The 144,179-nt window shown below is 41.3% G+C and overlaps 2 protein-coding genes across 4 annotated transcripts; both read left to right on the top strand.

The window, feature by feature from the left end:
* The first annotated feature begins 32,313 nt into the window (after positions 1 to 32,313).
* On the top strand, positions 32,314 to 97,947 carry LOC122651958 (kelch repeat-containing protein kel-10). Of its 3 annotated transcripts, none has more exons than XM_043845550.1 (11): positions 32,315 to 32,490; positions 33,578 to 33,753; positions 34,115 to 34,296; positions 34,430 to 35,011; positions 35,114 to 35,191; positions 60,476 to 60,827; positions 60,912 to 61,111; positions 90,503 to 90,579; positions 96,925 to 97,026; positions 97,433 to 97,619; positions 97,726 to 97,947. In XM_043845550.1, exons 2-11 carry the CDS (start codon positions 33,579 to 33,581, stop codon positions 97,816 to 97,818), a joined length of 2,028 nt encoding a protein of 675 aa, XP_043701485.1. In that variant the 5' UTR covers positions 32,315 to 32,490; position 33,578; the 3' UTR covers positions 97,819 to 97,947. The 3 variants fall into 3 exon arrangements, with proteins under 3 accessions (XP_043701486.1, XP_043701485.1, XP_043701484.1); XM_043845549.1 differs by having other exon boundaries at positions 33,519 to 33,753; XM_043845551.1 differs by lacking the exons at positions 97,433 to 97,619; positions 97,726 to 97,947 and adding an exon at positions 74,708 to 74,790 and having other exon boundaries at positions 32,314 to 32,490; positions 33,519 to 33,753; positions 96,925 to 96,982.
* Positions 97,948 to 114,006: 16,059 nt separating this feature from the next.
* LOC122649939 lies at positions 114,007 to 137,511 on the top strand. Its single transcript, XM_043843204.1, has 3 exons — positions 114,007 to 114,191; positions 136,570 to 136,831; positions 137,278 to 137,511. The coding sequence occupies exons 1-3, from the start codon at positions 114,039 to 114,041 to the stop codon at positions 137,343 to 137,345; spliced, it is 483 nt and encodes a 160-aa protein (XP_043699139.1). The 5' UTR covers positions 114,007 to 114,038; the 3' UTR covers positions 137,346 to 137,511.
* Positions 137,512 to 144,179: the final 6,668 nt, after the last annotated feature.

Genomic DNA, 144,179 nt, shown 5'->3' with positions numbered 1-144,179 from the left:
AGGTTTCGAGAAAAGGATGCAAAGATGTAGAATCGTCCTACTGAGGAAGAACATGTGGAGATTCTGCTCGAGAATTTGTATGGAGAGTATCACGATAAGTTGTACTATCAACACATCAAAACTTTCGATGCCCTCGTGACCATCGGAAAGAAGATTGAAGACAAGATCTTCAAAGAAAGATAAGTACAAGGTGTAACCAAGGAGACAACTGGGTCTTACTCTGGGAGAAAAGTTTCAAAACCAAAAGGAATGAACGTAGCAAGACCAAGTTGCCAAGCGGCAGAAGTACAAATGGTTTCCGTAATTGCCCCACCAGTAATCTAGGAAGAACCAGAACCTCCTAAAAGAGTTTTCAATTTTGGGGGGATGACACCGACTGTGCTATTCACCAAGCTCAAGAGGGAAGGAATGACCAGTACCGTTCCACCTTTACATGTGGACATGGCCAATCTACCGATATGGTATAAGCCTAATCTATACTGTCACTATCATGACCAAAAGGGGCATCAGATGGACAAGTGTATGCATCTCAAGCATGTTATCCAAGACATGATAGACGCTGGGAAGATCGAGCTTCAGACAAGGCAACAATCGAACGTGACTGCAAATCCGTTATTGGCTCATGGGGTGAATATGTTACAAGAAGATTCAGAATCCGAGGATCCCACTCCCCTAATCAGGCTTGTTAGAAGGAGAAGAAAGCTGATGGATGCACGCGTTTACAGAGCCCTTCTTGCATCAAAGAAAGGGAAGAGAGAGCGTCAGATTGGGCAAGAAGTCTCTCAATAAGTGAACTGACTTGACTCCCCCTTTTATCACCCAAGGTCTCCAGACAATAGGCAAGCAGAGTCTCTTCTTCCATTAAAGAAAGTACCACAACCTCTACTAAAGGGATCTTACTCTCTGGAATCGTCAATAGGGTCGATAAACATGATTCGAGAAGAGGAATTTCCACTAGATCCCACCACTTTGTTCCAACCCCTGGAAAGAGAGGAGCATTTCCGAGAAGAAAAATGGTATTTGTCAAAGGGGTAAGAAGGCTCGAAAGAAAAGGGCCCAATGGATGCGAGTATGTGCTCGTTGTGCCAAAACAAACTATGATGGTAACGTTTAGGAAGGGGGACAACTGTGTGACCAAGGAAGGGGCATGACATCTAATAGATGGCTCTGAAAGTTACATTTCCTAGAAAAGGGTCTGGACAGCCTCGATCCAAGTGTACCTTTGCAAAAGTATGGATTCACAGTTCATGAAGTTAATTATCTGGCACCAAAGCAGGAGTCTTTCGACAACAGTGAGGAAGGCGAGGAGGCCATAAAGAAAGTGACACCTGAGCTACTTAAGGCCATGTCAGCACTTGCCATCGGACAATCCTTATCTGAAGAAGTCTCTCTCATTCAGATTAGAGGAGACACGAAAGATAGTACAAAGGAGAGAGAAGAAATTGAGTGCACCAAGAAATATGATGAATGGATGAATTTCGCCAAAATAGAGGTTTGCTTGGAATCTTCTCAGGATGAATTCTCCACAAAGGCAGCCGGATGGATAAATAGCATTGGGGTCGATAACAAAAATATTGATCCCACCGATCTCATCCAACCGTTCTTTTTGGAAAGCGACGGTAAAGAAGGAAATGATGAAGAAATAGGGTGGTCCCTGGAAAACCCTAGAAGGAATTGGTCTTTGTCTAGGAGGGATTTTGATCGATGGAGCATGAGTGTCTATTACCAAGTAGCAGACATAATGGATGTCGCCACTAACACCTAAGAAATCCTATACAAGGCCACTTCCCGGTTCTCTGACTTGATTTGCCGCAATTTTGCTGCGCTATGTGAACGGTTAGAAATGCCAGATGAAAATGATCTGCTCCTTCGGACTTTGCACAAACTAAGGAATATGACTTGGCTCGCCAACACTTTGGTGCAGGATATATTTGGAGCACCTCCCCAAGATCTCATGTTATATTCAAATTCCCAAGCATACTCGAGGCCTCCAGGAAGAGAAGAATGGGAAATGTGGATCAACAACATCAACACAAGGGATCCCTTTTTTTACCCCAGAAATGATATCCGACCCATGGAGGTGGATGACGAGGAAAGTTCAAGTGAAGGAGACTCATTTGAAGAAGATGAGAGTGAAGGAGAATTTGGGCCAAGGGATTCCGATGATGAAGAAGCAGAACAAGGAGAAAGCGATTTGTTTGAGTTAAAATAATACCGCAAGCGTAAGGGTCAATCGTAGCTACGGGTTGAACATGAGGAGATATACGCCACTCTATTTAACTAACTTAAAAGTAATGCAAAGTGAACCAAATTAAAGTGTTAAATTAAACTAATGAAAATTAATGCAACCTAACTCATAAGCATCTAACAAAATTAAGGGATTAAATGTCCTAACAAATTAGCATCTAACCTATCAAACTAATGCAAATTGAAAGGAATAAAAATGCAGCCACACATAATAACCACATAAAAAAGAATAAGGGAATAAAAGTGCATCCACAAACCACAACCATATAAAAAAAAATAAAAGAAATAGAGGGAGAAGAAGAAGAAGATACAGAGAGATAGAGGACAGGGAGAATGAGAACTTGGATGTGCTTGAACTGGACTGAAATTGCTTCCTCTTTTAAATCTCCAAGTCTTGTCATCAACTTAGAAACTTAGACTAGAAAGCTTGAAACTAAACTAGAATTATTACAACCATATTGAAGACATAAAATTAAAGCATGAATCAAAAGCATCACAACCATGAAATTGAAAGCATGAAATCAAACTAGAACTTAGAAAGCCAAAAACTAGATGAAGAGAAGAAGAAATTTTACTAATTAATTGATCAAAAAACTACACTAAAAATTGAATTAAAATTGAACCAGAAACTAACTAAAAATTGAACTAAAAACTAACTTCTTACAACCCAAAGGGCAAGGGGTCTTTATAGGGGGAAGAGAGGAGAAGAGAGAAGAGGGAAGTGTAGGAGAAATATTCCCTAAGAAAAGAGAATATTCTCTTCTCCTTCCTCCTCTACATTGCCTTGAATCCCAAGAAAAAAGAAAAAAATAGAAAGAGGGAGAGAAAAGAATCCTAGATACATAAACCTTCTATTTATTAAAAAATAACTTTCTAATTCTAACTTGTGCTTCCTTTTCTTTGTAGGTGTCTTCTCCAAGCAATGACATCAAGGCATCTTTGACTTTTCAACCTTCCATAGATGAGAGAATATCTTTTAAAAGAAATCTATCCCAAGTAGAATTCCAAAAGTGCCATTGAAAAGTTAGAGGAGAGAGAGAGCAAGGGTGATGACTAGGATTCCACTCACAATTAAAGAAATATCAAATCTGTCCATCAAAAAACGTGGAGCATGGGATGCTTATATGGGCCCCACTGTTGTATTCTTTACGAAAAATCACCCAAAATAGACCCAAATTTCATCAAATTTGGAGTTCGGGAGCCTAAGATATCTAAAGTTGAAGTTGGACAGCTCCAGAGCCTTCCAAATAGAATTTTTCGACTGACAAAAAGATAATTTCTGATAATTACTCTAAAGCTCCTAGACTCTGAACTTTCGCTTTACTTTGTCCCCAGCCGACTGTCAATAATTACAAATAAACCTCTATCCACGGAAACGGCCGTAACTTCTTCGTTTCAACTCGAAATCAAGTGTCGTTTGAACCGTTGCGAAGCTGACTCAACGGGCTACGCATCCATACTATAAATACCTCAAAATTATGCTAAGGATCCCACTATAATCACATTCAAATTTGATTGATTAGCGTGACTCTTTCAGTGCTCAATCCAAACTTGATTTTCTAGACTCCTAGGCGCTTTCGGCTATTCTAAGCATCTTTTGCTCCATTTTCACAAGAATTCACCTAAAACCTGAAAAGCACAAGAAAAGACCGAAGTAACTCTATCCAATGTGGTAAAATGTATGTGATGAGCACATTTATGTGTGAAATCTTAGGGCATAAAGCATATATTTTACCACATTGGACAGAGTTACTCGGTGCTTTCTTGTGCTTTTCAGGGTTTAGGTGAATTCTTGTGAAATGAAGGAGATAATGCTAAGGAAATGTTTTTAAGCTATTTAGAGGTGTTAATGGCTTGGATGCGTAGCCCATCGAGTCAACTTCGCAACGGTTCAAATTGCACTTGATTCAGAGTTGAAACGAAGAAGTTACGGCCGTTTTTGTAACGAAGCACAAAAATGGTCTGTAGGGGTTTATTTATAATTATTGACAGTCGAACGGGGACAAAGTGAAGCAAAAGTTCAGATTCTAGGGGCCTTAACGTAATAACCAGAAGTTATATTTCCTGTACCCGAAAGATTCCATTTGGAGGGTTCTAGACAGTCCAACTTCAACTTGAGATATCTTGGGCTCCCGAACTCCAAATTGGACAAAATTTGAGTCTATTTTGGGTGATTTTTCACTAGGAACACAATGGTGAGGCCTATATAAGCACCCCTGCTCCACGTTTTCTGAAGGACAAAATGGGTATTTTATTTATTCTTGAAGGAATCCTAGTCATCACCCATACTCTCTCTCTCCTCCAACTTCTCAAGGGCACTTCTGAAAGTTCACTTGGGAAAGATTTATTTTGAAAGATATTTTCTCATCTATGGAATGTTGAAAATGCTTTGATCTTATTGTTTGGAGAAGATATCTATAAAGAAAAGGAAGCACAAGTTAGAATTAGGAACTTACTTTTTTAGAAATAGAAAGTCTATGTAACTAATATTCTCTTCTCTCCTTCTTTCTATTTTTTTTTTTTTTTTTCTTAGGATTCAAGGCATTGTAAAAGAGGAAGGAGAAGAGAATATTCTCTTTTCTTAGGAAATATTTCTTCTATACTTCCCTCTTCTCTCTTCTCCTCTCTTCCCCCTACAAATACCCCTTGTCCTTTGGGTTGTAAGAAGTTAGTTTTTTAGTTCAGTTTTTAGTTAGTTTCTAGTTCAATTTTAATTCAGTTTTTAGTGTAATTTTGAGTTCATTCACTTAGTAAAATTTCTTTTCTTCTTCTCCTTCTAAGTTGTGATTTTTGGCTTTTCTAAGTTCTAGTTTGCTTTTTTATTTTTATTTAATGGTTGTAATAGGTTTAGTCTATGCTTTAATTTCAATTTAAGTCTTCAATTGGGTTGTAATTTCTTAATTCTAGTTTAGGTTTTAAGCCTTCTAGTCTAAGTTCTTAACTTGATGACAAGACTTGAAGATTTAGAAGAAGAGGCCAAGGTAAGTTTATGAAGTATTCAAGCTTTTTAGTTACATTCATGCAAGCACATCCAGGTTTTACTATCTAAACTCTCAATCTCATTCTCCCTCTCTTCTATCTCTTTCTATCTTCTTCTTCTTCTCCCTCTATTTTTTTTATTTTTTTTTATATGGTTGTGGTATGTGGATGCACTTTTATTCCCGTATTTCTTTTTATGTGATTATGAAGTGTGGTTGCGTTTTTGTTATTCCTTCCAATTTATATTAGTTTGATAGGTTAGATGCTCATGTGTTAGGACGCCAACTTAATCCCTTAATTTTGTTAGATGCTTATGAGTTAGGATGCATTAATTTTCATTAGTTTCATTAGTTTAATTTAACACTTTAATTTGGTTCACTTTGCATTACTTTTAAGTTAGTTAAATAGAGTAACGCATATCTCCTTGTGTTCGACCCGTAGCTATGATTGACCTGTACGCTTGCGGTATAATTTTTAAACTTAAACAAGTTTTTGGCGCCGTTGCCGGGGAGATTATTGACCACTTTATTTTTCTGATTTTTAAGTAATTCGAAGTTCTTTAGTTTCTTCTCTTTCTCCTCTTCCTTTAAACAAAAAAAAAGTTTTTGAAAACCTCTTCTTGTTTCTCTTCTGTTTCAAATAGTGTGTGCCCAATCTAAAGTCCTTCATATGCCCAAACCCAACCAATCTTGGTGCCCCTTGATTCGTTTGGTGATTTGGATAGGCATGTGACTTATTTTTGGAGGTGACCACTCTTGATAACCGGAAATCACCAACGTATAGTAGTCCTCCACCCTACATCAGAATCCATTTGGAGTCGCCTATAGGTGGCTCGTGAAGACTATACGGGTTCCCTTACTATCAACCTATATGGCAACCTTACAACTTTGGAACCACTGTTTCGATTTCTAAGGGATAGATGCACTATCTACCTTGGGCTCCCTCTTGTTTTTAGTATTTTTTTTTCTACTTTTTTATTTTTCTTAAAATTTTTTTTTATGGGAGACCTCAATTTGGGATAGGTGGTTAATTTAGAATAATGGGAGATACACTTCCATATAAGACTTTGGGGGAAAGATGGACCTCTGCTAAGGCAACCATGATTTTGGAGAAAATATTTATACAGGTTAGGGAAACCAAAAGTAGTGAGATAGAGAACAATTTTGCACCACCCCAGTATAATTTTGCTCCCCAACCCAACTATGGGCTTTCGGGAAATTTTGATTGGTCACTTCCCCAGACAATCCATGTTATGGAAGGATGCCCTAATCTTTATGGGGGTAGCTATGGTGATGAGAATGTGAGTCCTCAATTTCAATACAATTCTTTTGGCACTTACAATCAAGGGTGGAGTGATCATCCCGATTTCTTGTGGGATCAATGGAATAACCAATCTGGACCACCCAATTTCCAATATCATGGCTAGTTTGGCCCTCCAATGGCCAACCCTCCATTAAATCTCAATGGACCACCTCTCCTTGAACCATATCACCAACCCCTTGAGTTTCAAAACATGGGTGAGGAGGCCAGACTGAATGAGCTTAAGAAATACATAGACCTTCTCACAACAAGCCAAAATTCCATGGAGAAGCAACTCTCTCAACTGATAACCATGGTGCAAGAGGAGGAAACGGTACAATACCTAGTCAGTCTGAACCACCCCACCCCCAGTTTAATGATATTAAAAGTCCAACACCCCAGTTTGAGGTTAATGAGAGTCATTCCCAACAAGCTATTTTTCATGATGATTTATTTGTTGAGATTGAGTCTCCTCAGGATATTAGTGAAGTGAGATTTGATGAGCTACCTGGGGAAGTCCAACTTTTGCCTGATCTTTCTGATTTTAGTGAGCCTAATGTTTCTATTGATTTTGAATCAGATTTTCATGATAACATAGAAACCCAGGAAATTCGATCTCCCCCTCTCTCTTTGGAAAACTTAGATAATTGTCATTTTGAGGATTCCATTGTCTCACATGTTGATTTGTCCAAACCTCCTAGGTTTGACGATTTTATTGAGGAGGACAATGTTAGTCATGATGTTTTTCAAGCAAATTTCCATGATCCTTATTTAGCAAACCAAGTTATGCAAATAGCGGATAGTTGTATTGCTAGGATTGATTTAAGTAAACCTCTAATTTTTTATGATTATTTAGATGAGGTTATTTATAATCCTTTTTATGCTTATTTTGATCCCTTTTTGGTTGGTTTTTCAAAGAATGACAGGTGCTCTACATTGCGAATGGGAGAGAATGGAAGAATTTATGGCCTGAGTTTTATTGCCTTCATTTTTCACTGTCCCATGAGAACAGATTTTTCTATTAGATATTTCTCAGTTGTGCTTAACTTTCATATTATTTCTCGCTTTACTAAAATTCATGGTCTAGTGTTTTCTGGGTCTGAAGCTATTTCTCCATTTACTGGCCATGGATTGAGATTTCTGTTGTTACTCCTAGCACTTTTTGTAGAGCTCATGAGTCTTCATGATCCTTTTTTTTGTTATTATATCTGGTAAGCCCCTTCATCTCCTCCCTTGTCCTTATTATTTCTTTTATGCATACATTGAGGACACTGCATGAATTAAGTGTGGCGGGGGGGATGTTGGGCTTAATTAGTAAATTTTGATTGTGGCGATGGTTTGATTATGTGCATAAGTCTCTTCAATTTGCAAAGTAAGAGAAAGATGGAATTAGGTGCCCTAGCATGCGAAATAATAAAAAAAAATTCCTTTTCAAGGACGGTGGTTGGTTTGTATCTAGTGAGAGGGATTGAATTGGAAAATATGAGTACTATTTCATTTGATGGTTAGATTCCTCTATGTGTTTATGGACTTCTTTGATCTTTTGGCTAGTAGTTAAGACCAATTTATTTATGGCAAGGCATGAAAGTGAATGGAAAAAAAGAGAGAGAGAAACAGAAAGAAAAGTGGAATTCCTTGGGACTAGACAGTGCACTGTACCTCATGAAGCAGGGTGACTTGATTGAAATTCCTTGGAGGGAAACTCAAAAAAAAAAAAAAAAACTCTTGCATCAATGTCTCAATGTCTTATGCATATATGCAAAAAGCGAAGCTACCAAGTATTTGGGTGTCTGGTGTATACTCCACCATGTCATTCAGAGAACAGTAGTGGAGTAGAAATAGAGTTTATGGTTGAGAAAAAAAAAAAAGCTTTTACCTTAATGCCTGAAAAGAAAGTATGGTAAAAAATACTCAAAGGCTAAGTCTTTGGTTCCATCGATGCTATGAGTGGTTTACTTGAAGGTGAGTAATATTCAAAAAATATGAGGAGATCCCGTAATCTTGATGCATGCTTGTTACTTGAATTGATGTAGGGTGATAAAATTCAAGTGTGGGGGAACCTTTGGCTCCTTGATCTTTAGTTGAGCATTTTTTGGGATTATGTGCACTGTCCTACTTATGCCATGATTAAAATTTGTAGCATTTATTTACAATTGAATTTTGGGTGTATATTCACTGTAAACACTCACGAGACACAAATCGTCTACTAGGGGTAACCTAGGGGTTTAAAGGTTTGTTGCATATGCTAAGTGCAACCGTGATTCCTACGAAAGTGAGTTAGGATTTTTTGCATTTTAGGTTAGTTTTATTTTGCTTTACTTGAGGACAAGTAACGTTCAAGTGTGGGGGAATCTGATGAGCACATTTATGTGTGAAATCTTAGGGCATAAAGCATATATTTTACCACATTGGACAGAGTTACTCGGTGCTTTCTTGTGCTTTTCAGGGTTTAGGTGAATTCTTGTGAAATGAAGGAGATAATGCTAAGGAAATGTTTTTAAGCTGTTTAGAGGTGTTAATTGCTTGGATGCGTAGCCCATCGAGTCAACTTCGTAACGGTTCAAACTGCACTTGATTCAGAGTTGAAACGAAGAAGTTACGGCCGTTTTTGTAACGAAGCACAAAAATGGTCTGTAGGGGTTTATTTATAATTATTGACAGTCGAACGGGGACAAAGTGAAGCAAAAGTTCGGATGCTAGGGGCCTTAACGTAATAACTAGAAGTTATATTTCCTGTACCCGAAAGATTCCATTTGGAGGGTTCTAGACAGTCCAACTTCAACTTGAGATATCTTGGGCTCCCAAACTCCAAATTGGACAAAGTTTGGATCTATTTTGGGTGATTTTTCGCAAGGAACACAATGGTGAGGCCTATATAAGCACCCCTGCTTCACGTTTTCTGAAGGATAGAATGGATATTTTATTTATTCTTGAAGGAATCCTAGTCATCACCCGTACTCTCTCTCTCCTCCAACTTCTCAAGGGCACTTATGGAATTTCACTTGGGAAAGATTTATTTTGAAAGATATTTTCTCATCTATGGAAGGTTGAAAATGCTTTGATCTTATTGCTTGGAGAAGATATCTATAAAGAAAAGGAAGCACAAGTTAGAACTAGGAACTTACTTTTTTAGAAATAGAAAGTCTATGTAACTAATATTCTCTTCTCTCCTTCTTTCTATTTTTTTTTCTTTTTTTTCTTAGGATTCAAGGCATTGAAAAAGAGGAAGGAGAAGAGAATATTCTCTTTTCTTAGGGAATATTTCTCCTACACTTCCCTCTTCTCTCTTCTCCTCTCTTCCCCCTACAAATACCCCTTGCCCTTTGGGTTGTAAGAAGTTAGTTTTTTAGTTCAGTTTTTAGTTAGTTTCTAGTTCAATTTTAATTCAGCTTTTAGTGTAATTTTTAGTTCATTCACTTAGTAAAATTTCTTTTGTTTTTCTCCTTCCAAGTTGTGATTTTTGGCTTTTCTAGTTCTAGTTTGCTTTTTTATTTTTATTTAATGGTTGTAATAGATTTAGTTTATGCTTTAATTTCAATTTAAGTCTTCAATTGGGTTGTAATTTCTTAATTCTAGTTTAGGTTTTAAGCCTTCTAGTCTAAGTTCTTAAGTTGATGACAAGACTTGAAGATTTAGAAGAAGAGGCCAAGGTAAGTTTATGAAGTATTCAAGCTTTTCAGTTACATTCATGCAAGCACATCTAGGTTTTACTATCTAAACTCTCAATCTCATTCTCCCTCTCTTCTATCTCTTTCTATCTTCTTCTTCTTCTCCCTCTATTTCTTTTATTTTTTTTTATATGGTTGTGGTATGTGGATGCACTTTTATTCCCGTATTTCTTTTTATGTGATTATGAAATGTGGCTGCGTTTTTGTTATTCCTTCCAATTTACGTTAGTTTGGTAGGTTAGGTGCTCATGTGTTAGGACGCCAACTTAATCCCTTAATTTTGTTAGATGCTTATGAGTTAGGATGCAGTAATTTTCATTAGTTTCATTAGTTTAATTTAACACTTTAATTTGGTTCACTTTGCATTACTTTTAAGTTAGTTAAATAGAGTGGCGTATATCTCCTCGTGTTCGACCCGTAGCTATGATTGACCCGTACGCTTGTGGTATAATTTTTAAACTCAAACAGTATGTTTTATGCCCTAAGATTTCACACATAAATGTGCTTATCACGATTCATCCGAAGAGGAGGAGGAATCTATGGAGGAAAGCCAAGAGGAAGAGAAAGAAGAATCCGATCTGCCAGTGACCCCTTTTGACAAATATAGAAATATTTGTGGGTCAGCACTTTGGGATCTACCATTCCAAATAAGCAAGGTCCACAGGGATATTGATAAAATCCAAGAAATGCTCCGGAAGATTGTGGTTTTAGATGACAAGTATCAAGAGGAACTTCAACAATTGGAACCAATCAGGGAACAGTAGGTTTTGCCGCAAGCTATATGTAACTTGAAAAATTCGATGAAACTGACACTTGCTCTGACACAAGATTTGTGTGGAACTCCCCCTTCTTCCCCTGATCGCGGCAGTGAAGAGTACCATGAATGGGCATAAACATATGATGACTTACTCCTCAATAATGTGAATGAAGAAGACCATTTTGGTGATCCCATGGGAAACATCTATCTAGTTGTCTCCAATCTAGAGGAATGTTCGGAATTTAACTCCAAAAGCCTCAGTTCCCAAGGTCAGGAAATTGGCCACTTCTACAAGTCCTTGGCAGAAAAAAAAGAAATGCATTAAGTAGCCCTAGAAACCTTCCACCAGTTACATCAGATGATTTCTGAGAACCTAAGTGACCACATTTTCATCTAATGCAACGAATCACTGAAAAGCAAGAATATTTGACAAAGATCTTAAGTTAGACTCGGAATTCCATCTCTATCATGGAAATCAAGGTCGAGAAGCAAGTGCCAAAGCAAAAGAGTCCTACTATAGGAACCATCATTATCACAGACAGTGATATAGAGGAGGAAGATATTTCCCCATTAAGTTAATCATCAAAAGAGAAGAATCAAAGGTAATGGAGACCAGAAGTGGAAAGGATTTCAAGAATAAGGGTTTGACGGTAGAGAAGCATCAATCTAATCTTTAATCAATTGAAGAAGGCCCAGGCAAATATTTTAATTTGGGAAATATTAATGGCCTCACCAACTCACTGAGAAGCAGTACTGAAAGCCCTTGCCAAAGTTCAAGTGCCCATTGAAATGGGACCGGAGAAACTATCCCATATAGTAGGAGCCACTTATGCAATCCAGTCGCTAATCTTCTCAGATGAGGATTTGCCACCTGGAGGGAAAGGACATAACAGAGCACTCTACATCACTGTAGAATGCAACAAAAATCAAGTTCCTTAAGTATTGATTGATAATGGCTCCGTCCTCAATGTCATGCCATTAAAAGCCGCAAAGTGCATGGGTTTGCCTTTTGACAAGATGAAACCTTCAAGCCAAACCATCAAGGCATATAACAACACTAGGCAAGAAGTGATCGGAATCCTCACCACAGATATCAAGGTAGGGCCGACCTGGTTCACCATTGACTTTCAAGTTATTGATATTTAGGCCTCTTTCAACATGTTGCTAGGGAGGCCATGGCTACATTCTACAGGCGTTCTTGCATCCAACCTTCACCAGAAGTTGAAATTTATTCATGAGCAAAAGGTAATCACCATTTTTGGAGACCTGGAAATAGTTTACACACTTGAAAACATAGAAGTGAAAGGTTGTACTCTATCAGAAATACAGTTAGGAGGGTTTGACATTGGAAATATCTGTGTAACCCCTTCCAAAGAAAATGAACCCATCCCAGTTAAATTCCCCACAATGTGGAGCAAGGCTTTGTTAAGGATGATGAGGAAGATGAAGTACTTCCCAGGCTTGGGATTGGGAAAGAACCAACAAGGAATACCAAAGTTCCCGGAGATATTAAGCCAACACCAATCGTCACGGCCTAGGTTTCACCCCAATGAAAAGAAAGGCCTCGGCAGGAGGGAAGAGCAACATTAAAGGTTTGAACAATCAGAAGATTGAGATCACCCATTACTTCAAAACTTTGAATGGTTACTTTGTGAAAGAAGGGGAGAGTTTCCCATATTGCAAAAACATTGAGCCCTGGTTCAGTCAAGAGATAGACAGTTTCTAGCCTGGGTTTGAGATATTCTTCAAGGATGAAGTAGACTGGGTAACCATGGAGTTGGAACAAGCCAAGATAAACAAAGAACTGGATAATCAAGGGATTGATGAGTTGTTCGAGATAGCAATGACCACTGAAGGAAAGGAAGGGCCAACACCTCAACTCCTGATACAGCCTCTTCAAGGATCCATAAGAAATTGGGCAAGGGTTGTGGAAGATTTTCATGTCATAGAGTCTGAAGTTGTAGCCAACTCTAGTGTAATCCAGTCTGAGTCTAAGTCTACATGTGCTTTCCAAAAGGAAGTTAGTAACTTCCAGTCTATCGAGTCCGTTTATAGTCCTTTTATCATGAATGAAATTCTTAATTTCGAGTATGTTTCTTCTTCTTCTTCCTCCTATTCTTCCGATGATGAGGATACCATCGAGCATCAACATCTTTTAGAAAAATTAGAGCAAAGAAGGGTCCAACCCGTCCGAGAGGATACCTGTTTCATAAATTTAGGAATTGACCAATGCCCTCGAATGATCAAAATTGGTTCGTCTCTAAACGATGAAGAGATCCACCAAATGACCTCTCTCCTCAAGGAATTCGAGGAAGTCTTTGCATGGTCTTATGAGGCTATGCCTAGTATTGATCTGGAAATCGTACAACACAAACTACCAACATATCCGAACGCTCACCCCATCAAGCAGAAGCCAAGATGAATGCGACTTGAGTGGAGTGAAAAGATCAGGGAAGAAGTCATTAAGCAATGGAATGCAGGGTTCCTTCAAGTAACCCAATACCCTCAATGGTTGTCCAATATTGTTCCAGTTCCTAAGAAGGATGGGAAAGTTCAGATGTGTGTGGATTTTCGTGATCTGAATAGGGTTAGTCCCAAGGATGATTTCCTACTGCCCCACATCAACATACTAGTCGATAACACTGCCGGGTAGGCGTTGCTATCATTCATGGATGGATTCTCTGGCTATAATCAAATTAGTATGTGTCCCAAAGACCAGGAGAAGACTACCTTTACCACACCATGTGGAACATTTTGCTACAAGGTGATGCCTTTTGGTTTGAAGAATACACGTGCAACATATCAAAGAGTAGCCACAGCCATATTGCATGACATGATACACAAGGAGGTCGAGGAATATGTCGATGACATGATAGTGAAATCAATGGATCGACAAGGGCAGTTTATAGCATTAAAGAAATTCTTTGAAAGGATAAAGGAATACAACCTCAAGTTGAATCCACAAAAGTGTGTATTTAGAGCAGCGGCAAGTAAATTGCTAGGTTTTCTAGTTAACGAGAGAGGGGTGGAAGTAGATCCAAAAAAGATAAAAGTCATCATAGAAATGCCGGCACCTAGGATGGAGAAAGAGGTTCGCGGATTCTTGGGTCGTATTCAATACATAAGTAGGTTTATATCTCAATTAACCATGATATGCGAACCTATTTTCAAGCTCTTAAGAAAGGAAGAACCAAAGGAATGGAATGGCAAATGTCAGGACGCATTCATGAAAATCAAAGAATATCTGGTACATCCACCTGTCCTTGTACCGCCAGTTCCGAATGAACCCTTGTTGCTATACTTATCAGTGGAAAAAATATCCATGGGATCAATGATAGCACAACTCGATCAGAAGAATAGAGAAGAACATGCAATTTACTGCTTAAGCAGGAAGTTGCTAGGGTATGAAACTCACTATACTCCCTTGGAAAAGACCTGCACATCTTTAGTCTAGGTAACTGAAAGATTAAGGCATTACATGATCTCACACCCAATTCGGCTTGTCTCCAGAATGGACCCAATCAAGTACCTTTTGAAAAGCCAGCCCTAACAGGAAGGATGGTCAGATGGTTGTTGTTGTTATCAGAGTTTGACATAACCTATGTCAGTCAAAAATCCATAAAGGAGCGAGCAATATCAGATCACTTAACCACACATCTAACGGTGTCAGATTCACGGCCAGTGGAAGATTCATTCCCTGATGAAGAGTTGTGTCTCGTTAAAGAAGGTCAAGAAGAAGGATGGCAGTTATACTTTGATGGAGTTACAAACCAGAAAGGATATGGAGCATGTGTATTGTTAGTAACCCCTGATGGGTTTTATTTACCCATGTCATTCCATCTAGAATTCAGCTACATCAATAATATTGCGGAATACGAAGCATACGCCATTGGCTTGGAAATGGCCTTATCTGTGGGTGTAGAAAGAATCAAAGTGTTTGGAGACTCTTCAGTGGTGATTTGTCAGACTCAGGGAAAATGGAAAACAAGAGATGACAAATTGAAACCCTATCAAGAGTATCTAGAGCAGATGATCGGGTGTTTTAAGGAAATCTCTTTTGAAAATCTACCAAGGGACAATAATAAATTTGCAGATGCTCTGGCTACTTTGGCCTCCATGGTAGAATATGATTCCCAAGCTAAAGTCTGACCTTTCTTGGTTAAAAGAAGGGCTGGTCCAGCATATGGAGAACCCGTAAACTTATTAACAGCAGACAGGAGGGCTTAGTTTACACCTGTGGTTGATTATATCAGAGAAAGAAAATATCCTGAATATTTCACAACAAGGGAAAAGAAACGACTAAGAAAATATGCAATGCAGTTCAATCTTCAAGAGAATCTGTTGTACAAGAGATCTTATGATGGCATTCAATTGTTATGCGTAGATGAGGAGCAAGCTCAAACCATCATGGAAGAAATCCATCAGGGGATCTGCGGACCACATATGAATGCAAGAATGCTCACCAAAAAGATACTTAGGTTGGGATACTATTGGGCAACCATGGAAGTAGATTGTATCACCTTTGTCAAGAAGTGTCACAGATACCAAATATTTACCAATGTCATATATATTCCTCCCATAGAGCTGCATTCGTTAAATGCTCCTTGGCCATTCTCAACTTGGGGGATAGACGTAATTGGGAAAATAACTCCGAAGGCTTCTAACGGCCATGAATTCATTTTGGTTGCCATAGACTATTTCACCAAATGGGTGGAGGCACAGTCTTATGCAGTCTTGACTGCCGCCAAGGTGGCAAAATTCATCAAAGAGAACATCATTTGCAGATATGGTGTGCCTTATGAGCTAATTTCAGACAAAGGAAAGCACTTCCAAGGGAAGGCAGAAGAGCTCTGCACCAAATTTGGTATAAAAATGCACAGGTCTACGACATATAGACCACAAACCAATGGTGTAGTAGAGGCTGCCAATAAGAATATAAAATTTATCTTGCAAAAAATGGCTGACACACACAAGGATTGGGCAGAGAAGCTTCCATTAGCTTTATGGGCTTATCGGACATCTATCCAGACTTCAACCCGGGCAACCCCATATTCTCTAGTCTATGGAGTAGAGGCGGTTTTACCTGTAGAAATACAAGTGCCTTCTCTCCAAATACTGTTCGACAGTCAACTTCTTGAAGGAGAATGGATGAGAACCAGGTATGAAGAAATTAACCTCTTGGATGAGAGGAGGGTGAAAGCCATGGACAATCTTAAGAAATATCAGCAAAGGATGGCCAGAGCATTCAATAAAGGGGTGCAACCTTTGAGCATTGAGGTAAGAGATTTAGTGTTGAGAGAGCAAAGGGCTCCGATTCATGACCCTTAAGGAAAGTTCCGGCCTAATTGGAGCTGCCCATATAAGGTAAAGGCGATCATATTAGGTAGCGCAGTCCATCTCACGGATATGGACGGAGAAGACCTCTGGGGATTGGTCAATATGGATCAATTGAAGAAATACTTCGTCTGAACCTTTGATCAACTTGAACTACGTTTGATCTGATTCCTCCCAAGGGATACGTAGGCAACTTGGCATTTTCAAGTGCGGTCTCATAAAAAATAAAAGAGAAAAAAGAGAATAAAGGGCATAGTTTCAGTTCATTCTATAATTCCGCCAACCAGCATTTCCCCTATAAAAATGATAAATTTTACCAATTGGCCTTCAAAATCCCTCCTCGTATATTCAACCTAGGGTTATTTGAGGTTACAAAGAGCTGGTTACTGACTAAAAGACTAACCTTTGTCCAAGTTACTAATGGGATCTTTGATGCAAGTATCATGAGGGAGCCAAAGAAAGAAGGGTTAGACGAACAGTTGCGTCAGTGGACTCTCCCTATGCATATGGATGGCCCTACATTGCTAGAAGATATCAAGTTACCCATCCTAGGTAGAATCAAGTGTTTCAAACTCCATCACAATTTAATTCAGAAAGCATCAAGGTGTTGGAACCCTTAACTAGATGTTTTTCATTTCGGAAGAGTCAAGATAGCCCTAACCATTGAAGAATTTTGAGCCTACATGCTATCGCCTCCACAGGGAAGATTGTTTCAGCCAACAGTGCAGAAAGGACAATCCCACGGAGAGTTAGAAAGTTTCTTCAAACTAAGCAAGAAGGCAATTAAGCAAATTATCCACTATGACAAGGTAGATGCAGTAAAAGTGATCAAGATCTTTGCCAACTACAGGTCGAAAGAAGAATCTCGAGTCCAAAGCAGGAAGAGGGCTTATCTCTTTTGTATGATTGGTAGATATCTCTTGAGAGCTCCAGGGAAAGGCATGATTCCCATGATAGCAAAGGTAGTAGAGCAGATTAAAGAAGGATGCGACATTGTTCCCACAGTTTTGGCATAAACTTTCAAGCATTTGGACTCCATGTGTCATTCTCAGAAATATGGGACAGATTTCTTTTATGGGTCTCCAGCAGTATTCCAGATGTGGTTATTGAAAAAATTACGACTGGTACAACTTATTCCATGTAATCATCTTCAGTCCATACATTACCAGAAGAAGAGAGAAACACTAGGATTTTACGAAATCCAAGATTGGGAGGATTATTTGGGTAAGAGAACTGGTCAGGAAATCCAGTGGAACTACCATTGGATGAAGGAAAAATTGAAGACACCAGAAACACAAGGATGTAATTATGTGAGACTGATGGGTTTGACTCACACTAGCTTCTATATACCTTCTCTAATATCTCAAGAACAAAGGCATGTTGAGCTGAGGAACTTCAAGGCTCTAGAAGTTCTGACCAAAGAGTTGGTGATCCTTTTATTCGAATTATGATGGAACTATATTGTAAACAAATAATGTCGATTTATTATTGTTGGATTTATGTGTCTATCAAACCCGATTCGGTCCGGTTCAATCCGATTTTACTTTGTATTGAACCTTTGTACATTTTGGTTTAATATTATCACATGCGATATAAACTTTTTGAGCATTATGTGTCCGTAAGTTTTACTTAAAATGGTAGTCACGACTAGGGTTTGGGCTGGGCACCCTTATCTCATATGGTCATTGCATTGGGTATACCTAGACATGTGCTGTCAGGGTGTGAATGCGAGTACTCACATGTTTGATGTGTGTATTGGCAAAGAATCTACTTTGTTGATTCCGTCATGTATTACTGCCAGATGTAGAAAGGGATAGACATGTGTCACCGAGACCCTTTACCTGAGGGAACCCTGTTGCTACAAAATGTGACCGCATTCTTTGGTTCATCATTGATTGAGACTCAAGTGAGTCAAAGCCGGTGTTCTAGGAATGCACAAACACTTTGTGAGGGAAGGAGTTACTTAACATGGTCACCACTGCCCGATTGGGTAACACCGAGATTGAAGTTGTCTGTGTATGGTCGGATCGGAATCTGGATCCAGTGCCGTTTTGGAAATGGTTTTTGTAAAACCTATTTTACATAAAATAATGGATTATATGTAGTTATTTGAATAAAGTGTTTTGACGAGTTTTGCGGTACCCAATCAATTACACAGACACTCGTATATGGACATGTACTATGGAATGGGGTTTGGCAGTACAAGTGTACATGCCCTAGATTCCATAATGATGGTGTTGATTAGTGGGGGGGGTTGTACATGATAATTTATTATCATGTAGGGAGTTATTTGGAATTTGCTAAATAATTGGTTCTTTATTTAATTAATGGATATGGTGCTAATTATAATTATTCATAAATTAAAATAATTAATTAATTATAACATTCCCTATTAGATTTTGCTTCTTCACCAATTAGAAGCACTTTGAGTTTAAACAGAACAACCAAATATGGAGAGAGAGAGTCTGACTCTCAGTGGGATTTTATTTTTCCCATCTAGGGTTTTAGAAACCCTAGTATTATATAACAACTAAAAATGCAGAGGGGGACAACAGTACTCCACGTTTTTTGCTCCCCCCCCCCTCTTGGATGGTTTTTGGTTCCCCTCTCTCTGTTGTGATCTCTTCTTCTCCTTTTTCTTGCTCTCTACTTTGTTTGAGAGTTAGGGTTTTGAAAACCCAGATTTATGCTTGAAGAATTGAAGAACATCCAGGATTGGCTTGAAGAACCTTGGCTGCACCATTGGAGGTTCAAATCTATTTGCTTGGAGTGCTCATCGGAGGAAAAACCATTGTCTATTGAAGGAGCAACACTTGAGGCTCATAAGGTTAGCAATTCTATCTTAATTCCTTTTGATTTAATTATATTGATTATTCATGGGATGTGAAAGTAACCCGAATCGATTATTTTCTGTTGCGCATTCGGGTGTGGGATGGATCCCTCTATCCATGAGATGGAATAGGGATGATTATTCTCTATGACATGGATCCCAATAATTTTATGGGACGTCAAAGAGATGGACTGGGCATTGGTTTGTCATACCAAACCCTAATAGGGTTCCAGTAGGGCACCATGGGCGACCATGAAAAATCCTAAAATTGAAAATAGGATGCCCAAGCCATTCCCTAGGGACAACCCTGGAGTTCCCTAAAATAGGGAACTCGAACTTATATTATTGTTGGTTTTCCAAGGTGAACCACCATGATCCGATGGACCGTAGGATCAACCTACAAATATTTGGTCCATTTGCTTCCCCTTGCCAAAATTTCAAGGGAAAGAACGCATTGGTTTTGGGAATTGTGCCTCTATAAAGGAAGAAAGAAGTTCTAATTACATCCATGCTTGCTTGTCTAACAATATACATAAAAAAAAAAAAAAGAAAGAAAGAATGTACATATAAACATGAAATACAAAAAAAAAAAGATGAACAATTTGTTTTACAAGATAATAAACAGGGGAAGGGAAAAGAAGTCAGATATCCAGGACATCAACTAAGAGACTGCCATCTATCCAACCACTCCTAGATCCACCCCCTGCAACCGGAGGGTCTCTATCTCCAGTCTGGCCTCCACCAAGTCGGCTTGTTATCTCTTAGACTTAGCTCGATATCTCTCAGCCTCCCCCTGATAGAAGGCAGACTGTCCCCTCTGTGAAAGAAAAGGAAACATGCAAGAGGATGAGTAAAGTAATAAAATAATAATAATAAAAAGTTCTTTGGGAGCCTTACCTAATACTGGGTCTCTCGACCCTCCAGATGATGGCCTCTTCCATGCTGCACATCATACGCCGCATGTCAGCCTGAGACCTCAACAAATTAGTCTCTAACCTAATAAAAGAAAAAAAAGAAAGATGAGTGGAGAGTAGGGATTCTTACCCCATCATATGGGAGAGGAAGCCCGAGATCACCATCGGGAGTCTTGGGAGGATGTAGTATCATATCAGGCCTCTCAGGCTCCATCGACCGGATAGTCCATGGGCGGTAACCCTTAATATGGTCATCCATATCGGCTATCCACGTCGAGGCTTCCCCCTGATAGTCCTAGCCTCAGAATGACCGGCAGTAGTCCTAGAAGCATGAGACGACTACCCGCCACCAAAACTCCATGGGAAGAGGGTACGACTAGGGTACTGCAAAAGAGAAATTAGATTAATAATAATAAAAGGGAGAGGAAAGAGAGAAGGCTTAAGTTTTTTTTTCCTTACCTGAGGACCTCTGATAGTAAGAGGAATGCAGATAGTCTCCCTAACGAGGAAGGCACCGTAATCGCCCTCATCAAGGGTCAGATGGGCCGCCTCCTCCCCTACCCTCCAATGCATAATCTGCTCAGGTGGGAGAAGCTCGGGATTATGCATTCGAGCTGGAGGAAGGTAGGGGACATGCCTCACCTCAGACCACTGGAGTGACACTCGCTCCCCCAAATAAAAAGAGTACCCCCAGGGCCCCTAGAACAACATCCACCGCAAGCAAAGAGCGGCAGCCCTGTCATACATCTCGGGCTCGGGGAGGTACTCTGGGAGGTAGGGCTGGAAGGCAACCTACAAGGGAAATATTGAAGGTTAATAACATCAAAATAAAGGAAAGGGAGGAGAGGATTAAGGATTGATGTTTTGGAGACTTACATCCTCGAATCGCAACTAGTTCAAGGGGATGCGCACCGAAGGGAGGTCCTTTTATCGACCGCTCTTGGGGCAGATCCCCTTGACCCAACGGGCTGCTCGGGGAAAGGAAGGGCCAGGATCATCACTTGGCTGGAAGGAGGGAATCCAAAACTAGAGAACCTCATAGCTCCATGTCTACAAAAGAAGTACATGTAAAAATAAATAAGAAGAAAATGACCAAATAAAGCAAAATAGAAGGATACATGTTGGTTTACTTACCTAGAGGACATAGCTGATGAGGTTTGGAGACCCCACAACCAAGAAGTCCATCATGCACAAGAAGTGTGTGTATGTGGACCCTCCCCAGTCGTATTCTGTCGCCCGATCAAAGTCCTCGAAGAAGCGACAGTAGGCGAGATCAGAGATCGGCTTGATCATGTCACTAAACACGACCTCTGTCAGCAGGTAGAGTAGGAAGCACCTGGCCAGCTGATCCTGCTCTCGGGGAGACAACTCATTAGCCACCACCCTCTCCCTCCACTGCAGTCAAAGGGTGTTAGTGGATATCCCCCATTTGGTCACAGGGATCCCCAACATATCATGGAAGTAGTCGAGGCGGTCAGAAGTCTCGAGCTGGTTCGCCGCCATTAATGTAACCGGGCTCCCATCTGAAGGACAGCCCGGTAATCATATAAAAATCTAGAGGTGTGATGGTCTCCTCTTCTACTGGTAGGTGGAAGGAGTCGGTGCTCGCCCACCACCTCTCCACTAGCATGTGAGCAGTCACGCTATCCAGATCTCTGGAGCTATGGGCAGCTATGTACCCTATGTCGGTCCGTTGCACCCTTGATCGAACCTGATGGCAGAGCTCCTTATACCAGGAGAGCACCTTATCAGTGCAACAGTACTTCTCTAGGTCAAAAAGTGGCCTCTTCTGTAAAAGAATCAAAAGAATCCTTGTTAGTACCAAAATAAATAAGAATATAAAAAGAAACAATCAATTAAGATGTTAAGGATGGTCTCATCTCATTTTGCATGCCAAAGGGTACCTAGGTTAGTATCTAATGGTCTTGTCTCATTTTACGTGCCAAAAGGTGTCTAGGTTGGTGTCTGGAGGTCTCGCCTCATTTTGTAAGCCAAAGGGTGTCTAGGTTGGTATCTAATGGTCTTGTCTCGTTTTATGTACCAAAAGGTACCTGATGTGGTATCTAATGGTCTTGTCTTATTTTGTATGCCAAAGGATACCTAGGGTGGTATCTAATGATCTTGTCTCGTTTTGCATGCCAAAGGGTTCCTAGGTTAATGTCTGGAGGTCTCGTCTCGTTTTACATGTCAAAGGATGTCTATGTTGGTATCTAATGATCTTGTCTTGTTTTGCATGCCAAAAGGTGCCTAGATTGGTGTCTAGAGGTCTCGTCTCGTTTTGCATGCCAAAGGGTGCCTAGGTTGGTGTCTGGAGGTTTCGCCTTGTTTTGCATACCAAAGGGTAACTAGGTTAGTATCTAATGGTTTTACCTCGTTTTATGTGCTAAAGGGTGCCTAGATTGTTGTCTGGTGGTCTCATCTTGTTTTGCATGCCAAAGGGTACTTAGGTTGGTATATAATGGTCTTGTCTCGTTTTACGTGCCAAAAGGTGTCTAGGTTTAGGTTGGTGTCTGGAGGTCTCACCTCGTTTTACGTGTTAAAGGGTGCCTAGATTGGTGTCTAGAGGTCTTGTCTCATTTTATGTGCCAAAGGATACCGAGGGTGGTATCTAATGGTCTTGTCTCATTTTACGTGCCAAAAGATGCCTGGGGTGGTATCTATTGGCCCCGCTTTGTTTTTACACTAACGGGTATCTAGTCTAAAATTAATTACATAATAATAATAAAAAAATAATAATGATAAATAAATTACAATCACAAGAATAAAATAAATATTAAATAACGTACCAATGGAGACTGCCCCCATATGTGGCCGCAGATATGGTGACAGGTATCCTGCAATGTATCACCGATCGCGTACCATCTGGCCTGTGTGTCTACGCTAGTCGTGCCTAGCCCATCAGTAGAGTGTCGGGCGCATCTACGAAAAGCCATCAGAGAAGGAGAGTCTAATATGAGAACGAGGAGAGACAGGGCTTCACTATGGAGAAAAGAGGTAGAAAGGGTTGAAAATAACCAAGTTTATCTAAATATTTCATTGTGATTAAACCGCTTGCAACTCTGCTGCCTTTAAGCAAAGCATCAGCAGTACATGCTCTTGGTGACAAAATCAATCGTTCTTTTGTCTTTGCCTTACGACTTTTGGCACAGGCCTCAGCCATAGAGGGGCAAATTGTAGACACTGAAATTTTGCCAACACCTATGGCGATGATGACAACAGGATACGGATGGAAAATGTCGCGCCCATACCAGAGAAGCCCAAAGTAAGGCCAGACCAGCCCAGGAAGGCCCACAGAACACGGCGCTATGGTGATTTACCATGGCACTGCAAAAAAGGACGAACGTCACCAAAGTGACGTCATCCATAATGCCGTGGTTATCTAGCACAGCTCCGTGATATGTGGGGCACCCCTATAAATAGGAGGGCCCCCTACCTCTATTTTCATGGAGAAATAGACAAGGGAGACACTCCAAATCGATTTCTCAGCTGTTTTCCCCTCTTTTGGGGCATTTTGAGTAACTATGAGTAGCTTCTCCCAAAGAATGGATAAATCCTTCGATTATCCCACTTGAGTGATGAGTGCTCTCTTCCTAACCTAGTCGTTACTCCGTCTGTATATGGGTAGCAAGAATCTCCTTTCATAGCCATTATTTCGTTTGTGTATGGGTAACAAGAAGTACCCTCAGAAGGCCATGACTCTGTCCGAAGAACCGGTGACGATACGCCCATCCATCTCCACCTGAGCCAGGGGACCACCGATAGTCAAGGAATTCCCGCGTGAAGGTATAATCATCACATTTTCATCGTTACAATGTAGTCTTTTGTGTTTTCCCGTTCCTGTTTTAGTGTACATAGTGTAAATAGAATGTATTCCATACACTCATTTTAAACATACTTTATAAGGAGAGAATATTCGACATTCAACATCTAGAATAGAAAGACCGATTCAATCGGACAAGATGGGTGCCTAGCACCCTTCCAATACTTATAACCTGACCCCTTACCCGATCTCTGACTAGACCACATGGAATCTCATAGCCCATTTCCACCCCATCGGATAGGGCTACCCCCATTGGGTCCTAGGCCCTAATCCTAGGTGGCGACTCCATCCCTATAAAGCATGATCCCCATCTCCTTGACAATATGTCCCAATGACATGCAGTCAATATTCTTCAAACCAATCCTTGTCGCCATAAGGCTGGGTGGAACCTCATCCCTGAGGACCGCGGTACTTACATCCCTATTTTCATACCAAAATGTAGTATGCGAATTAAGGAGAAAAATGGCTTTTGAATCACTCGAATCATGCATATAAATCAAAAGTTTTGAGCATTTGGACATTCCAAACTAACCCTGGATGGGCTAGGCCTAGCCCAGTACACTTTAGAACTAGTCTGGTCCAAAATAGAACCAGCAAAAGAGGCACAAAATGCACAATCAACATCCAAACTAGAGGTCGACAATCAAACGGTCCGAACCGACATCGAGCTGACCTAGTGTCGACATCGATGAGTCATTTGCTATTGTTGAACAAAATCCTTTGAATATCGATATGCAATCGATAATAAAAATTATTTCTATAGTTAAGCCCCTCCACTCGACGTCGAATGATGTTCTTAGACACCACTTCGATGTTGTCTAAACCTTGGATCGATGTCGGAAGAAGCTACTAAAGTGCATTTAAGGTTGTTTGTGGAGTAACTTCATGGCCATTTTTGAGTTATCTTATAATTGGATTTTTGTGAAGCTTAAAACATAAGAAAGGTAAATATTTGAATTAGCTTAGATATCCAATTTGACTCATATCATTATGATATCGGAGTTGGAAGTTATGACTCGATCTTCAAGGCTGGCGCGTGTTCGGTAAAGAAAAGTTGTGTCTGCATATAAGGTGGCTTAATGATCTATTTCGGGGTACTTACACAGATATTTAGATGTTGGTCCAAACATGAAAGTTGTAGCCCTTTGAATCCTCTGTATGTAAATAATAGAATGGGTCAAATGGAGGTCGAACGAGGAAGTATGACCATTTTTGTGAAGGTATGCAGCAGCCAATGTCGATGTCAAGCTACTGTCGACCAATACTATGTCGATGTCGACTCGGGGCATGTAAATCTTAAACATAGCCATTCTAATGTCAATTTCTGTGAATACTAAGTGCATCTAACCTTTCATATTTTATGGATTTTGATTCCCATCACGCATGTGAACCTATTTAGAAGCTATAATTCGTTTATGGACACTCTTAGGCCCCAAGAAACACAATTTTTGGTAATAAAACACTTGCTTGAACCTAATTGGCCAAGATTGTTGGCAAAAGCTACACCATTAATGCAAAACCACTTTGAAAATTCCCCATGGACGATTCGGATCAATTCAATGATCCATGGACTTGTTTAAGAGCATGTACACCCCCACTAGATCTATAAATTCATTGCCTCCCACATTGAGGGGGAGCCTTCTCTAGTTTTCTTTATGGTAATACTTTTCTTTGAACTTGGAATGAGCTAGAGAGAGAAGGCTTTGCAACCCTAATACTTGGGTGACTATTGTGATCGAATTTGAGTCTTCTTATTGAGTCAAGGGCAACCTCCAACCCTCTTCTTCAAAGCTTATTGTGTTGGTAAGATTCTTTTCACTTTGTTTACTCAGTTTTACTCTCTTTTTTTTTTTTGTATTTCTACACATATTTATCTTGGTGTTGCATGAGCAAGGTGTGTGATCCTACCTCTTTAGGTGGAGATTACACACACCCATTCTTTGTTTCTAATGTTATAATTAAGAGATCGATTTCACTCTTATGTTGTTCTCTTATTCATTTTCATGTATGATACATCCTATGTTTTGCATAGATTTTTATATTTTTCTTGGATGTCTTAGGTTAGTTTTTCATGGTAGTTTTTATGCATATTGATCTCACAATGCTTGATATGTTATATTCTCTTTCATGATGTATGATTTCTTATTGTCATTCCATGTTGTAGAATTTTTGCTCTTGTATGCATATAATTTTGATTTTCATATTTTCTTGTCTTGATGTACATCTTTTTCATGCATATTTTAGGATTTCTTTTCCACTTTTCAGTCATAAAGCATATTGCGATCTAAGGTTGTTTTCTATGTTTGGGTTGCAAATTTTTCTCTGTATCCAATGTTTTGTTGTGCTAGGTGTTTTTATTTCTCATTATTAGGAATTTGCCTCATCTACCCATGATACAATCATAATGTTGACATTTTCTAATCCTATATGTTGACATATTATGGTCTCATCATGGATAGATTTCTTGTTCCTTAAATAATACATGTTTTCTCTTTCCTTATGCATGCATATAATCTATTTTCTTGCATTCATGCATTAATACATGATTTATCCTTCATACTTAGATATAGGTTTCATCTTATCCATGTGTGGTATACATATTTGGAAATCTCATGCATCAATGATTCAATATTCCAATTATGTTTGTATGTTTTCTTCCTCCATGTCTTCATTGTTAGAATAAGATTTATCCTCATGTTTGGATTACTTTGCATCCTCATGATTCCACCTTGTCTTTTTTCCTTCTTATGTATCTCACAATTAGATCTCTTTTGTTCATGAGTTTTGGCGCATGTCTAGGATCTTTATGCATCATTGATTCATATTTATTGTGCATCTTGTCTTCTTCTTTAGTAATTTTAACTATTAAAATAGAATTATTATCAATGTAGTGTTTACCATGTTTTGACATCTTTGCATTCTCAAGGTTTCTCCTTGATTTAACGTACATTAATGCATCCTAGTTTAGGACTTGCATATTTAAGCGTTAGTTTTCTCAAGTATTGTTTATTCCTATTTTTGTATATTATTTCTTTACATTATGTATACTAACTAGTAACTATACAGCTAAACAGTTCAGGAATGTTTTCCTCAACTCTCCCTATATTTTACTTTCATGTATACTAATCCCTACAATGTAGCAAAGCTTCCAGGTATGTTCCCTTACCTTTTCTTGTACTTTATTTTGTACCAAAAAGCATGTTATACCATTACCTAGCCAAGTAATAGGAAGATCAGCTTGACCGGGTGGACTGGGGTGCCTAATACCTTCTCCGGATCATAATCTAACCCTTACCCAGACCAACGGACCATTTGTCCCCAAAAGGGCATTTTATGAGTCATTATATTATAATCTTGGTGTGAGGACAATGGACATGGCAGGGGATTGCCATGTGTCCTCCACATCATCTCTCTTTGGGGGGAAGAGAGCGAGAGAGGTGAATAGTATGTAGGGAGTCGCCACCTAGAGGAGGGTCTAGGACCCAAAGTATAAATGTAATGACTCTCATGCGAGGCTCTTTTGGAGACAAATGGTCCGTTGGTCTGGGTACGGGTTAAGTTACGATCCAAGGAAGGTATTAGGCACCCCAGTCCACCCGGACTTACCGGTCTTTCTATTGCTAGGCATAATTGGATTATAACATACTTTTGGATGGAATTTATAGAATACAAGGAAATCGTAAGAGAGTAAAGTTTAAGGGAAGGTGGAGAAACATATACTCGGAGGTTTGGCTGCAAGGCAAGGGTTAGTATACGAAAAGGTAGAGTAAAGAAATCAAAACCTAAATGACCTAAGCATGATTGACTCTAAGCTAAACATGGCAAGATGATGGATGCATGGAAACAAAAATGATAGTTTGATACACGTGCAAAGAGAAGCATGGAAATTAAGATTAAAACATGAAAGCATGTGCATAGGGGAGTCTTAGACTACGTGGGATGGGGATCATGAGAATATGTATGCATGAAAATGAAATCTTCATCATGAAAGGAAAATGAATAAATACGAGAAGGAAAAGAAGAAGGGAGTGTAATCACCATCTAGAAAGATGGGATCACACTCCTCTTGGAGATGCAGAATGAATATTAAGCGACTAATATAAAAAATTGATGAAAGTATAAAATGAAAAGATCTCCTATCTAGTTAGAAGACAAGCAAAACTGAAGATGTGGAGGTTCCCCTTTTGTAACTCAAGAGATATGTATGTTGAGCAAGTATAGCCGTCTGTGATGGCTTCTCTTGTCTCTTCGTATGCGAACACTTCGTTGTCGAGCCGAGATCACTGGTTGGATGTCTTGGGGTTTTGATCTTGGAATTCAAAGTGGGATTGTGACACTCAAGAGATGGGAGAGGCAATAGGCTCGGGCCAAGTGAAGGGCCAAAGACTAGAGGCTCAAAAGCTCTTGAATAGGAGAGTGAAAATTGGGGCAGGTAAGCTCCAAATAATAGGCAATTGGACTAAGGACCCTCTTCAATGTGAGAGGGGGTGTATTTATAGATGTAGAGGGATGTGTGCACTCCTAAATTTGTTTAAGGATCCTTGGGTTAATCCAGATCGTCCAAAGTTGGGGTCTTTGCATCGACGGTGGATTTAAAGTCAAGTTTATGGACAATGGGGGGTAGGCAAGTGGTTAGTTGCCTTAGGGAGTATTTCTTGATGGCCTAAGGAAGCCAAGATTGAGATCCAAATTGCTAAATATGAACTTGGTCACGAAAGGAATCGAAAGCAGAGTAAAAAATGACAAGTTTTGGCTTCTTAGATTTGCAGAGATTCAACAATGAAATTGCTCAAGTCGACATCGAAGGGGGGTAAGGTCAACATTGAGTGGCTATCGATGAACAACACTTGACATTGAAGGTTGGTGTTTGAATGTCAAAATTTGAATTTTGAATGTCGAAGCAAGTTAGCCAGTAGAAATGTTCTGCCCGACAGTCAAAGGGCATAACTCGATGTCGAAGGATGATGGGGTTGATGTCGACAAGGAAGGTTTGGACTGTTTAGGCCAGGTTCTATGTTGGGCCAAGCTGGTTCCAAGGGGTCTAGGTCAGGGCTAGCCTTTTCAGGGGATCTTGGAGGGCTTTGAGGCTTTGGTTTGGGCTCCGGTAAGGGAAATCGACGATTGATGAACAGATTCAACTAGTGCACACTGACTCTACATCCATAGATACACCGACTCTTAGCCTTGGAGGGTGCTCATCATCATTATGGAAAACTTCTGGGGAGATAGACAAAATGAGGTGTCTACAAAATGCCTCTCTTTGATTGAGACGTGAAACAATTGTAGGTCAAAGAAGTGACTGGAAGAGTCCAATGCCAAATACAAAGCCGTTGCTGACCAACATCGGAGGACTAAAGTTTTTCAGGAAGGAGACATGGTCATAGTTTTCTTGCGAAAGGAGCGATTCCAAGTTGGCACATACAACAACTTGAAGCCTAAAAAGTATGGACCCCACAAGATTCTGTGCAAGATTAATGACAATGCCTACTTAGTCGACCTTCCTCCCAAAATGGACATTTTGAAGAGCTTCAACGTAGCAGACTTACATGAGTATTTTCCTCCAACTCCACTTTATTCTAATGATAACTCAAGAATGAGTTTTTCACAAGTCGGAGGAACTGACGTAAATGAGATATCAGAGGAGTATTTAAGCCGGTTGGACCAGCAAAAGTCCACTCGGAGTGGGCAGAGGTACTAAGCAAGATAGGTCAAATCATATATCAAATCGAAGATCTCGAGGAGCTCTTTAGGGGTCAGTGCCTTTGGACCCTAGTTAACCGAACTGCCTAGGCCAAAGAAGTTGGCCTAAAGGCGAGAACCTAACTTTTGATATCGGCCTAAATCCCAGAAACAAAGCAACTGACCAAGAAAGACGGAGAAATACCAACCGTTTGAATGGCGAGAGCTTCGAACTGCGACTAATAATCAGAAACAGTTGACGTTTGGGTGAGCTTTGCAAGAGCACCTTGATGATCATTATACTCGGAGGGGCCAAATCGTAGCTCTGATACCTTTGTAAACACCGACCAGGTTGTAAATTGGCCATTTCAATGCATCCACTGGAACCATTGAAGTGCCTTGTCGTCCATGTGAAAGGAAGAGATCAGAAGCTGTTGGTCATCTATGGTCCTATGGTAATCAAAGAGCCGTTCTGCCTCAAAGATCCAATTGAGCGGATCGATGTCGTCAAAACGCAAAAAATTCAATCGAAATGTATGGGGCCGGAGAGGCGTGACACGAACAGATTGAATTGCAGGGTTGGAAGAACCCGGTAAAAGCTTAAAGTGAAATTTGTGCACTGGAGACGAAGAGGACAATCAGAGAGCTTGCTCCACCCAACCATCCAAAGCCGTGAGTTGAAAGACCATATCTATCATAGCTTTTTGTTGGTTGACGATGATGGACTGGAAGGAATCGAGACGGTCACCTTGCGTTGCTGTGGATTCATGCAGAAGTTTGATAGACTCCTCAATCTGTCAAAAATTGGTTCCTTCCGCCATGGCAGAAGTGCAACGAAAGCACCAAATGAAACAACAATGACAACAATATAACAATTGAAGAACAAAACTTTGTATTACTAAGCGAGCACTACTTCGAGGGTAGTGAACCTCCAAGAACAGGGAAGAACAACTTAACTCTTTCTATCTCCGTGTACATCTTTTCTCCCTTTTTAACCCATGCCTTAGAGAATCTTTAACAACTAACAACCTCTAACTAAGTCTAACTAACTGAAGTTTCCAGCTAATTCATCCACTTGGACATCTGAACAACCACTTGTTTATATATAATTTCTTAAGGTTGTGGGCCTTTGTTTACGCCTGTAACTCTTGCGTATTACATGATCAGTTGACGTGTCATTGTTCTCGGGCTGACTTTGACTCGTATTAGAGGGTGAGAACTTTGGTTGGTGAAAAGAAAAAGAGGAAGAGAAGGAGATGACAAATTTCTTCAATTCTCCCTTGGCTTAGAGAGATCACCCATGGTTGTTTCAGACCTAGATTTATCTTCTTTTTTTTTGTGTGTGTTTTTGAACCCCCTCATATTCGGACCAAAGGAAAGAATAAGAGAGAAAAATTTACTTGTACATGATGAACAGGTCGTCAAAATTGTTCACCTAGGAGAACAATAGGTCGCTGGTATGTTTTCATTAGAGATTAATGGCCTCAGGAAGATCGCCTTCGATGGAGAAGAAAGGGTTTACAGAGAATAAACCTCAACCCTAAATTGTCTCCCTTGGGATTTGGGGTTTTTCCATAAATGGTAAAATGGTAAGTTTTCCATTCTTCAAGGGTAGTTTGGCTATTTAGTAAAATCTAACCTGATGATGTCATCACTTAATAGAATAATAGGAATCAACTAACGGAGTAGACCACTCTTATATTAGTTTGTAAAAAGTGGGGGAGGTATGTGTATTTTTTTCAAATCATGGGGGTCACATGAGTTCTAGGCTAGTTCTAGGGGAGGTACAAGTAATTTACTCTTTATTATATTATTTTTTCTTAGCATCCACCAATAGTCTTAATGCACATTAGCCTTTCTCCCTTGCTACACATCGGGAGAAATGAAACCCTAAACAGAGAAGGAAACCTCAAGTCACAAGGAAAACCTCTGACGTACCTGAGCTGTCCCTCAATCACATGTATTCAATTTTGGATAAGAGAATGCCAACCAGTCATGTAGCCACTGCAACAACGCGGTAGCCAATGAAAATGTGTACAGAAGCATTGATTTGGATGCGATTTCGGTTTCATTGGGGGCTGAATGGTCTTTTCACACACAAATGCTTTGGTTTGTGTTTAGACATAGAAACTAAGCTTTTTTTTTCTCTTCAAATTTTTAGTATTAGACAAGATTATCTTACCAAAAATGTTGATTATCACCAAAAAAAAAAAAAAAAAAAAAAAAAATCAAAACGTTGATTCATCCACGTGTAGAACACAAAAGTTTCCCATATTGAAGAGGAGAGGGTTAGGTAAATCATCAGCTCAAAAATGAAATTGCACCCTCATATGTTACCATTCATGGTGGGGGTGATATGTCATAAATAAAAGGGGGAGGGGCATTTATGACATATCACCCGTTGCAAGGAAGAGATACGTTAGAGAGTATGCAATTTCACTTTTGAGGTGGCGTTTCACCGAACTTTTTCCCCTAGAGAAAGGATTACAGAATCCAGATTCCCGATTGTGTGAATTAATGATCCATCGCAGTGGCAAATCACCCAGGTAGGCCCCAGCAAGTGACGGTCCTAATGAGTGAAACGTATTGACGGCTCTGATCTGATTAGACAGATTCGGCATTTGCGCAGCGCTCCATGTAGTTAATAACCCGCTATTTACAGAAAGAGATCATCATTCCCACTTCTTTATACGGTTACAAAAAGCGGGAGTTTTTTTGATTATAAATAACATCCACGCTTCCATTTCTTCACTGAACTCCCTTCTCTTTGTACTCGCTGCTAGTGCTCTTGTCTTCAGTGCCTGCCTTCGTTTCCCTCTCTCTCTATTACACTTGAGATCGTACGAAACCCTAATCCCTCTCTCTTCTTCTATCGGCAACCCAAGCGGTGAGAAATAGTTAGCATCAGAAATATTCTTAATCTGTTTATCCGATTAAAACTCGTGCTGAGAATTGTCTGCGGAGTGAGTTTCTTGATTTCTGCTTTAATGTCATATTCGTTCTTGCTTCACTTTCTTGGATGCATTTGGTGTCTGCAGTACTTTCACTGAGGCGAGAATGTTGTTATTGTCGTTGTGTCGTAATGTTTTTGTAATGTCTGTGAGTTGAGGTTTTTCTGGGGATTTCTTAGTTGCAATGTCCGTTTAAGTTTAGGGTTTTCGTGAGTTTAACAAGGAAACTTCCATTTGGAGTTTTTATCTTGCCTTTCGGTTTAACTTTGAGTGTTGCCGCAGAATATGATGATCAGATTTTGCAGCTGGAATTCTTGTTCATGTGGTGGTACTGAGTGTGTTACTTTGGCAATTCTTTGCCGCTATAGTGTGGTGGCCTAGTTGGTTGGACATAAATGATCGTGCTACTTCAAATTATTTTTCTGATATGACTATCGCAATAGCAACTAGTGTTGTGGATCTCCTACTCAGATTTCCAGATATTGGGAAGATGTGATTTATTTTCTGTTGATGTTTGAAGTTTAATGGATGATGGGACTTCTTTTCTGTTAATGATTGGAGTTTAATGAATCCGGATGTTGGGGTTCTGTATGGCGATGGTTTGCTTGGACTTTGAAGTATATTGGGCCGTATTATGTGGATTTAAACCCATTTTCAGTGATAACATTTTTTACTGATTGAGGGAATAACAACTACAAACTCTCACTTAGTATTGTTGTTGTTCTTAAATTATACTTATTGGTTACTGTATTCTTGGTGCTTGTTTCCTGATTTTCTGAACGAAAGGGTTTCTGATTATACTGCTGATTATATGAGGTTGATTATGTTATATAGTTGTCTTGACTGCCTTTCATGAGTTTTGGCTGACTATACTGCTTCCTTTTGAGTAAAACTTCTGAACTTTTAAATATTGTTGGCTCGTTCGTGTGGATAGGACTGCAATTAGGCTTGATTAGAAATAGATTTTTTCTTCTCATAATGTGTGTGCTTTGTTTTTGTTTCCGGTAGATTGCTATATGTGTCTCCTACTTAGTTCTGAGTATTATTCCACAGCGTTTGATCAATAATCATGACGTATTAACTTCTTTTTGACTAACAGAATGGGGGCTGGAAGAAAAACACAAACATTCATGTTGGGGGACAGAACTCCATCTTCGTTTTCTACAACAAATAGCAGTGCAACTGCACGAAATTTGAGAAAAGAGAATCTTGGAGGGGTTGTATTTGGCTGCAAAAACAATACAATGAAAGAATGCCTTTCAAAACAGATCTTTGGTTAGTTCGCTATTTTTAATCAGCATCTCAACATTTGCTTTTCTGTTCAGCTACGGTTCATGATTATTTTGTTTGTCTTATACCACTTGAATCTTCCAATAGGAATCTCAATTTTTTCAGTAGAGTTTGTGACCTTCTTGGTTACATGTTTTGTTTGTATTTGTGCTAGAAATATTTCGAAGTTCCATCCCTGTATAGGAGCCTATCTGTTTAGTATCTTGGAATTTGTCTTAGCTGCAATCTGTATGCTTTCATAAATCAAATACAGGCATCTGAGTGAGTCATGTAAATGTTGATTTATTTATTGTTATTTATAGCTTCAGTTCTTATAGTAATGAAATATTTGTGAACTTTTTGACAGGCTTACCAAGTATACATTTTTCGTATGTGAGGAATATTGAACAAGGCCTGCCACTGTTCCTATTCAACTACAATGATCGAAAATTGCATGGTATTTTTGAGGCTGCAGGACCTGGGCAAATGAATATCAATCCATATGGATGGACTGAAGATGGTTCTGATAGAACCCCTTATCCTGCACAGGTATGACATGGGTAATGTTGTTCTACAAATCATTATTGTTTTGGGGATTAATGGACGCAATTATAATTTACTTGGTTAGTTCACTGGGAGGTTTATGTTTTCTAATTGTCTGTAACTGCTGTTTTTCGCTAAGGTTCGGATCCGTGTCCGGATGCACTGCCAACCCATACTGGAAGATCAATTTAGCCAAATTATCATGGATAATTATTACTCTCAGTACCATTTTTGGTTCGAGTTGGACCATGCACAAACAAGTTCTTTGATAAAATCCTTTTCGTCTTCACCGGTTAATGCTACTGCTATCCAACTACATGTGCCCAAAGTAAAAACCCTTTTTAAAGCACTTCCAAATGATGATACAAGAAAGGAAGTAGATCATAGGCCATCAGTTACAGTGGAGGATTTGGATTGGTCAGATCAGCCTAGTAAGGATGTCGGGTATTTAGGTGGTAGCCAGCCACTTGGAGCCTACCCTGGTACAGAGACCATGGATGAAGAGGAGGCAAAAGTGTACCTGAAGCTGCAACAGATAGCTCTTGACCGTAAAAAGTCAAATTGCCCTCCTGGGGTTTTTCCTGCAGCTGTTTCTGGTCCTTCTATGAACGATGATGTGCAAATGGAGGTTGGAAGTGCTTCAATAGGGCCGTCAGTTTCAGCAGAGAAGAATGTAGAGATTTCAGTTGACTCATCTTATCTTGAGTCAATTATTTCTCAGGTAATTAAGGCGATTAACTGTCCCAGTTTCTTGTTTTACTTTGTGTTATATCATTTGTTATTCCTTTGTCATGTGTTCATATTTCGTATTGCCTTTACATAGTTGACACAGGGAATGGAGGAGTTGAAGAACTTCTCAGCAGAGCAACTCAAGAAAAACAGTGAACTGGAGAAGAAGCTGGTACTTCTCTTTTCATGCAAAATGCTTCATTTAATCCTGCATATTCTGTCATTGAATTGTCTACTCTTGCATAATAATGTTGTTAGCAGTCTTAGAATTTATTTTGAGATTGAAATTTTCTCATCTTGCTGACCCCATTAAGTTGGGATAAGGCTGTGTTTATTGTATTGAAATTTTCTCGTCTGAGGGTGGGCCTCGGCTCAATGGTAGGGTTGCTCCATTGTGACTAGTGGTCACGGGTTTGAGTCGGGAAACGGCCTCTCCGCAAAGCGGGGGTAAGGCTGCGTACATTATGACCCTCCCCAAACCTCGCAGTGGCGGGAGCCTCGTGTACTGGGTATGCCCTTTTATTGAAATTTCCTCATTTCACTCTTAATTTTCTTTAATTGGTTCAACAATGCAATTTTTTTTTTTTTAGGGAGGGGGTTCTTTACTGATTTTCTTTAGGTGACTGAATTTATGACAGCATTGTCAAGGTGTTGCCCAAGTGCAGGTGGGAGGGGTTGGGTCTTTGGTGGCACTAGCCTGGGAGGGTGCACCCTGGTACAAGCTATTAGTTTGGCTTGGTGATTGCCCAACCAAATATTTTCTGTATATGTTCTTTCGTTGTACATTTGAAAAGCAATAAAACGAATATATATAACACATTTTGTGACACATGTAGCAGAACATATAAACCACGATATATGCTCTTTAATTAGGTTTTATTTGCTTTCAATTTTTTTAATACTTGTTTTATACCATGTCAATTGCCAACCATGTTAAAAACCTAATTAAGTGAATAAAAGGAGAAAGCTTAGGCTTTAGGGTAAAAACTAGCAAGTAATCAGCACATATATGTATTATTGTTCCCCCCGGTACTTTAATGTTCAATGTGTGAGAGAAGAGAATGGACTGGGCACATTAGGCCACAAGCCAAAGTTTGGCTTGTAAATACTGAGGTGATGCCTAGGCTCTAATACTAAGACAACCCACATACTAAGGCCTGATTTGGTATGATTTCTATTTCAGAAATCGTTGGATTTGATTTTTGCACCTTATTTCAGTTAAATAGAAATCAAATGGAATAGAAATTCTGAAGTAGCTGAGGAGCTGTTTCAATTTTGAAATTGAAATTGATATCACTCTTGCTCTTTAATGAGCACATGATTAATTAGATGGGCAAAGCAGTAATATCGTGTTAAAAATAAAATATGATGCAGTAACACTTGGCTGGTTGGACCAGCGTGATAGGATTTGGAGACCCAAACTCAAACAGAATCGGTCCAATGGTTTTTGGTCCAACAAGGGTTGGAATTAGTTTATTTATTTAAGTCTTTTGTTTTGAGTTGAGTACATAGGAGTTAGAGTTAGAGTTTCATATTGCAAGTTGTCATTTCAGTTTCATAGTCTAAGTAGGAGTCATGTTATTTTCCCTTTATATACTTGCATGTAGCCCAACAATGTGCATAGTGAATTGAATAGAAGTTTGAGTTTTACATTTTGAGAGTGTGATTGTGCGATCTCTTTCCCCTTCCCTTGCAACTATTCCCTTCTTCCCTACAGGCCCTCCACCAATTTGGTATCAGAGACGAAGGATCAATCTCCTTCTCTATCACTCTATCTTATCCTATTCTCCTTCTTCTTTGTATTCTTTTTTTTGCCCCAGCTGTTCTACCGTCACACCAGTACCCCATCTCCTTTCCATCTTCTGCAGCACCCGTACCCCTTTCCTTGTCCTTCGACTCCACTGAAACCCAAGCAGCAATCCCTTGCGATTCCCAGAGAAAAAAAGAACCTACCGAGAAAACAGAGAAATCGAAAGGCCTCCCTAACCCACTGCTTCACTCCAACCCAATCCCATCCCTTCCGAGTCTCTTAGCAGAAACCCCAACCTACCGCTTTCTGTTACACTGTAACAACCCCCACCACAATCCTTCTCTTCCCTAACCTAAGTTGATTTCCACCCCCCTCTTCGCCCCAGTATTCAGCTAGCAACGAGAGAGAGACCTGTTTCAAAAGCTTCCCGTGATTCAACTGGGTCAACTCCCAGTCATCGATCAGCTCCCTCGTATTGTTGCCGTCCATCGAAGTCGTGAAGCCCCTCCTTCCTCTCAGAGTTTTCCTCCATTCTTCCTCTCTGGTTCTACAGAGTCAGAATCCAACTTGGAGACTGACTGTTCAGTAACCCCACAACTCCCCTTTGTTTGTCTTTTTGTTTGTTTATTTCATAAACTGCCCTCCCCTTTTTCGTCCAATTCTAACTTATCCTTTATTTCTTATTTTGTTCCAAAATTACCCTACTCTCCTTTGTTATATCGTTGCTTTATTCTTTTTTTTATTATTCCAGAATTGCCCCTCTTTATCTATTCTCTGTTTATAGTCTCCATTAAGAGTACTCATCTTTTAGTCAATTCCTTTTAAGTCCTATTCTTTATATTACTTCCAATATTACAGTACTTCCATTCTATTAGGAAGTTCGATCTATTTACTATTTTGCCATTCAACATTTGTCTTTGAGTGTTTTCTTATTTAGCTTAACCATGGTAGCCAACAGTGAAATTCTTCAACAATTTAATTAATTTAAGGCTGAAACTGATGCAAAATTTGATACCCTCACTGCCACTGTCAATTCCATTAAGACAATGATGGAATCTATGCAAGCTTCTATTGATCAACTGAAAGTTTCAGATAAAGGAAACAGTCCCATGCTAGTTGGGGATTCTTCCAACTCCGTCGCTTAGGATCCGCCTCATGATATGCTGCCACTCCCACCACCACCACAGCATACACTACTCCCACCCCCACCTTATGGAGTTGGTGGTTATGATGATTATGGAGCTGAAAGAGCAGCAAAGTTGGACGTCCTTGATTTTTATGGGGATGATAATCCAGAACAGTACCTTGATTGGATTCACAGTTTGGAGACCTTTTTCAAATGGTACGGTTTGACTAAGGCCAGGAAAGTTTTATTTTTCTAGAGGTTAAAGGTACAACTCGAGTTTGGTGGATCTAGCAACAACAACAAAATCGCATCCGAGGCATTGGTTTATGATGCAGGCACGTTGAAGCGTGTCGGATCGGTAGTTCGAATTAATCACTCTTCTAGGTGAGAAAAAAATGAAATGGGGAGCAAAAATTCAAAGAGAAACGCAGGGACGAATGCAATTCTCCAAGATTGTAGGATAACTCCAAAGCAATTTAATATTTCTTAAAAAAATATATCCACTGTAATCAAAGTTACAGCTCTTTTATAGGCTAGAAATGATCCCATTAACCTAATCTCGGTTCCCCTAAAGATCCTTTGGCCGAGATTAATGAATTGTTTAAAATTGGTAACTAATGAAAGAAACTCAGAATTTAAATCTCCAGCAAGCCTTGTTGAAATCAATCTCCCTTTATTTTAGTAATTAATCATGATCCTTCTTCCTTCTAAATTCCTCCGTGCATGGCATACTTGGCTGTCTATTTAGCAAGAGATATATTCACGCAAGGCATGAAGATCCTTTGTTTGTCCAATGAACTCTGATGAGGCCCAAGTGCTGATGTGGCCAATTGTTGAGTGATCCAGCTTCCATCGTAAGAGCCTAGATCAGCCATTGGGCGGGTACCTGTACGCTTGCAGGGTAGGCTCCTCGTAACCTGATCGGACTTTGCTATGATGCGATCTGAATGCCTCAATACTTTCAGGTGATTACTTTGGCCGTCGAAAACATTGGCTATCCATTCAGCAGGGTCAGGGTCTGCATCAGTTTAGTTACTACTTGGGCCGAAATGCATGAAGTCATTAACAAAAGGTTATTGCCTAGATTACAAGCAGCGCATGCACCTCAGGTTTGCGCAGTTGAAATAGGAGAACCTAACAGTTGAGGAGTTTGTTGCCAGATTCTATTATTACGCCACCCGATCTGATTTTGAGTGGGATGAAGAAGTACTAGTGGCACAGTTCCGCAATGTTTTGCACCTTCAGATCAATGCTGCACTAGCATCCAGTCGACTGCCTACAATGGAAGATGCAATACAGGTTGCATATCAGGTAGAAGAAAATCTGAAACGACCATACACTCGAAGGAATTTTCCGAACACTTCCCTAGGGGTAACAATTACAATCAGCAACAGTCTTCCCCCCCCCCCCCCCCGAGAAAAGTCATTCAACAAACCAGACTTCTTGTTCATCTATGGCATCTTCATGGCCTAATCGGCCATATTCTCCACCTCGGCGTGATTCTGACTGGGCATCTTCACGACCTACCCAGTCATATTCTCCGCCTTGGCATGGTTTCAACAACTCTTCTATAATGCCAAAGACTGCCATTCAGTGTTTTACATGTAAAGGTTATGGACGTGTCATTGCTCAGTGTCCCAACCGTTTGGTGGCTTATATTGATAAGGATCATTTTATCCCTTCTGTTCCAGAAGAACATCTTGACGTTGAGACAGTTGATAATATAAGACTAAATTAGGGTTAATTTAGTCCCAAGTAAACCCAAAAATCCAAAATAGAAACAAGGGGGCAGAATTAGAAAGTTAGGTCTCAAACCAAACCAGCCTTTGGAATCCAACCAAACTTGGATCGAAGGTTGCTAGTATGGTGGTGAAACACTGCTGGAAGTTTCACTCAGTTTGAATGGCTGAATTGTAAGATATGGCTGCAACACCAAATTAGAAGGTTTGTAGAAAACTTGCAAAATCAGCACTACACTTGGCCTCCAAGAAGGATCGAGTGTAGGCCTTGTAGAGGTGATGCTATGCTGTAAGTTTGGTTCAGTTCTGATGGTCAGAAGTGGAGATCTGAGTTGGTCTTGAAAATAGAAGGTAGGAGTAGGACTCAAAATTAGAAAGCGATGCCTGCAGAGCAATCCAGCCAACAGCAGGGGCTGGAATTGGGATCGAGTGGAGCCCCAACAGCAGTGAAGAACTCCTCCAATTCTTAGCCTATTCTGATCACTGGATGTGGAGATATGAGACACAGAAGGTGCAGCACTAAATCAGATCGCAGGGAATAGCAGCAGTCTTCAATCGATGGGTAGCAACAACAGCAGCCCTTGGAATTGATTGGAGATGATTGGAGCTTTCAAGGATATTCACAGCAGTTGCAGTAATCACAATATAACAGCAACACAAGGGAATCGATTGGGATAAGAAAAAAAGATAGGAGAAGAAGGGAAAATGGACAAGGATATTCGGCTCTCACCAGCCAGGCTCTCTCAGCTCTTGGGGTTTTGGCTCTCACCAGCCAGGTTCCCTGCCCTTCCATGTCACAGCCATTGGACATGAGAATCTTTTGCTTAAAAGCAATTTTTCATTCAACTAGGTGGGAGGCCTCTAAGGGCATTACATATTTATGGGCTGCTATGCTTGCCTTACAAGTCACAGAAAATTAGAAACTTGCAAGAAAAGGAAACAAACTAAAACTAGAAACTTAAGGAAAATAGAAACTTCTAAATAAAAGCTAAGCCTACTTTCTAAATCTGGAATTAAAAACTACAGAGCTAAAGTTGCTTAATAGACAACTACAAAATATCTAAGAGAATAATTCTAAAAAGAGAAACTAAACTAAACTCCTAATTCCCCTACACTTGGACAAAATTGAGCAACCAAAGCAATTTCAATTTCTTGACCAAAAATCTATTTGTTGACTGTTTCATGAAAGCAATCCAAAATTGAAATAGAAATCATACCAAATCTGGCCTAAGAGTCTAAGACAACCTCTATGTAGGTGTATAGTCAAGATAGTCCGGCTCCCATTTGGATGATTGGATCCCAATTGGAAACACCCAAAAAAAAGTTTTTTAGCCTATGGATTGAGTGTGCCACACCTAGAGAAAATCTCATTATGATATGTTGCACTCTTTTAGGACCTTAGGGGTGTGGTGTTCCTTTATGGCCCTTGACGGTAGGTTAGTTTTGAACTTAATGAACTTGAATTAGTCTTGTGCCTCAGTAGCCTTTTGTTTCCTATACTAATTGTAACTGTAAAAATGGATGTGAAAACTAATGATATTGTAGATGTGTGGGATGTGGTGTTTGATATTTAGTATTGGTGTAAATGTGATTGGCTTGCCCTTTTAGTAGGGAATAATGATAAACGTAGAGTGTAGGAACTGGTTACATTTATATTCAAATGAAAAGAGAGCAAAAGTGATGCAGCTGCAAGGCTGAACCGACCTCATAAGGAACCTATTTAGTTATTTGTGGTATTTTTGTTATTTTAATTTTCTTTATTTATTTTTATTGGAGTTAGCCAATGATAAGAGTAAGAGTCCTACTTGGTTTCAGGAGGATACGATTAGGATTACTTTTGTTTTAGTTTATATATGGGATGTAATCTCTAGATTCTCCGATTGGTTGTGAATGAATTTATTGAGTTCTTGCACTGCACATATGTGGCTGTGTTCTTCTATCCTCTGTTCGACCCGTATTTTCAGGTCTGATCTCTTCTGAATTCCCTCCCTTTGTTCTTTTTTTTTTCAAAAAAAATTTTATATCTGATTTTTTCCCCCTATTATTGCTTTCCTTTTCACTGGTGGGCAATACTCTGTAGTCTGTTCTAGCGACAGTTTGTACCAGCAAGAGAGTTTGATTTCTCTTGGTACTATGATGTCGAACCAGTCCCCAACTAGACCAAAAAAAAAAAAAAAAGAGCATCCCAGTGCACGAGGCTCCTTCTACTGCAGGTTCTGAGAGGGGAAATGTACGCAGCCTTAACCCCGCTTTCTGGAGAGGCTGTTTCCATGTTTTTAACCTACAACCTGATGGTTGCAATAGCGCAACTCAACCGTTGTGCCAAGGCCCGCCCACTAGCCAACTAGGGCTAATTGCACAGTAGGATCTTCCAACAGTGTTCACAGCACAGGACAACACCAATCCAGCAATATAAAATATCAATAACTCTTAACGGTAAATAAGCAATGAGGTATTAGATTCTCAAGACCTGCAACAATGTCTAACAGTGCTTTGCTCAATGTCCAACCATAGACAAGACAAACAGAACCAGAATAGGACTATCGGCTGTCAGAGAACAGGTTAACAACCAAGGAAGATAAACATGTATAGAAATAGTAACTCAGCCCTTCAGATGGGACTGAATTTCCTGTCGAGTGAATTACTTTCAGACTAGTTTAATTGCTCAAAATCCCAGCCAAACTGATGGCTAGATTGGCAGATAACCAAGGATCTCTGAATTTAGAAGTAAGACCTTAAATAAGTAACTCACTGTTATGGCTAAACTAGCCATTGGATCACCCCAAAACCACCCGCGAAGGAAGGCTCTAAGAAGGTCACCAGGCTCTCACTTCTAAGGTAGATTTAATTTCGGAGAGCTTAAATATCAACAAAAGGGACCAAGTAGGACTGTCTACATTAGCTTCCCAGTTTGGTACTCTACAGCTTATGCATTCGCATCTGAGACCACCATCAAAGCCAATTATTACTTGGGACGTCACATGCCAATTCTCAGACATGGATTATGGCATCAAGGTTGAGGTTCCAGAGTTCGATGGTGAGAAGGGACCTAAGGGTTTTCTTGACTGGTTGACTAAGGTCTAGAGGATTTTCTCGTACAAGTCCTTTCCAAATGAAGGGCAAGGCTGTCCTCACCAAATTCACTGGGTATGCAAGTTCATAGTGGTATAATATGCTATAGTCGAGGTTCATCAGGTGACTTGGATACCTCACAAGTTGGGAGGTCATGAAGTGGATATTAAATGAGAAATTGGTTCCTCCTAATTTTGAGAAGGTGCTCTTCCACAAGATGGTCAATTTCCATCAAGGCAGTAAATATGTGGATACCAACACAATGGAATTCCACAAGTGTCATCCAAATGCAGACTCCAGGAGTCAGATCAGCAGCAATTATTGAGATATACAGTGGGCTGAATACTGAGATCTGATTAGAGTAGTCGTTGTGGCAGATGCATATGCCAAGACAGCCAAAGATAAGTACAACTACTTGAAGGACATGTTCAAGACTTCTTCAGTTTATAGGTCTACACCCAAGGCTGGAGAAAGGAAAATTGAGTCTTGCAAAGTAGAAGAAAAGAGAAGCCAGAGGTCTCCAAGGGTAATGAGTGGTTGAAGAACATTGAGCGTCACAATTGTGGCAAGAAAGGTCACTTTGGCAACAAGTGTCCCAGCAAGGACCTGTTCTCTAAATATGGTTGAGAATATGTTGGCAAATATGGATAACAAGGATGATGTGGCACAATATGGTTCTGATGATGAGGTGAAGCTAACTCAGCTAGTCTTACTCATTCTCCATTGTACTAGAAGAGATTCTCCATTGGAGTACAAGAGAAAGGCTCCTCTATTCGGATAGGAGGGTACTTTGCTGCATTATGAGGATTTGACGGCGGTCCATACAGTTGTCGACACAGGAGTAGAAGCCAACCTCATCTCCGTAGATCTAGTTTGAGCACTTAACCTCCCACAAAAAGATCTTTTTAAGAAAATATGTGCAAGGTTTTGGACCTAATGCTAGAGAAGAGGCTGAAGTAGTCGTACGAGTTGATCTACAATTTAGGCTGCTTTACTACCAGGTGCCTTGCCTAGTCAACCCCTTAAGTGTATTGTGATGATCTCTTAGGGTGACTATATAATGCAAAAGCCGACCTCGAACCAGGAAAACCAGCGGAAGATCGATTGCAGCAGGATCGATACAATGAAAGGAACAGTAGCAGGGTTCAAGACTGAGGTCTAGTGGGCTCCTTAGGGGCATGAAGCAGTCCTCCAAGTATAACTCTGATTGGGAGGAAGAGTGTTGAGATCAAGACCTTCGAATCAGCAGCAGTGAACTGATGCAGTCACAAGTGAGGAAAGTGACCACCTTTGCCTCTGGACAGCAACAGCAGATTCAGTTGTTTTTTTAGGATGCTCTTTAGATCTTCACAGATGTAGTAGCAGGTTGCATAAGATTTGATTGCAGTCACACACAACAAGAGGGAACAAGAGGGAATCAAATAAGAGAAGTAGTAGAGGATAGGAGAAGAAGAGAGAAGGGGATAAGGAGATTCGGCTCTCACCAGCCAGGCTCTCTCTGCTCTCTCAGCCAGGCCCCCAGCCCTTCATGTCACAGCCATTGGACAAGAAAAACTTTTGCTTCAAAGCATTTTTTTTTTTCATTCAACTATTCAAATCGTCTCTTTGGGACATATAAATAGTGATGCAGATTCATCATCAAATAGGGCTTGTTTCATTGGGAATAAGTGTAGGGTTGGGATATATATATGTTGGGCCTTTGTTCCCAAGGGTTTTTTATGTATTAGGCCAATTTAGTGGGCCTGAAATAGGGGTATATAGGTTGCATACGGGATTAGCCCAATACTTAGTTTTTATTTTGTGTTTTTAATTGAACCGGTTTAAATTGGTTGCATCCAATTGGTTCAATTGGTCTAATTTAAGTGAAGTGATCCTATTGGCTAAGAGGTTCTTATATCCTTTTGGCCACTAGGGAATATTCTTTATTTTAAGTAGTTTAAGTTGTTTTAAGTCATTAGGACTCTATTTTGAGTCTATTTGAGTTTCTTAGTTAGTTTAAATTGCTTAATAGGTTAGGGATAAGGTTAGGCCATTCCTTTTTAGTGTCTAAGTCTATTTTTGAGTCTTCTATATAAGTTTGTAAGGGAGGCCAGCATTGAAGACGAATTTGATTAATGAAAAAGCTTTTGTTTGTTGCCATAGCTGCTGCTCTGCTCTGTTGAGTGAACCTTGTGAGTAATATCAAGGCTTCCTTGTGGGTAATATCAAGGTGAAGGGATTGGTGGACTCCGATCGACTCCTTGCATCTTGTAGATCGGGAGGTCCTTCTTCTAGTTCTTCAAAGCTGCTACCATTGAAGATTTAATCTTTCAAGTAAGTAGTTTATTAATTCAGCATTTAACCTTCTTCTTCTAATCCTCTAACCTAAGCTCCATCTACTCCTATTATCACCCCTTCTATTAATCCATAGATCCATTAGAACCCTAAAAACCTAAATCCAATTCTGCCCTAAATTGCAGAATTTTGTAACTCATCCAAACCCTAACTTCTTTATACCAAAATAACCCCCTAGACCTGCCCATTAATACCCTATAAACCTCTTTCCTAAAATCTGCCCCTAAACCCTAGATCTTACAAACAGTCCATTTTCATAAGGCATCCTACCCAAAACCCTAGAATTCCAACCTCAACCAAATTTGATCCAACTTATACCATTAGACTCATAAAATTCTGCACATCATTACCAAATAAAACCCTAAGTCGAAACCCTAACCATAACCCTAATTCTGCCCTAATTAGCCTAAGCTATCCTAATCGGCTAGCCTTGTTAAGAGATCCTATTACCCTAGTTCCTAGTGGGATTACTCCTACCTAGGACTACATTAAATAGGTAGCAATGACCTGCTCCTCAAGTTACAAAAATTAGAAAGTTTAAACTTTGACTAGTCCTAAAATTGGAAACTATAAAATTAGAAACAATAAAATAGCAAGTCTCTTATAAGGCTGAGACTTGGATTACAAGCAATGAAACTAAAATAGAAACTAACTGAAATAGGAACTTCTAAATAAAATCTAAGCAACTAAAATAGAAACTCTAATTTAGAAACAAATAACTAAGAAAATAGAAACTTAACACTAGAATATTCCACCAATCCAGCACCTAATCTTCACACCAGAAGTCCATATCAACCCAAATCAGTGTTCACGTGAACAGTAATGTGTGTTACTGGTCACGTGAACAGTAATTCTTGAACAGTATTTTCTGACTTTTATTTTTGTCCTCTTCTTCAAGCTTTGATCTGCATCACTATGGCAATGTAAGACTAGTATTCTCTATGATGGTGCACGGAACACCATAAAGGTGATACAAGGAGGTTGAACGTTCCTGATGTTGCCTCACGCATGACGGATATACCTCAATGACGACAATTCTCTCCTTCAACTTTGAACCGTTTGATCTTCCTACTCATGGAGTTACAGTTCGACCCTCTTCCCTAAGATATTGCTAGCCTAGCGTCGAGATTGCTATAAGGCATCTTGGGCTCGTGACCTAACTCGATGGAGTTGAGTTCTTTTAATAGTGGATGGGTTGATGCAGTTGCAAATTGCAAGGCTGGATCAACCCAATAGGGACCTGTTTTGTTTTATTCTTGTAATTTGAAGTTTATTTATTAATTTTATTGGAGTTAGCCGATGATCAGACTGAGAGTCCTAGTTAGTTTCAAGTTTTTGGTTTCAGACTTTCAGGATATGATTAGGAATTATTTTGTTTTAGTATATAAATGGATGTAAGCTCATGATTTTTAGATTTGTTATGAATGAATTTATTTGAGGTCTTGCGCTGCACATAGGTGGTTGTTTTTTCCTTTCCTTTGTTCGACCCTGATTGTCTGGTCTGATCTTTTCTAAACTCCTTCCCTTTGTTCGTTGTACTTATTCCTTGTTATTCTTCCTTTTATTTTTGTTCTTTTATTCTATTATTGCTTTCCTTTTCACTGGTGGGTAATACTCTGTTCTAGCGACAGTTCAAACTAGCAAGAGAAAGTTTGATCTCTCTCGGTACTTCATCTTTCTGTATGAAAGTCTGGGCTATAGATAACTACCTAGGGGCTATTCAGCCTGTACAAATTGGTGCCATAAGGATCTCCCAGAGTTGAGAACTGAACCCCTCTTTGTGACTGATTCTGACAGTTCTGCCCAGACTTGTTTCAACAGACTTCAACTTATTTCTGGTACTTTGTGTGGGACTGTTAATGATTGATTTCAAGAAGGTGGGGTTTAGAAATTTCTTCCTAAAATCTCATGTTGATTGGGCTTGATTTGAGTAACATCTCTCAGTTGGATTTATCGCTGGTTTTGTTCTAATGAAAGGTAGAAGATGACTAGTCTGGAAAATCACAAATAAAGACAGCATTATCCTTAATTACTTAAAAGCCCTTTATTTTCTGCTTTTGTTCTATTTTATTTCTTAGACCATTCTAAATACCAGATTGATACTTCCTTTTTTTAAACTTATTAATGATTCAGTTCTAACTTCTGTTTGCTTTCCGAAAGGGTCGTAAACTGTTCGTCTGTTCCTAATATTTACGAAACTACCACTTGTGGGCCTATAGCAACCCTAATTTGAGATTTTGGAACCCGGGTTCATGCATTAAAAGGTTTCTTCTTTTTTATTGAATGGGGAAGAGAGGTTCCATCCTCTGGTCAGGTTTCTTGTGAGTTGGACTTCTAATTGGATCATGCTAGATAAGTTGGTCAAATTTATCAGTATTTGGATCCAGTTTTTGGTAACGACCTATCTGTTGGAGTTTAGGGAATAGACTATCCCTCTTCTTTCTGTAATTTTACCTGTGGAAAATCCAAAAAATTGCAAATACTTTAAAACCTTTATTGTTTCTGGCTATGCCTTGCCCCATGGTCCACCTTTGAATCTGTCATTCCTTGTCACTTTCCATGGGCATATTGGGCTTATTCTTGTGCTGCGAGCCTTTTGGCTACACCTTGTCTCAATGGGTTTCCCATGAGGTGGCATGTCACTCCTGTAATATCTCAAATGCTTATTGGGCTCTACACTTGTGTTGTAGCCTGGTAGTGCTTGTTGGCTAAGCCTTGCCCCAGACAGGACATACACCCAATGCACTCTCTCTGTATTAGCTGCAGAGTGATTCTATTGCTTATTGTGTCTGAACTTTTGCTACTTGATTTCTAAGGTATTATTGCACAGATGATCTTATTCCAAGAAATATTTTGATAAAAGGAATGACAGTACTGTAAAATATCCTAGTAGAAAAAGGGTGACACATATTTCTGGCACCTGGACTGTCGGATGGCTTCCAGCACCAATTTATTTCTGCCAAAGGTATCTGTTGGTCATTCCGATTGTTGGATACATTAAAATTCTCAAGATAGGCCACATGTTAAATCTAGTGGCCTAACTAACCTACCCATGTGACTCCCTTGATATATGATTTCAGATTATTTACTTGATTACCTTTTGTTTTAGTTGTTTCTCTCCCCATTCGTGCCAGAGCTGTGAGTGTCTTCTGCCTTCAAGCTGTGCCTGTTTAGTAATACATATTTGAAAGTATCGCCAGTGTACATGATGTAGATCGAAGCATGAAGAAATCCCCCCCCCCCCCCCAAAAAAAAAAAAAGAAAAGAAAGAAAGTTACTGTTCACGTGAACAGTACTCACGTGAACTGTAATTTGGGGCTGATATGGACTGCTGGCTTAGGGAGTTGATTTTTGGTGTTAATTTTATTATTAGACAGTTATTTAGTTATCCTAATTGAGTTGTAATCTTAATTGGGAATCCTAGTTAGAGTCTAGTTTCTATTTTATAGGTTTTGTTAATTAGTTTCTTACTTAGATTAGGATTGGGTTGCTTTATTATAAATACATATAAGTGGCTGAGAAGAAGAGGACAGAGATTGAAGAGAAAAGAGCTATTGATGAAGCTGTGAGATGCGACAATGGTGAGATACCGTAGGTGAGAAGCCCCGGGTGAGAAGATGATGGGCTGAGATAGCTGATCCTATTCCTCCTAATGTAGTTCTAGATAGGGTAAAGTCCTACTAGAAGCCAATTAAACCAGGACCTCTGATTATGCTAGCCGATTGGGCAGAATTGGATAGTTTAGGTTAAAACTAGGGTTAGGATGAAGGTGATGGATGATTGTGATAACAGTAATGTTGGACAGGTGTTTAGAAGTATTTTGATGTAGGGTAGGTTAAGTTTAGATGGAGTTTGAATTTCTGGAAAAATTAGGGTTTTGGTTTGGGTTTTAGGAAAAGTGGAGAATTTTAGGGTTTCGAGAGGTGATTTGAAGAGGGGCTTTGGATCGAGTATCCTCGGCTGTGAGGGGAAGACTCAAGTGGAGTTTGGTTGGATATGGATGGCTAGAAGTGAGAGTTCTGTATTTTCGGGTTTGGGTTTTTAATGGGGTTAATAGAAGGTAGGGTTTTAAGGACTGAATGAATCTGCAGTGAAGGTCGAGTGGAGGGAAGGCTGTGAAGGAGTTATGTTTGAAATTTAAAAGGATTTGGCTGGTGGAATTGAGCTGGGCAGAAACTAGATCACTTAGGGTTTTGTAGATCGGTTGAAATTAATGGAGGGAATGGTATTGAAGATCGGCTGGCTTGGGTTAGAGGATGAGAAGAAGAAGGGGATGAAAGAAACTAAAATAACTTACTGGATTGAAAGTTCTTCAGTGACAACAACCTTGAAGAGAGTTTTGAAGAAGAACCGCCCGATCTACAAGATGCAAGGAGTCGTAGGAGATCCACCTACCTTCCACGTTGATATGACTCACAAGGTTGTCTTGATATGACTCTCAAGACTCACTCTCAAAGGAGATAACCAGCAGCAACAATGGCAGCAGCAAAGAGATCGAATTTTTCAAAGTCTAAATTGTGGGGGAGCCTCCCACGTTTTCATTAATAAATAATATGGCCTAAGGCCCAATCCTTTTACAAATCTAAAACCTCTCCCTCTAAAAATCGTGGGGGGGGGGGGGGGGAGACAAAACATAGCTTTAAAACAATTACTTAAAAGATGCTCTAAGAGCCAATAGGATTAAAACAAAACTAGCCAATAGAAAAGAGTCACTTAAATTGGACCATTAGTTGGACCGGTTCAATTTAAGAGCTAAAAAAAAACCAAGTATAGAATGAACTAAAGCTAAAATAAACTATAGAATGAACTAAAGCTAAAATAAACTGAGTATAAAACTAAACTAAGGCTCCAACTATGGCCCTATGGTTAAGGCAGCTTGTCTTCCTTGCAGATGCTTGGATCTGCATCAACTCTCCCCATCTTAAAAACATTCATCTCCGATGAATGGGTGAAGTTCTTGCAGCCATATGCAAGATTCCAAGTGTTGTCCTGGCTTGAAGAAATCAGACCTTGAACTTTATGGGGATGAGGGGGAAACAACATGTGATTAGCAGCTTTAACACTTCCCGGATAGAATTCTGGTGAGGCAGGAATATTAGGAAAAAAGTCTTCAAGTTGTGGAGCCTTCTCTTCAAAGAACCAAGGTGGCATCACAAACTCTATATGGTCAATCTCTATAGGGTCTTCAATGTTATTGCCTTCAAGAACAACATCTTGAATGTCATTGCCTTCTTGTGGAATGCTCTCAACCACCTCTTCCTCTTCTGCCACCTCATCCATCAAGACTTGAGTAATAACATGAACACCTCGAGTATCACCACCCAAATCATCATAGTACCTAGCTAAGTCATCATCATCAGATGGGGGATAAGCATGTAAACCAGGTTCATTGTCATCATCACGGGTTTCATCTTCCTTCTTAGCCACATTGACAGATTTATGCTTTTGTGGGCACTCCCTGGCATAGTATCCAATCTCATTGCAGTGGAAACACTTGTGAGGATCATTAGTGTCCATGAGGGCTTTACCCTTATGATCAGCACGGGGAGGAGCTGTAGGGCGGGAAGAACTACCAACAGAATAGCCTGATCGGGTAGAACCAGCAGCAGAATTTCCAGCTCGAGTCTGATCATTGGTAGCAGACTTGAATGCTGGAAAAGCTTTGTTGGTGTCTTTAGTAGAGGAATTAAACCTTCTATTTCCAGCCAATAATTCTTCAGCCTTCAATGCCTTCTCAAAACAGTCCTGAACATCTCTGACATCAGCTACTCCAATACCTCTGATAATATCAGCCCTCAATCCCAGTCGAAACCGAGATAACATCTGAGTAGTACTCTCTCTCGTACCAGTGCGAGAAGAAAGTGCATCAAACTTCTGCATATACTCAGATACAGTCATGGTCCCTTGGCGTAGGGAGTTGAATTGATCTTGTACTTTCGTAATGCCTGGGCAGATATTTCTCCCTCAAATCATACCTCATGTCTTCCCAGGTAGTAGGCGCATGGCCATCAAGTTCCATGTCCTTCGTTGCAGTGCGCCACCATTTTCGGGTAGGGCCAACTAGTTTGGTACGTGCCAATCTCATCTTTCTATCTTCAGGCAAATCATACCAATCAAAATAATCATCAAGGGCAGCAAGCCAGTCATAGAATTCCTGAGGATCATGGTTCCCATCGAACTCCTTCAGCTCAAGCTTCACTTTCTTTGTGTCATACTTTCGGTTGGAAGTTTCATTTGAAGTGAAGTAGGATCTCAAATACTCCTCAAAATTAGGCCTTTAAGGGTCTTCTCTAATTCTGTCCCTGTCTTCTCTCTATCCATCTCTGTTATGTCTGCGCCTATCTCTATGATCTCTATATTCCCTGTGATTCCTGGAGTGATCTCTGTAATCCCTGGATCTATTTCTGTGATTTCTATTCCTTCCCAGGGTTCCATGTATTTCAAAATTAACTTGGAATCTGTCCTCTTCTAAGGGAATGTTGCTGTCCCTAAGAGGTGTAATCTGCCTTTGTTCCATAACTTGTAACCGATCATTGATAGATTTCTGATCTGCCGAAAGCTTCTGGAGCATCTCCACAATTGCAGCAAGGGGATCAGGTTGGGGTGGCAGATTTGTGTTTACCACTGGATTGCCATGTTCATCCATGGCTCTGATACCACTTAATGTAGTTCTAGATAGGGTAAAGTCCTACTAGAAGCCAATTAAACCAGGACCTCTGATTATGCTAGCCGATTGGGCAGAATTGGATAGTTTAGGTTAAAACTAGGGTTAGGATGAAGGTGATGGGATGTTATTAGTGTGGTTGGGTCTGATTATTTTGCTTTGTGTGAGAGGGAGTGAAGCTAAGAGCTTGGGGTAGAAATGGGCAGCATAACTTTTGGAAGTCCAAAGTTTCCTAAAAATATATTTTCCCTCCAAATGAACTTTTAGGGGGACACTCTAGGGTTGGGTGACAAGGAAATCTTCGGAAGAACTGAGGTAGATGGCACTCCGGCATCCTACTTGGCCTTCTTCTCGGGCAACCTGTCTCCTCCGATAACTTGACTTTCTCACCCCTGTCGGAAGCATGCCTTCCCCTTCACCCCCTCCAATCCCTAACCCTCCTCCACCAATCCCTGACCCCTCCTCTGATTCAGACATTCCTCCCTCTGTCCCTGCTCCAAGTTGGACTTCCTTCTTCTCTTCGCCTCTCGCCTCCTCCCCTGCGAATAAGGTCTTTCCCTTCATTTCGTTGATCCCTTAGTGGTTGGTTCTTCTAAAATTGCTTGCTGCTCCATGGTGCTCTGCGACAATGAAGTAAAGATCGGGAATCATGTTTAGTGGGTCACTTCCTCGACTCGGACACCTTTCCACATTGTCAAATCTTCTCTTACTCGGCGATGGAAAGCTCTCGGCAACCTCGACATCTACCTCCTGGACAATGGATTTTTCATTTTCAAATTCTCTGATGACTCTGATAAGATTTGTGTGCTTGAAGGTGGTCCTTGGCATGTCGGTAAGAACCCTATCTTCCTTCGACAGTGGCATCGACACTTGCAGCTCCGCCGCGTCGACCTCTCCTCAATCCCTCTCTGGGTTTCGCTTCCAGGCCTTCCCCTTCACTTCTGGTGTACGGATGGTCTTAGTGCAGTGGGCTCAGTCCTAGGAAAACCGATGTTCTCTAACATGTGCACCATGAGAAAATTGCGCCTCGCGTATGCTCGAATCTGCATTGAAGTTCTAGCAGATGACCCCCTTCCATCCTTCATCACCGTGAATGATGGTGATGACCATTCTTTTGAACAAGAAGTCCATTACAAGTGGAAGCCTCCCCACTGCTTGTTCTGCAAGAAGTTTGGACACGATTCAGCTATTTGTGCTCCTCCTGAAGCCTCTTGTCCACCTGAGGTCCATGTGCAAAGATCTGAACCCACCCACCCCTCGGATTTCTGCCATTCCAGATGGCGCACTAGTTCGAGAGCTCGCCGTCGGCACCGGAATGCCCCTGCAGCCAGACAAGACAGCATTCTTGGCTCCCACCCTTTATCCATTGGGCAAAACCGATTTGCTGCCTTAACTGACGACTCCCCTACGGAACCTGTCACTTGCTCTGAGCAGATCATCGATTCTGCTGCCCATCGAAGCAGCTCTCGTATGTCTGGGGTTGACACCCAGCCGTCGACTGCTGAAGTTGCTTGCCTTGTCATCTCTGAAGTCGACCCCTTGGTGGTTGTGGAAGAACCTTTGCCGGTTCTGCAGTATGAAGCCTTTCCATCTGCGAGAGACCTCGCCTCTCCTTTTTGTCCCCCTGCTCCTCTTCTTTACTCTCCTCCCCCCGATACTTCCCCTTTTATTGACAACGCAGCTTCTTCCGTTGTGGGCCACCCCCCCTTTTGACTATTCCACCCTCCCCATCTCTTATTAGTCAAATCCCCCTTTTACCCTCACCTAAGACTGGTAAATCCAAAAAGAAAGACAAGAGCCAGAAGGAAAAAAAGAAAAAAGAAAAAAAATTGAAGAAAGCCTCGTCAGATTCCTCTGGGCCCCACCCTACCTTGTCGCCCAACAAGTCTCTTAACCCAACCGGGTCGGGTTCTCGCCTCTTTGATCCGGTCTCTCTTTGCCCTGTTTCTCCTTCGTCCTTACCCGGTTCTCCTCCTCTCAATACCCCTTCAGCTTCTATAGCCCCTCCAACCTCTGCTGCTCCTCCCACTGCCACCTCATATCACCGGCGGCACCGCAGCCCCTCTGCTTCTCGTAGTGCCAGCATTATGTCCCGACTTCTAGGGACTGAGTTGCAATCCTCTAAGCTCTCCCAATGAATCTTGGCATCGTGTGGAATACTCGGGGTCTTAATTCCCCTTGTAAACATGTTGCTTTCGTTCCCTTCTTCGGCATCATCAAGCCACTTTCTGCTGCTTGCTTGAAACTCATGTCAAAGAACCAAACTCCTCAAGGATCTGCTCCTCCATTGCTCCTGGCTGGTCCTTCTTATCGAATTTTGCCCATCACCCGATGGTCGTATATGGGTGTTATGGGACCCCTCAAAAATCAAAATTTCAATGCTCTCCTCCTCGGACCAATTTATCCACTTAAACTTCTCGTCGCCTTAACCAATTTTCCTACTTTTTCACATCACGTATGCTTTCAATTGTCCCATTCGAGGCAAGCTCTTTGGTCTGATCTCCGACCTTGCTGGTCCCATTGGCTCTTTACCTTGGGGTATTGGTGGTGATTTTAATGTCATCGAGATATGGGTTTGAAAAACAGGGAGGACACCATTTGGACCCTCAACCTATTTCTGATTTCGATGATTGCATTGAGGATTTGGGCCTTGATGATCTCAGGTGGACAGGTCTCCCCTTTACCTGGAGCAACAAAAGGGCTGGTACTTCCGAGAATTGATGTAAACTGGATCGGATCTTGGTGAATGAAACTTGGCTGTCCTCCTTCCCTTCTTCCTTTGCCAATTTTGACACTCCAGGGGATATCTGATCACAGCCCCATCCTCTTGTCCGTTCAACCTTATAACTCCTTTGGTCCAAAGCCCTTTAAATATTTTGACATGTGGTCCTCTCACCCCACCTTCCTGACCACTGTGAAGGATGCGTGGGATGTGCCTGTCCTAGCTTTCTCCTCCCCTCTCCTAGCTTTGGCAAGGAAGCTTAGGAATGTGAAATCTGCCCTCAAAATTTGGAATACCAGTATCTTCGGAAATGTCTCTCAAAATGTGCAAGAATGTAAAGACAAGCTTGCTAACATCCAGCTTCAAATTCAAAGGGACAACCTCAATAGCCAATTAGCTGCTGATGAAAAAACTGCTGGTCTTGAACTAGCCATGCTCCTCAATAAAGAAGAAAATTTCCTGAAACAAAAGTCCAGGATCAAGTGGCTGGATTTAGGGGATTCTAACTCAGCCTACTTCCATCGCTCCTTGAAGTCCAGAATCAACTACAACTCCATTCTTCAGTTGGATGCTCCGGATGGTTCTCCAATAACAAATGTGAAAGACATCAAAGACATGGCAATGAATTACTTCATGAATCTCTTCTCGGGTCATTCGGATGAGGCTGATCTATTCCCTGATAATGTGATCAACAAGTTCATTCCCGATGATCTCATTCAGTCTTTCAATGCGATTCCCAATGAAGATGAAATTATTGCCGCTGTCCATTCCACTAAGCTGAATCGGGCTCCTGGACTTGATGGTTTTAGCATGGGCTTCTTTTTAGCAACTTGGGACATCATAAAGAAGGATCTCATCAAAGCCATTAGAAGCTTCTTTTTCAACCCCAACCAGATCTCTGAGGTGAATCATACTTTTCTGTGCCTCATTCCTAAGAAGGAGGGTGCTTCTGTGATGACAGACTTCAGGCCCATCTCCCTTTGCAATCTCATCTACAAGTTCATAGCTAAAATCCTTACTTTGAGGCTCAAGAAGGTGGTGGATCTGCTTGTCAGTCAGAATCAGTCTGCCTTCATTCCTGGTAGAAGCATCTCAGATAATATCCTCCTTTGCAATGATATTGTCCGAGGTTTTGAAAGAAAAAATCATTCTCCTGCTGCTCTTATGAAGATCGATATCCATAAAGCTTTTGACTCTCTGAGATGGGATTTTATTGCAAATGTCTTGATCAAGATGAGGTTCCCTATGGTTTTCATCCATTGGATTCACTGCTGCATTTCCACCCCCAGGTTCTCTGTGCTTGTTAATGGCAGCCCAGCTGGCTACTTTGCCTCTACTGTTGGTGTGCGCCAAGGATACCCCTTATCCCCATACCTCTTCACCTTAGCTTTAGAATTTCTATCCAGGGGAATCCAATTATGCACGGACCAGCATCTCATCTCCACTATACCCAAATGCAAAGCCGTTAGGCTCTCTCACCTGGCTTTCGCTGATGATCTTATGATCTTCTCCAAGGCCTCCATAGCCTCCTTTGAGTCCATCATGAACTGTTTGCAGCACTTTCAAGACTTATCTGGGCTTCATATCAACCCCACCAAGTCTCTTCTCTTCCTTGTTGGAGTTCCTGATGAGGTAAAAGAAGGTCTGAAGAATATTTGTGGTTTCAGTATTGGTCGGCGTCCTGTGAAATATCTGGGCCTACATTTGATCCCGGCAAGACTTTCGGCGCATCACTGCACTCCTATGCTGGATCTTATAAGGAAACGGCTTCAACTATGGAAGGGCAAACTTCTTTCTTATGCGGGTCGTCTGGTGCTTGTTAAGTCTGTCCTCCAAGCCTCCTACATTTATTGGTCAGGTATCTATGGGCTGCCTCATTCCATCATCAAGTCTCTGGAATCACTCATGTCTTCTTTTCTTTGGAAAGGCTCTGATGTTACCAGATTCCTTCGGCCTATCAGTTGGGACTCTGTGTGTCATCCTTTTGTGGAAGGAGGGTTGGGTATCAGAAGGATAAAGGATGTGAACCAAGCCGGCATTATCAAATTGTTGTGGAAGATTGTGTCCAAGGCAAAAAGTATTTGGGTAGAGTGGATATATTCAGGCCTTCTTCGTTCTGACTCTATCTGGACTGTCCATTTATCTTCTGATGCTTCTTGGACCTGGCGCAAAATTATGGATGTCCGACCCTTGGTTCTTGGCTCTATCCAAACTCACATTGGTAATGGGAACTCCACTCAGCTTTGGTTAGATCACTGGCATCCTTTGGGAATCCTGATACATCATGTCAGCCCTAGATTGATCTATGGTTTTGGGCTGCCTAGAAATGCCTTGGTGGCTGATATTCTTAATGCCGACGGATGGGACCTCCTTGATTCATCTACTCCAGCTCTAACCCCAATCTTGAACTTATTACCCTCTATTTCCAGAAGACCGTTCATAAGGGATGACTGTGTTTCTTGGCTGCCTAGTTCCATGGGTAAGTTCAGCTCCAAATCTGCTTGGGATCTTGTTAGAACTCGGCTCCCGCTCGTTCCTTGGAGGAAGCTCGTCTGGTTCAAGCACCACATTCCTAGGCACAACTTCACGACTTGGAGAGTCTTCTCCAACTGCCTCCCAACGCAAGCTTTCCTCAGACATCGCCACATTATGGTTTCTCCCAATTGTGACCTTTGTTGGAATGTGATTGAAGATTCAAACCATCTCTTCTTTGAGTGCCCCTTCTCCTGCTCTATCTGGAAAGGGATCCTCTCCAAATGCTGGCCAAGAAATAGGAGGATTCTCCCTTTTGATCGTGAATGGATTTGGGTTGACATGACCTTTGGTGGTTCTACTCTTTGTGACGTGATTGGGAAGATGGCTTTCTCAGCCTCCATCAGCCACATTTGGATGGAACGCAATCTTCGGAAATGGACCTCCAAATCCAGATCTGCTTATCAGATTTGGGAGTCCATCTCTTTTGAAATCAAATCTAAGCTTAGTTTGGTTGCTCCTACTTCTTGTATTGACACCCCAAGGAACAGACTAATTGTTGTTTCCTGGGGTCTTTCTTCTCTCTCCCTTATCCCAGCTGGCTCCCCTGTTTGAGCTTCTGCTGCTGGTTCTTGTTTTCCTCCCTCCTTTTTGAGGGTTGCTTCTCTTTAGTAATGAAATTTTTATTCACCCAAAAAAAAAAGGATGAAGGTGATGGATGATTGTGATAAACAGTAGTGTTGGGCAGGTGTTTAGAAGTATTTTGATGTAGGGTAGGTTAAGTTTAGATGGAGTTTGAATTTCTGGAAAAATTAGGGTTTTGGGTTTTAGGAAAAGTGGAGAATTTTAGGGTTTCGAGAGGTGATTTGGAGAGGGGCTTTGGATCGAGTATGCTAGGCAGTGAGGGGAAGACTTGAGTGGAGTTTGGTTGGATATGGATGGCTGGAAGTGTGAGTTCTGTATTTTAGGGTTTGGGTTTTTAATGGGGTTAATGGAAGTTAGGGTTTTAAGGACTAAATGAATCTGCAGTGAAGGTCGAGTAGAGGGAAGGCTGTGAAGGAGTTATGTTTGAAATTTAAAAGGATTTGGCTGGTGGAATTGAGCTGGGCAGAAACTAGATCACTTAGGGTTTTCTAGATCAATTGAAATTAGTGGAGAGAATGGTATTGAAGATCGGCTGGCTTAGGTTAGAGGATTAGAAGAAGGGGATGAATGAAACTAAAAAACTAACTTACTGGATTGAAAGTTCTTCAATGGCAGCAACTTTGAAGACAGTTTTGAAGAAGAACCTCCCGATCTACAAGATGCAAGGAGTCGTAGGAGATCCACCTACCCTTCCACCTTGATATGACTCTTAAGGTTGTCTTGATATGACTCACAAGACTCACTCTCAAAGGAGATAACCAGCAGCAACAATGGCAGCAGCAAAGAGATCGAATTTTTCGCAGTCTAAATTGTGGGGGAGCCTCCCACGTTTTCATTAATAAATAATATGGCTTAAGGCCCAATCCTTTTACAAATCTAAAACCTCTCCCTCTAAAAATCATGGAGGGGGGACAAAACATAACTTTAAAACAATTACTTAAAAGATGCTCTAAGAGCCAATAGGATTAAAACCAAACTAGCCCATAAAAAAATGTCACTTAAATTGGACCATTGGTTGGACCGGTTCAATTTAAGAGCTAAAAAAAAACTAAGTATAGAATGAACTAAAGCTAAAATAAACTAAGTATAAAACTAAACTAAGGCTCCAACTATGGCCCTATGATTAGGGCAGCTTGTCTTCCTTGCGGATGCTTGGATCTGCATCACCCCCCTTCGTTATCCCTTTCTTTTTTTTTTTTTTGTTTTTCTTATCCTTTTATGTTCTCCTTCATATGTAAACAGAAAATAGAAATAAAAGAGTTTTAGTTATTTAATTTTTGTTCTTTTATTGTATTGATCCTACTGCAATCAATCTCCCGCTGGTTTCTTCGATTTTGCATTAATACAGTCGGGGGCTGACTAGATACCGACAGTGTTTTGGATGGTTGTCTGCCAGCCCATCATACACAGGCAGAGGGCATCTTATGGCATTTACTAAGACGCCATTGATGCAGACTGGTGGGAGAAGGTTCCAAATACGAGGGTGGGCTTGTATGGTACCATTCCTTGGTGCTATCTATGTTTTTCCACAAATTTGATGAGCTAAGTCGTACTTTTTTTTGGGTAATCTGATTTTTCTATTTATATTAATATGCTGTATTTATTCATATTAATACAGCATACTAGAGCTGAGTTAGGATTAGCTCCAATACATGATAAGCTATAAGAGAGTCGTTTGAGGTGGCATGGTCACGTTCAACGGAGGCCTTGGGTTGCTCCAGTACGGAGGAGTGATTTGATTCAGATTGAAGGAACTAAAAGAGCCAGGGGCAGGCCTAACATAACCCTAGGAGAAGGGGTGATGAAAGACATCCATAGCTTAGGCCTCGTATCTTGTATGACTTCGAATAGAGCTGATTGGAGAGCAAGGATCCATGTAGCCGACCCCATTTAGTTGGGATAAGGCTATGTTTTTGTTGTTGATGATGTATTTAATCATATTTGTAGTTTTATTTCTGGTGATACATATATTATGTACATCTTGGTTGATGATTGTGTCCTGGATTGACAGTTCAACTGTCAGGGTCTGATAGATTATCGACAAGTTGGCCCATCCATTTTAATGGCCAGATGATTGGTCAAGTGTTCCAACTGCCCAGGGTGGGTCACAAAACACTGGTTTTATGTTAGTTACATATTCTATAATTATGTATTGATAGGGTATTTGTAAATTGGCCACAACTGAAATTTGGTGGCTCATCAACCATATGATCTGACATGTGTAGGAATCTTTTCCTTGTTCTTTTAGCTCTTCAATTTTTTTCCCAAAGGAATTCGCTTGCTTAATTTTGAAACCATTATTTTAACATGTGTGAAAGACCACTGAAATTCCTACAATGCCCAACTTGGACACTATTACTAGAGGATGACGTCAAAAGAGATGTCCATAAAGTTTGAGTGCAACCATGGCCACACTGCAGATATAACTAACAGTGATGGAATGGCTTCTCATTGTTTTTGCTAAAATCCCACATTTTTTTAATTTTTCTTATTCCTAATCTATCATCTGTCACTATATTGAAATTGATTTGTTTCTTTCCCAAATATCTATAACTGAACTCAAATAAGTTTTTTCCTAACTAAATGGGGTCAGGTACATGATTTCTATTCCTAAGCCTTTGCCCAACCTTATTATAACCTGTAATAAATCTCAATTTGAAGATCCAACAATGATCACTCGTAGGGGTTGCAACTTGAGTGGCCCTGGGTTGGGAAATTTATGATTTTTAACCAAAATGAGGCTGAGCCTGGGTAAGCCCAGCCTAATTTGGTTCAAAGCTGAGCCTGAACTCAGCTGGAGTTGCATCCCTAATCAATAATAACGCCATGAAATGACTTATTTTTTTTACCATCTCCTTTCATTAGTACAGCCCTAAATGTTCAACACCTTGAGCTTTCCTACGTCACTTATGAATGAACCTGTTTGTCTTAGGTTGAATCTGAGATACATATTCAACAATTGAATGACCGTGTTAAGAAGCTGGAATTGAAGTTCGGTCCTTCCAGTGGAAGCTTTGACGAACAATCAGAAGGTTCATCTGACAGTCGACCAATTAATGAGGCAGTTGATGTTGTATGTTCAGATGCTGATGAGTCAATACTAATAGTGGGAGGATATAATGGAGTGTCTTGGTTAGCAGAATTGGATTCCTATTCACCATCCCAGGACGTAATGAGGTCTCTTAAGCCGATGAGCTCAGTTCGTTCATATGCCTCAGCAGCAACACTCAATGGCCACCTTTACATTTTTGGTGGTGGGAATGGTTCTTTTTGGTATGATACAGGTAAGAATTTTTGCTCTTCTTTTCGCTCTTGTATAACTTTGTTTATCTGCAAGACTTTAACACTACTATCCTACTTCTGTGAAGTTGAACGGTATGACCCGATAATTAATGAGTGGACTTCCTGTCCTCCATTGATTGAGAGGAAAGGAAGTCTAGCAGGTGCTACTTTGGACAACAAAATATTTGCAATTGGTGGGGGGAACGGAGTTGAATGTTTCTGGGAAGTGGAAATGCTTGACCCTGCACTAGGACGATGGGTCCCTATTCGATCAATGCTACAGAAGGTACCTTTAGCTGGTTATTTGAGTTACTTATGCAAGATTACATTACCTGAATAGTTCTTTCATTTTTAATGTATAATAATTAATGGCAAAATGGCCTAACTATATGTTGACAATGTGTTTTTTCTTCCTCATTTTTGCTTTTAGACATACTGGAACACATGAATGATGGTGTTGAAATAATAGTATGAAAAAGTTGAAGGGATGGATTATAGTTGCCATATTGACCATGACCTAAATTATTAAAGGAGAATTGCCTAGAGATCTACTAGTTAAGAAAAAAATTTACAAAATTGGTAGGTATAAATTATGTTTTATAATCACAAGTTATGACGTTGAAAATTTATTACCAAATCCCCATATGGGTAAAAAAAAAGAAGTGAACTGCCTAAAATACCCCTAACATATTTCTTTCTTCTAGTACTTCATCTCTCTCCTTTCTTCGACAAAGGAACACCTCTGCAACCACTCATTCTTCCCTCCTTCCCCCCATGCAACCCCACCCCACCTCTACCTCCTCCCTTAAAGCCTGCCCTGTAGCAGCACCACCATCCACCTCGTCCCTTCCTCTCCCTGCCCGTCCCACCTTGCTCCCCTTAATTCATTCAATAAAACGGGGGGAAAAAAGAGAGACAAGAATAGAATAAATAAAGAAATCACAAACAATCTCTCTCTTTCTTTTCCACCATTATATTTGGTGGTTTTGGTTACAGAAGATGTCTTACCGTTTGGATTCTGTTTACAACAAAAACTTGCAACTTTCCGGTTTCTGGGAAATGGGGGTTTAGAATTTGTTGGGTTGTGAAATTTGTTGTTATTGCTTCAATCAGTTTGAAGTTAACACCAGGCTTTCTATTTGAGGTTAGCAAAGTTTTATGGTTTTCCATCCAAGGAAATCTGAAGTCTGGGAACCTTGCGGTATTGGTAAACGATAAGGTTTGGTTATTAAGAATTCAACACGAACACGCAGATGAGGAAGAAGTGCAGTTTTCCATGAATTTAATTTAATCTACTCTGAAATAGGGTTTGTACAATTAACCAACGAAGGGAAGATGATAGGGTAGTGTCTCTCAGACTTGGGTGTCTCACCCATTGCTTCTCACCGTATTTTGGTCTCTCAACATATTCTCTCACAGAGCAAAGCACAAAGCTATGTTTTTTTTGTTTTTGTTTTCTGGGTCTCATTAATTCAAATTCGTGTACAAGGCTGTAGCCCCTTACAAATTTATGTAAAAGACTCAAAAGCAGAGTCAAACACTAAAAAGGGAAGGCCTAACCCAATCCTTAACTAATAAGGTAACATGAACTGACTAGGAAAAACTAAAATAATGAAGAAACTAACTCAAAACAAGACTCTTAACTAAACTGATGAAGGAAATCCCGTTTTCCTACATTCTACCAATATTTTAGGCCCATTAAAGTGTCCGATTACAAAGAAAGCCCATGGGATCAAAGGCCCAACACATACATAACCCAACCTAAAGTTTATTCCAATAAAATAAGCCCTTTAGGTGACTTATCTGCAAAGATAGAGGAGGTGCGCAGGATAAGCTCTGATGGCGCAGGTTTAGGGTGGGGCTTCACGTGGGTTTTGCGATGGCGGCTCCCACTAGGGAGGATCTGCCCCCTGATCACCCAACTCGCCTTGGGATCGATGGTGGTGGGGCTGCTACTTTTGCCTCTGTGGTATCTCGATCACTGTCGCTGCCACTAGTAGACTTGGAGATTAAGAAGCCTTCGACTCTCTTTTGATGTCCAGCAATTTTCTTCTCCAAAGAGGAGTTGGAACTATCAGAGAGGGCTTTTGTGACTGCTCTCATCGCTAAATGTAGCTATGGGAAACCTTCACTGTTTGTGATCAAGGAGACCATTCAGAAGACCTTGCACCTGCAGGGAGACGTGGTGGTTTCGACCCTTGACCCTCGGCATGTGCTTCTACGCTTCTCTGTTCACACAGACTTTGCCAGGGTTTGGATGAAAGAACAGCTGCACATAGAGGGTTACCTATTTCGGTTTATGAAATGAACTTCGGACTTTGTTTCTGGCTGGGAGTCTCCCTTCGCGCCGGTATGGATTTCGCTGCCGGGGCTGCCGGTGAATCTGTATCAGGGGAACTACTTGGAAGTCCATCGTAGGGGCTGTTGGCAAGGTCTTGAAGGTGGATGGGGCGACTGCTAATTGCACACGCACAGTTGCTACCCGTGTGTTTATTGAGGTGGACCTGCATGTCACTTTGCCGGTGAAGGTTTGGGTGGGCTGTGGCGCTAATGGCTTTCACTAGTCGGTGGTGTATAAGAGACTTCCCCCGTATTGTGTCTCTTGCTCGAAGATCGGGCACTTGAAAGAGGTGTGCATGAAATCTCAACGACAGAGGCTGGCTGGAGCAGTGGCTACCATTCTGGCAGAGGAGATGGTGGCTGATATCGTGGGGGAGGGCAGGAACCGAGAGGGGGTCTTCATTCCACGTGGGGAGGGCACTTCTGCTGGAGTTGTCCATGTGGGAGAGGATCCACCTGGTCTGAGACTTGCCAGGGCGTCTTGTCGGAGGAAGGGTCGATGGCAGCCAGTGGCACCAGTGGCAGTGGAGGAACATGCGCTGGGGTGTTCTGGTGGCGCAGTGGTGGGGGCACATTTGGATGACTAGAGGGTCAGTCTCACGGCTTGTGGGGATGGAATTGTTGCCGCGGGTGGGTCTTCTGCTCCTACATGTTTAGCAGAGTCTGTCATCCCTGCGATGGCGTCGCAGGCGTTGGCGGTGGAGTGTGCTGTGGAGGGTAGGCCAGAGGTGGCAGTGGAGATTCAGGTGGAAGCAGGGGGCGCGATGGCAGCTTCTAGCAGAGGTAGGGGGCGGCCACGCTCATCTTCCCTGAGTGGTGTCACTGTGCCATTCTTTGTTGAGGGTCTAGTTCCTGTAGGTTCGAAGGATGACTGGCAGATGCCGGTCTCTGCACCAGTAGTGAGCAACCGTATGGAGATAGTGGAAAGTCTCAGGGAGTTCAATGCTTTGCTTCCTGAGAGGGTGAACAGATTGGTGGAGAGGTTGGCTGAGTCATGTGCTTCACCTGACCCATGCCCCGAGAGGGTGCCAGTGACACACACAAAGTCTGCTCCAGGTGTTTGCGGAGGTAGAAGGTGCCTACAGTCGAGGGCTTCGAGCCTTAGTGCAGCCTTGGTTTACAAGCGCAAGAAGATTAGGAAGGCAGCGGTGGCAGGAGGAACAGAGAAGGGGCCCAACGACGTGTAACAAGATCGATGAGGTCAGCAATTAAGGCTTTAAACTCTGAGCAATGAATTGCATCTTCTGGAATGCGAGGGGGATTGGAAATAGGCCTACATGCAGGCGGTTGAAGGCTCTTGTGAGCTCAAATAAAGTGGAATTGGTGGCGGTGGCTGAGCCTAAGGCGCAAGTGGTGAAGAGGAGGATAAGCATGGACTCAGTTCTCTGTTCGAACAGGCTATGGATTTTCTGGAGGGCTTTGATGCAGGCCAGGGTGGTGGAAGAGCATGGCCAGTTTGTTACCTTGGAGTGTGTGGGGGGCAGTGCAGGTTCCTTTATCATTACTTTTGTACATGGCCTCTGTTCGAGGCTGGAGAGGAGAGATTTGTGGGAGAGGCTTGAGGCGTACTCTCTTTCTGTCTCCACCCCATGGGTAGTGGGGGGAAACTTCAATGCAGTGGTAGCTCCGTTAGAAAAGGTGGGCGGGAGACCGGCTTACTCTCTCATTGGAGGATTTCAGAGGTTTTGTAAATAGGGCGGCCCTTATTGATGCAGGTATATTAGCAACATCTTTACCTGGTCCAACAACCAAGATGGGGCAGGTAGGGTGATGGCTCGGTTGGACAGATTTTTAGTGAATGCGGCTTGGACGAGCTTGTTTACCAGGTGCTCAGTGACTCACTTCAACCGGACCTGTTCGGACCGTGCGCCTCTTGGTCTCTCTTTCGGGGTGGATCCTCACTGTCCTATGTCCGGGATCAAGTTTCAGCAGATGTGGCTCCGACACCCAGACTTTCTTCCCTTTTTAAGGAACAGTGGGAGAAGCCGGTGCTGGGCAGGGCCTTGTGTGCTGTTTTTGAAGCTTAAAGGGCTTCGTTCTGCTCTCCGTAGGTGGAATAAGGATGTTTTTGGTAACATACATCAACGGATTAGGGATGCAGAGGATGCGGTTTGTAGAGCTGAAACTGAGTTCGATATGTGGGCTGATGATGATTCCAGGGTAGCCCTGGGGGCAGCTAGGGATAACCTACAGGAGGTGCTGTTGTAGGAAGAGATCTTCTGGAGGCAAAAATCAAGGGTTACTTGGCTTAAGGAGGGGGACTGGAACACAAAGTTTTTCCACTCATTGGTCAATGTCAGGAGGAGGTTAGCATTTGTGCAGTGCATTAGAGGGGCAAATGGGGACTGGATTTTTGAGGTGGAGGGTGTACAGGAAGAAGCTGTGCGATACTTTTCGGACATCTTCACCTCGCAGGGTTGTGTGATGGATGAAGGGCTGTTGTCTGTGATCCCTTCAGTGGTGATTGAAGCTGATAATGCTTCTCTGCTGGCAGTCCCCTCCTTGGAGGAGGTTAAGGGAGTGGTCTTTGCTTTATCTAGTGACAGTGCGCCAGGCCCTGATGGCTTCTTGGGGCATTTCTTTACGGCCTGTTGGGATGTGGTGGGTCATGATGTGTGGGCTGCGGTCAAAGACTTTTTTGCAGGTGGTGCTCTTCCCAGAAGCTTTACCGCCGCCAACTTGGTCTTAATCCCGAAAAAGGACAACCCTGAGGTGATGGCAGACTTGAGGCCTATTAGCCTATGCAACTTCTCCTACAAGGTCATTGCGAAGATTATGACATCTAGACTTGCAGGGCTGCTGCCAGCTCTGGTGGCAGAGGAGCAGGGTGGTTTTGTACAGGGGTGGTGCATTCATGACAACATTTCCATTGTGCAAGAGGTCACGCATGAGCTGAATCGGAAGGCGAGGGGTGGCAATGTGATCTTAAAGTTGGATATGGCAAAGGCCTATGACCGACTGGAGTGGGAGTTCCTGTGGAGGGTGCTTTCTAAGTTTGGGTTCTACAGGGACTGGATCAACCTGATAAGGAAGACGGTCGAGAACTGTTGGTTCTCTGTTGTGCTGGGGGGCAGGAAGTCAAGCTTTTTCAAGTCTTCTAGGGGGGTGAGACAGGGGGACCCTTTGTCGCCGACGCTCTTCATCCTGGCAGAGGAGGTGCTTAGCAGGGGGATCAAGGAGTTATTTGTTGAAGGGCATGCCTCCTACTTCAGGCTTCCGCGAGGGTGCCCAGGGATCTCTCATTGCCTGTTTGCTGACGACACTATTATTTTCTTCAGGGGTCTTAAGAGCTCGCTAAAGCAAATCATGGGCTTACTCAGCAGGTATGAAGGCTTCTCTGGTCAGCTTGTCAACAAACAGAAGAGCTGTTTTGTGGTTGGGCTCAAGGCCTCGCCGGCTTAGGCTAGGATTGTGGGGGTGGTTACTGGTTTCACTTAGAAGGCACTACCAATCACTTATTTAGGCGCCCCTCTTCATTGTGGTAGGCTCAAGATCAGCTTCTTTGATGGCCTGGTTGATAAAATCAGTAGTAAGGTGGCAGGGTGGAAGGGAAGGCTCCTATCCTCTGGAGGTCGAGTCACCCTCTTGAAGCATGTTCTCTCTTCTATCCCTATCCATGTATTGGCCACGTTGGATCCTCCTAAAGCTGTGTTATGGAGGTTATATGGCATCTTTGCTGATTTTCTTTAGGGAAACATGGAATGGGAAAAGTGGAAGCATTGGGTTTGGTGGCAGACGGTGTGTAGGCCGTTGGAGGAAGGGGGCCTTGGTGTTAGGCTGCTAGAGGATGTGGGCCTCTCGTTGAGGCTTAAGGGGCTGTGTCGTGTTTTGACGGACCCGTCTCTGTTGAGCGAGTTCTTCAGAGCCAAGTTCTTCAAAGGTCTCCATGTGGCTCTGGTTGAGCCTCAGGGTGTGAGCTCTAGGTCTTGGAGGAATGCCCTGGCCTTTAGGGGGCTGCTTTTGGAAAGATCTCGGTGGTTGGTTGGTACAGGGAATGTTTTCTTTTGGCTGGATAACTGGTCTGGGGCTGGTCCTCTGATTGATGCGGTGGACAATGCTCTCCTGGTTGATGTGGACCTGCGGTTAAAGGATGCAATGGAGGAGAACGGCTCTTGGAAGCAAGGCCTACTGAACCATATTGATGATGAGGCTATCAGGCATGATATTTCCTCTGGTAACTTTCACATTTCTGACAGGACAGATGTCCTAGTGTGGACCCCGGCAAGTGATGGCTGTTTTTCGACCAAGGCTGTCTGGAATGAGATCAGGACTGTGTCTCCAGCTGTTCCCTATGCCAAGTGGATATGGAGCCCATCTCTCCCGGTTAAAGTGGCTTTTTTCTCTTGGCAGCTGTTGAATGGAAAGATACCAATGGAGGTTTCCTTAATGTCGGTGGGGATTTCGTTGGCTTCTAGGTGCTTCTGCTGTGGGAGCCCTAAGAGAGAGACGACAGATCCTTGCTTAGTTGATGGTGGTATTGCCACCAAGGTGTGGGTGCACTTCTCTCGCTTGTTTGACATCGTGCCTCACCCCGGCCAGGATGTTAGGAGTCGAATAGCTCTTTGGCATGGGTTGGCGAGCTATCGTTGCCTCAGTGATTATATTGCAGGGCTGCTGCCTGCTCTGATTGTGTGGGAGCTCTGGAAAGAAAGAAACAACAGGAAGCATGGGGAGCCTAGGCGTACTGCTGTCATGATCATTGGGCGCATTAAAAGCTAGGTGAGAGAGCTCCCTCTTCCTGCAAAGATTGGCAGACGAGGGACTGTGAGGGACGGGTTGATATTGCAGTGCTTTGACCTGGTGGCACCACCAGCCAAGTTTGTTCGCCCCCTCCCTGTTTATTGGAGCCCCCCTTTTGTTGCAGTTAAACTTAATGTAGATGGGGCCTGTCGGGGCCATAGTTCGAGAACTCGTTTCGTTTCGGTATTTCGAGTTGACCGAAATATTCGAAATTTTGGATATTTCGGTCGAAATATTGTATTTTTTCTGGTATGTTTCGATAGGTCATTTCGGTGGGTTTTAGGCCAAGTTAAGGCCTGAAACTTCATGGAAACCCTATTTTAGGCTATATAAACACATTTAAATGTTCAAATTGCAAAAATAGTCACCCAAAATGGTGTTTTGGATGTGCACCATTGATTGGCAACGTACGGTCGAACCCTAATGTATAACTTAGTTAATTACACATTTACACATACACATTGTACATTAAACAAGTAAATTGACTTGGAACTAAGTTGGAAACATAATGACTCATAAGTTAAGTCATAAATCATAATATCAAGTACATAAGACAACAAGTCAATAACAAGTTAACAAATAACAACTTAAGAGTTAAGATTTAAGAAGATGATATCAAACATTCCAAATCACAATATGTCAATATCCCCAATTGTCCCCTACAAGGCTACAAGTCAAGTAGTCAACTAGTCATCATTCATCTCAAATGTTTACAAATTTGTTAATAATAACTACTCCGTTGTCCAAGATCAACCCCACTCATGGTCCGCTGGAGCCGACGTGTATTGCTCTCCGATTGTAGGACAAATGTATGCCACGTCATAGTCTGGGAGAAGAAGCGAGTGTAGTCATCCACAGTGGCCATGTAAACTGCATCATCAACATGTTGAAGGTAACCTATCCTAGGATATAGGTCACCAAACTGTGAAGTACTACCCACTGATCCACTATGATATGAGTCATATGACGGCTCTGGGAGCATGTACGGGTTGTACGGCTGCGGCTGGTGGGTTGGGTAGCCAGTGTAGGAAAAGAAGTCATCCACAAAAGACGATCTACTATATCCTTGTGAGTGGGAGTCATACTCAAAACTGGAAATGGATGGAGAAGATATAGGCTGCTGCCCCCAAGGGTACTGCCCAGAATGCCCTTCGCCACATGGATGTGAATGAGATGAACCATGCTCTGATTGTGTTGGAGATGGACTGCTGTCTACATGAAAAGATGGGGCACGGAAATGCCCACTCGATCTACTGTCTCTATCGCCAATACTCAGTCCACCCAAGGTTCGAGAACTCTCGGTTTTTCAAAATCTCGAGTCGAGATTACATACGCATTCTAAAAGTACATTTTCTCGGCGAGATATCGAGATCTCGGGGATCTCCGAGATCTCCGAGTTTCTCGGTTTGACATAGGAAAATGCCCATCTAGGTCCTTTACATTAGTGCCAGATCTCGAGATCTTGCTGGAAATTCTTGGTATACAGACACCTATCTATGCCAGGAACCAAGACAGACACTTATTTATGCCTAATATTATTTAAGTGATATTATTCATAAATAAGAAAATACCCCCCCCATTTGAATCCAATAAAAATAGTTAAAAAATAAAATTCCAAAAGGAAAAAAAGTCAACCCCCCAGTTCAAGAACAAAAACTGGATTTTTGGTGGTAGGTGCAATTTTCAACTTTCTAATGCTGGGGTTTTTCTCAAATCTAAAAATTCCATAAATCTTATTATGGTAAAACATTGCTAAAAACCAAAAATGCGGTAAAATATTCATTTGTTTTGATGTCCAAAAAATTATTTCCATTCAGAGCGATTTTGACAACATTCGCGCACATCGAATTAAGTTTGACCGGTACATAACTCTTTCAATATAAATCAGATTTTAGCAATCTTGGACTTGTTGGAAAGCTTTGTTTGAAAGCTTTCCACAAGTCAGATTTGTAAAATCGATTTATATGAAAGTTATGTCGTCAAATTGATTCGAATCTTTGTCAAAATCGATTGCGTTAGAAAGTTTGAAAATTGTACCTACGCAAAATCTAGTTTTTGTTCTTGAACTGGGGGGTGACTTTTTTTTTCTTTTGGAATTTTATTTTTTAACTATTTTTATTGGATTCAAATAGAGGGGTATTTGCTTATTTATGAATAATATCTTAAGTAAATGCAATATCATTTAAAGCATAAATAAGTGTGTTTGTCCTGTGTCTGTCCTGGTTTCTAGCATAAGTAAGTGTCTGTCCTGCTTTCCTACTAACTGAAACTCCTATTTGGACTTAGTTTTTGCAAAATCTGATAGTGCAATTGTGTTTAAATGGCCTAAAATAGGCTGAATACCAAGTTTTAGACCAAAACTAGGTCTAAAACCCACCGAGATGAGGCTTCGAGTCGAGAAAAAAAAAAGTGCAACAACTCGGCGAGATCTCGACTCGACTCGGTTTTTCAAAGGTCCGAGTTGGCACCGAGACCCGAGTTTTCGAACCTTGAGTCCACCAACAGAGCCAGATAGGGCATCAATGTCCATAAGCTCAGCCTGCCTACTAGTACCACTACCACGACCACCAGGACGGGACTGGCCACGCTGCTTTCTCGAGTAGGTCGAGGTGGACGATGTGGGCCGTGTGGTTGGTGTGGGGCCGGTCGGGGCACGGATTGCCTCTTGCTGCTCTTGTACCACAAACGGGACTCGAGTTCCCTCATATGCTTGACCACCATTACCATCATCATCACGTCCATCATTACCTTCATCATCACCATCTCCACCAGGACCACCACCATCTCCACCAGATGACAGACCAATCTTCATCCTCCTCATCAACACCACCAGTAGACTGGAACGGTATGGGTGACGCGTCCCGTGCATGTACCTCACCTTCTGCAGTCATGAAGTCATCCACATCAGCTTCTATGTGTTCAGCTATCATGGGGTCAGGTCTACCTCCAGGCTGATCTAACACTGGCTCACCTCTATCCCTCACCCAATCAACAATAGGATCTTCATCATCTTCATCATAGTTCTCCCGCAGCCCCCTCATTTCATTGATGTAGTCTTCAAGCTCTCTCTTCTGTTGGGGCAAATACACATTCATAATCTCATATGGGGTGGGCCCCTTATACCCTGGGCCAGCCTCAGCAATGGAATCTATCATAGTCTGATAAAAGGGGCCTTGTGCTGTGTTTGCTGGGATGGTATGGCATAACATCCACTTAGCTATAGATTCCTTCACCATCCCCTTCAGATTTTTCCATGCTCCCTTGATTTTTGGTTGTTTCTTGCCTTTCTTTCTATAAACACTAGGTGCTTGGTGAAGTGTTGGGTCATCTTGTGGTGGTGGAGGCGGAGGGGAAGCTGCCCTCGTACTCTGTGATCTCCTAAAGGGATTAGGCAACCCACCTCTTCCACTTGTACCTGCTCCTCCACTACCACTAGCACCAGCTCTAGAGGTACTAACTCCTCCACTACCACCTACTCTCTGTCTCTCAACTCTCTCCTGATCCTCATGATAACTGGCTCTGCTCATCATCTATGCTCGTCTCCAATCCCTAGCCTCTTGCTCAGTCTCTATATCATCTGGAACATAGACATTATCACTGTCATCATCATCATCATCACGATGGCTTGATTGGCCTCCCGCTGTACACCTCACTGCTTCCTCAAGATCTACTTTTGCCTTCTCCCTCTGAGCCTTCCTCTTACTCCCTCCCTTCATGTAATCCATGACAGCCCTAGATACCTCCACAGGGACCATATGACATGCGACCACTTCAGGAGAATTCCCAGCTAGATGTTGTTTGAGTCTAGTGGCACCACCTCCCAAAAACTGCATGTGACAATAGTTGCATTGGGATTTTCTTTTATCCCCATAAATTGGAGTGCCATGCAACCATGCAATGTCACCCCTAGTGCGCCTGGGTGTGCTCCCCTCCCCCTGGGTCTGGGCCGGCTGCCTCTGCCCCTCTTGCCTCTGGCTTTGTCGTTTTCCACGGTTCGTCATAATCAGACTAGTTTACTGTTGCATGAATAAAAGACAATTCATTAATCACTAAAGCACATCAATTCTTTTAGTTTAAATGTTTAAGAATTAAGATTTAAGAGTACTAACACAAGTATATAAGTATATAACTATTTAGTATTTTTCCCCTAACCCTCATATTTTTCTCATATTTAAAAACAATTTTTAAAAATATTTTTCATATAAATATTGGCCTAGCACAACAAAATCGAAAAGATATGTAAATGGGCAGCAAATAAGAAGTATGTACAATTTACTTTTATATTTTTCAGTAATTTTAAATCAAAAACCTCATATGTTTTCTTTTTTTTTGCTATTTTTTTGAATTTTTTAAATATTTTTTATAATTTTTCAAAAATTAAAATAATTAATTATTGGCAGAAAAACATTTTTGACACCATGAGGCCATAGATCGGCCAATGGTGTCTAACATATATTTAATTCATCACCATACAATATACATAACCCTTATTATTTTTTGATTTTTGTTGTAAATAAATCTAATTTTTGAAGTAGAAAAATAAATCAATAATATATATACCAAAAAAAAATTTCGACACCGTGAAGTCGTAGATCGGCTTCCGGTGTCTAACGTATATTTATTTCATCACAAAAAAACATGTTGATCAAGCATTTCCCTAAAAAAAATCAATTTTGAGAATATGGTTTTACCTGGAATAGTGGAAAGGCTTCACAGATGTGCTAAGAAGTTTGTTCTCCAAGTAATTCCGGCGTAGATGCGGTAAGGATTCAAGTGGGAAGTGGAAGATTGAAGAAGAAATGAGCAAAAACCTTCAAAAACCAAGCAAAAGTGGAAAAATGCTCTCCGTTTCTTAGTCTCGGTCGAAATTCTATCGAAACATGGTATTTTATATAAAGCATTTTCTCGAGATTGTTGAAATCTCTCGAAATATCTTGAAATCTCGAGAATTTCGATTGAAATTTTGTATTTTTTTGATTCGAGGGGTCATTTCGTTTTGAGGGGGTCGAAATTCTCGAAATCTCGATCGAGATTTCGCGAGATTTTGAACTATGGTCGGGGCAACCCTGGAGACGGACGGGGGAGAGGAGTTATTCGGAACACGGACGGAGCTGTCCTGGCAGCCTTCTCAAACTTTTATGGGAGATGCACCAACTCTATAGCCGAGCTAAGAGCCTTAAGGGACGGCCTATGCTTATGTCATGATCTAGGGTTCAAAGATGTGGTTGTACATTCTGACTCGGACACCACGGTGAAACAGGTAAATCTGAAGAGGTGTAGCCTGTGGCATAGGTGGTACTGGTTTGATGAGATCCTCCTTTTGATTGAGGTGACGAGGGCCACGGTGACTTTTGCTTACAGGGAGAGTAACAGGGCTGCTGACTGCTTGGCCAGACGGGCTTGTGGCGCTGGGTGCTCCACAACCTTCCAGCCGAATGATTTACCTCTGGGTAGTTTTCAATGTATTATTAGGGAGGATAGAGAGGGCCTGCCGATCCTTCGAGTATAGCCCTCTTGGAGGCTAGACTGTAAGGGCAGAGACTAGGCTCGGGATTGTTTGTGAGCAGATTTGCTTTTGGGTTGGGATAAGGCGGGACGTCCCCCCCTGTATTCTTTATTCTTTTCTGACTTAATAAAATTTTGGGGCTGGCCCAGGTCCCAGGGAAGTTCGGGTTTTTTAAAAAAAAAAAAAAAGGTGACTTATCTGCATCCCTAATGCTAAGTACTGCAGTGATAGAATGTTCTGGACTGAATTCTTTCTTCGTAGACATATTTCTTTAGTTGTGAACTGTGTACCAGCAAAAGAATAAAATAGGTTTTATGATTAGTTATGTAACAGTTTTCATAATTTTTAAGGGTTTTAATACTAATCTTGCTATGACCTTGGGATAACATTAATGCGCTAAGGTTTGGTTGTCTAGAGAGTGGGGAGAAGTGTGTGTGAAGCTGGAAGTGTAGGAGAGTATGGGGAAGTGAAGTGAAATGGAAGACAATGACCATTTTCCTGCACTGATGTGTGTCTGCTGTGCTAACAAAGTGCAACGAGTGGGACTGATGTAAAGCTCCAACAGTACCAGTGTAGGAGGAAGAAAGGCCAGCCCAACCAGGCATCTAATTAGTCCCATTGGTTTAAGTTATAACAAGCCCGGCCAATCCCCTGTTCTGTCGATCGGTTTAAGTTGTGTGCAAGCCCATATTCTGGTTATGACTTAAGCTCATAATAAGCACATAATATGTCCCCTACTGTGGCCATCGGTCTACTACATTGGTGGAGATTCTTTACTGCTTTTGTGGGCCCCATATTGCTTCCTTGCTTGGAGATATCTATTAAGTAGTTACTATTATTATAGTTTCTATGCTTGTAATAGCTTTAGTTGCTAAGTCATTAGCAACCTAGGGGTTTCTGTTTTGATGTTATTTCTTTCCTTTTTGGTTATAGCAACTAGATCTTTTAGGAAGTTGCTATTTGGTGAAGTTGTATGCTACTTGGTTGCTAAATCTTACCATTTTTGTACTACAAGCTTTCAATTTTATAAATACAAGAGTAGGGAGACCATCCCCACGATTTTGGCTGATAGATTTTCTTGTGTTCTCCTGTGGTGAACCAGCAGCAATCCTAAATAGTGAATTCTAGGTTGGGTAGTGGTGAAACTCCCATAGGCTTTGGTGGTGTGAAATTCATAACCCGTACAATTCCTTCCTTCTTTCTTCTTCTTCTTCTTCCTTTATTACTTTATTTTCCCTGTTCATATCCCTTGCTGTCCTGGGAGATTTTTACTGCCATTAGGACTGCTGTTTGAAGACTGAAGATGCACATCAGCCCTCCATACTACTGCTAAGGAAGTCTTCTATATTGGTTCAACCTTTGCTGTCGGATCTACTCAGTTACAGCAGCTACAGTTCTGATTATCCTTTTGTTTTGTTTTCCAATAGGTGCTGCTGTATCAGTACCTTCAACCCTTTGTTTAGGTTCAAATTTGATGAGTATATTTCTTCCTACCATACCTTCCATCGACCTGAGTTTGGAGTTCATTGAGGTTGCTGATTTGAAGTTATTCAAACTACTCTTACTTACTATTTTGGTCATTATCATAGTTTCTATTTTTTGTCCACCCTTGTTAGTCCCTGTCTAACCATTGGATTTGCTTGATATTTTAGACACTACTACATAAGGAATAGATCAGCATACGACTAGCTTTTAAGCCCCATTGGCTGGCAGGTTATTGAGTTATTGCCTCTTCTCTATTCTTGCCATTTGTTTCCTAAGCCTAAGATACTGTGATTCTGTCCTGCGGTTGTTATTGTTTTTTAATTCTTACTTGATTTCTCCAGAACTTATCAGGAACCCCTTTTTAAAAGGTTTCACACTCTCACCAAAATCTGACCATTTTGATTAGAATCTTCAACCTCTCTTTCGGGAGAATGAGAAAGTGTGGGAAAAGCACTATTCCTGAGACTATCACTTTCTCAAACAACTGGACCACAAAAACAGTGAGGGAAAATGGTATAAGGTGAAGTTTTCAGTCTCCCACATTCTCTGGAGAACCAAACACAGGCTATAAATGATTTAAAGTTTGATGTGGATTGTCATCCACTCCCTTTTTGTTCTTTTCAATTGGTGCTTCTATTGAATCAGATTCAATTGCTTTTCTGCTACTAATCTTAACTGGCTGATTGATTTGGACCTGGACTGAGTCATAGATGTAAATCAGCATTGCATCACTTGAGATCACTTATTTAGTACTTGAAATTTTGCAGTATTGTTCAATTCAACAAATTGTAGTTTAGTATTTCTATGTGCATAAAATTCAAATGGTAGGCAATTTCTCTCTTTTAATTTTTTTTCCAGTCATTTTTTTTTTTTTGGATCATCTTGTCTTTTTCTGTTTTTAGTTTAAGTTCTGAAAAGCTTAGTGGAGATAACCACGGTTGCTTCCAATTCCATAGATCCAATTTATATTCATGACTGAATACTTTGGGTGAGAGGTGAATCCTTAATGTTTTGTTGTCACTGACAAGGGAAGAAGTGGGTTCTCTGTTAGCTAAGCCCAAAAATACTCTTTCACAAAATGATCTACAACTGTGGAAAGATGAAGATGATGCAGAACAGTCTACAAACATAAAATAAACCATACTGTATCCAAACATTATCTTAAAATACTATTTTAAGCATGAGATCTTGCTTGAGGAGGCAAAGAACCATGCATCTTAAAATATGCAATTGCTAATTGAGTCACAAACCCTTTTTATTAGAGTTTTGGCTCCATGATTTCCTTATCTGTACTGTGATTATGGGAGCATAGAACCCTGTCAACTTTGCAATCTCTTGCGACCAAAGCATGCTCTATGATGTGCTTTTGGAAGAATGGTCATATTCTAACATTGGTCGAACATGGCCACAATTGCAAACTTTGAACCCTGATAGGCACAACTGTATGTTGTATAGATCCTGTTTCTGCTCACTAATTAGCTGGTCTCTGATCTTCTCTAAACAGTTTCCTCATGGAACTGAGAAAAAAAATATATTGCTAAGCCTGTGCTTAACCACACCACTGCCATATGATTGGTTGCTTTTATGTACTTCTGATGTAAAAGCACATAATTTAGAACAAACAAATGAAAATTGCGGCATTTATGTGTTACTTATTTGGTTAACAAACTTATATGCTGTGCAAGGAGGTATGTATACCTACCAGCTAAGACTTGAGTTGACTGATTTTTAAACATCCTAAAGAACGGTGCAAAGTTTTGTCATCTCTGATGTAATTAATGATTAAAGTCGTTAAACTTCTTTAGGTTACCTGGAAAACACTTTCACATTGTAGACCTTGCTACTATCAAAATTCATCCATACGTGTAGTTGTGCCTTTCTGCTAGTGGTCTCTTATTTTAGTGTCTGGGCATGATAATCCTGCCACTCAACTCAACTCAACTCAACTAAGCCTATGTGAACTATTTGGGTCAGCTACATGAATTTTGTTGGGTTTTAATTAATTTTTTTTGGTGTATGTTGTGGCCTGCTTGCTTAGTTAGTAAATTAATGTAATATTGTAATCGACAATCAAAACAGTACCAAAATACAATATCTTTTCTCAGAGAATAAATTCAGGTTAGGGAGAAAACACTGAATAAAATCAGATGGATAAATGGGGCTAATAATTAAATCGAGTTCAGTAAAATAGGACAGAATACTTGCTGAAAATCCCAACTCAATCCAAGGGCTGGATCTGAAAATATGAGTCAGTCCTACTAGCACTAGGACAAGGGTATTTCAGTAATTTCACAGATCAGAATTGAACTCAGAGAATAGAAATATATCAAGCAATCAATTCTGAATTCAGGACATAAATCTCAGCAAGATCAGGTCAAGAAAATGAGGATTCGAGATGGTTTCTGTTGCACAGAATATCAATTTTAAGAACAAAAGGGCAGAATAGGAAACCTTAAATAATTCCAGATCAGAAGGTCAGAATTGCACCAAACTGGAATCGAGTTTCTAATTAGGGTTGATGAACAATGGATCAAAAGATGAAAATGTTTTAATGGCTGGATTCTTCTAATCAGAATTCATGCAAAAAAAGCCTTGTATAGTTGTATATGATCTTCTAGAAGCAAATATTCTAGTTGCAGGAAAATAGAAGAATACTTACTTGTTAATGGATGAAGAAGATGATGGAATAATAAGAACAGAAAATAAATGCCCGGGTTTCACACCGCAAGGTGGTTCGATTGGATCAAACACCAACCTACCTTGATCGCACACAAGGGGTTCCTTGATCAAACACAAGGGATCTTCAATGGAGAAGAAGCATGCAAAGTTGCTGATTTTATTAACCAAAATTGGTGTACAAAGCTTGCCCCCCTTACAAACTTATTTAAAAGACTAAAAAATAGACTCAAACACTGAAAAGGAAGGCCTAACCCAATCCTTAACTAATAGGGGTACCTAAATTGACTAGAAAAGTGAAATAATAAAGGAAACAGACTCAAAACAGGACTGGACTTATAAAATCCTAATACAGCTCAACTAAAACACTTAATAACAATTACTTGCAATTTAAATTGAACCACTTAGAATCGGTTCAATTGAACTAAACCAAAACAACTAAAAAATAAACAAACTGAGTCTTAATAAAAGCAAATCTATGCAGCCTTAATACCTGATGAACCCAAATTCACACCAACCATTCAGAGGTCGCCACGTGTCCCGGCCCAAGGAAGGGGGCCAAAACAGAGCCAGTGAAGGACCAACTGCAGGCGCCGACCACCAACTCCCATGGGCGCGAACCCCCTTGGGTGTGCCACCCTTGGGCGCCAACCCCCTTGGGGGGTGGACCTCCCTTTGGGCGCCAACCCCCTTGGGGCGTGGACCTCCCTTTGGGCGCCAACCCCCTTGGGGCGTGGACCTCCCTCGGGCTGCCAACCCCCTTAGGCGACAACTCCTTTAGGCGCGGTCTCCCTCGACCACGGCGATCACCACCATCAACAAGACAGACTACATCACAAAGGACTCTAGGCCACTGCCTATCAGTCACGTAGGCAGAAAGGACTCATGTACCAGGAACCTCATCTACCACGTAGATAGGTCTATCCATCAAGAATACCAAGTCCACCATGACACTACGTCTCTCAGGGAGACGATTACCAAGTCTATCGTGACACCACGTTTCACGGGAAGACAACCAGTCAAGGATGAGCCTTGCTACTCAGGGACTCTATCACCTACGAAGGACACTCTACATCAACTGGGACTCTCCACACCGCCATGCTCTACTATAAAAGGGAAGGTAATCTACCCCCTCAACCTATCTTGAATTCTACTATTCATCTGTTTGCTCAGAGAGATCTAACTTAGGCATCGGAGAGTCCTAGGTCTGAACCACACCGGTTCTCCTTTGTCACCCTTGGTCCTTTTGCACGTGACGGCACTCGAGGGACCGCTGAACAATTTCTTGACGCAACAGATTGGCGCCGTCTGTGGGAATGACGCTAGCCATACTATCTACTAGCTTGTTTCCATAACTGTTCAATCATGGCACCGCGGGGTAAGAAGACTGCTCCCTCCACCAACAATGCCCTAAGGAACGGATCACCTCCTCTAGAGAGCTCTCGTCGCAGAGCCAATGACCATGACCATGTCTATGTCTCTCTGGAGAGGGAGATCCCAAACGACGATCAAGTTGTGGTAGTCGAACCCAACAACGAAGTGGTGGTGGAGGTAGGCAACTATGGGTCAGATCAATGACCTACAGCGACAGATCCTCGACGACCAACAACTCTTCTGCGACTACCTGAGGCAGCGTGCAACATCACACCGTCGCAGGGCGAATCCTCGACAGGAGCCGAGCCTCAGGAGGTCACCTCCCAGGGGTGACAGATCAGAGAGGCATACCAGGCGGCGGGGAGAGCCTTCCCCACCTAGGGGAAGAACGGTGGACCTTCCAGCACGGTCAGACCAGGGGAGAATACCATCACACCGATCCGTGGTACCTAACCCTGAAGGGTCCATTTGGAGGTCAGTGTTCCAAGGTCGACTAGGAGGAAGTTATGTACCAGAGCAAAGCCGGACTTACCGAGAAGAAAGCCCCTCACGATCACGCCAGGGTTCATCGCGATATGACCAGTCACCATCCTGCCAATACTCAAGGCGGGAGGGGACTTAGAGGAGAGTACGTGAACGAGGTTGCAGTGAACGTCTTGCCAGGCGTGAGGGACCAACACGGGATGAAGAGCTAGACAAGGGACTCCGAGAGTTGGACGAGAAACTGGAAGGGTTGAAGAAGCAGACCAAGGGTGAGACACACTCGATCCCTGGACAACACCCATTCTCAGAAGAGATCATGTCCGCCTCACTTCCATCCAGGTTCAGGTTACCCACCTTTGAACTCTACAGTGGTACCACCGACCCTAATGACCACATCAACTATTTCAATGGTATGATGACACTATATGGTGGATCGGACGTGGTATCCTTTTGGGCATTCCCTGCATCCCTCAAGGGTGCAGCGACCTCATGGTATTCCAGACTACGACCACGTTCGATTGGGTTGTTTGCAGAGCTATGCGAACAATTTGTTACCCGCTTCCAGAGCAGCGTCAAGCAGAAGAAGACCACGGTCAATCTACTGAACGTGATACAGAACCCTGGGGAGTCCCTCAGGGAGTATGTCAGCAGGTTCACCAAGGAGTCTTTAGAAGTTCGAGACTTAGACGACCAGACCCAGCATGCAACCTTGGCTGGGGGCATCAGAGACCTGGAGCTAATCAAGGACCTAGCACGTCATGAGACCAGGACCATGAAAGAGCTCCTGGAACGATGTAACGAGTTCGCCAACATGGCTGAGGTACTGCAGGCTAGGAAGAAGGTGATCAAGGCCAAATCACAAGATAACAAGAGGGCAGCACTAGATGACCGTAAAGAGAGTAAGAGATCGAGGACTGAACGTCGACAAGAGAAGGGCGATCGCCCATTAGGAAGAAGTGACCGTCGCCCAGAGAGGAGTGAGAGCAAGCAGTCCAGAGTTCACACCGCTGAACACCACCAGGTCCCAAATCCTTATGCAGATCCAGCTTCATGACCTAATCCGATGGCCACGACCCATGCTGGCAGGACCTGAAAAGCGTAATCCCAACAAGTACTCTCTTCCACAAAGAGAACGGGCATGATACAGAAGAATGCTATCAACTGAAGAGAGAGATAGAAAACCTTGTAAGGGCGGGAAGCTTGAACAAGTACGTGAAGGGGAGACGTGATGGCCGTTCGGGCCAAGGAGACAGAGGTCGTGATCGAGAAAGAGAAGAACCAAGAAGAGAAGAAAGGAGGGTGGACCGAGATAGAGAGAGAGACCGCACTGACGAAAGAAGAGATGTGCCGGAACCCAGCAGCACCAAGGGAGCCCCCATCCTCACCATACTTGGAGGATCGGGGCAAGAGTTAACCAGGAAGGCCAAAGCCCATGCTAGGTTCGTGGGAGTAGTAGAGAAGCCAGGCAAGATGGCAAAGACCGAGACGGTGATCTCCTTCTCGGATGAGGACTTGGAAGGTGTGAGCTTTCCACATGAGGATGCCCTGATTGTACAAGTGGAGATAGCCAACCGACCAGTACATAGGGTGCTGATAGATATAGGGCATCCGTGGATGTGCTCTCACTGGAAGCCTACCGCAAGTTTGGATTCGGAAACGATCAACTCAAGCCAGAGCCAACCTACCTCCATAGATTCTCGGGTGCCACAGCCTCCATTAGAGGCACCATAGAGTTACCTGTCACCTTTGGTGAGCACCCTCAATAGGTGACCATCATGGTAAACTTTATGGTCGTCAGGTCCATGGTCTCGTTCAATGGCCTCTTAGGACGACCATCTCTGATAACCCTTAGAGGTGTCGTGTCTCCACTCCACCTAAAGATGAAGTTCCCTACTGACAACGGAGTGGGTGAAGTCCAAGGCGATCAGAAGAAGGCCAGAGAATGCTATGCCACCTTTGTGAAAAAGAACAATGGCAACACACGAGGGATGACACTGTGCATGGAGAACCTGGTCAGCGATCAAAGAGATGAACTAACAGAAAGGAGAGGAAGGCTGGTAGAGGACCTCGTCCCCTGGCCACTCAGCAAGGATGACCCTTCCAAGGTCGTACAGGTTGGCTCATTATTGAGCGATGAACAGAAAGAAGAACTGGGGTACCTCCTCCAGACTAACATGGATGTCTTCGCATGGTCAACTGCAGATATGCCAGGCATACTCAGATCCATAGCAGAGCACAGATTGCATGTAGACCCTACCAGGAAGCCCGTCCAGTAAAAGAGGTGGAATTTTGCCCTCGACCGACAGGCAGTTATCAAAGAAGAGGTCAAAAAGTTGAGCCGAGCAGGGTTCATCAAGGAGGAGAAGTTCCCTACCTGGCTTGCGAACGTGGTCATGGTACCCAAGCCTAATGGGAAGTGGAGAATGTGCGTCGACTACACCGACTTGAACAAGGCATGCCCAAAAGACGAGTACCCACTACCCAGGATTGATCTGCTGATCGACGCCACCGCCGGACATGAGATGTTGAGTTTCATGGACGCTTACTCTGGTTACAACCAGATCCTCATGCATGAGGATGATGAGTCTTACACCGATTTCCGAACAGACAAGGAAAACTACTATTACCGCGTCATGTCGTTTGGATTGAAGAATGCAGACCTACCAGAGGATGTCAACAAGATGTTCGAAGGACAGATTGGGCGCAACATGGAAGTGTACGTGGATGATATGCTCGTGAAGAGCGTCCAAGCCCATCAACACCTGACCGACTTAGAAGAAGTGTTTGCCGTGCTGAGAAGGAACCAGATGAAGCTAAACCCTGCGAAGTGTGCCTTCCGGGTGACGTCAGGGAAATTCCTAGGGTTCATGATCTCAGTACGGGGAATAGAAGCCAACCCATCCAAGATCAAGGCCATCTAAGAGATGGTACCACCTCGGACGGTCAGAGAAGTGCAGAGGCTAAATGGAAGAATTGCCGCCCTTTCGAGGTTCGTGTCACGCTTGGGAGACAAGTGCCTACCATTCTTCAAGACGTTGAAGAACCTCTGAAGTCCTAAAGATTTTGCATGGACAGAGGAGTGCCAAAAGGCGTTTGAAGAGTTGAAGGTATACGTCGAGAATCCACCATTGCTTGGGCATCCAGAACCCAACGAAGAGCTGCAGATCTACTTGGCAGCGACCCTCGTCGCGGGGAGCGCCGTGCTACTAAAAGAAGAGGGTAAGATACAGAGACCCATTTATTATGTTAGCCATGTCTTAATTGATGCAGAGACTAGGTACATAAGGATTGGGAAGGTAGCATCTGTACGCTGCTTGCTTTGCGTCGCCGGGGGGGGGCGGGGGGGGGGCGGGGGGCCCCCTCCCCCCCCCCCCCCCCCCCCCCCCCCCCCCCCCTCCTCCCCTCTCCCCCCCCCCTCCCCCCCCCCCCGTCTCCCCTTCCCTCTCTCTCTCTCTTTTTCTCCCCCCCCCCCCCTCCTCTCCCCTTTTTCTTTCTCTTCTTCTTTTCCTGTCTTTTTTTTTTTTTTTTTTTTTCTTCCGGCGTAATCGCGACTAGGAAGCTCGAGACCTTACTTCCAAGCCCATACCATCACAGTCCTCACCAACCTACCATTGAAGAAGGTCTTGCACAAGCCGGGGCGTCTCCTGGACGATTGATTGCCTGGGCGGTCGGCGAACTGAGTGAACACGACATCAGGTTCCAACCTAGGATGGCCATTAAAGGCCAAGCCCTGGTGAACTTCGTCGCCGAATGCACCCTACCTAAGACCGAGTTAGAAGCAGAGGAACCAGAGGAACATGATCGACGATCGTGGGAGATGTTCGTGGATGGTTCGAGTAACGCCACAGGAAGCGGAGCTGGTTTCATACTCACCAGTTCCGAAGGATTTCGAATCCAGTATGCTCTCCGGTTCACCTTCCCAGCATCCAATAATGAAGCAGAGTACGAGGCATTACTCGCTGGACTCCGAGTGGCCAAGGCCATTCAAGTCACATACCTATCCATTCGGAGTGACTCCCAGCTTGTAGTGAACCAGGTGAACGGAGAGTATGAAGCGAAGGTTGATCGAATAGCGTCATACCTACCACGTGCTCGAGAGTTGATTGGAGAGCTCGCGAAGTTCGAGATGGTTCGGGTTCCCAGGATCGAGAATGCCACTGCCGACGCACTGTCTAGGCTAGCCAATGATAAACTCAAAAACCTGGCCAATGCAGTGTACGTGGAAATATTGTATGAACCAACATACCAGGAGAAGCAAGTCAATGATATTGAGGGAGGGCCTAGCTGAATAGACCCCTATACTCAACTACTTACAGAATGACGTCTTACTAGAAGACAAGGTCGAAGTAAGGAAGATAAGGATGAGAGCTGCAAAGTACACCGTCCTAGATGGAGTACTGTACAAGAGGGGGGCCACAGCACCATTGCTTTGGTGCCTAGGACCCAAGAGAGCCTAGTATACCCTGGCAGAGGTACACGAAGGGATCTGCGGAAGCCACATGGGAGGAAGAGCTCTAGCCTATAAAATCCTCCGACAGGGACTCTACTTGCCAAGAATGCAAGAGGAAGCAATACAGTACGTTAAGGCTTGCGAGCAATGTCAATTGTTCGCACCAGTACCCCATCTACCCGCCACCAAACTGACATCGATCCTCAACCCCATTCGCTTTGCCATGTGGGGGGTGGACATCTTAGGCGACTTCACAGCAGCATCAGGTAACCGCAAGTACTTGGTGGTCGCCATAAACTACTTCACCAAGTGGGTAGAAGCTAAACCATTGGCCAAGATCACAGAGAATGAAATGGAGAAGTTCGTCCGTGATGACATCATCTACAGGTTCGGTGTGCCAAAAATCATAGTCTCCGACAATGGGAAGCAGTTCAACAACCCCAAGTGCAGAGCCTTCTGTCAGAGTTACAATATTGACTACCGGTCTGTATTAGTAGCCTATCCATAGGCCAATGGTCAGGTAGAGGTGACGAACAGAACGTTGCTAGATGGAATAAAGAAAAGGCTAGAAGGAGCCAAAGGGAAATGGGTCAAGGAACTACTGAGCGTTCTGTGGGCATACCGTACCACAGTAAGGACACCCACGGGAGAAAGCCCATTCCGCCTAGCATATGGCACAGAAGCATTGGCACCAGTAGAGGTCCTCGCCATGTCCCATAGAGTACTGCACTTCAATGAAAGAACCTACACAGATGGACTGCGAGCAAACCTAGACTTCCTGGATGAGGTACGTGAGAAGGCACTACTGAAGAACGTGGCCTACCAACAGCGAACAGCCAAGTACTACAACACCAAATTGCGAGAACGCTTATTCCACCAGGGAGACCTAGTCCTAAGGAGGGCCAGTGCATCACAGCCAAGGAAGGAAGGGAAGCTATTGGCAAGCTGGGAAGAGCCTTACATAGTTTCCAAGCAGATACGTCCAGGGACATACCACCGGAAAACTCCGGGGCAAGAAGGTAGACCGTACTGGAACTCGAACACCAAGAGATTCTATCAAGAGAAGTAACAACAAATCGCCCAAGACGCTAATAGCGCAAGAGTGGTAGTGGTAATAGTGAGTAGTAGTGCTTGATAGATGGCATTACGCTTCAAGGATAGTTTGAAACTCAGAACACCTGAAGAGATACTATCAGTAGAAGTAACAGCAGCAACATCGCCAGCAATAGCAGTAGTAGTAGTGGTAACAGTAGTAGTAGCAGTAGCAGTGGATGGCATTACAGTTTCAAGGATAATTTGAAAATTTTTATTGAAGTAAAGAGTTGGTTTCGGGAATACTCGTCTTCTACTACTCAATCGAATCACTGCTACCACACCAAGGCCCGTTGGCCACCAAGGTCCGTTGACCACTAAGGCCCGTTGGCCACCAAGGTCCGTTGATCACCAAGGCGTAATGCCACTAAGGCCCGTTGGCCACTAAGGTCCGTTGACCACCAAGGCTTAATGCCACCAAGGTCCGTTGACCACCAAGGCGTAATGCCACTAAGGTCCATTGACCACCAAGGTGCAATGCCACCAAGGCCCGTTGGCCACCAAGGTCCGTTGACCACCAAGGCCCGTTGGCCACCAAGGACCGTTGACCACCAAGGCCCACTGGCCATTAAGGTCCGTAGACCACCAAGGCCCGTTGGCCACCAAGGTCCACAGATTGCCAAAACGTAACACCACCAAGGACTATAGACCACCTAGGGTCGCAAAAGTAAGAGAACCATCGAAACAACAAGGATCATATGCATGCCATATCAACATCACAGAAGGTAAAAAGTTAAGTATATACAAGCCAAAAAGAGATCACAATCCAAAGTTCAAGATTCAAAAAATTCAACATCAACATCTACAAACTCATGGAGCATCTGACGGAGGAGCGACATCCGACCCAGCAGGGGACATCATATCGGCCTCGGCTGGACGAGCAACACTCTCCTCTGGCAAGCCCACACCCTCCTTCGTCGCCACAACACCGTCCTCAGGAGAAACGCAAACCACAACAGCAGTCGCAAGTAACAGCGTAGTACCCTCCTGGAACCTCGAGAAATCATAATCAGGGGTCTTCTCCATAACACGGACCTCCAAGTCTCGGATGCCGGCATCATATATCTCCTGGTTGTACTTATAAAAGTACGCAGTGATCTCAGGAGACTGCTCGCTCCCCGGCCTCAGACACCTCAACCTCGTGACTCTGCCTCAAGGCACGAAGCTCCTCCTCCAAGGGACGAACTCTAGATGAGCTCTGAGCCTCCGCTGCAGTCGTAACCCTGAGCTCCTCAGCCATACGCCTCTCACGAGCAACAGCCTCCTCCCGTGCGGCCTTGTGCCCCTGAAGCTCCTTCTCTAGGCCCTGCAGCTTGCGGTTCAGCTGGATCTCCCGAAAAGCATGACCCTCTAGGCAGAGCACCGCCTCTGTGACACGATGCTGGACCTGCAACCAACACAGCCGCTAAGAAACATCCCTAGTACAAGAAAAGCAACAACACAAAAAGCAAAGGATCGAGAAGCATGACTCACAGAAGCCATGTCCTGGTAGAGGGTCTGTGTCAAGAATGCGTTAAACCCCTATATGACTGAACGCTCGCCGGGAAGCCTTCCCATATCCAACCACTCCCGGCACATACCACGGTTGGTTAGCGTCGCTCCCTCCTGAAGATCCTAAGGTAACACCAAAGGGGAGGAGGTTGGCGGATCAGCAGTTACGCCACCAGAAGAAGAGACCACCCCTTTGCCTCTGGAGGGGGGGTGGAGCAGAAGATCCAGGAGAAGCAGCGGTAGGAGATGACCGCGGAAGGATAACACTCTACCCCGTCCTCACTGAATTAGGGGGATCAGGACCCCCCTTCCTCTTGGTCCCGACGACCACGGGAGGAGAAGTAGGAACTGGGGGAACCACACTGGAAGAACCATCCCCAGGGGGAGCCGACTGAGTACCCCTCTTTCGCAGGTTAGAGCGGAAGACACTGAGATCCGATCGTATGTCCACTACACAACGACATCCAACCAAGAGCACAAGACAAGTCAGACAGTGGGTACATAGAAGAAAAATACAGATGTAACCATCAAAGAAACCAAAGATCTTACCAGGACACAACTTCCAAAGACATAGGAAGGCCTCGGAATCCAATTGGCGGACGTCGAACGAATCGCATCCCTGACATCGCTGGAGGGAGTCGCGCTCAAAGTCGCTCAACTCAAGAGAGCGATTCACCCCTTGATATCAATGGCCTCCCAAGTAGACCGCAGCGTACATCGAGGGACCGTGGCAAAAAAGAAGCGGTCCCTCCAGTACTTCACCGAGCTAGTGATCCCCACAAGAGGATCGAGTGTGGTAAGAGACCCCCTAGGGAGACGACGGGCGAAGTGGTAGCACCCACCTTCCCCCTTCTTCAAAACATAGAAGTACGAGAACAGGGGAACGGTAGCAGTACGCCCCATCCGGGAGAAGAACACGTAGAAACCCAGGATGACACGCCAAGAGTTGGGCAACACCTGCCCAGGGGTAAGACGCCAATGCTTCAACTCCAGCTCCACGAAACAAGACACAGGGAAGCGAAGACCATGGGTGAAGAAAATACGGTAGAGGTAGACCTCATCCGCTTGATGTGAAAAAGCACGATCCTGGGGACCGGGGACGCAAAGCACGACCTCAAAGGGTATATGGAACTCCCAGTGAAGAGATGCCAAGTCCGAGGAAGTCAGGATGCTAAGGATGTGAGCCAACTTACTCCTAGGATCATCGACAGAGGTAGAAGCCCTGGAGACCCTACGACCCCTACTAGGGGTGGGATCTCCAGAAACCTCCTCCCCATCACTAGCAACAGGGGAAGGCAACGAGGAAGAGGTGTCCGCAGGGGAAGACGACCTCGAAGAAGACTCCTCAGAAGACCCAACCACGACCATAGTCGGATCAGAGTCGTTAGACGATGACATGGAAAGACAATGAAGCAGGCTAACTACTTACTAAGAACGACGGTCTCCCAAAGCCAAGCAACCAACGCGAGGAGAGGGATGCCAACCTGCAACCACTAATGCAAAACCAATCAGAAAAAAAAAAAAAAGAAAAGGGGAAGGGAAGAGAAAATGAAGACAACAAATACCAGACACCGCCCAAGGCGTGGTCAGGGGCGCCGATCGAGTACGGGCGCGGCTCGAGCACAGTAAACATGCACAGACCATGGACTGGTACAGGCGTGGATCGAGCACTATGTATGGGCGCTGACGGTACAGGTACGGGCGGGCATCGATCGAAGAGGGCAGGGGCGTAGACCCCTAGATGGGCGCGGACGCGAGGGGGCGCCGATCGAAGCAGGCGTGGACCGCGAGTAGGCGTCGATTGAATCAGGCGTGGACCCCGAGTCGGGAGCGGATCGCCGGAGGGGTGCCGATTGAAGCAGGGGCGCGGATCCCAGTCGGGCGCGGATCGCCGGAGGGGCACTGATTGAAGTAGCAGGCGCAGACCCAAGACGGGCGCGAACCGCGAATGGATGTTGATCAAGCTACAGGCGTGGATCTGGGCAAGCGTCGATCGAACTAGGCGTGGGCCGGACGCGTCGATATTGAACGACAGCCGAGCGTGGACCGGGGCGGGCTAAACACAGGCACCAAAATGTGAGCACAAGGCAAAGGCCAAGCACTAAGCCATGCATGCCGCAAAGCAAGCCAAGTCCGAAGGCAAGGCTAATAGCCAAGAGAAATCAAACAAGCAAGTAGAGCACACCACTCTCCATTGTAACCCAAGAACAAACACATAGGGGGCACAATGAATAGTGACCAAGCTCAAAGACCAAGCAAAAGTGGAAGAGGCAAAAAACAAAGAAGTGGAAAAGTAAGAGAGAGAGGAAGAAGGATGAAAAGCAAAAAGTGAAAGGGAAGAATGAGACAAGAGCATATATCTACAAAAAGAAGGGAAAGAGACAAAAAAGATGGAAGGGGAGAGGTTGTGCTCACCAAATAATTTGCAGACATACCCTCCAAGGAAAGATCATTGGTGAGAACCCCCTAATTGGCACAGAAATTCAGAAGATACTCTCTTGAGCACTCCGTTCCAAGAGAGTGGGGGGCAAATGATGAACCCAAATTCACACCAACCATTCAGAGGTCGCCACGTGTCCCGGCCCAAGGAAGGGGGCCAAGACAGAGCCAGTGAAGGACCAACCGCAGGCGCTGACCACCAACTCCCACGGGCGCGAACCCCCTTCGGTGCGCCACCCTTGGGCACCAACCCCATCGGGCACGGCCACCCTTGGGCGCCAACCCCCTTGGGGCGTGGACCTCCCGCGGGGCGCCAACCCCCTTGGGCGACAACTCCTTTGGGCGCAGTCTCCCTCGACCACGGCGATCACCACCATCAACAAGACAGACTACATCACAAAGGACTCTAGGCCACCGCCTATCAGTCACGTAGCCAGAACGGACTCATGTACCAGGAACCTCATCTACCACGTAGATAGGTCTATCCATCAAGAATACCAAGTCCACCAGGACACTACGTCTCTCAGGGAGACGATTACCAAGTCTATTGTGACACCACGTTTCACGGGAAGACAACCAGTCAAGGATGAGCCCTGCTACTCAGGGACTCTATCACCTACGAAGGACACTCTACATCAACTGGGACTCTCCACACCGCCATGCTCTACTATAAAAGGGAAGGTAATCTACCCCCTCAACCCATCTTGAATTCTACTATTCATCTGTTTGCTTAGAGAGATCTAACTTAGGCATCGGAGAGTCCTAGGCTGAAACCACACCGGTTCTCCTTTGTCACCCTTGGTCCTTTTGTAGGTGACGACACTTGAGGGACTGCTGAAAGATTTCTTGACGCAACAATACCCATAGTTTAGGCCTATTAAAATGGCCTATTACTTTGAAAACCCATTGTGACTAAGAGTCACGGGTTCGAGTCTGGAAACAGCCTCTCTGCGAAAGCCAGGGGTAAGGCTGAGTACATTATGACCCTCCCCAGACCCCGTAGTGGTGGGAGCCTCGTGTACTGGGTATGCCCTTTTATTACATTGAAAATCCCATGGATCAAAAGGCCCAACACAACACATATATAACCCAACCCAAGGTGGGCAAGGCCTATTTCCATTAAAATAAGCCTTATTAGGTGATCTAACTGCATCATAAATACTGGTTGAAATGCATGCTGTATAGCCTGTCTAAACAACATTTATCTTCAAGGATGTGTAGCTAGTATGCTTTATGAATTATAGAACAGGCCTCTCCGGTGTAAACAACTAATTGTTTACCCACTAAATGTTTTGTAGGTAGCCACATCTTTGTAGTTTTCTGAAATTTTGGCCGGAGACTGCTATCTTGGAAAATTGTCCCTTGACGTATTTGATCATTTGTGGTGTGCAATTACTAAAATTTTATTATTGGATTATTATCCTTCTGCAGTTTCAAAGTTTTAATTATCTTTTCATCCTAGAACCTGTTGTATGCTTTATTATTCCAGTGAATGCTTAGCCCTGTCTACTTTTGGGAGACTCTTTAGTAGACATTTTGTTCCGACTGAAAATTGATTTGTGCTGAGTCTAATGTGTTATTTCCCCCTTTTATTATTGCAGCGATTTGCTCCTGCTGCCGCAGAGCTTCATGGTGTGCTTTATGCAGTTGGTGGATATGATGGTAAAGATTACTTGAAGTAAGATATCGCACTGCTTTCATTTCTCCCGGTTTGGTTAAAATTTATGGAAGTCTGCATTCCTTTCTCAAGGTTAGTTAGAACTTATTATTATGAACAATCTTGCACTGGTGTCAGCATGGTGGGAGCAAAAGCAAACTTGCACTGGTGTCAGTGTGGTGGTTGCAAACAAAGAAATTCTAAGTAATGATCTGTTGGTGTGTTTGTCGGTGGTGGTTGCCTTGGAAGGCTGTTCTTTTCAATAAATTTGAGTCTAATTCAAAAGTAGGCGATGTTGCATAGGGGGTGAAAAAAAAGGGAAACCACTAATAAAGGCAGTTGACTGATTAAGGTCTCAAGCATGAGTTTTATAAGCCGTACTCACCATCTATTATATTGGTTGAAAGCCATTTGTCAACTATGAAGTTTTCAAACATGATAATCTTACTGATAGAAACTCCATTTATCCATGCTGAGTTTGAAGCATGGCATGAAAAAGTAGGCTGAGTTTTGATCTTTACTTTCATGTCCCTCATAGGAAAAGGGGAAATATCATTATTTGCTCTCTCTGCTTCTTCTCTTTATGGGTTATAAACAAAATGAGATTCTAGGGATAAAAAAACCCTTCTATTCCCGATTGCAGTTTAAGTTATAAAATAGGGAAGAGATTGAATTTGTTTATATTTGTAGGTTTCTGAAAGCATAATGCTAGATCAAGCATCATCAGAAGAAAGAAGTATGAAGATGTCACCTTAGAGTTATGGTAATCGGGAAAAAAAATCTCCTCCCTTGTTTGTTCTACCGAACCTTACTCAGCAAGTGCTAGCAAACTTTCCATAGAATCTGAGTAACATATTTTCTGAGAAAAAAAAAAGATTTAAGTTTAGTAAGTTGACCATTTCAAGAATATTTTAGAGAAGAATGTATATTGTTTAGTGGGATGATTGGAAGAATAAGCGACGTTCTACACTAGGGCCCGGGTGTAGTGAAAAGTGAGCAAGGGTTAGCTAGGCCATCCCCTCTAAGGTGACGTGCTGCATCGGTGCCCCGATACGGTGGCAAGTAGGCAAGGGTTCTCGTACCGTGGACGAGTGCAGGTAAAGAAGCTAGTCCAAAAGCATAGGATTAGATTAGCATCTTGGAACATTGGATCTTTAACAGGTAAGAGTCAGAATTGATAGATGTTATGAGGAGAAGGATTAACATAGCCTATATTCAAGAAACTAGATGGATGGGTAAAAAAGCTAAGGAGGTGGATGACTTTAAACTTTGATATATGTGGGATAAAAGTAATAGAAGTGGAGTGGGCATAGTAGTGGATAAAGATTTAAAGAATGATGTGGTGGATGTTAAAAGATTCGGAGATAGGGTTATATCCATCAATCATGTGCTAGAGAAAGAGGTCAATAATTAGCGCTTACATACAATGTAGATTAGTGGTCATGGATATGTGCTTCACTACACAGAATCGTAAGAAAGGTGAGCTTATTTGTCCTAGGATGAGGTGGTGGAAATGAAATACATTGAAATCATTAACTAATGAAGTGGTCAAACAAGGAAAGTGGGACTTTTAGGGAGACATTAATACGATGTGGAATGAGATGACTACTTGTATTAAGAAGGTCGTTAAAGATGTCCTAAGCGAATCGAAAGGAAAACGCCATTCCTCTAGAGAGACTTGGTAGTTGGATGATGAGGTTCAAACAATCATTAAGACTAAGAAAACTAGTTTTAAGACATGGTAAGGGACTAAGGATGTAGAGGATCTACAAAGGTATAAATTTACCAAAAATGAAGCTAAGAAGATTGTGGGAAAATCAAGGGCGAAGAAATGAAGATCTTTATAACAACCTGAGCACAAAGGAAGGGGAAAAGCTATTTATAAGATAGCTAAAGTGAGGGAAAGGAAGAGTAGAGATCTCGACCATGTTAGATGTATTAAAAGTGAAGATGGCAGAGCATAGTCGGCAAGGCGGTGGAGGGGTGCCTAAGCGCTTAGCACAAGGCGGTGTTATTTTTTATTTCCCCTCTTTTCTAACTTTATTTAGTATGCTACAATATGTACCTTATATCATCAAAAATCAACATTAAGCCCCATCAAGTCATAAAAAGTCAATATTAAGCAACATCAAGTCATAAAAAATCAATTTTAAGTCACATTAAGTAATAAAAAATCAATATTAAGCCACATAAAGTCATAAAAAATCAGCATAGAATTAGAAGACAACAAAACTGAAGAAGCAAGCTATTGGAAGTTTGAAACAATCAAAACATACATTTGGTTTATACTGTTCTTAGAAAATATGATCTTATCAATAAGTAATTAAACTGCTCTTGATTTAGAGAAATGTTCTTGTTCTCTAAGAAGTTTGATTGATCAAATGATTTTTATTTTTACGTGAGACTTTTTGTATTAGGTAGAACACAAAACTAGCTTTCCAACAAATCCAAGATTGTTTAAATCTGATTTATATTGAAGGAGTTATGTTCTTGTCAAACCTTATTTGGTGTGAGAATGCTGCCAAAATCGCTCTGAATGAAAATATTTTTTTTAAATATCAAAACAAATGAATATTTTACCGCACTTTGGGTTTTTAGCAATGTTTTACCATATTAAAATTTATGGAATTTTTAGATTTGAGAAAAAACTCAGCATTAGAAAGTTGAATATTTCACCTACCGCCAAAAATCCAGTTTTTTGTTCTTGAACTGGAAGGTTGAATTTTTATCCTTCTGGAATTTCGTTTTGTTAACTATTTATATTGGATTCAAATAGGGGGATGTTTGCTTATTTAGGAATAATATCTTAAGTAAATGAAATACAAATCATTTACTTAAATGATATTTGGCATAAATAAGTGCCAGACCCTGGTCCGACATCAATTAAACCAGTGCAAGGCGCCCTGCACTATGGCGGCAGTCGCCTAGGCCCCTAGAGATCCGCCTAGGCAATGCCTTGACAACTATGTGGTAAAGTATTAATAATGGATGAGTACATTAAGAAGAGATGAGAAGGTTATTTCTGCAACCTTTGAGTAATAGTGTTTCGGAAGACTGCATTATCCATCAAGACACCACACCTCGTAGACATATATGAAGAATTAGGGTGTTTGAAGTAAAAGGGTCTTTAAAGAAGATGAAACTATGCAAGGCACAAGGCCCAGATGGATCCCAATAGAAGTGTGGAAGAGCTTAGAAATCTGCGGTTTATCTTGGCCAACCAAGCTGTTTAAAAAGATTATGAGTGCAAGGAAAATGCCAGATGAATGGAGGAGAAGGATCGTAGTTCCGCTTTACAAAAATAAAGGTGATATGTAGAACTACAATAACTATAGAGGCATAAAACTAATAAGTCATACTATAAAATTATAAGAGAAGGTTATTGAAACCCACCGGAGACAAGAAACTACTATTACGGAGAACCGATTTGGTTTTATGCCAGGAAGATCCACGACGGAAGCTATTTACCTAATTAGGAGACTTGTGGAAAGATTTAGAGATTGCAAGAAGGATTTCCAAATCCTTCTGCAACGATAAGGTTGCTCCATTGTGACCAAGTAGTCATGGGTTCAAGTCTTGAAACAACCTCTCTATGAGGGCAGGGGTAAGGCTGTGTACATTATGACCCTCCCCAAGGCTATGGCAACGGCCATAGTTGGGTGCTCTGCTTTAGTGTGATTGACGAAGGCTAGGCTAGGTTTGGTAATACCCAAAACAAATGAAAAGAGATCGGGGTCGATAGTTGGCAAGGAACTTGATCCCCCCCCCCTAACATAAGGGGCAGCTGTGGTCGATTCAGGGAATGGAGGGGCCCTTTTATCCTAGCCATAAACGATGGATACTAGGCACTGTGCGTATCGACCTGTGCAGTGCTGTAGCTAACGCGTTAAGTATCCCGCCTGGGGAGTACTTTCGCAAGAATGAAACTCAAAGGAATTGACGGGGGCCCGCACAAGCGGTGGAGCATGTGGTTTAATTCAATGCAAAGCGAAGAACCTTACCAGGGACCCCGCAATGGCGGGAGCCTCGTGCACTGGGTACTCCCTGTTTTAAGAAGGATCTCTATGCGATCTTTATTGACTTAGAAAAAACTTACGACAGAATCCCTTGAGAGTTAATCTGGCAAGTACTAGAGAAGAGAAGTGTTTCAAGTAAATATGTGGACATAATTAAAGTTTCTTTTTTTTTTTGGATGAATAATTAAAGATATTTATGATGGTGAGGTGACAAGTGTAAGAATTGTGGGGGGTCCAAGGTAGTGAATTCCCCATTACAATTGGGTTACATCAAGGATCAGCTTTAAGCCCTTATTTGTATGCGCTTATCATGGATGATTTAACCAGAGACATTCAAGATGAGGTTCCTTGGTGTATGCTTTTTGCTAATGATATTGTTTTGGTGGATGAGACAAAAGCAGGGATTAACGCCAAGTTAGAGTTATGGAGATCAACCTTGGAATCAAAGGTTTCAAGATAAGTAGTACGAAGACGGAGTATATGGTGTGTAACTTTGGTTACACTTAAACGGATAATGAGGTGGTGAAAATTGATGAGAGGGAGATTCCGCGAAGTGATTATTTTAGGTATCTTGGCTCAATCATAAATAAAGAAGGTGATATATAGGATGATGTTTCACAAAGAATTAAAATAGGATGGATGAAGCGGAGATGTGCATCTAAAGTGTTGTGTGATCCTATTGATCACACTTTTACTGAAAATTAGAAAAATGCACAGTTTTTTTGTATGAGAACTATTTCCTACAATTAAGATTTCCAGTAGCTGCTTGTTTGAAGTTGAAAAGGAGAGTTAATCTGTAAGTGTAAAGCCCATTGAAGATATAATACAATAAAATATGTGTGGTGCAGGAATTTGCAGTAGAATGTAGTTATTTACATTAAAATGTGTCCTGATTTCTATCATGGAAGGGCTTCTGTTATTCTTTCATGCCCATGTAAGCATAGTTGTCAAGGTGTCGCCTAGACGTCCAGATGCCCTTTTTTGGAAGGTCGCCTATAGGGTTGCCTAGTCCCTTGACAACTATGCATGTAAATTTTTGTGGATGCAGTGGTTTGTAAGGGTATTCGAAGTGTCATGTAAAAGTTATTCTGTGATAGTATGTTGAAAGAGAAGTGATTAAATCTTTCTGGTGATACTTGTGGGATTAATGTACTGCAAACAATGAATTCAAGGTGGCTTAAGACTTTCATATGGGATTCAGTGTGTTGATTTGTCTGTGGCAGTCAAATCCGACTATTCCTGGAGGTGGCTTCTCCTGTTAAGACTATTCAATTAAAGAGGACTTAGTTCGGGTCTATAGGACCAGAGGCTGGAAAATTTATTCTCCCTGTCTGAGAAGGGTTGGATCCATCATTGGAGTCATCACACCAATGGTTCCCTGCTTAATGAACCTTTAGTGTGAGTTACAGGCACCCTTTCTGACTGATTAGATATGGGCACAATTTATCATGATACACAAATCTAGTTAGCATCTCTTGACAAGTGCCCCTGGTTGCTATAAGATAGTACAAAGGGGAAAGGTTCATTATATGGCAGGCCATCTGATGGAACTTGCTGTGCAATTTGATAGACAGACAACCAACACATTCTCCAATCTATTCGTCTGTTAGAACTGCCACATCGTCCCTCCTCTGGTTTGAGGTTGAAAACACTAGGGAAAGTTTTTCCACCAGATGGTGAGTCTTACGGTTGAGATGGGTCCTGAAATTTTACATGTAGACAATCCAAGGTTTTTGCTCTCTATCCAAAGGGTGAATTGGCTATATCATCCCGGCTATATCCCTTACACATGGCAGAATCATGCACCGGTCAAGAGACACAATCTAGTTTTGCTTGTCAGGAGAAACTTCTGCTATTAGATATTTATGATCTGGTTTCATCATACCTACAAGATTTCTTGCCTGGTATGAACAAATGATAGTTGTTAACCCAGTCCCAAATAAGCGGCGCCCCTGGGGTGGGGGGAGGGGTTGTTGGGGATATATTCCTGTACGCCTTATCTTGTTTTCCTCACTTGGGTAACTTTAATTCTCTTATTAGATATTAGATATAAGAAATAGCCTTACAAGAAGGAAAGGTCCTACAATGAAGTAGGTCCCTAAAATGTATTACATGAAGTTTTAACTAAATTTAATGATAACAATAAAAGGGTATGGGAAATCATGACCTCAGTTGATGTTTACACTTTCATGTGAAAAGGCACTTCCCATTTAGTGTTAAAGAAGAGAATGTGGAAAAATGTTAAGCAACTAAACAATCAGTTTCTTTTACCAGTAGCCTTGATTTCAAATGATAAATATATCCATACTTCCTCTCAAATGTTGACTGGTTCTTCTCTCTCCTATTGCAGAACTGCCGAAAGATTTGATCCCAGAGAAGTTTCCTGGACAAGGCTTCCTAGCATGAACGAAAGGAGAGGGTGTCATTCTTTGGCCATTTTGGATGATAAATTGTGAGTTTTTTCCTCCCATTTTTGGTATCATTTTGCTTTGATACTCCACTCCCTGTTTCATTTTTTGGTACATTTTGCATGGATCCCCACTCCACATGCAAGGTGATGCGCCGACTCTGTATTGTTGGGAATGATGTCAATCACACGCAGTTTGGCCCACCATCACAAAGATAACCTTTCTTTTTGTTCCCACTGTTTCAAAACAAACTAAGTTAGTACTATTTTTCTATAAAATATTTATCTGTCTTTTTTTTTTTTAGTTCAACAAAGTTATGATTGGTATAGTGAATGAATTATTCAAGAAATGTGTGGGAGGGGCCAGCTGCAAACCCTACCTGTGCTTGATTTTTTAAGGATCAGGTACTTTACAGTGAAGAAGGTTATACTATGAAAATTTATTGTGCAGGTATGCATTGGGTGGCTATGATGGGACTGAAATGGTTTCCAGTGTGGAGATATTTGATCCCCGAATGGATTCATGGATGACTGGCGATCCTATGCACCAACCTAGGGGATATTCTGCTGCAGCAGTCATTGGAAAGTCATTATATGTTATTGGAGGGGTGCACCATGGGGAGAATATCTTAAACACAGTATGTATTACTTTTGACTTTTTACCCCTTGTTTCTTGTGAAGTCCTTTGAAACTCAAGTGCCAGTGAAATCCCATGCTTAATCCTTGTGTGTAATACTCTGATAGGTTGAGCGTTACACCGTGGGCAACGGTTGGGAGGTGACCAACTTGAAAGGCATTGGCAAAAGATGCTTTTTCTCTGCCGTTGTTCTGAGGTAAGGGGGGTACAATATGAGTTTTTTTGGGGGATTTTTGGATACAGCACCCTTTCAAGCGCATTGGTCTTTGTGCATAGTTAGAAATGAAGACAAGACATGAACATCTACAGGAGTCTGTGACTGGGTTGTTCTAGGTATCTCTAATGCCAGGAATGCAAGAAGGGTATCATCATGGATGGTCCCTAATGGTGATCAGTTGATAACGAGATTAGCCTTAGTAAGTGCAGAAAGATTATCACCAATTGACAATGAGTTACAAATGAAGATTTCTTGTAGAGAAGGTTGAAAGGACGAACATACCGAAGTTGTGATCTTTGGTGAGGAATGACTAAGGATGGTATCAAGTATCAATACAAATAGGGTGTATTGAGATTGTCCATGTTGATACGATATAGATATAAAACTGATACATTACAAAAAATATTTACAGAATCGATACACGATATGTAGGATGTCAAAACCTCACTTTTTGAAAAGCAAAAAGCTTCTTACTCTAAAAAGAGCAATCCAGTGCGCGGGGCTCCCGCCACTGTTGGGTTTGGGAGGGGCAAATGTATGCAGCCTTACCTGTGCTTTGCAGGAGGCTGCTTCAAAAAACCTCACTTGTTGAAAGGAAAAAAGTTTTTTACACTAATTGCATTAGATCTTATCAAAGTGACGAGTTGAACTATGTGGGAATATTGATTTTTATTTATTATTAGGGAAAGAGAACACTAACTGGTCGTTTGGCCAGTGTGGCTTCTGCACCTAGATACAGTACCGCCCTGCCCTCATGGAAAGGTGGATATCTTGCCTAGGTTGATGAATGTGCATGTTTCCATTGGTCAACGTGCACATGTAGGCTCTAGAGACCCAAGCAGTATTCTCTTGTCATTATTATTAGGCCAAAGATTTCACACTGCTGTGCAAGCATGCATGGTCATGTCCCCTCTCACAAAAAGTAAGAAAAATCATAAACCCCCCACCCATATTTAATGCTTCGAAAGTCCCACCCTCTCACATGCATGACTTAAATAACCGTGTATGAAAACTTCCCCCTTATTATTATTATTATTATGTTGGTTGAATCTTTATTTTGCCACGTATCACATCTATGTTTTTTGAAAATAATTGTAGACAGATGTTTGGGGGTTTGTGGTTGGGATTTGGGAATGCTAATAAATCCATATGGTAAATGATTGTCTTTGGGGACATGACCAATCTAAACCATAGACTACCTTCATAATGATTGGAATAAGGATATAGATGGCTACTTTTTTTTTCGACAGAAAATATTGTAATGGAATTGGTTAAAAGCGAAAGGAAATCACACTGGTCTAACAAGAGGCACTTTCCTATAGTATAATGTAAAATGTTGGAAAATATATTCCATTTCCAAAATTCATAATGCTTTTTTGGCTTTATTTGCTTCCAAGTAAAAAACTGTATAAAAGGGAAATGTTTACCTTTTGCACTAATTTTACCTACGAATTATTCGTTTACGTGGCTTTTACAAAGAAATAAACGAAGCCTTCATAGAAGAATAGAATTTATCTTTCTCTACAATAACATAGATTGGCATACCAATCTTCCTTATGTTTACACGCTTCTTGCACCTCTATCTGAACATCATTTTGTGCCACTCCATATTTTCTTGTATATGTAATGGAAGCTGAATTTGAAGAATCAGAATTTGTGAGCACAATATGACTAGCTTAATCTGATTGAGAAAAAGTGCCTACAAGCGCCTATTACAAGCGCCTTATAAGGATGTATTCTTTCCGCCATCATTCTGCGGTTTCTGCTATGCCTAATGTTTCCTTGTTATGTACAATTTAAAACAAAATTGTAAAGATTATGGTATTAATCTTGTAAATGAAAGATAAAACTCCAGAAAAAAAAAATCCCCTGCAAATAGGAGTCGAGAGAAAACGACTTAGGAAACTTATCAATGCCTCATATTTGTTGAGGCTCTGTTTGTTTCGGTGTAAAATAGTCGGTAAAACTAAATCCTACTACAAAATTAGATTTTTCACGTTTGTTTTGTTACTTGGAAAATTTTTACAAAACCCCATGCATTTACCGGAAAATACCTTCTAAATTCTACATTTGAAACAGCTGTAAAATAGACTCTAAAATTTTACGAACTCTCAGGTTTGATACAATCGAAAGGGGAAAAAAACAAGTCAAGGGAAAATTGGCTTTGCTGTTTGGGACACTTTGTCAACCTTTCTATCCTCCCTCTCTGTGGCATATGCCATCATTGGCGATTTTAATGGAACCCTCTCTGCGGCTGAGAAGTTTGGAGGAAATCCTTTTCTTAACCATCCCTCTACCTAGGCCCTTCTTTCCCTCATTTCCGACCACAACCTTGATAATATTACCCTCCCTTGGCCTTGTTTCACTTGGTCCAACAAACAGAAACCACCTAAATTAATTAAAGAATGCCTCAATCGGGCCTTAGTTTCCCCTCTGGCTGCTACAATCCCTCTTTCTAGTTTGGCTAAGTTACGCTCTGTTGGCCCAGACCACAACCCTATCTATCTCAATACTGGGCCCATAAAGAAATCTTTCAAAAAGCTTTTCCATTACCAAGCAGCCTGGATGCATCACCCTGACTTTACCTCATTCTACTCACAAAAATGGACCCTGTTGTGTCAAGATAACCTTCAGACCAAGCTCTTGTCCCTTGCCAGGCTGTTGTCAGCTTGGAATAAGGATGTCTTTGGACATATTTCTTCCCTTAAGACATCCTACTTTGACCATTTTGGAAAAATTGAGGATTCCCTGCATACCTTGGATACATCCAAGGAGCTTCACCTCATTGCTTCTCGTATAAAATGGATCTCTGCTGCTGAGGAATTGTTCTGGTTCCAAAAATCCCGACATGCTTTCATCAAGGATGGTGATAGGAATACTAAATTCTATCATGCTGTTTCCAAATCCCACATTAGGAAAAGATGCATATCCTTTCTCCTCGATGACCAAGGAATAAAGTGGATGACCCTCGAGGTATGGCAATGCTTTTCTCCTCCCATCTTGAAAGTATTTTTCTCTCCTCCGACCACCTGGATACCAATTTTGTTGAATGCCTCTTTCCCCCTCTCATGACTGACCAGCATGGCCTTTCCATTTCATCTGTGTCTGACTTGGCTGAAATCAAAAAGGCTATACAGACTTAAACCTCTCTTTCCCTCTTTTATTTATCCTTTTCAAGCTGCATTTGTTTCTGGCCACCAAATAGGGGACAACAAACCTATTGCTCAGAAAATCTTTACTTACTTGAAAAAATATAAAGGGAAAATCGGCTTTGCTGGTATTAAGCTAGATATGTTGAAAGCCTATGACAGAGTTGAATGGCAATTGATCTCTAACCTCTTCAGATTTCTAGGTTTTGATGAACACTGGATTTCTCTTGTGAATTGTCTAATTTCTACTACCTTTTTCTCCTTCAAAATCCAGGGTAGTTCTTTGGGCTTTCTCAAACCTCATAGGGGGCTCCAACAAGGCTGCCCATTGAGTCCTTACCTGTTTATCCTTGTTATGGAGGTGCTCTCCTGGTTACTTGAGGGAGATTGGTCTTTTCAAGGGGATTAAAAGTGCTCGCGTTGCACCCGAAATCTCCCGCATGCTCTTTGCAGATGGCACCTTTATTTTCTACTGAGCCACTGAGGATGACTTTTTAACCATTAAATCTATCCTTGACCTCTTCTCGGATATTACTGGACAGGAGGTGAAATTCAATAAAAGTGAAATCTTCTTCAGCAGGGGTGTCTCAATGAAACACAAAAAACGCTTGTGCTCCGTGCTTCATATGAAGGAAATGACCCCCAACTCCGTTTATCTTGGAACAAAACTTTGCCACTCGAGATCCAAGCATAACAACTTAATCCCCTTGGTGGACCGAGTTCGATCCAAACTTTCTTCCTGGAAAGCTCATCTCCTCTCGTTTGCAGGAAGACGAGTTTTGATCCAATCGGTCTTGGCATCCACCCCATCTTTTTACATGTCTCATTTTCTTTTACCAAATAGAACATGTAAGGACCTTGACAGTATCTATTTAAGTTTCTGGAATAATGATCCCATTGACAAAAAAAAAAAAAAAAAAATGCCATTTAATTGGGTGGGACACAATTTGCAAACCTATTGCTTTTGGGGGCCTAGGACTGCGGAAGTCCTCGGTCGACAACAAAGCTTTAATCCTCAAACTAGGTTGGAGATTGTTGTCAGAACCGTCTTCTATTTGGGCCAGAATTTTGAAGGCCAAATACTTCCCCAGATCTTCTATTTTTGACCCAAAGACTATTCGCAAAAGGGGATCTTGGACTTGGAACAGTATTGCGAAGGTGCTTCCAGACTTGAAGAATATGACTTATTGCCTCATAGGGAATGGTAAATCTACCTCGTGTTGGTATGATCTTTGGATTCCATCCACTTCAGGTAACTTCTCCCCCCGATTTATTAATCCTTCCCCTAATTTTACGTTTGTCTATGATTTTATGCATAACAATGATCGAGATTGTTTAAAGTTACTTTCTTGTTTCCACCCTTCAACTGTGCATGACATTCTTAGGCTTAATTTCTCTCTGAATGATGACTCTTGGAGATGTACTATAACTAACAATGGTTGCTTCTCCATAAAAATGGCTGCCAGATTCATTTCCAATTCTAGTCCTCTCAACCCATTGCTATCCAAGTGGTGGAAGTTTTTTTTAGAAACTAAACATTCACCCCCAATTTAAAATTTTCTTTTGGCTTGTTTTGAATGCAGGAATCCCTGTCAGAGGCACTCTATCCAAATGGATGGCCGTCGAGCCTCAATGTGTTCTTTGTGGCTCTTGTGTTGAGTCCATCTGGCATCAATTCTTATCTTATGATTGGACTAAGCGTATCTAGGCTTCTGGTCCTCTTGGACTGAGAACTGAGCATTTCTTTGACCCATCTTTCCTCCATCTAGTTGCATCTTTGACTGGCTCTCTTGCTTTGGATAATAGCTCATTAATCTAGTTTTTTTCTGTTTTCATTATCACCTGTTATTTATATGGAATGCAAGGAACAAAGTTATAATGTGTGATGCTAAGGCTGACCCCTTGTTGGTCATAAAGGATGTATTAAGATGGTCGTCAGAATTGGATATTACTCCCCCCACAAGGAATTCGGTCATTCCCCATTTCTCCCCTTTAGTCCAAACCATCCCTAACTTTGCTAACTTTGATTTGGACTTATCTGGTTTGCTGGTCATAGGAGTATATAAACCAGATCTTAATTTAGCAACGTGGACTTATTATATTTTGATAGATGGTCAGAGTGTCCTAACAGATGCAGGTAGACTCACAACACAGGATGCAGCAGAGGCGGAGGTTTTTGGACTTTGGCAAGGATGGGGTAGAGTAAAGAAAGCAAACATCACACTCAAGTAGATCTGGTTATGCAATAGAACCCTTTTTGATTTTCTAACTTTTAGATCCCCATCCCCATCCCCTCTACCCTGGAACCGTATAAATATGTTTTTTGACCTAGCAGAGGCTACGGGAAACTTTTCTACTATAGATTTTCAGATGAACGGATGTACCCAGTCTTTTAATAGTTTAATATAATCTTTATTTTCATAAAAAAAAAACAAAAAAAGAGTCAAGGGCATCCCTTCCTCTTCTTTGATGGCATGTCTCCCATCAACTCCCATTTCTAGAGTTTCTTCTTCATTCATCAGTTTGCTCGACAGATTAAGTTATCAGCCCTAGAATTGAACTATTAATTCATTCTTCAGCTTTAATTTGTTTCAACCACTAAGTTCTCACTCTTCTGCAACTGACAATAAGAGATATGGAGTTTGAGAATGGTGGAATGAGTAGCTTTACTCTACTCTATTTCATTCAGAAAGCAACTAAAGAGGTAACGATTTTTGTTCTGCAACCCCAAAGGAACGTATAAGCATCAGGAAGTGTTCTCGTCTTTAATAATCAATCACCTCTATATTTGGGAGGAATGGATTGAGAGGAGAAAATAGATAGACAAACATGGATTGAATTATAAATGTCTGCAAGAAGTAGAAAAATCAAAGTTATTTTGTCCCGCTTTGTCAATGCTGGTTCCATTGGTGATTGTCAAAGAGCAACGGTTCGACCTCAGCTCCATTGCCCAGACCTTTGGGCTTGACTGGGCGACGTTGTAGCTCAACAGTGACTTCATCAATCGAGGTGTTGATCTCATCTCCTTGTCTGTCAACTGGAAGGCCCTCCTCTCCTTCTCTGTTCGGGGTTTTTCTACTAGAGCCAATGATGTTGATGCCCTCTTCTTCGGCAAACTCTGCAAGGCAGGAACTAAGAGTAGAGAAGGTTTCCTTCTCTCTTTTCTTGAGATAATTGCAGTTTCATTGCTTTGGAGATTTAATGGCTATTTGGGTTTTTGAAGAGCTATAATGGAATCTTTTAGACGGATTTTAATCCTCTTCAATTCTTAAAAATGTGCAGTGCGGCAGTGCTAGGTGGAGATGTCGACACCTGGCAGCTCGGACATCCAACAATCAGAGCTCATTGACTTTTTTTTTTTTTTGTAGTTAAAGGAGGAACTCCTTAACTCATTGACATTTTTTTTTTTTTGTAGTTGAAGGAGGAACTCCTTAACTCAATAGCTCACGTAGTCTAGTCTTCCCTTATTCTATTCCTTCCTCGAAGTAAGGAATAACGGGAAGGAGGAACTCCTTAACGCATTAGCTCAGTAGCTCTTCATATGGAGGAGTCTGCCCTTTCCCAGTTCCTGCCTTCAGCAAGGAACAAAGGTTTAATACTTAAGCGTGTAATTGGGTGGCGTATGTTAGCTCATTCATTGGGTTAACATGCATCGGTGAGATAATTCTATTGGTTTCTGTTGGGCTCTATTGTGTGAGTTTTTTTTTTAGGAAAAGTTTGCGTGCACGATTGTACATGGTGCACAACTTTGCACATAGCCGTCAGATGGAGATAAAGGGGGTGCACCGTAGACTCTCATTCCCATCCAATGGTTCTATGCATGGTCTTGCACCATGCCTAACAGTGCATAAAATCTTTCCCCCCTTTTTTTTTATGAGAAAAGAAAAGGAAATACATTAAATGAAATGCCTACATAATTCCCCGATATAACATAATTCAGCTGTTTAAACATAGCCTTATAAACCAGCCCTTTAACCATATTTACAACACTAGAATCCCCTTTGATAAAAAAAACATTGGGTTTTCTTCAAATGCCCCCCTCAGATTGTCCAAACGTACAAATGCACCCCTGAAACTTTACTAATTTCAAATGTGCCCCTACTTTCCAAAGTTTGTAACAATCTAGTCCAGTCCGTTAGTCTGGGATGTTAGACGTTAGTTTCAGAGATTCTAATGACCAAAATGCCCTTATGATAAAAACCCATTAAAATTAAAGAGTAAAGTAACCAAATTGCCCTCATTTTCCCCAAATCGTTTAGGGTTTGAAACTGAAATCCTAAACCTAAATGATTATCCCCTGCATTTTACCATTTCTTTCAAGTTCATGTCCGTTAGTTTAGTGATGTTGTCATCGGTTTATTTTTTTTGTAATGCCTAAACTACCCTTAAACACTGTCAGGTTTCAGGGGGTGTCAAGTAATTGTTTGAAAAGTTGGGGATAGTAAGCAAACGGGCAATAGTCTAGGGGGTGTCCAAGTAATTTCCTCAATTTAAAAAGCCAAGAAAACCATGGGTCCCATTCCTAAAATTTAAAAATAATTATGCTTATTTTAAATTTGGTATAACTAGGAAGTTTATGTAGGTTTGATGCAGCAATTGCCAGGAAGAGGAGGAAATAGCTAATTGACTTCCCCTTGATTTGGCCCAGATTTGATTTGATTTGGATCCAATTTAGGCCTTCATTTAAATCTGTCCAGTAATGGTAGGTCCTAAAAATGCTGATTTGATTTTGTCCAGCAACAGTAGTTTCTAGAATACTCTAGGCAGTAGCAAATTGTTGTAGATCTAGTTTTAATTTATTTCTGTTTTTGTTCTACAGATCACATCTAATTTTATTTCAGTTTCAATAGTCTGTTAGTAGGATAGAGTTAGTTTCTATTTTTAAAATATACCTGATATGAATGTTTCTGTTCTTATATTTCAAAACTACATATAGAAACTAGAATTTAAAGAAGAGAGTTTTTCTAATTTTCTTTGGAATTGTTTAGGTTTAGGATTTCAGTTTCAAACCCTAAACGATTTGGGGAAGATGAGGGCAATTTGGTTACTTTACTCTTTAATTTTAGTGGGTTTTTATCATAAGGGCATTTTGGTCGTTAGATTCTCTGAAACTAACGTCTAATGTCCCAGACTAACGGACTGGACTAGATTGTTACAAAGTTTGGAAAGTAGGGGTGCATTTGGAATTAGTAAAGTAATAGGGGTGCATTTGTACGTTTGGGCAATTTAAGGGGGGCATTTGAAGAAAACCCAAAACCTTTCTCTCTTATCAAACTAGATATCTCCAAAAGATTGGAAACCAAATGCCATGGCCATACTCTCGGAACAGGAACTAGTAAAAGGGCATTTTGGTCGTTAGATTCTCTGAAACTAACGTCTAATGTCCCAGACTAACGGACTGGACTAGATTGTTACAAAGTTTGGAAAGTAGGGGTGCATTTGGAATTAGTAAAGTAATAGGGGTGCATTTGTACGTTTGGGCAATTTAAGGGGGGCATTTGAAGAAAACCCAAAACCTTTCTCTCTTATCAAACTAGATATCTCCAAAAGATTGGAAACCAAATGCCATGGCCATACTCTCGGAACAGGAACTAGTAAAAGATCTACCAAATCCTTGTCATCAATCTAGACCTCTGCAAACTTCCACCCCAAAGATATATCATGGTTAAGACCAAGGAGAATGCCTTGCACTTCTGCATCCAATTGTTGACTTGCACCATATAATCTACAGCTACTCAAACAAAATGACCTTCAAACAAAATACGATAAGCACATCCTAAAACATTCAAGACAGGATTAGATATTAAGATAGGGTACTTCTACAAGAAAAAATAAGATAAACAACTGGGAGTATAAATAAGTTAACTCTATTCAGACAAACTAGAGGGAATAGGCAAAGAAGTGGGATAAAGATTCAGATCAGCAAGCCGACGACAAAACAATATGAATAACCACAGAAGTATTAGGGTAGCAATTCCCGCCACCATCCTATTCCTAAGAGACCAAAGGAAATAGCAAATAATGATAAACATAGAAAAGAACCAGTAAAGGTCGGTCTGGCACAAGGAGCTATTAGCATAAAAAGAGACACTGAAAGCAAGAAAAAAGGAGCTACATAATAATTCAGATGAGACTAGTTTATTGGCCTGTTTTTTGAAGTCCATTTATTATCCCCATACAAATCTGCTTTAGGTAAAAGAAAGGAACCAACCAAGCTGGGGTTGGAAGAGTATTTCGGAGGGTTTGGATGTGCTCAAAAGAGGGCTATGTTGGCGTATAGGAGATGGTGCTTCTGTTGACATTTGGAGTGTTGGTTAGATCCCTACAAATAAGGGTTTTAAGGTCAGTACACCATGCCCAACGTCTCCTACTATTTGCAAAGTGGCTAACTTAATTAATCAGGATAACAGGACATGGAATACCGATCTATTGTACTTTTTATTTTCTTCACTTGATGTGGATAATATATTGAAGATACAACTACCATTATTTCCTCATGGGGATAAGCTGGAATGGACGGCATCGAAAAATGGTTTCTTTTCTGTTAAGAGTGCCTATCATCTTGTTGCATCCAATTTATCCGATTAAAGATCATTTGTAACATCAACATCAAGGGCGCATTCCTGGTCGGCTGTTCTGGAGGATGTTTGGAAGAAAATCTGGAGCACAAACACTCTACCAAAGATCCAGCGTTTCTTGTGGAGATCGTATGCCACAGGAGTGGCAATAGCTGATGCTCTTCGTCATCGCCATATTAATATAGACAATGACTGTATACATTGTGGGAAGACCAAAATAATTTCACATATATTGTTGGATTGTGACTTCGCTCGAACTACATGCTTTGGGAGTGCTTTGGGGGTTTCCCTTCCACCAGGAAATGAACCAACACTATGGCAATGGATCAAGGAATGGGATTTTGTTTCTCAAGAAAAGAGAATTCGTCCAGATTATTCTTGCCAATGCATCTTTCATATGCTGGATGCTATGGAAAGCCCAAAATGATCAAGTTTTCGGTAGTCGAACTTGGTCGCCTGAAGAGATAATAGAATCTTCCTACTTGGCTTTCCAAGAATTCCAGAATTCCTTTTCTTCCCTAGGATCACAACAACAACCTCAATCCTTACAGTCTTTGAGTGTTTCAGGATGGTTTGCCCCTGCACCAGGTACGGTTAAAATCAATTGTGATGCAAGTCTGATCCCTAACACATCAACTTGAGGTTCATGTGTAATCTGTCGGGATTTTAGAGGATATCCTCTCCACGCTGTTTCAATTCCAGCAGTGTTTTCTATTGTGGCAGTTGGTGAAGCCATGACCATCCACTCCTCATTGCTACATGTGCTCTCAAAAATGTTTGAGAAGGTGGTTGTTGAGTCGGATAGCAAAGACATGATCTCCTACTTGCAGAAGGGAATTACTTCTTCTCCACCAAGTTTGAGAGCTATATTAGAGGATATCATATATCAAGTTACTTTGTTAGTTGTATTTTCACTTTTGTTCCAAGGGAGAATAACAGCATGGTTGACTCCTTGGCAAGGAGGGCCCTATCGGTGACGTGTACGATGGTGTGGCCTATTTGCGATCCATGGTTGCGTGATTTGTGTAATGCCCAGCCATGAGTTTCTCATGTTATCTTTAATAATATTTTCTTACAAAAAAAAAAAAAAAAACATACGATCCCATTATTTGGGAGGTGATACCCACCTTTTGCATGTGGCGTACATCCATTGGAGGCATTTCTTTCCAATTGTTAAAGACCAACAAGGATTTGAATCATGGAATTGGTACCTCATCGGTCAATGCCGATATCAATACCTATTGATCAACCATTCAAATACAATCTGGTTGGAATTGGTATTGTATCGGTCGTTGAGATTGTTTTACCCTCAAAGATACCGATATTTGAGTATATTTTGACAAGTATACCCTTTGTTCGTACAATTTCCATATCATGCACTAATCCAGTATCGGTCAAGTATTGATATGGATATTGGTGTTAACCAATACCGATACATATACGACCAATCCGTAGAACAGGAGCTTATTACTTGTCCAATAGTGCTCCTGGAACAGATGCCTTGGAGGACCAGCAGTTGGAAGTTATATCCGTCTGATCAGTCTTAGGCAAAGCTTTAAGTGCCATGAATCCATTAGAGTGATCTATGTTACCCACAACCAATCCAAAGTCGTACAAGAAATCCAACCGCTCCTGCTGTGGAACGAGGCCAGCTTGTTCCTGGAGAAATCAAAATTCAAAGCGCTTTCTCTCCTCCTGGATCTGCTTGTGGAGCTCTTCCAACTTCTTTTGTTCTGTATCGCGCTTCTGCTCCGCCTTCCACACGTTTTCTATATTGCGAAGCCTTCCCGTGTGCCATCCCTTCTTGTTCTGAAACTTCTAAGCCATTTTGCCTCACCATCAGCTCGCACAGACACGGAAGGTTGAGACTTGAGATAGAGAAGTTGGTCGCGATGGTGATGGATAGATCCTTTGTAAAAGGGAGTGACGCTCAGAGATATTACTTGTTCACCACTCGAATTCTAAACCAAATCGGATTTGGATCCTCTATCTGCAAATCCAGATCCTCTCCAATGACATTAAACCACAAGAGTTGATCTCCCATCACCCATGGGATGTGGTCCGCACGCCCTAAAGGTGGTCCCCACACCCCATGGATGCTGTGAGATCAACTCTGGTGGTTAAATATCATTGGAGAGGATCGGGGGACTCTCTGCTACGTGCAACTCCTAGGTTGCCACCTCAGCACTGATGCCCATCCAATGATTGGGCATCGAGCTCCTCAAACATGTTGCTCAAAATTCAAATTTGAAAGGAGCTTGATGTCCAACCATTGGATACGCATCTATGTTGAGGTGGCGACTTGGGAGTTGCGTGTAGCATGATGGCTGCACAACCCCAGGCTACAGAGGAGCCCGATCCAAACCATGATGGGGGGGGGGATCTTATGTGATTATTTAAATAATTTTTCCATGTAAAATAAATGGTAGATATGCATTGAAAAATCTTACTATAATATTTTACATCATATATTTATTTGTTGGAAATAAACACTGAAAAAATTGTCAACACGTAAGATTTTACATGTAAAATTTTACGTTGAATCAAATAGAGCATAAGGGAAAATATCGTTTACAGCAATAGGTTAAGTACTGATCCACCAATTGACCCTAGGGCTATAATTTGATTGAATTGATTGTTGGACGGGTGTAAAGAGGTAGATTCATGTGGGGCCTAAGGCTGTCATGCCCCCCTAAAATTATCAAGGGAAAAAGAATGTTGCTTGGTCTCCGGGCCTTGTGCCTAGACACATGCCCCTCTAAAATGGATGCCTTATCCCTAAAAAATGAAAAATCCCCCATCGATTCCCTTACGCATCCTCTTATTGACCCAATTCTTTTTCCTAATTATTAATTTGGTTTCTGGATAGAACTATGATTTAGTTCACCACATTTTAGAAACAATGGCTAGAGTCACTAACGTTTGGGGAGGTATGAAAAGGGTGTCATCTCTATAGAATTATCACCCATCCGAATTGCCATATGCCAATGTGTGAGCTATCCAGGAAGTCTCTTTTAGATGGATTGCCGAAGAAATATGTGCCCCCCATTTGTTATCCATTAAAACAGGGTAAATGACAATTGGGGTATCCAATGTTTGGAGAAATTTCATGTAGGGTATCTAACGTTTGAAATATTTTCATTTGGGGTACCTCACACTTCATAATATGATATTTGAGATACCCACATTTCACTATTCATTTCCTGAGTGGTCGGTGATCATGGATTATACATTTTTAGGAAATTTTCTCCTCTCAGGTTCCCTGCCCGGTTAGGTTCGTAGGTTCCTCTCATAGGGAGGACGGAAATGACGACCTCACCCCACCCGGGTAGTGTGTTCAGGCAGGGGGTGAGGTCATCATTTCCAGTCTCCTATGAGAGGAACCTATGAACCTGACCGGGCAGGGACCTTGAGAGGAGTTAAGTCCCATTTTTAGCATCATTAATTTTTTTTTCTACGACGGCCACTTCAGCATTAGTAGAAGATTTTTTCCCCTCTATCTTAACACTTAGGTTAGTCTTTAATTTCTTATGTGCCCTTCCTTGTGATAGTGGTAACACTTGATTTTTCCAGATTAAGATTTTGAGGAATCTGTACCACTTGAGCCTCTTCCTCTGCCTTTACCTCTCACAACTAGGTTCTCTGCCTAATTTTCTACACTATTTTCAAATTCTTCTTTCTCAACTAATGAGAGTTTAAGGAGGCTTTGACGTCCTTCATAAAAATAGTATCTTTTCCACAGAGTAGTGTGTCAATGGAATGCTCATATTTGTGAGGTAAGGAACATGACACAGTCAAGGCGTGGTCCGCATCACTAATTTTAGTATCAACATTTTTAAGTCCATGATGCTTTTATTGAACTCATCAAGATGCTCGTATATGGGTGTAAGGTCTTTCATTTGTTGAGTGTAAAGTCATTGCTTCAAGTATAACCGGTTCGTGAGGGACTTGCATCATTACAAATTCTCCAATTTGTGCCATAGTTTGGGAGCCATATCCTCATTTGCAATTTCTTGTAACACCTCGTTTGTCAAGCTTAATTAGATTTCACTAGAATTCCTTGCTAGCAAATCTTCCTTATCTCCTTTTGACAGATTTTTAGGAAACTTAGTTTTACCCTCGAAATCCTTGTACAACACTTGTATAAACAAACAAAGCTTTAATCTTGAAATACCATAGGCAAAAACTTTTTCGCTTGTCAAAATTTTCTATCTTATACTTAGCAATAGAAAAATGTGGAGTCATTGTAACAAGACATCAATAACTAGTTGGCCCTAATACCAATTTGTTAAAAAAATACACAGAAATTGCCTTCTTATTATGGGTCTTAGTGCTAAGAGAAATGTGATGCAAAAGAAACACATAAAAGACAAAGGAAGATTTAATGTGGTTCGTCTTTTAGCATATATCCACGTGAGTGAAGAAATCAATAAGATTCTGTTATCAATAATGGAGAATATAAGAACATTCTCAAAGAAATATTACAATAGATTAAAGAATTGATTTTTTTTTCTGCGTCTTGGTCATAAAACAACCCCCTGTCTTCTTATATAAAGATCAATGATAAAAGGACAAAAGATTCCATCAAATGCACAGCCTCTATGCTTTTGATTTCTTTTACCATCACATTTGGTATGATTTGTTTTTCGATTTCACAAGCTCATAAATTGAAATTATGGTGTTTGGTATGTTTTTTTTACTTTAAAGAAAGGTTTTTGTACACGGTCGTAATACACAGTCATGTTTTCAACCATTAGATGACCATGACTGTGTACAATACATGGCTTCTCATCCCCATCAAATGGTTTATAGTACTATCGTGCATATATATGACCGTGTACGAAACCTTTTGCCTTTGCTTTATTTATGAGAAGTTGAAATCAATTTCATTTGAAATAGTGAAATTGCAAAGGACTTGTTTCAATATCGAAATTGAAATAACTTTCAACTCTATTATGCATTCCACTTTAATGAGCATGTGTTAATAATAGGGGTAAATGTGTTATTTGATAATTTTTTTAAAAATAAAAGCAAATTCACTTTATTTCGTCATCCTCATCACCACCACCACCCTTCCCACCCCCTCGCCCTCGCCCGACGCCACCATCACCACTCCCTTTCCCAGCCAGTTGTAGCGCACAAAGGAGCATCTTTTCAAAATCGATGGTGAATTTACTTTAGTCTCGGGGTCGTGAGAAGTTTGTCGAGTCAATATTCCAAAAGCAGAATCCATCCATGGTAAAAATAAAAAACTGACCATCGGTCCCAACCAACAACACGGTCCTACGTGTAGCCTACTTCTTTTTGGCTGGCTAACTCACGTTGATAAACTCTCTTTTTAGTGGCCGGTCTATCTGATGACAAATTGTGCTATCTCCATGGGCATTTTGAATTCTATAGAAAAGCTATGCCGATCATTCCTATGGGGGGGATCTGCTGAATCGAAGAAGCTATATTTGCTTTCATGGAAAAGTGTATGCACACCAAAAGCAGCAGGGACGATCTGGTCGAGATTAGTGTCAAATCACTTCGATGAGGGATTTCTATGCCCTATGCCATCTGTCCTTATACTGGGTATACTCTGTCGCTAAGCCACTCCTCTCGTCCTGTTCAAGGCTTTGTTTCATGCAATTCATGTTCTCCTTGTCACCGCGTACGTCTTGCGTTTCTCTCTTCTCTATAAAAGAATCTGATTTTTTTATGAAGCGTCTTCTCAATCATGTTGGAGAGAGATCACGGCTGAAGAGCTACAAACTCTTGAAAAAAAGAAAGAAATCATACCTAGGAGTTGGTTTGTTATAGAGAATATATTCTCAGAAATTGAACTACCAAATGACATTCATATTCTTGAAATATTTTAGATTGATGCAATCAAAACAATTTTAATTTTTGATAAAAAAATATAGTGGGAAAGAAAACACTACTTGGTCGCATGTGACGCGACACCCTTATGCCTAGACATAGGGCCACACAAACGGAATGATCGCCGCACCCTCATAGAAAGGTGGGAATTCCTAGGGACGAGATGACATTTCGCATGACCATGTGTCTAGGCGCAAAGATCATACACCGCATGCGACCACGTAGCGTTCTTTCTTCCTCTACTTGTTGAATATTTGATGAAATCAATCCGCCATTGAAATCGAAATCATACATGCAATAATGCATTGATTACAAGTTTTTAGAGCATAAATAGTAACATTTATCCAAGTCTAATGTCTGTGATATTCCTTCCTTACCTAGTTGTAATTTCCGGTCCAACCATGTTGCCAGAACCCAGCTCAACCCATTCAACGGCTACAACCACTTTTTTCTCTCATTGGCGATACCTACGAGGTTGAAACTTTGAAAGTTATCATTGTTTCATCTGCCAATCCAAATCTGAAAATCTCGTCTGATAATTGATAAAAACAGATAAAAGGGTGAAATCTGGAAGGATTGAACATTGTGTTTCGTGGGCCTATGTTTGATTATTAATGGTGACCACTCTGAGAATCTCTACGGTTCCATCGCCAACTCCTTCGTTCAGTTCCCGTTTCAATACAGATTCAAGGTTTCAGCTCAGAGGAAGGAAATCCACCAGAAAACTTTGTGCCATCTCCTCCGACAACGGCTCTTGTTCTAGTCGGGTTAGTGAATTTCTCCCCTTTCTTTCTTCAATTTCGCTTTTTCTTCTTTCCTTTGGATTCTGTATTTTGCCTTTTTTCTTGGTTAATTCCTTCGATTTAATGTTTTCTTGCGCTTATTCTGTCGGAATTCTGTTGTAAATATCGAATCTGTTTCCGGACTAGGATATTTGTTGTAGAAGTTGTGCTTTGTAATCGATTGTTCCACTTGTTGCTTGCTTATAACTCTCATATTCAGCTTCTCTTCCTGTTAGTACAGTTATGCTCTGCTGCCCCCATGGTTATGTGATTATGGTTTTTGGGGAAAGTGGTTGGGTTTAGTTCTCTTCTTGTGAAGTTGGCTTTGAATTTAAATTTCATTGTCTAACTTTTAGTTCAGCCTGCGATGTTGGACTTCCAGTTTCGAGCTTCTCCATGTAAAGAAAGGGGGAAGGACAACGAAGTGTAAATCATATTAGCATTTTTTTCAATAAAAAAAATTTATGTTAGCTTTTATCCATCAGAGCTTTCGTGGAAAGCACCCTACAGTTTAAAAGATAGAATCACCAGGAAAGCTGTAAGATGTCCAATTATTATTAGGGAAAAGGTTCTCTAAGCCGACTGCGGAGGGTAGAGTAGCACCTTCTCTCTCTCTATCTCTCCTCCTCACATGAAATGACCTCTCCGCCTCCTATGTATGTAACCGTTTTGTCGCTCCTCATTGGTGTGCTCTGTATGCCTAAGATAACCCTCCCAAATTAAAATATTGTTATTTGATCAGTATTCTCTATCTATGTCTGTTATGTGTGTACTTATGTGGATGGTAACTGTTTGCAGCAAAAACTAGTGTTTTTTTTCCCTCTTTTATCATTTGTCGATCTGCTGCTTCTCCTTGAATTTCCTTGTATAAAGGAAATTGCAATGTTAAGGGGGAAAACTCCACCTCACATCCCCATCATGAAGGCCCTCTCATGATGGTTCACAACTTGTGGGCCACTTTGAGAGTAGGTCTTGGGGGATTTACCGATGCATGGGTTTTACAACGTGTGGATCAGCCACATATCAAATTTGGGATCCCGTCTTAATTTTATGGCCCATACTGTATTGAATTTTCTACCTTGCGTTCTCAGTGGTTGAACCAAAACTACTAAAGATGAGTTCTCAACCAATTTTAGGAGCTTTATATCTCCACTTGGACAAATTTGATCAGGAACTTACCAGACTGATAAATGATGATGTGGACAACTGGCCCCATTCCAGCACAAAATTTGAGTATCAACAGAATGACTATATAGTAGAAATTTGGCCTGTCATGAGCAAGGATTAAAGAGTCAGTCCGTATCGGTCAATTTAGACTTTTTACGAGTGGATTTAGCCTTTACTTGGCTTCGAAAGATCGCTCTCCCACTCATGGATGATCGGTCAATTACAATTTTAAGAGTAAGATCTGTACACTAGCACAACAACCCTTAGTTGGTTGGTAAAACGGAAACTCAACAACATTTGGTGGGCTGGTAAGACGAAGCACAACAACCCTTGGTGGGTTGGTAAGCTGGGCACTTTCTCCATGCAATTCTGACATCAAGGAAGGAATTGAATAAGGGCAGCGTGGCGCTTCAGATTAACTAGCATGATACGTGTCGGTCGATTCGGTACGATACAGGCCAATACGATACTGTTTCTTTAAAAATGGTTTGGTATCGACAAGTATCATACCGTATTGGCTGATAGGGCTCGATACGGTACGATACTATCGATGCTTAACAGTACGGCCAACAAAGGGCATTTTTAGAAAATGTTAGGTATTGATAAGTATTGTACCATATCGGCCGATACGGTTCGATACATGTGGCACGATACTATCGATACTTATCAATACTTAATGATACAGCCGTTAAAGGGCTTTTTTGGTTTCAGAACTCGATATAGAGACCATTTTTGCGTGTTTTGGAGGAAGAACTCCTAACCTAAGAGTCCCAAAAACCATGTTAAACTTGATTTTTGTGTAGATATGAGTTGGGGGTTTGATTCCAACATAAAAAATCATTTAAAAACCTTGAACAAACCTTTGTTTGAACCACCCCGGCACTCTTCATAGCATTAGACTACTACTATGTGTAAGAAGCTCCATCCTTTATAACAATTTCAATTGAATGCACTTGTCTCGTTATACGTTGTTCTCCATTTTAGTGTTTATACACTACATATGTTATATATTACTTATTTATAGTGTTTTTTTGCTCCAAAAATGTATTTCCATGTGTATCTTGACCATTTCCATGCGTATCTTTAGCGTATCTCCAATACGATCCGTCTCTTAAAATCACCCCGCCGATATGATACCTGATACCGATGCTCTAATCCATGGTAATGAGAAGCTTCATGATGAGCCGTCCAGGGGGACTTTGCCCAAATGTTAATTACTTTCCATGGGGTCAATTTTTGGATGAATTCGATCGAGAATTATTGTCAAAGATCACATTTACTTCTTGGACTTTATTTTTTTGATAAGTTGAGGATTTTACTGACAAAGGCCCACTATACTTTGGAAAGCGTCAACTGCAGGGGTTATTCTCTTCTATTGTTAGCTATGTACATATCAGAACAACTCTTTATAAATAGAATCCCCAGATATGATTTCTCCTTAGGCTTGGCAGCAACCCTATATGCAGGTTCTGCATGATTTTGGATGGCCTCTCATTCCTTCCAACTACAAACTCCAGATCACAGCAGAAGGCTTGACTGACCATAGTTTGTTTTCCCTCCAAGACAGTCTCCAACCCCTTCCCTCAACATCAAAGCATCCTCAAAAGATTGTAGGGCATAACCCAATTGATCCCAATTCCTTCAAACAAAGCACTCCAAAGTCCAAAGCTCAAACATAAAAAGGAAGTGGATTAATATGTGCAAAACTGACTCCGCAGCATCCAAGCAACAGAGAAAAATAATAGAAAGGCAAAAGCCTTCAGATATAAGAGGGTTGATCATGAGAATACTATCCTTATCAGCTGTCCACTTGAAGAACTGAATTTAAGTAGGAACTCCCTTAAAGCAAACCAATTAGAGGAAAATTAGGCTGGCAAGAGTTGAAACTCCTTTCAGTAGGTGTAGAAGAAATTTAGCTTTTGTTGCTGGTTGGATCCCAAATACTGTAGGTAATTCCTTGGTTTACTTGAGTTGAAACTCCATAAACTTTGATGGATGTTTGAACTCCAACTTGTTGTGGGAGTTGGATCTGCAGGATGAAAGCAGGTGATTCCCATGATGCTGATTACCTCCACCATGTCCAATGTAAAGTCATAGAATGCCCTGCATTTTGGACTCCGAGAGCTCCAAAAGAGCCTTGTTCCATCCATTTTAATGAAACGTGAGAGTATACTATGAACCATAGTTGTCAAGGAGTCGCTTAGGTGTCCAGGCCCCTTGGTCGACTTGGGTGCCTTGGGCGCCTTGATTTTGGACCCTCTCCAACGCCTTGGGTCGCCTATTAGATTTTCTAATTCCCCTTCAGTAGTTTTGTAAACATAGGGAGTGCCATGGATGGTATTACTAGTAGCTTGATGTAAACTAAGTGCAAGGCAGAGCTAGAGAGTGAGAGACAAGTAGGCACACAACAATTTGAAGTGGTTCGGATCCAATTAATCCTACGTCCACTACCTTGATTGCGGTCCAAGGATTTCTCCACTATTCAATTCCTTTCTCAGACAGTAATCAAGCCCTTACACAACTCAACCACTAACCTCGGATTGAGCACCCAAACCACCCTTGGTCAAAGATATACACCCAGGCCAAGGGTTTCCTCACAAAGCCACACATGCTTGTTTACAGCAAAATGGCTTCTTCTTTCAAGCTTGAAATTGTTCATACTTTTAAGCACAGATGATCAACACAAGATGCTTTGCTTTTGATGTAGAACATGTTGTAGCTCTTGTTCACAGCCCTTCTTAATATGATGTATGCACTAACTCAAACACAACAGCTTCAAGATGATGAGATGATTCAAGCGTTTTACTTTTTGTTTGTATTGATATGTTGTTGATATATTACATCAAATGATTCCACCTATTTGTAGGCAAACGAACTAGTTGTTAAACTAGCCGTTAAAGTCAAACTCAGTTTCTCTTTTAAACATTTGAATTATCTTTTTATTCCCAAAATAAACTAGCTGTTGGAGATCCACTTGTGATTCAAATTGGTTGGAAATATTAATCCATTTTTGGGCTCAAATATTCAATTTATATTTTTCAAAGAAAAACTGGCTGTTAGAGCTTCTTAACATTAGTGAAGACGTTTAAGAGTTTCACTTAAGTTGTTAGAGTCCAAGTGGTTAATTAATGATAAGTCAAAACTTTCAAATTCATAACCACGCGGAAATAAATGCTATCGCACGGAAGACTGCATGACAGTCATGGAAGAGTGGAAGATCGTAGTTGCAGGAACTCAAGACCATCACTCTTAGACACATAGTTGTCACGGCATCTCGGCGACCCTAAGGCGTTGGAGAGTGTCCAAATTCAAGGCGACACCAATCAGGCGACCAAGGCACCCAAATCGGCCAAGATGAATGGACGCCTAGACGTCTCTTGACAACTATGCTCAGACATTAATGGAAGCAGGTCACAGAAGACTGCAGGATTGTCCGTCCTATTGTGACTTAGTCTCATTACTCTCGTACATGCACGGAAGATCGTGAGGATTGTCTGTGGACTTGGAACTTTTGTCTGTGAGTATTGACTTAGAATATTTTTGATTTGTCATTTAAGCTCAGTCGTCCATCTCTATTCACGGAAAACCGTAGACAACAAACTTAAGACATTTTTCTTAGTCAAACCACCTAGTTTTTTAGGTTTGTCTATTTAGGTCCTTTTGATGTCATTTTCTACATCTTGTGGATTTTGTATATCATGATTATAATGATATGCCAATAAATATCAAATCCTAATCTTGTCCTTGAAAGATTCTTTCAAATTTGATGTAACTTTTAGCTCCTTGATCTTTCAAGTAACGGAAGACTATTCTCAATGGTCTTCATTCAATCAACATGCCTTGTTCTTTTTTCAACTATTCCTCATCAGAAGCTTGAGTTACATCAAATTTTTAACATTTTAGCACACATGTTAGTAAACCCAAACACACATCACACAGTGGTTTTCATATCCAAAACATATAGTATATAAATGAAACCTTCTAGGTCCATCAATCTCCCCTTTTTTGGAGAGATGACAAACTATGATGATATGGGAAGGAGTAACTCCCACCTTGAATGTGAGGTCTTTAACATTTCAAGCATGTATATTGATTGAGAAAAACTTTTTTAAAATATAAAAAAGATAATTATACCAACTTCAGTATACTTTATTTTACTTTAATAAAGTTCTCATTCCATTGGCATAACACATTAAGCTCAAAACATTCAAAATGATTAACATACCAATTTATTATACCTTATTTTCCTTCAATGAGGTTAGCATACATTGGCATGTTACATTAAGTATATGGAGTTTTTGCAAACTCCCCCTTAATCACAGCCATCTAGGTAGGTCTTCCATTATTGGGTAAATAGATATGATTAAACAATATTGAATTTGTCCATGGGTTTGATATCAGGTTGAGATTCAAAATGAAAGGTCTTACATACAGACAATCAAAGATATACCAATTATGCTCAAGTAGCCTCTGTAACCATGGTTGGTCCTACATACTGACAATCAAGGATATACCAATTAAGCTCAGGTAGCCAACACAACCATGGTTAGTCTTACATACAGACAATCAAAGATATACCAATTAAGATTCAACCATGGTTGGTCTTACATATAGATAAATAAGAATATACCAATTAAGTTTAGAAGTCTATATAGCCACAATTGGACTTACATATAGATCAAAACATATTCCATTTAATCACAAGGACCTATAAGGTCATAATTGGACTTACATATAGATTTAAGTCTTTTTCAAAACTCAAGAGACTATAATGTAGAACTGGAATGAAAGTTCAACCAGTCCCAACACAGGATCTGAATCAGGGGAACAAAGGTTCAATTCGATGGGGTTAAGACTGGGATGGTCTAATAGGATGTGGTATAGTTCAAGGGTAAGGGTAATGTAATTAGAGGAAAATAGGTATAAGCAAAATAGGGAAGTCAAGGGGTGATGCAACAGATCTACAGCATGTAGTAATAATGAGTTTCGACTGAAAAGGTGATGTCTCTAATGGCTGGAATGCTTGAGAAGAATGAGAACAGTGATTGAAGAGTAACCTCCTGGGTTTCCCACCGCAAGGAGTCAGCTTGGATCACACACCAGCTCCATCACTAAGGATCAAACACCATGGATTTGCTTCAAAAGAAAGCAACTGCTTACAACAATATTTAATTATCCAACTTTTCCTTTTGGCTGAAAACAGCCTTACATATAAATAGAAGCAAAAGCTTCCAAGAAAGGACATCAAAATCCATCGTTCCTAATACTTGACTTTAGGAAACCTCTTACCAAACATTGACTTATTACAACCAACTATTGACTTATTACCACCAACCCCTACCTAACTTTGACATTGGAGCCTCCTTTGACAATAAGGCCCCCTTTATTGACAATACCTACCACCCACACACAACACATGTTAAAAAACATGGATTGACCAAACCCAACTTGCATGGGTTGGGCCTAGGCCAAAGCCCATTAGGACTAATAAAAGTTGGGCCTATGATGTTGGATTTGATCCACATCAATAGTCCTAGCCCATTGTGGGTCAATAGGCCTAGCCCATTAAGGTTGGGCTGATCTTCATCACATAAGCAACAACCTTCTTCTTTTTCTTCCTTGAGTACACCCTTGGTTCTGCATCAACTCTCCTTGGCTTGAAAACATTCGTCTCCGACGAATGGGTGAAGGTCATATAACGTTTGTACAAGTCCGGATCAAGCTTCTTGAAGTCATCGGCGTGTATCCAAGTGCTATCATGTCGTGGGCGACCCTTCCATTTGACGAGAAAGGTATGGTAACCGGTGCCAGGACGAGTGGTTTCAATGATATCTGTAGGTGGGGACTGAAGTTGGGGCAATCTTAGCATCTACTCCGTATCACCATTGTCAGAATGATGTCCCATGTACACATGGAGATCAGCAACGTTAAAAATGTTGCTAATGTTCATATCTTCAGGCAGCTCTAACATGTATGTGTTAGGTCCAATGCGTTTCACTACCTTGTATGGACCCATTTTCTTAGGATGAAGCTTGGTATTGAAGCCTGGCTGGAACCTCTCTGGCTGAATATGCACCATCACCATATCTCCTGGCTGGAACTCGACATAACGGCGATGGCGATCAGCTGTGGCTTTGTATACTTCATTGTTGAGGGCGATGCGTCGCCTAACATCAGCATGTACCTCAATGATGTGCCTAATGAACTCATCCGCTTCAAGACTGAGGCGTGCTTGAGGTGGGAGTGGAATGAAGTCAATTGGACGCCTAGGCTGCAATCCAAGAAGTGCTTCAAAAGGAGTACGCCCAATAGTTCTATTGACTGAATTATTGTAAGCAAACTCAGCTATGTCTAAAATGGCTGGCCAGGTCTTCTCATAATCTCGAATTAGGCACCTCAAGAGATTTCCCAAGCTTCGGTTCACCACTTCAGTCTACCCATCAGTTTGTGGATGAAAAGCTGTAGAAAACTTCAATTTAGTGTTAGTTTTCAGCCACAACGTCTTCCAAAAATAGCTGGTGAACTTGACATCCCGGTCTGAAACTATAGTGCTTGGCAGCCCAAAGATACGCACAACCTCTCGAAAGAACAACTTTGCAACATGAAAGGCGTTGAAAGTCTTGCGACAAGGTATGAAGTAAGCCATCTTGGTGAAACGGTCAACCACCACCATGATGGAATCATGTCGATCCTTGGTAAGGGGTAGTCCGAGAACAAAGTCCATGCTGATATCTTGCCACGGTGCATGTGGCACAGGCAATGGAGAATATAGACCTGTATTTTGCTTCGTTCCTTTGGCCAGCTGACATACACGACATCGTTTGATCACATGGTCCACATCTTTGGTTAAGTGAGGCCAGTAGTAGCGATCAACCACCAGTGAAATAGTTTTGTCCTTGCCAAAGTGACCTTATAAACCTCCTCCATGTAGCTCCCTAATGATGTGATGTCGTAGGGAGGAGTTCGGAATGCACAGACGCGTTCCTAAGAACAAATAACCATCATGTACTGAATATTTAGCATGCTGCCCGCCATGTTGCAGCTCTTCATAAAGAACACTAAAGTCAGGATCGGCCGCATATTCTCCTCTGATCTGATCTATACTCAAGGCATGAGCTGAAAATGTAGTCAAGGTCAGCACCTTTCTACTCAAGGCATCGGCTACAACATTCTCCTTACCAGCCTTGTACTTCATAGCAGAGACAAACTCCTGTAGGTATGCAACCCACTTGGCATGGCGATGGCTAACCGACTTTTGTGAGTGTAGATGCTTGAGTGCCTCATGGTCGGTGTAGAGGATGAATTCCTTGCCAATGAGATAGTGCCTCCAATGACGTAGCACTTGAACAACGGCATAGAGCTCTAGGTCATATGTGGAGTAACGTTTCTTTGCCTCATTGATTTTCTCACTGTGATAGGCAATAGGGTGGTCAGCTTGCATCAAAACTCCACCTAAGCCAACATGCAAGGCATCGGTAGCAACCTCGAAGATCTTGTCAAAATCAGGTAGGCGAAGTATTGGAGCTTCTGTCATCTTTTTCTTGATCAGCTGTAGTGCCTTAGTTACTGCCACTGTCCACTTAAAACTGCCCTTGCTCTTCTTCATACATTCAGTTATAGGTGCTATGATGGCATTGAAGTTTCGAATGAATCTTCTGTAGAAAGAGGCCAAACCATGGAAACTACGAACTTCAGTGAGTGTGCGAGGAACAGGCCAGTCAAGGATACTTTTCACCTTCTCAGGATCAGCTTCAACACCCTTTGAGGAGATGATGAATCCAAGGAACACCACCTTGGGCAGCATGAAGGAACACTTCTTGAGGTTCACATAGAGCTTTTCCTTGCGTAATACCCTGAAAACTTGTTTTATGTGGTCATTATTAGGGTCCTTACTATAAATTAGAATGTCATCGAAATAAACCACAAGAAAGTGACCAATGAAAGGACGAAGTATCTGAGTCATCACCCTCAGGAATGTGCTTGGTGCATTAGTCAAACCAAAAGGCATGACCTTCCACTCGTACAAACCATCCTTGGTTTTAAATGCTGTCTTCCACTCATCTCCTTGTCGAACACGGATTTGATGGTAGCCACTACGCAAATCCAGCTTGGTGAAGAATTTAGAACCGGTTAGCATGTCCAACATGTCATCTAACCGTGGTATAGGGAACCTATACTTTACGGTTATTTTATTTATTGCCCTGCTGTCCACACACATACGCCATCCGTCCTTTTTTGGGGTAAGGAGGGCTGGTACAGCACATGGGGATAAACTCTCCTCAATGAAGCCTTTTTGTAGTAGATCATCCACTTGTCTCTTGAGCTCTGTGTGTTCTGTAGGACTGAGTTGATACGCAGGCAGGTTTGGCAAGACTGAGCCTGGTACCAAGTCAATGGCATGCTGGATAGCTCTCAAAGGGGGGAGCTTATTGGGTAGCTCGTCAGGTACTAGGTCAGCAAAGTCGGAGAGGAGCTCCTTGATGGGTGGTGCTAGCTGAACCACAGGCTGTGGAGTCACTTCTTTGGTCACTAGTGCCAATATCAGCCCTGTGTCGTGGCTGGTCCGCTCAAACTCCTCCTTCGGAACAGCTAAGATCTCTTTGTGGGGCAGAGCTAACACCTTCTTCTTCGGGGTGGGAATTTTCTGGTTAGTCCTCAAGGACCGTTTCTTTTGCAGCTCCTCAGGCAAGTTGATAGGTTCAAACAATGTGTGTTGACCCTTATACTGAAAAATACACTGATTTTTCTTTCCCCCGGTGAGAACATCATTATCATAAAGCCACGGCCTCCCTAAGAGTACATCTGTCAATTTCATGTGGATAACATCACACCACACCTTTTCATTATACCTAGAGAGTTGTAAGGGGACAGCACAATGCTGATTGACCTCCAAGGTAGTCCCATTCAGTAAGGAAACCTTGTAAGGCTGAGGATGCTTCTTTGTCTTCAACTGAGCTCTCTTCACGAACAAATCAGAGACCACATTGACACAGCTGCCACTGTCAACAATGACCTGAGCCGTACGACCGACTGAATACATACGGCTGTAGAAGATACAATTTCCCTGCCAATCTTCACCTTTAACTTCAGCCACCAAGATGCGAGTGACTGCATGAATACCATAGGTGCCGTCATCATTTTTGTCAGCCCCTTCATAATAATCAGCATCTTCGTCTTCCTCTTCCAAAGGTATAGGATATAGGCTAGCATCATTCCCAGCTGAATCTTCATCTTCTTCAAGAGCCAAGGCCACCGTCCGTTTCAGAGGGCAGTTCTTAGCAAAGTGACCAGCTTCTTGATAGTGGAAACATTGCACTTTGGAAGTACTGTCCATTGGTGCTTTTCCTTTATAATCTGAACGTGGAGGAGGGGTAGTGTGAGGAGGGGCAGCAGCATAGGTCTTAGCTGAAAAGCCCTCTTTGGTTCCCCATCTGAACCTCCGAAGCGTTTGCTTGTAGGAGCTAACTTTTCAGCATGGGCAGCTTTCTCAAAACATTCTCGAACACTAGACACGTCCACAACACCAATAGCACGGTTGATTTCAGATCGCAAACCCAAACGAAAATGGGACAACACCTGTATATCATTTTCCCTTACTCCGATACTTGAGTAGAGAGCGTCGAACTGCTCCATGTACTCAGCTGCGGACAGACTTCCTTGCCTTAGAGAGTTCAGCTGGTCTTGCAATTGTGAATGGAAGTGACGTGGTAAATACTTCGAACTCAGATCTTCCTTCATCTCCTCCCAAGAAATGGGAGCTCTACCTATCTTCCTTCATCTCCTCCCAAGAAATGGGAACTCTACCTCTGTCTTCTAACTCTCTTTCTTCGGTTCTCCACCATTCTCGAGCAGCACCAACCAGCTTGGTATGTGCTAGCTGCATTTTTCTTGCCTCTGACATATCGTACCATCGGAAATAGTCGTCCATGGAAGCTAGCCAATCTGAAAAGATTTGTGGATCAAGCTTACCGTGGAATTCCTTCAATTCAAGCTTGACTTTATGGGAGTCGTCTCTTCGACGGGGGGCTTCAGTTTCTCCATCAAAGTAAGACCTCATATATTCTTCAAAAGTAGGTCGTCGAGGGGATCCTCTCTGCTGTTGCCTTCAGGTGTCCGTCGATTATTGCGATGAACTTCGGACCTCATCTGATATCTCTCTTCCTCAAAAGGGTGATTGGTTGAATAACCCTGAGGAGGAGAAGTGCACTGCCGTTCTTCCAAGGCCAACAGTCTATCACTTATAGTCTTCTGTTCTTCTTTGAGTTGCTGCAACATGGTGATCACTGTTGCCATAGGATCTGGAGCAAGTGGAAGGGTTTGATTGTTGTCTTTTAGAGTCATGGCTTTGATACCAAATAATGTAGAACTGGAATGAAAGTTCAACCAGTCCCAACACAGGATCTGAATCAGGGGAATAGAGGTTCAATTCGATGGGGTTAAGACTGGGATGGTCTAATAGGATGTGGTATAGTTCAAGGGTAAGGGTAATGTAATTAGAGGAAAATAGGTATAAGGAAAATAGGGAAGTTAAGGGGTGATGCAACAGATCTACAGCATGTAGTAATAATGAGTTTCGACTAAAAAGGTGATGTCTCTAATGGTTGGAATGTTTGAGAAGAATGAAAACAGTGATTGAAGAGTAACCTCCTGGGTTTCCCACCGCAAGGAGTCAGCTTGGATCACACACCAACTCCATCACCAAGGATCAAACACCATGGATTTGCTTCAAAAGAAAGCAACTGCTTACAACAATATTCAATTATCCAACTTTTCCTTTTGACTGAAAACAACCTTACATATAAATAGAAGCAAAAGCTTCCAAGAAAGGACATAAAAATCCAACTTTCCTAATACTTGACTTTAGGAAACCTCCTACCAAACATTGACTTATTACAACCAACTATTGACTTATTACCACCAACCCCTACCTAACTTTGACATTGGAGCCTCCTTTGACAATAAGACCCCCTTTATTGACAATACTTACCACCCACACACAACACATGTTAAAAAACATGGATTGACCAAACCCAACTTGTATGGGTTGGGCCTAGGCCAAAGCCCATTAGGACTAATAAAAGTTGGGCCTATGATGTTGGATTTGATCCACATCAATAGTCCTAGCCCATTAAGGTTGGGCTGATTTTCATCACACAAGCGACAACCTTTTTCTTTTTCTTCCTTGAGTACTGTTTGAGTTTAAAAATTATACCGCAAGCGTACGGCTCAATCGTAGCTATGGGTCGAATACGAGGAGATATATGCCACTCTATTTAACTAACTTAAAAGTAATGCAAAGTGAACCAAATTAAAGTGTTAAATTAAACTAATGAAACTAATGAAAATTAATGCATCCTAACTCATAAGCATCTAACAAAATTAAGGGATTAAGTTGGCGTTCTAACACATGAGCATCTAACCTATCAAACTAACGTAAATTGGAAGGAATAACAAAAACACAGCCACACTTCATAATCACATAAAAAGAAATAAGGAAATAAAAGTGCATCCACAAACCACAACCATATAAAAAAACAAAAATAAAAGAAATAGAGGGAGAAGAAGAAGAAGATAGAGAGAGACAGAGGAGAGGGAGAATGAGATTAAAGGTTTAGAGAATGAGATACCTTGATGTGCTTGAATAAACTTGGCTTCCTCTACTAGATCTCCAAGTCTTGTCATCAACATAGGAACTTAGACTAGGAAGCTTTAAACTAAAACTACTATAACCATTAAACTAGACTTATGAAATCAAAACTAAGAACTTGAAATCAAAACTAAAAAACTAGAAAGCCAAAAATCACAATTTAGAAGGAAAAGAAGAGAAGAAATTTCACTAATTAATTGAACTAAAAATTACACTAAAAACTGAATTAAAATTGAATTAGAAACTAACTAAAAACTGAACTAAAAACTAACTTGTTACAACCCAAAGGGCAAGGGGTATTTATAGGGGAAGAGAGGAGAAGAGAGAAGAGGGAAGTGTAGGAGAAATATTCCCTAAGAAAAGAGAATAATCTCTTCTCCTTCCTCTTTTACAATGCCTTGAATCCTAAGAAAAAAAGAAAAAAAGAAAAAAATAGAAAGAAGAAGAAGAGAAGATTGTTTACATAGACCTTCTATTTCTAGAAAAGTAAACTTCCAATTCTAACAAGTGCTTCCTTTTCTTTGTAGATATCTTCTCCAAGCAGTAAAATCAAAGCATCTTTGACTTTTCAACTTTTCATAGGTGAGAGAATATCTTTCAAAATAAATCTATCCCAAGTAGAATTCCAGGAGTGCCCTTAGAAAGTTGGAGGAGAGAGAGAGTGATGACTAGGATTTCACTCATAATTAATGAAATGCCAAATCTGTCCTTAAAAAAAAAAGGTGGACCATGGGGTGCTTATATAGGTCTCAACATTGTGTTCCTTACGAAAAATCACCCAAAATAGACCCAAATTTCGTCCAATTTGGAGTTCGGGAGCTTAAGATATCTCAAGTTGAAGTTGGACTGTCCAGAGCCATCCAAATGGAATCTTTCGGGTACAGGAAATATAACTTCTGATTATTGCGTTAAGGCCCCTAGAATCTGAACTTTTGCTTCACTTTGTCCCCGGCCGACTATCAATGATTATAAATAAACCCCTATAGACCTTTTTCACGCGTCATTACGGAAAAGGTCATAACTTCTTCGTTTCAACTCGAAATCAAGTGCTGTTTGAACCGTTACGAAGCTGACTTGATGGGCTACGCATCCAAGCCATTAACACCTCTAAACAGCTTAAAAAACATTTCCTTAGCATCAGCTCTTCCATTTCACAAGAATTCACCTAAACCCTGAAAAGCACAAGAAAGCATCGAGTAACTCTGTCCAATGTGGTAAAATATATGCTTTATGCCTTAAGATTCCACACATAAATGTGCTCATCAGATTTCTCCACACTTGAACGTTACTTGTCCTCAAGTAAAGCAAAAGAAAAACTAACCTAGAATGCAGAAAATCCTAACTCACTTTCGTAGGAATCACGGTTGCACTTAGCATGTGCAACAAGCCTTTAAACCCCTAGGTTATCCCTAGTGGACGAGTTGTGTCTCGTGGGTGTTTGCAGTGAATATACACCCAAAATTCAATTGTAAATGAATGCTGCAAATTTTAATCATGGCATAAGTAGGACAGTGCACATAATCCCAAAAAGTGTTCAACTAAAGATCAAGGAGCCAAAGGTTCCCCCACACTTGAATTTTATCACCCCACATCAATTCAAGTAATACGCATGCATCAAGATTAAGGGATCTCCTCATATTTTCTGAACACTACTCACCTTCAAGTAAACCACTCATAATATCAATGGAACCAAAGACTTAGGCTTTGAGTATTTTTGACCATACTTTCTTTTTCAGACATTAAGGCAAAAGCTTTTTTTTCTTTCTCAACAACAAACTCTTTTTCTACTCCACTACTGAATGACATGATGGAGCATACACCAGACACCCAAATATTTGGTAGCTTCGCTTTTTGCATATATCCATAAGACATTGAGACATTAATGCAAGAGTTTTTTTTTTGAGTTTCCTTCCAAGGAATTTCGATCAAGTCACCCTGCTTCATGAGGCACAATGCCCTGTCTAGTCCCAAGGAATTCCACTTTCTTTTTTGTTCCTTTTTTTTTTTTTTTTTTTTTCATTCACTTCCACTTTCATGCCTTGCCTTGCCACAAACAAATTGGTCTCAACTACTAGCCAAAAGATCAAAGGGTCCATAAAACACATAGAGTAATCTAGCCATCAAATGAAATAGCACTCATATTTTCCAATTCAATCCCCATCACCGGATACAAACTAATTACAGTCCTTGAAAAGGGATTTTTTATTATTTCGTATGCTAGGACACCTAATTCCCTCTTTCTCTCGCTTTGCAATCAAAGAGATATATGCACAAAACCAAATTATTGTCAAAATCAAAATTCACCAATTAAGCACAACATCCCCCCTACACTTAATTCATGTAGTGTCCTCAATGCATGCATAAAATAAAGAATAAGGACAAGGGAGGAGGTGAAGGGGCTTACCAGATATAATAAAAAAAAAAGGGTCATGAAGAATGATGAGCTCTACAAAAAGTGCTAGGAGCAGCAATAGAAATCTCAATCTATGGTCAGTAAATGGAGAAATAGCTTCAGAACCAAAAAACACTCAACCATGAATTTTAGTAAAGCGAGAAATAATACGGAAGTTAAGCACAACTGAGAAATATCCAATAGAAAAATTTGTCTTCATGGGATAGTGAAAAATGAAGGCAATAAAACTCAGGCCATAAATCCGTCCCTCTCCCGTTTGCAATGTAGAACACCTATCATTCTTTGAAAAACCAACCAAAAACGGATCACAATAAGCATAAAAAGGATTATGAATAACCTCATCTAAATAATCATAAAAAATTGGAGGTTTACTCAAATCAATCCTAGCAATACAACTATCCGCTTTTTGCATAACTTGGTTTGCCAAATAAGGATCATGGAAATATGCTTGAAAGGCATTATGACTAACATTGTCCTCCTCAATAAAATCGTCAAACCTAGGAGGTTTGGACAAATCAACATGTGAGACAATGGAATCCTCAAAATGACAATTATCTAAGTTTTCCAAAGAGAGAGGGGGAGATCGAATTTCCTGGGTTTCTATGTTATCATGAAAATCTGATTCTAAATCAATAAAAACACTAGGCTCACTAAAATCAGAAATTTCAGGAAAAAGTTGGACTTCCCCAGGTAGCTCATCAAATCTCACTTCACTAATTTCCTGAGGAGACTCAATCTCAACAAATAAATCATCATGAAAAGTAGCTTGTTGGGAATGACTCTCATTAACCTCAAACTGGGGTGGTGGACTTTCAATATCATTAAACTGGGGATGGGGCGGTTCAGGTTGACTAGGTAATGTACCCGTTTCCTCCTCTTGCACCATGGTTATCAGTTGAGAGAGTTGCTTCTCCATGGTATTTTGGCTTCTTGTGAGAAGGTCTATGTATTTCTCAAGCTCATTCAGTTTGACCTCCTCACCCATGTTTTGAAACTCAAGGGGTTGGTGATATGGTTTAAGGAGAGGTGGCCCATTGAGATTTAATGGAGGGTTGGGCATTGGAGGACCAAACTGACCATGATATTGGAAATTGGGTGGTCCAGCTTGGTTATTCCATTGATCCCACAAGAAATCGGGATGATCACTCCACCCCTGATTGTAAGTGTCAAAAGAATTGTATTGAAATTGAGGACTCACATTCTCATCACCATAGCTACCCCCATAAAGATTAGGGCATGCTTCTATAACATGGATTGTCTGGGGATGTGACCAATCAAAATTTTTCGAAAGCCCATAGTTGAGTTGGGGAGCAAAATTGTACTGGGGTGGTGCAAAACTGTTCTCTATCTCACTACTTTTGGCTTCCCTAACCTGTTTAAACATTTCCTCCAAAATCATGATTGCCTTAGCATAGGTCCATCTTTCCCCCAAGGTCTTATATGGAAGTGTATCTCCCATTATTCTAAATTAACCACCTATCCCAAATTGAGGTCTCCCATAAAAAAAAGCTTAAAGAAAATAAAAGATTAGAAAAAAATACTAAAAACAAGAGGGAGCCCAAGGTAGATAGTGCATCTATCCCTCAGAAATCGAAACAATGGTTCCAAAGCTGTAAGGTTGCTATATAGGTTGACAGCAAGGGAACCTGTATGGTCTTCACGAGCCACCTACGGGCGACTCCAAATGGATTCTGATGTAGGGTGGAGGACTACTATACGTTTATGTTTCCAACGCTCTCACTATGTCGCTTTCCTGTTATCAAGAGTGGTCACCTCCAAAGATAAGTCACATGCCAATCCAAACCACCCAACGAATCAAGGGGCACCAAGATTGGTTGGGTTTGGGCATATGAAGGACTTTAGATTGGGCGCACACTATTTGAAACAGAAGAGAAACAAGAAGAGGTTTTCAAAAACTTTTTTTTTTTAAAAAGAAAGAGGAGAAAGTGAAAAAACTAAAGCATTTCGAATTACTTAAAAATAAAAAAAAATAAAGTGATCAATAATCTCCCCGACAACGGCGCCAAAAACTTGTTTGAGTTTAAAAATTATACCGCAAGTGTACGGGTCAATCGTAGCTACGGGTCGAACACGAGGAGATATACGCCACTTTATTGAACTAACTTAAAAGTAATGCAAAGTGAACCAAATTAAAGTGTTAAATTAAACTAATGAAACTAATGAAAATTAATGCATCCTAACTCATAAGCATCTAACAAAATTAAGGGATTAAGTTGGCGTCCTAACACATGAGCATCTAACCTATCAAACTAACGTAAATTGGAAGGAATAACAAAAACGCAGCCACACTTCATAATCACATAAAAAGAATTAAGGAAATAAAAGTGCATCCACAAACCACAACCATATAAAAAAAAAAAAATAAAAGAAATAGAGCGAGAAGAAGAAGAAGATAGAGAGAGACAGAGGAGAGGGAGAATAAGATTAAAGGTTTAGAGAATGAGATACCTTGATGTGCTTGAATAAACTTACCATTGCTTCCTCTTCTAGATCTTCAAGTCTTGTCATCAACATAGGAACTTAGACTAAGAAGCTTTAAACTAAAACTACTATAACCATTAAACTAGACTTATGAAATCAAAACTAAGAACTTGAAATCAAAACTAAAAAACTAGAAAGTCAAAAATCACAAGTTAGAAGGAAAAGAAGAGAAGAAATTTCACTAATTAATTGAACTAAAAACTACACTAAAAACTGAATTAAAATTGAATTAGAAACTAACTAAAAACTGAACTAAAAACTAACTTGTAACAACCCAAAGGGCAAGGGGTATTTATAGGGGGAAGAGAGGAGAAGAGAGAAGAGGGAAGTGTAGGAGAAATATTCCCTAAGAAAATAGAATATTCTCTTCTGCTTCCTCTTTTACAATGCCTTGAATCCTAAAAAAAAGAGAAAAAAATAGAAAGAAGAAGAAGAGAAGATGGTTTACATAGACCTTCTATTTCTAGAAAAGTAAACTTCCAATTCTAACAAGTGCTTCCTTTTCTTTGTAGATATCTTCTCCAAGCAATAAAATCAAAGCATCTTTGACTTTTCAACTTTTCATAGGTGAGAGAATATCTTTCAAAATAAATCTATCCCAAGTAGAATTCCAGGAGTGCCCTTAGAAAGTTGGAGGAGAGAGAGAGTGATGACTAGGATTTCACTCATAATTAATGAAATGCCAAATCTGTCCTTAAAAAAAAAACGTGGAGCATGGGGTGCTTATATAGGTCTCACCATTGTGTTCCTTGCAAAAAATCACCCAAAATAGACCCAAATTTCGTCCAATTTGGAGTTCGGGAGCTCAAAATATCTCAAGTTGAAGTTGGACTGTCCAGAGCCATCCAAATGGAATCTTTCGGGTACAGGAAATATAACTTCTGATTATTGCGTTAAGGCCCCTAGAATCCGAACTTTTGCTTCACTTTGTTTCTGGCCGACTGTCAATAATTACAAATAAACCCCTATAGACCTTTTTCGTGCGTCATTACGGAAACGGCTGTAACTTCTTCGTTTCAACTCGGAATCAAGTGCTGTTTGAACCGTTACGAAGCTGACTCGATGGGCTACGCATCCAAGCCATTAACACCTCTAAACAGCTTAAAAAACATTTCCTTAGCATCATCTCTTTCATTTCACAAGAATTCACCTAAACCCTGAAAAGCACAAGAAAGCATCGAGTAACTCTGTCGAATGTGGTAAAATATGTGCTTTATGCCCTAAGATTTCACACATAAATGTGCTCATCAAGTACACCCTTGGTTCTGCATCAGACTACAAGGCCATAATTGGACTTACATATAGATTTAAGTTTTTTTCAAAACTCAAGAGACTACAAGGCCATAATTATAGATTCAAGAGTTTTTATTTTCAAATTTCAATAGCCTATAAGGCCATAATTGGACTTACACATGAACCAAGAACCTTTTCCAAGATTCGAGGACCATAAGGCCATGGATACAAATGCAAATGCTCATGCCACGACTTAATCTAAATGATGCACTTGATGCTAAAACTATAGAATAAATGCTCATGATGTGTATGACTTGTACTAAAAAATGCATAGAATGATTGCAATTTTCATAGATGAAACTTCTACAACTAGATTGTATCCATAAAATTAGAAACTGACTTTTTATTTATTCAAATGACTAGTCATATAACCATAATTAAGGGAGAATGAGTATAATAAGGAAGCATTTCTATTGAAGGATGTTTGTCTATTTCCTGACCTGATTTAATCTTATAATTACCAGCATCTAACAATTCTAAGTGCTAACATATATCAATCTTTTATCAAACACATGAGATTATCTAGATTGTATAAGCTTGTCTTCTGGATAGAAACTGTAAAGAGTGCCTATGCTTATACCTCTTCCTTAGTGATGTAAATATTTGATACTTATCTGACTATTATCTATCATCTATCTATTCTGAATATTCTAATTGAAAAAAAATTACCTATCAAATCTAAACAGAATTTTTGTTCAAGAGATCTATTTTATCAACTAAGGTCTGATATTGTAAGACTCTAAATTATCATTTACTAAAGAATGACATAAAAATTTCTTAGTCCTAAATCCTAATCTAAAAGTCCTCCTAAATAATCAGAATGGAATCTTCATTAATATAAAGGATTTAAATACAATGAGAGAATCATCACCAATCGATCAACATTGTTGAACACTTGTGTTGACTTGATGGTGATCCAACACTTTTCATAAAAATCAGCAAAGATTGGTTTGTTACTTCCAAGAGTTGTGTCTCTCTGATTGGAATCTGTTCTTGGAGCTCCAAGTCTTCAATCAGATTGTTAATCAAATCCTCAGCTTCATTATGGACTGTCGTCTGCTCTTGAAGATCGTCCACTTACAGTGATTCTTCAAGTTATTCAAATAATATTCTCTTTGGCCACACATACTCTCTTGGGGTGTATGGAAATCGTTTTTCAATGAAAGGAGGAGGTCATGGATGTATTGATCAACCTCTATGATGAAGAGTTTCAGGTTAGGCTCTTATACCAGGTTGATGCAGATTTGAACTGATCTGACAGATCTGATTGACCTATGAGAAATGGGCCCACTAATGGAATGGAATGGAATGGAAGTGATCCCTGATCTGATGGCTAGATGTGGGCCAGATCTGATCTCAAATCGAACGGTCATATTTAAAGGACAATAACAATAGATTTAAATACTTGAAATCCAGATAAACAAATAAAATTGTAAAGCATATTGATAGTGTAGAAAATCAAGAGAAGGAGAAACTGTATTGCTGTTCATAGTTGTCATGGTGTCTAGGCAACCCAAGGCATTGGAAAGGGTCCAAAATCAAGGTGACAACAATAAGGCGCCCGCCTAGGCGCCCAAGGCATCCAAGGCGACCAAGGTGCCTGCACCTAGGCGTGGCCTAGACGCCTTGGCAACTTTGGTGCTGTCCAATGAATAGCCACCCATGTGTGTGTGTGTGTGTGAGAGAGAGAGAGAGAGAGAGAGAGAGAGAGATGTGATGGAATGGAGAGAATGTTGTGAGAGAAAAGTAAAGAATAAAGTAAATAAGGTGCGGTGGGAGGAAGGAGAGAGTAAATAAGGTGCAATGGAAGGAAAGGAGAGACTGTTGTGAGAGAAAGGAAAAGAATGAAGTAAATAAGGTGCGATGGGAGGAAGGGAGAGAATGATGTGAGAGAAAAGGAAAGAATGGAGTAAATAAGGTGCGATGGGAAGAAGAGAGAAAAGCAAAGAAATCTCTTACCTAAATAGGATCTGAAACTAAATAATGGATAAAAGAGAGAAGAAGAGAAAAGATATTTATTGGAGGATAAAGGGTGAAATAGAAGAAAAGAAAAGAAAGAAAGGGACTAGAATAAAGGAAAACCTTCCTATCATGGAGAGAGAGAGAGCTAATGACACTAATTTTATAATGGACTTATCCTATAATTGGAAACTACAATATGACTCTTAATAAATAAAAGAACTAACTGACAGCCCACGACTTACCAAAGCAATAAAACCACCAAACACCTAGAGAGAGAGAGAGCATATATTTATAGGCCAAAAGAGAGAAACAGGTTCCACTAATGACACTTATTTTATAATGGACTTATCCTAGAATTGGAAACTACAATATGACTCTTAATAAATAAAAGAACTAACTTACAGTCCACGACTTACCAAAGCAATAAAACCACTGAACACCTAAATCGATATCTACCATTGGGCCCCACAGTAAGACTCCTATTAATTAAATATTATCCTACGGTTGGATCATATAATTACAATGGTCCACATTATAAAATTCAGATTTAAGACCCAAATTGAAAGATCAAGCCATCTCAAAATGTTGAAATCATGCTCCTGCATACTTATTTCAGCTATAATTATCTGCTGTCTTGCGCATAAAGAATTTTTCACATATTCATCACTGGTTGTGGTGAGGTTATACCTTAACTGTTGGAGGAACTTTTTCCGGTCCTTGACACTTTTCATGTGAAGCAATGTTGACCATCTCCTAAAGGCCTAACACTATGGGGAATTACCTTTGCAGCTTCAGTCTGGTTATCTTGAATGGTCATGGTCAGCAGACTCAGCATATAAAATTTGGGAGTTTATCCCCACACAATTTCCGACTCTTGTGAGGTTGTAATGGATTATTCAAAATTCAAGAAGAAAGCAAAGAAAATTCAAAATTCTGGAGGGAAGTAATTCATTTGTTCTTAAACTGGTTTCACCAAATCTTTTTTTTATTCCAGTAAATTGTGGTCAGTTTTTCTCAGTTAATAACTGAACAGAACCCGGGAGCATGGGTGGTTTACTGGATCCAATTTCTTAATAGGTGTGCTGATATTTTATACATCCTCTTCTTTCATTTAGATATTGCTTTTGTACAAGGTCAAACTAGTCTTGCTGCTACAATTTGTGATTATCTATGGGTCAAGTTTGCTGGCAGTGACAGTGTCCATAGGTTTGTGTGAGTAGGAAACAAAATATCTATTCTAGTTCCATCATCAGCTATGGTTTCAAATCTAAGAGAAATTCTAGATAATGTTTGCAACCCTAAAATTTTCTTGTCTTTCCTAAATTGTACTTTTTGGTATAAATTCTAAACCTCACATCATTTGTTTTCCCTATGTTCAGGTTAGGCCAAATTCAGTTGTAGATGTGCATAAAAAGAGAAGCAGTCTCGAATCTCTGTTTTGCTATGATAAGCCTATACCTGAGGAGATAATTGAACAGCCAATTGGTTTGTCTTTGGCTGAAAGAAGAATTGGGGAGAATCCCCGTTGCCTTGATTGTCAAGCTAAAGGTGCAGTTCTTTGCCCCACCTGCTCTGGTTCGGGCTTGTATGTCGATTCTATATTAGAAAGCCAGGGAATCATTGTCAAAGTTCGATGCCTAGGTAATAATCTCCCTTCCCAGGAAGACAGACACTTTGAGCCTTTTTAAAAATAGAAGCCCTAATTCTTTTCTGCTGTTTGTTCAAAAATAACTAGGGATCCTTAAATGGCTTATATTTAATATAGTTGACTTCTTGGTGCATCTTACACTTGGTTGGTTTGAAAACTTGGGAATAACATGAAAGTCTTTTAGGTCGAAATATAGTGTGTTCATTTATCTGATTGATCAATGCCTGAAATGTTCTATAGATTAACATATAATGCTGAAAGTGACACCTACTGTTGGCTACAGAGATCATCTTAGTGATAGTGTCACCCTTGTTACCTTGGCCTCTCTCCTGATAAGTTTTAATGGGAAAAAAAGAAAGTTACAATTTGGGTTTCCAAAAGCAGTGTACTATTACTGTGATCACCCTTTCTGACTCCCCCCCCCCCTTATTTTATCTAGGTTGCGGAGGCACAGGGAACACTATGTGTTCAGAATGTGGGGGTCGAGGTCATCTCGGAGCTAAATGACTTTGTGGGCTACCGGTCTATTTTGAGCAGTTTTGTGTAGTAGATGCAAACCTCTGATCGTGAGGTTTGCATATATCTTGCTGTTGTTTAATTTGTCTTTGGTTTCAAGCTCTGATTGTGTATAAGGGCTCTCATGAAATTTATATGTCGATTCGAAATTCAGCATCAATGTTTAGCACCAAAAAAGAAAAAAAGAAGGTGATATAGATTCTTAATTGGACTAAACAACCAATCTCTCTCGCTCGTTTTTCAGGTTATAGGTAGGGTCGGATATATTCCCGATAGTCAAATCTATCACTGATTCTGATACCAATGAAGTGTCATGAACTTGGTCCTATTGATGACACAATATCGTCTACTTTGGTAGGTGGGTTTTACGCTTTTAAAACGCATTATTCACAGGAAAGGAGGCCATAGTATATATGCGCATTCTATGTCACATCCTTAGGCAATGTGGGATTTTCCATTACTCTACAAGACCATATGATTCTAATTGTCAAGTAATGGATGTAATAAAATATGGGCCTTGTAGCAGCAGCAGCTTTTTCCCAATTTTTTTTTCAAAAGAAATTATCCACATGGCCGCCTGAACTTGCGTCCACATTTCGCCTCCAGGGGTCAAATGTGACGGTTGATTTCTCCAATATGATCATTGTTAGATAAGTGGGTAAACCATCGGATTGGCTAGTTCATAAGTTTCAGCCCACTTCAAACATATGGCTCATCATTTTCTCTTATATTTTGAGTCCTCAAGCAAAATTTTCAAAGTTGTCTTTTCAACAATTTTCTAGTCTTTACATCACCAAGTGGGAAAAAATCCATTGGATTACAAATGAGTAGATGTTGAAAAGGACATGTTAAAAAAATTACTCCAATGAAGTTGCTGGATGGGAGACCATAGAGCCAAGTTTGGCTCATTTCATTGGAAATGCCTGTGCTGTTATTTTCATGTCTTATGTTGCACATATTCCCCCTCTTCCACCCACTTTATATTTTCAATAGTTTAAAATTATTCAATGCTTCATGTTTCTGCCATATTTATTTCTATTTTTTTTCTTTTGGATAAATTACACCTCCGTATTGATATTATTTGAAACTACGCCTACATATTATAATTCGGGTAATTTTGTTTTTACTTTCTACTTTGTCCATACCACCATCACCACCACCTACTCCATCGGAGGTAGTTGGAGTCCGGCTTAGCTCCTGGTATGAGGAGGGAGAGGATTCTCCTTGCACGCTCATGGATTGACACGTGGCATTCACAAAACCGTATACCTATTTTTACGGTTTGTAGTGTTGTCTTTTTTCTTCTTCTTCCACTGCTGCAACCCGTCCTCTACAACCCGGCCCCACCCTTTGCAGCTTGTTTTCAATTTTTTTCAATTAATATTTGATGTACATAAAAATACCCACTTGGTGGATAGGTGACACATGGACGAAGACTAGTCAACACAAATAAGCAGTTTCTTGTGCATCATGACTTCAAACAGACCCGAACCCCATCTAGCAACTGAAACGCAAGGGTAGGGAATATTACCCGAATCAAGGGAACCTGACTCCCACTCTGCCATGCACGCAAGGATACTCAACCAAAAAATGGGGACACCAACTACCACGACACAACAACGGTCTCTGTCACTATTTCAACAACTGTTCCTCCCCCCTTTAAATAGTAAAGGATGGCCTAGGTATGAGTGTACGACACATTCAGTCACACTCACTCTGACTTACTGTTCTCTCCACACTCCCTCTATACTTTGTCTATTGCGCTGGACTGACTTAGGCATCAGAAAGCCCCCCTTGGTGTCCGCTCCGGGTCTCTTCAGTGTCTTTTCGTCCTTGTAGATAGTCCACGTCACCAAACCAGATTTCGACGGCAATAGATTGGCACCATATGTGGGAAAAGAGAGAGAAAGTAAGAACAACCAACCATGACGACAACCAGAAGTACATAAGCATCATCGATGGGGTGAAGGGAATGAGCCAACCCTAAGCATAATCAGGGAACCCACTACCCCAGAGGAAGTCAACCAAATCCACCATGGGTCCCTCCGTCTACGCCACACAATACCAACCATAGAGGTGGGACCCCAAGCCGAGGTACACGACAGACGTACCGACGACGTGGCCAGGAGACCTAGAATGTGCAACAACCTGATCTGCAGGCTTTGGTGACCCAGGGACAATTCTTGGCTTTGTAACAACAGTTCCAAGAATTGATCTAAGCCCTTTTCCAGAACTCTTGGGTGTTGGCCCAGGCTCATTTGCACGGGATTCTGCCCCCAACAACTTATGCTCATTCGCAGGGAGCTCCACCCTGGATCCTAGGCCAACCACGATAGCAGACACAACAGCATTGGTTTGACCACTTAGGCCAAAACCGCATCATTGACAAGCGGTTAAATCATGACGGGAACCATGACAAGGCGCTCTCCAAACGCCAACCAGAAGAAACTCGTAGAGGGGAAGTTGCCAACGGAGACCTCAATAAGAAGATCAAGGATCTCTAGGAGCAGATCCAAAAAGTAATGCAGAACCAAGCCGGGGTTGAGAAGCCAATCTTCTCTGGCAAAACAACACTTTCTAACGAGGTCTTGAGCATGCCATTCCCTAAGGAATTCAAGATGCCGATGTTCGAGTACTACGACAGCTCCATCCCGTGCAACACCTAGAGAGGGGTTGAACTCGCTAATGGCTTTCTGCGGAGCCTCTGAAGCTATCATGTGTCGAGCTTACCCTACCACTCTGAGGGGAGTGACAAGAACCTGGTTCACTCGACTTAACCAAAGACAATCAAGGTCTTTTGAGACCTCAGCATGGCCTTTGCTGCGGCTTTCACAAGCAATCAAAGTCACAAGAAAACTCCGGTCAATCTGACAAGCATGAAGTAGAGAAGCAACAAGTCCATCAAAGATTACCTGACCCACTTTAACCAGGTGAAACTGGAGATAGAAGACTTGGACCCTTTGGTAGAGCATACCACCCTCCTCATGGGAATTATCGACAAGGACCTCAACTGGGACCTCTATAGGAAGCCTTTGATTGGTTTGTCTGATATCTTGGCTCATTGTGAGGATTTCATGAATGCTGTTGAAACTCTCGATGCCAAGATGGATAACAAAGGGGGCAGTCCCGAGAAGAGGAAACTGGAAAAAGAAGAGAAGGATGACTAGAAGGAGAGGTGCAAGAGGTGATGATTTGATATATGCTGATCAAAGAGCCCCCAAAGTAGTTTGACTGGTATACACCATTAACCCACTGAAGCTCCGACATCCTGATGCAGATTGAGAACGAATAGTTCTTCAAGTGTCCGTCGAAAATGGATGCCCACCCTGAGAGGTGGGACTCAGATAAGTTCTATAGATGCCATTATGGGAATGACCACGACACAGGCGAATGCAGACATTTCAATGGAAAAATTGAAAGCCTCATTTGAAGAGAGTACCTCAGTTGTTATGTTGACGACCGACAAGACAGAGTCAAGCAAGAAATTTGAGGAGGTCAAGAGCGGCACAGTCGCTAGGAGGAGAGAGACCTCGACAGAAGGAGAGATCAGGGAAATACGCAGCGAAGTCGGTCACCGAACCAGGAGCAGCCAAACAATCTTGCCGAGTGTGATGCCCCAACCAGGGTGATCGCTACCATTTATGGTGGACCAGCAGCCGGAGAGAGCTCGTCCTCGGCCCGGAAGGCTAAGGCATATGCTTGGAGTGTCAATTCAATCGAGATTCTGAGCAAAAGAGCCAAGCTGGGACAAATGATCTTATTTTCTGATGAGGATTTGGAGGGACTTTAGACCCTACATGATAATGCCTTGGTCGTCATGATGAGGATCACGAACTATAAAGTAAAAAAGATCCTCTTCAACAATAGAAGCTTAACGGATATTATTTTTATGGACGCATACGATCGGATGAAGCTGAGCAAGGATAGATTGAAGAAAATTGAATACCCGCTATAAGGGTTCTCCGGGGCACCCATTAAGGTGGAAGGATCAATAGAATTTCCCCTCAAAGTAGGCATGGGAGATCGACAGTCCGCCATGATGGTCAACTTCTTAGTGGTGAATATACCGCTGGCCTACAACGCTATGTTTGGTTGAGTGGGACTCAATGCCTTGAAAGCTTGTCTCTACACCACCTGAAGATGAAATTCCCGACAAAGGAGTTGGAGAATGTAGGGGAGATCAATTGGGCTCTCGGAGATGTTATACAACGGCTCTCTAGGGGAAGGACAAGTCAGGCGAAGTGTTTCCTACAGCAATCGAAGATCTTTGGGATGACACAAGTCAGGTAAACTCGGATGTCTTTGCCTAGTTGGCTTTAGACATGCCTGGGATAGCTTGAGCGGTTATCGAGCACAAGCGGGGTGTCGATCTGACCAAGAAACCCATTCAACAAAGGAGGTGTAACTTCGCCCCCAAAAGACAAGATTTAATTAAGGAAGAAGTATATAAGCTATTCAAAGCGGGGTTTATCCGAGAAATACACTACCTAGAGTGGCTGGCAAACATAGTGAAGGTTCCAAAGGCAAATGGAAAATGAAGGATTTGCATTGACTACATCGACCTTAATAAAGCTTTCCTGAAGGACATCTACCCTTTACCTCGGATCGACTAGCTAATTGATGCAACTGTGGGCCATGATATGCTGATCTTTATGGACGCGTACTCTGGCTACAACTAGATCAAGATGTACGAGCCCGACATTCCGAAGACAACTTTTCTTACTGGCAACAATTAATACTATTTTGAAGTGATGCCCTTCTGTTTGAAGAATGCGGGGGCTACTTACCAGAGACTTGTCAATAAGATCTTCAAGGATCAGATTGACCACAATTTGGAGGTTTATGTTGACAATATGCTCATCAAGAGTATGGAAGTCGAGAACCACATAGTCGACCTTGTAGAGGCTTTTCAAGTGTTACAAAAGTTTAACATGAAGTAGAACCCCATCAAGTGTGCATTCGACATGACCTCTCAAAAATTCCTGGGGTACCTGGTGTCGAAGAGGGTATAGAAGTAAACTTGGCCAAAATCGAAGTCATCCAGGGAATGACCCCACCTTGGATGATTAAGAAGATGCAAGAGTTGACGGGAAGAATATCCGCCCTTGGTTGGTTTGTGTCTAGGTCAGCTGGCAGATGCTAGCCTTGGCAACGGTGATTTTTTACTTTAAATATATGGAGGCATTACTTGTATGGTGAAATATGTGAAATCTTCACAGACCACAAAAGTTTAAAGTACATCTTAGCCTAGTATGAGTTAAACTTAAGATAGAGGAGGTGGTTAGAGTTGATCAAGGACTATGACTACAGTATTAATTACCATCCTTTGTAAAACAAATATAGTGGTTGATGCCCTAGCAGAAGATTCTAGGATTTTATAGCAGCATTATTGACTAGCCAGCCTCATATTCTAGAAGATGCAAGAAAGTTGAATTTAGAAGTTGTACTTGGAAATTCTACAAGTATGTTAACCAGTTTAAAGTGTAGCCAACCATTGTTGAGAGGATCAAGGCAGAGCATATAAAGATCCATTTTTGGAAAAGATAATAGGTGAAATTGGAGAAGACAAATAGACAGATTTCCATATTTCTGATGAACGGTCCTTAAGGTTTAAGACTAGATTGTGTGTGTGTGCCAAATGATAATGAATTGAAACAGATTCTGCAGAAGGAAGCACACTACAGCCTATACACCATTCACCCAAGTGGTACTAAGATGTACCACAACTTAAAGGAAGTCTATTGATGGAACAATATGAAGAGGGACATAGCGGACTTAGTATAGAAGTGCTTGACATGCCAGCAAGCTAAGGTTAAGCACCAATGACCTTCGAGTCTATTACAAATACTTCCCATACCTCAATGAAAATGAGAGCGGGTTACTATGGATTTTGTGACAACATTGCCTAGAACCAAGCAAGGTTATTTGCTCTTTATTTTATAAAAGATTTCATTTTTAATGTTGGTAGGAACCATTTTTAAATAGATTTTAAAAGATTTATGATAAAGTGAGTTCTGATTTCTAAACCATTATATATAGTATTGGATTACTTATATTTGATGTGTGTCCATCAAACCCAATTTAATTTGATTAAATTAATTGTTATAATTTTATTTTCATGTGCTTGTTATGATTATTTTGATAATGTGCAATCGCCCATATTTTTAGTTTATTGTTCATAACTATGGACATATTTGGGCACTTTGTTCGAGAGTTGTCATATGTATAGTTCCCTAATAGATGATTAGCATTGAAATATAAATGTGGGCATTATATTGTGTTGAACTTTGATATACAGCCATTGTATTCACAAGGGGAATTTTCGATATTTATTTTTCTTGCACTTGAGAAGCACTTACTGTTGTGTTTATATTTCATGCAATGATGGTGTTCCAATGGTTGATGTCAACCGACAGGATTGACTATACACCAGATGCTCATTGTATGGAGTGTATACATAAATGGGGGTGATCCTCAATAGGGTTTTTGAACTCCAAAAGGGTGAACATCAAATTATGTGAGTTGTCAGACTATTTTTTGTCAGAATTTGGGGCCTCAGTAGTAATAGTTTTAATATTATTATTTGAAAAGAGTTTCAAAAATTTTAATCATTGGTCGTGACACTTGTGATTTGAATTTACATAGCACTTGCTTTTGACAGATTATTTTATTTCATACTTTTGAGCATGCATTGTGGATGTTAGTTGTACATGGTAAAATGTAATGAAAATATCTACCACAGGAGGTTTTTCAGTTACAGCATTGGTAGGATTGGAACTTAATGGTCACCCTTTAGGATCACACCACGTGGTTCGATTTTGTTAG

The sequence above is a fragment of the Telopea speciosissima genome, chromosome 2 (genome assembly GCF_018873765.1).
Source record: "Telopea speciosissima isolate NSW1024214 ecotype Mountain lineage chromosome 2, Tspe_v1, whole genome shotgun sequence".
Classification (NCBI taxonomy): Eukaryota; Viridiplantae; Streptophyta; class Magnoliopsida; order Proteales; family Proteaceae; genus Telopea; species Telopea speciosissima.
The sequence above is the reverse complement of the archived record's forward strand: the minus strand, read 5'-3'. Positions and strand labels throughout refer to the sequence as shown.

What these genes read in the sequence shown, in the direction of transcription:
- LOC122649939 (XM_043843204.1), top strand. Translation starts at nt 114,039, where the DNA reads ATGGTGACCACTCTGAGAATCTCTACGGTTCCATCGCCAACTCCTTCG. An exon ending in ACGGCTCTTGTTCTAGTCGG is followed by an intron (nt 114,192 to 136,569) that starts GTTAGTGAATTT and finishes CCCTATGTTCAG; the next exon opens with GTTAGGCCAAATTCAGTTGT. An exon ending in TGTCAAAGTTCGATGCCTAG is followed by an intron (nt 136,832 to 137,277) that starts GTAATAATCTCC and finishes TATTTTATCTAG; the next exon opens with GTTGCGGAGGCACAGGGAAC.
- LOC122651958 (XM_043845550.1), top strand. Translation starts at nt 33,579, where the DNA reads ATGGGGGCTGGAAGAAAAACACAAACATTCATGTTGGGGGACAGAACT. An exon ending in CCTTTCAAAACAGATCTTTG is followed by an intron (nt 33,754 to 34,114) that starts GTTAGTTCGCTA and finishes ACTTTTTGACAG; the next exon opens with GCTTACCAAGTATACATTTT. An exon ending in TTGAGTCAATTATTTCTCAG is followed by an intron (nt 35,012 to 35,113) that starts GTAATTAAGGCG and finishes GCCTTTACATAG; the next exon opens with TTGACACAGGGAATGGAGGA.